The sequence below is a fragment of the Podarcis bocagei genome (assembly GCF_964188305.1).
Source record: "Podarcis bocagei genome assembly, chromosome: 2".
In the NCBI taxonomy this organism is placed as follows: Eukaryota; Metazoa; Chordata; class Lepidosauria; order Squamata; family Lacertidae; genus Podarcis; species Podarcis bocagei.
The window spans coordinates 87,522,270-87,666,448 of record NC_138126.1 but is presented as its reverse complement, the minus strand read 5'-3'; the positions used below and the strand labels follow the sequence as shown (position 1 = coordinate 87,666,448).

The following is a 144,179-nucleotide window of genomic DNA, read 5'->3' as shown; positions in this document are numbered from 1 at the left end:
AAAAACAAACACTGACTCTGACCTACAGGGAGCCAGCAAGATTTCCCAGGCCTTGGGACATTGCATGTGGATTGGGCCATATACCTCGGCTACAGTCAATTGGTGAGAATTGCTGCTCATGGACATATGAAAGCTAAAATGGGTGTGGGGTGAGGCTGGACAAGAAACTCGGCTCTCCCTCCATGACAGCTCTTAGGAATCAAGCCCAGATGTGCAGAGGAGTAGGGGGGCAGGAACAGCAGCACTGGAAGCTGAGGGAAATGACACAAATGGAGGGCAAACTGAAGAAAAAGCAGGAAGGAATGCTAAAGCAACTTCAGGAGAATGGTTAGTGTGTAGAGATGGTTTCCCTCAGTTTCTCATTTTCCCGAACTTAAATTCATTTCTCAGGATTTCTGCATCAATTTGCACTAATTTTGGGGGCGAGGGAAAGGAATCCTCAGGAAAATATGTTAACATTTTATTGTGAATTTCTCCTGCCAATGAAGGTTTGACTAATGTACACAATTTCACAAGCGATTTATCCCAATATCATGCTTGTTTTGTGCTATCTGCGAATGTATTTATATGCACAATTCTCTATTATGCCTGTGCTTTTGTGCTCACTGTTTTGTTGGAGAGCTGCATTGTAGAATTTGGAGCAATGTGAATTTCAAAGGATAGCTGTGTTTCAGTTGTGGAGGATTGGTTCCAAAAGTGAGAATGAGGAAGCTTCTCTTTAAATTTCCTGCTTGTTTCCTGCTTGGCAGGGGGTTGGACTCAATGGCCCTTGTGGTCTCTTCCAACTCTATGATTCTATGATTCTATGAAATCAATTTTCTCTGCCATCCCAAGCTAAGAACACTCCGAGGGTTGTGGCCTTGTCAAGAATACCACAAAGCAAATTAAGATGGAGGGTGGCTAGAGTCACCAGAACTGTGCTCTGTAGTCATCCTGTAGGCATTTTTTTTTAAAAAAAATAAATGTTTCCAATGAGACCAGGAGCCTAGTACAGGAATCCCTCCTCCGGGTTTTCCCTAGTGACATCCCTGTTCCTGACATTCACAGTATCTATGTGCAGGGATTTCCCTTCCCTTTCACCCCCTCCCCACCACTTAAGGAGGACTATTCTATCTACAATCTGAGATGGTAAAGAACAGACACAGGTTTACTGCTGCAGAGATAACTATTGATAGTCCGGAGAGACAGAGGATTATTGTTAAAGGACAATGTTTGATTCTCTGGAATGATTCGTGGTTTTCTTAATCATTGCATCAATACACCAAATGTCTCGGGGGGGGGGGGCAGAAACGTGAAAATGTTACTATACGGTAATACAAACCCAGCTCTGCTTATTTAAGCAGCAGCAGCAGGTTCCCAGGAACAAAACGGCTTACATTTCTAACACATATATATTTAATGAATTCAGTTTGGTGGAGGATTAACTGATGGAATGTTTTGACAGAACTTAATTATTCTTAGTGTGATAAAGTTACAAATTAGAGGAGACTGGGAGGATTAGTAAATAAGGCATTTATTTTCTATAATTAAGACCTAGCTTACAGTTCTAAGAAAAATGGGTTATATTATCTACAGACAGTTGACTACATTTCCCCTCATTGCTCACATGCCCCAGTTTTCTTTTCAGAATTCTAAGAAAAAATAGTTTACGGGTAGCAAATAGCATATAGGCGCTTCATTACTTCGGCTTGAGGAAAAATTACTACAGTACTTTAAAGTCATACTATAAATACTCAGATGTAATGAGTCATGTTTTCCCAAATTATTACCATCTTTAGAATCATTTTTTTAACCTAACGTGCTTTTTTATTATTAAAAAAAATGGCCTTGCCTTTTAAATGCATTTTTCCCTTTGCCAAGAACCTTATGTTATCTGACCGAAAGAAACATGTACAGCTGTGAACTACCCAGGAAATGCTGCCCATGTAGATATCTGTGCTGCTAACCCAACAGAGGGTTAGAATAATCGGCTTCTAGAGTCTCCTTGCTTCCTTATGTATCTTTCTACTGCACAGCTTTTTCTATCAATGCCTGAAACACTCTCGAGCTGTTTTCATGATTGACAGCCCATGATGAACTCACATCAGCTGTGTTGGGACTCAGTCATTAATAAACATTTTGAGCAGCACCAATAAACGCTTGTTTTTAAATTTTGACACTTTTCAGTCTTATGGAGCTAATAATCATAGAATTGTAGAGTTGGCAAGGACCAAGAGAGGGTCATCTAGAGGGTCATCTAGGGTCATACATGGGACATGAGTCCACAATCCTGAGATTAAGAGTCCCATGCTTGGCCCGTTCATTCGGGGGGGGGGATGCATTTACAGTGTTGTCATTTTGAGTTTCATCACCTGCTCGTAGTGGCATCATTTTACAACAGGCGTGTTAAAATGAGAGGAATGTGGAACTGCTAAGCCCACCCCTTGCCCACATTGCACACCCTGAGAAACCTACTCACAACAGCCTTGAGAATTTTATATATTTTTGTAAAAAGGTAAAGGACCCCTGCCTGGACGGTTCAGTTCAGTCAAAAGCGACTATGGGGTTGCAGTGCTCATCTCGCTTCAGGCCGAGGGAGCTGATGTATGTCCACAGACAGCTTTCTGGGTCATGTGATCAGCATGACTAAATCGCTTCTGGTGCAACAGAACACCATAACGGAAACCAGAGTTCACAGAAACGTCATTTACCTTCCCACCGCAGTGGCAAATATTGATCTACTTGCACTGGGATGCTTTCAAACTGCTAGGTTAGCAGGAGCTGGAACAGAGCAATGGGAGCTCACCCCATCAGGCCGATTTGAACTGCCTATCTTCCGACTAGCAAGCCCCAAAGGCTCAGTGGTTTAGACCTAGGCACATTGTGTAAGCTATTCACCCATCTGGGAACCCTAGAGGACCAGACTTTCCAGTTGCATGGAGAGCCTACATGTGGATAGAGATATGGATGTAGGCTTCCTTTTCAAATGCGAAGCTGAAATATGGACGTTGAGGAGGACATCAGTTGAGTGTGTAGCATGTGGGGTTGTAGGCATACTCCCCACTCCCAATCCCCACACTTGATGTGCACATGGATGGATAACCCATATATGATTCTTTAACGTTCTTATGTTAAAGCTGTGGTGTGGGAGACTGGAAAGGAAAAATACGCCACCTTTCTAAAGTGATTATTCATTTGGCTCTTCAGAAGGAGGGAGGGGGCAGAGAGAGAGAGAGAGAGAGAGAGAGAGAGAGAGAGAGAGAACCTGTATGCTGTCTTTAGAAGACCTTGCCCTCTAGGCATGACTGAAACAAAAGGTCAGGAATGGAAAGGAAATCATGTGTAAAAAATTTGCAGTGCAGCTATGTAGATTGTCTAATGGCTATGGCCTGTGGAGCAACAGAAGGGTCATTGCTTCCATATTATGCCACTCATTAGTTTGAAAAGCCACCTCAAATATGAAAATACTCAAAGAAACAGACAGTGGCAGAACACAGACAATGATTACAACTGATTAACTGGAAATCCTAATAAAGCAAAATATCCTCACTACATGTTGGAGAGAGTTATACAACCAAACAGATGGATCATTATACAGCCAGTGACCTAAAAGAGATTAATCCTGCATCTCTGACATTTTAGTGCGTGCATGTGAGGGATCTGCGGGTTTAAACTGCAAAATTCATAACTTTACCATTATTCCCAAAGCTGATTATCTGTTCAGAAGTTTGCCATGACTCATGGACAGGTTTATTGTGGTGTAGGTCAAAGAAATAACTAATTAAGAAATATTCTCGCCATTAATGCCAAAGTGTATATATATTTTTAATAGTTCTCTGTGTCCTCTTCTTGGAATTGTAAGACAGAAGCTCAGGTTAACCTAACATCTACTGGTAATTTTCACTGAAAAGGGAATTGTTTAGCCAGTAAGAGCCTCATATTCTTTCAGTGCAGTATGTGCTTTGATGAGGACATTTCATTGTTTCATTTACTAGTTGACCTTTTCATTGACTGTATTTTAAAATAAATAAAAACAAATGTATAAGAAAAGTCAGCTTTATAAAGATTGAATTCTTTACCGTAGCCCATGTTTTATTTTAATATAATGTGGTAAAATAAATGTTAAGGTCATCAGGCATCCAGTTCACTATTGATGTAACAGATGTTATTTCCTCATTTTGTTAGAAACCTTGTCACATTTTTATTTGGAAAACTGGATGAATGGCTAGAACTGTATCCTTGGAGATAAATGGTGGTGTCTTATCAGCAAAGCAAAAATGCCAATAATTTCTCAAGCCAAGGGAGCCCTTGCTTATCTCAAGTTTGGAATTTCTCTGTTGCCTGTAATTTGATATTTTCCCTTCAAACATTAAAATAGAACAATAAATACTGATGCAAAGGAAAATACAGAACAATAAAACCCATAATGCACCAGGCAGAGGGCCTTCTCGGTAGTGGCACCCACTCTGTGGTACACCCTCCCATCACATGTTAAGGAAATGAGTAACTATGTAACCTTTAGGAGACATCTAAAGGCAGCTCTGTATAGTTCTTTTAATGTGTAATGTTCTATTATGTTTTTATTTATGTTGGAAGCCACTCAGAGTGTCTGGAGCAACCCAGTCAGATTGGTGGGGTACAAATATATTATTATTATTATTATTATTATTATTATTATTATTATTATTATATTACATTTGAAAACAAGCTGAATTCATCAAACCATTTCAAGTTGTGAGAAGAGGCAAGAGTTAACATGTATTCTTTGCAACCAACCTCCAACATTACTCTTTTTATATACATAAAAAGTTCTGTATAACACTCTGTGACATCTAAAGGGTCATGTATAGGGACAAGATCATGGGTCAAAGGTTGACAACTGTACTAATTAAGAAAAGGATCAGCTAGGCAGGGTTGATAGCCTTAATGCATGAAGGCACCCTTACCTAGGGGCAGGGGCGGAGGAAAGGGGTGCGGTGGGGACGGTCTGCCCCGGGTGTCACCACTGAGGGGGGTGACAAAATGCCGGGTGGCACTCACCGTGGGGTCTGCAGCGTGCCCAAGCCACGCATCTCTCCTGGGAGTGACGCAGTCGCTTGGGCACCCACAGGCTCTGCTCTGCCCCAAATGGCTTGCTCGCTGCCTCCCCCTCACCTGCAGGGTGGCTGGGTGGGAGGAGGCCCTGTGGAGCATCTTGCCCCAGCTGGCCCCACTCCATGGGCGGCTGGCCCCACCCCTGGCCGCAGGACATGCGTGCCGCCCCAAGCGCCCGATCGGCTTGCTTCGCCGCTGCCTAGAGGAGGCAATTGAACTGATTCTTTCGCCTTTCCTATGAGTGAGCAGACCCCATCCTGGCTGGAGGAAGCAAATTAGAAAATTGACTGATCTGTGGCATTCTCTGCCTGCTCACTGAAAAAAACAACCCACAAAACCCCCCACAAACCAAGCCAAAGGAGTCTTATGGACCACAGGGTGCTTTTCTCCCCCACTCAAACTCTCCTCAAGCTGAGAGTGAGAGGTAGGTCATGCAGCTTATCTTCACCATTCCAGGGCACCAAGGCAGTCACAGGAAGCTATTCTTTTTTCTCTTCCTGCTTACGCTGCCTGCTCATCCTGACTGAACCAAAGAGCCAGCTATCTAGACTAAGAGATCAAATAATACAGTGGTACCTCGGGTTACAGATGCTTCAGGTTACAGACACTTCAGGTTACAGACGCTTCAGGTTACAGACTCCGCTAACCCAGAAAAAATACCCCGGGTTAAGAACTTTGCTTCAGGATGAGAACAGAAATTGCGCAGTGGTGGTGCGGCGGCAGCGGGAGGCCCCATTAGCTAAAGTGGTACCTCAGGTTAAGAACAGTTTTAGGTTAAGAATGGACCTCCAGAACGAATTAAGTTCTTAACCTGAGGTACCACTGTATAGGCAAAAAAGGGGTGTCTATTCAGCTAAATTGTGGGAGATTCCCCCCCCCCCATCATTCCTACTCAGTCCTCACATAGGTGACTGGCCAGTCCCAGACTCCCCACACCGCGAGCGAAGGGAGGGGATGGGGTGTGAGGATGCCTTTTGAGTGGCCCCTGCCTGCCCCAAGGATCACATCTATGTTTGGGGCAAAGTCCAATCCCGGCATGTCCGCTCTATGATGTGGGGCGGGGAAGATTCAATCAGTAATGAAATTCCAGAATAGTGGGAAAGGGGCTGTGGCATTGATAGAAACTAGGTTTTGCGCCCTTAGTTCTCACAGGTCGCAACAGAAAGGCATTTAGATGACAAAGTTGTTTTCTTCACAGCAATGCGGCAGACAGTTCATACACATACAACATTTCTGATTGAGATAAACATCTGTCTTCCACAGGGAATGAGCAGGGCTACTCACCCCACAACTGGAAGATGGTAATTGAAGCAATTAAGGAAATGATAAATATACAGCTAAATTATGGTCCTCTCATACATCTTTAAATTTCATAAAATCCGGTACACAGATACATTTGCCCAAGCTGGTACTTAATTTATTAGCGGTGGCTAAGATAACATGTGCCAGATACTGTAAAAGGTCAAACAAAAGCAGGCCCTTCATGATGTGGGAAACAATTACTGCTACAATCCTGCACCCACTTACTTGGGACTAAGCTCAACTAAATTTTGCGGGGCTTACTTGTGAGTAGACCTGTGCTGCACATTGGTAAAAACAATAGTCTGTTAGAAGCCTTACATTAATATAGAGTCCATTTGTCTGCAGGGGCAGCTTATTTAATTGATGACTCAAATATGTGCTAAATAATTCTGTCTTACATTCACTGTGCTATAAACATAACATTGATTTGCATCTCTTAAGAGCATTTTGCTATAAATGTCTGTGTTTGTTGTATTATGGTTGTTTAATAATATGTAAATGGATTTGCACAATCATCATTATTATTAGTAGTAGTAGTTGTCGCTGTAGTAAGTGTTACAGTTGCTGAAACAGAATCCCTGATCTGGACCTTGTGTAGAAATGAATGCGCTTTCTACCCAAAGAAGGTGTTTCAAACTTTACTGAAACAGTCCTGAATAGTTACAATAGTAAATGTAACAAAGAAACAAAGTAACACGTTACTCTTAAGTAGCTGGCAATGCTTCTTGGGTTTATCGTATTAGCTATAGGAGAAGACCCTGCCTGATGTAAACTTCTCTTTACAACATTTTAAATACAATGGCACTCAAACACAGTACAGTATAATATGTATAATATGTATTCTGTAACTTTATATCTACGTATAGCAATAAGTATTAGTACTAATACTAGGATAAGGCAGGGCCAGGCTGTGGACATCTGGAAATGTAAGGAAACAGCAGTTCAGAAGAAAATAGCCCTAAGCAGTCTCACTTCTTGGTTATGAACTGTTTGGTTCACGCACGTCAGACACAAGTTTAACAAAATTTCCTATTTTCTAAACATAGTATATTTCTAACTGTACATGTTAAAAATGAAGCAGAAGGGGTTATTCCCAAACTTCAGACCCTGCTTTCATAGTGAACATTCAGGGCACCACTAGTAATGAGGCTTCACAACTGGGAAGGGGGAAATGAATTAAAACAATGAGATACATCAGCTTGGATACACAAGTAGGGGTAGCAGCAGATGACTGCTCTATGCTAGTCAGCAACAATAAAGGATGTATTGACATAACCCAATGTTTTCAGATGGTGTGTTGTGAGGACTCCTCCAGAAAACTCTTGTTTCCATGTGCATAAGCTCACTATGTGAAGGTAAAGGTACCCCTGACCATTAGGTCCAGTTGCGGACGACTCTGGGGTTGCACGCTCATCTCGCTCTATAGGCCAAGGGAGCCAGTGTTTGTCTGCAGACAGCTTCCGGGTCATGTGGCCAGCATGACTAAGCAGCTTCTGGCGAACCAGCGCAGCACACAGAAATGCCATTTACCTTCCCACTGGAGCGGTACCTATTTATCTACTTGCACTTGACATGCTTTCAAACTGCTAGGTTGGCAGGAGCTGGGACCGAACAACGGGATGGACAAAACTGTACATTTCAAGATTCTCTCCATTTCTTATTTTTCCAATCTTAAATTCAGTTCAACACATTGTTGCATGCTTGCGGGTTTTGTTTTGTTTTAATCTTCACAACAATTCATCAAGATTTTAATGAGCATATATTTTAATACACAAAGTATTAGGGCTTTAAAGGTCAGCACCAACACTTTGAATTGTGCTCAGAAACATACTGGGAGCCAATGTAGGTCTTTCAAGACCGGTGTTATGTGGTCTCAGCGGCCGCTCCCAGTCACCAGTCTAGCTGCCGCATTCTGGATTAGTTGTAGTTTCCGGGTCACCTTCAAAGGTAGCCCCACATAGAGCGTGTTGCAGTAGTCCAAGCGGGAGATAACTACAGCATGCACCACTCTGGTGAGACAGTCCGCAGGCAGGTAGAGTTTCAGCCTGTGTACCAGATGGAGCTGGTAGACACAGAATTGACCTGCGCCTCCATGGACAGCTGTGAGTCCAAAATGACTCACAGGCCGTGCACCTGGTCTTTCAGGGGCACAGTTACCCCATTCAGGACCAGGGACACCTCCACACCAGCCTGCCTCCTGTCCCCCGAGAACAGTACCTCTGTCTTGTCAGGATTCAACCTCAATCCATTAGCCACCATCCATCCTCCAACCGTCTCCAGGCACTCACACAGGACCTTCACCGCCTTCACTGGTTCTGATTTAAAAGAGAGGTAGAACTGGGTGTCATCTGCATATTGATGGACACCCAGTCCAAACCCCCTGATGACCTTTCATCATAAATATAAGGAGAGCTTCTGATCAAAGCCACTCCTTTCCTTGGAGAGTGATGGGAAAAGGAACAAAACACTCCCCCCCCCAAAAAAAAACCCCACTATCAGTAAATAGTCTTGTCACCATGTATTTTGTTTAAGCCTGAGTATCTCCCAAAATGCCCATCTCTTTACTTTTAAGTCACCATTCAGGGCAGCCAAACATAGATACTGTATTGATCTTTTGTTCAAGCATCTCATCAGTCTCAGCTTTGATAATTGCTTTTGTTTCCTTTGGGGGAATGAGGTTAATGATTAATTGAAGTGAAGGGTGAGCAAAACTGTGGGAGGGGTGGCACTATCCTGGAATTCTTAAGTAAGCTATACTCCAATTTTGTATATTCCTCTGACAATTTTGATAATGGAGAAGGCCATAAGAGGGGACCATTGCTCATGAATGTGACACATGATTCAAGCCCTGTATTCAGTTTTTGATAGAAGCTGGAACATCCCTGGCAGTGAAATGGGAGACCTGCTTCCAGGCAAAGAAATTGGGATCATACAAGATGGACTCAGCTCACAACAAGGCAGCTCCTTTTGTTGTTGTCTAGCATTTCCAAACCCATTTTCATTTTACTTCCCTCCTCTGTGGCTTCTAGGTTTAGTCTGAAGAGCTATTGGTTTCACCTGTCTCTGTTTCTCAACCAGTATAAAACACAGTGCATCTATCTGAAGAATGTTATGCCGCTGTTCAGAATATGGCTATCTCCCCACTGCAGTTTACAGCATATAAAAACAATTTGAAACCATGTGTAATATAAAACACTACACTAATGTTTATAGCAGCAGCAGCAGAACATTTTAATTCTTTTAATCCATCAGTCAACCACCTCAATGCAAACAGAGGCCCTAAGTAAAAGTAGTCATGAAAATGTTTCTAGAGCCCATTTATCTGATAGCAAGGAGGTGATTGATTATATCTCTCAGGTCAAGGAGTTCCACAATCCTGGGGCTACCATGGCTGTGACCTCCTGGCTACTGAGTGTGTAGCATCATAACACGAGTTTATTGTTTCATGTTCAGCACTAATCATGGGATGGGGAAAAGGCATGCATCAGGTGTTGAGGCTTTCCTAGTCGTGCCTTGCTGAGGAAGGATTAATAATTATCAGGCCCTATACCTGAAACTTCTGTTAAATATTTCACAAAAGGCACTGATCAAAAACTACCCTGTTTTTACTGTTTGATGAAAGTGTATGGATATATTCTTATTATTTATTTCTGAAGATAGTGAGCTACTCTTCGGGGAACATTGTAAAGCTGATTATTTTCCTCTCAGCTTGTCTCTGAGCTATATTTTGCCCAGTGATTTAAACTGGAAGAAAAATAGCCAGATGTATAGTGAATAGAAGGAAATATAATAACTTAAAGAAAGGGAAATAGAGGGGAAATAGCTGGTGATCTTTCACATTTATTGATAAATTCTGCTTTTGAAAATGTTAGCGCTTCTGGGGTTCTTTCTCTCTCAAAACAGAAAAACACAGCTTTCCTCAGGATACATTGAGATTTTTAAAGCTGTATTTGGTAACTCACTGCCAGGAGTTATAGTGCTCTGGGTGTCATTGGAAGCAAAAAGCCTTTCTGAATTGGTAGAAAACAAAAAAATACTACATTGTAGAATTAAACCATGAAGTGTAACAAACCATTAGAACTCCATTTTCTGAAATATGGCTGTTAATTACTTCCGTCATTTTTTTATCTAATTAACTGATAATGAATTGATTAAAACTTGCATATTTTCAGAAACAGATGCCATTCTGAGATACTGAAAAAGTAAAGCAAATTACAATTTAATGAAGAAAATCTAACACATATTGATGCAGTGAAAGTCATATTTAATATTAACAGTGTAGGGTTAGCTGATTATCTTTTATGGCTAGGATCCTAATGGGGCACCTATGGCTACTATGGTGTTCTCAGCTACTCCCCATGGCACCTGTCAAGGCCTCCACACTCCTCCCAATTTTTGTTTAAAAGAATAATGCAGAATTCATGGGGGGGGGGTGTTAATTAAAAAAATGGTTGGACAAGTTGCCTGTGTTTTATTTGTTTGGGGATGTGTGCAGGAGTTTCACCTGTTTTCAGTGGATTCTGAGCATCACCAGTTTTTCTTCTGTTGGATGGGAATATTGTGGTGTCTGCAACAGTTGGTTAGATTGCTACATATGCCCCTGAACCTAAAATGAAGAGGGACTCCTGCTTTAGGGGGTCCAAGCAGAATTTATTTGATTCCCATGTGATCGGCTTTGTTTTTGGGGGGGTGTTGTTGGGTTTGGGACTTTTGCTTACTTTTCACAGTTCATCAGGGATGATGCCAAAATGGATGTTGGGGGGTCATTAGAAAATGTATAGGGAGGTAGTAGTATAATGGTGGTGGTGTTGCTGTTAACCACCACCACCACAACAACAACAACAACAGTATCTTCATCAGTAGTAGGAATGGGTTTCTAGTTTGTCTTCCAAGGTGGGCTACAGCAAATCAATACTACATGAAAACCCAAAATTTTTAACAGCAAACAACTATATAGCAACAGCATTGAGTGAAAAATAAAATCTGACCGTAAGATCTTCCAAGTGCTGACTGGAATGAAAAAACACACCAGTATTTAGGTATTTTCTGAAGCCTAATGAAGAAGGGATCGTGCAATTTTTATTTTTATTTACTGGCAGGCTGCAATCCTATGCAGCATTAAGGCACACTGGAGACCTCCCTGAGGAACCATTGTGGTGAAAGAAGGAATACCCAACTCAGTTTTCAAGACTAACCAACATGAGATAACAACCAAGGGCAGCTCCCTAAGGCACATGTATTTTTTTAATTATTTTTTATTTTTTATTATTATTATTAAATCTGAAAGCCTGGATGGCTTGTGGGTGATGCTGTTGTCTGTCGCTCCCTCAGCCCACTGCCATGAGGAACAGGAATCACCCAGAGGCTCATTGCATCCTAGAAGTCAGGGAGCAGCAGAGGCAGATTTAAGGGCAGTGCAACTGGTTTCCCTGCACTGGGCGCCAAGCTAAGGAGGGTGCCACAGGGCACCACAACTATAATCTAAAGCATGCACAGAACAGAAGGCGAGAGGCTGTGTGTGTGTGTGTGTGTGTGAGAGAGAGAGAGAGAGAGAGAGAGAGAGAGAGAGAGAGAGAGAGAGAGAGATGAATTTTGGCTTTGCGCAGGGCACAACTGAAATTTGAAAGACCAAAGTCTTTCCCTGAGAAGAGTCACCCGTTAAGGAAGCTGTCAGCATGGAGTCTTCTTAGTTTTTACTTTCAAGAATAGCAACCATGCTCAGTGGCGGAGCTTCATGCTCCGTCACCAGGGGGTGGGGAGCAGGTGGGGGCAGGGCTGGCGCACGTCCCAGGGCATGGCACCCAGCATGGGCGGGGGGCAGCCACGATGGCACCCCACTGGGATTGCTCCCCCCGCACTCCTCTTCCTCTGCCAGTGACTATGCTGGGGGGGGGCTGATGAACACTTAATCCCATTGCAGAGAATTGTGTTTCTCAAGTTGTGGCCTTCATATATTGTGTAAATAGTCTTATTTTTTTCATTTGGGTGTGGGAACATCTTCAATATTATCATTTGCATTCCTCAGTGCAGTTACCAAAAAGGCCAAAAAAATAGTGTGCCTTAACTTTCAGCCCACCAAATAAAACTGGCCTCTTGGATTGAAATTAATGAAGAGGCAGATTAATCCTATCCATTACTTACTTAGGAGGAAACTACATTTAATTAATCCACTGGAACTTATTCTTGACAAAATATATATGCGAACAGGCTACTTAGTTTAAATTACTAATCTACCAATGAAACTAATTAAAACTTGGATCCTATTATATACATATCTCTCTCCAATAATTTATGTGAATTTGCTTGATTAAACAAGCAGACTTATGAATGAATGTTTTGTATCATTACTCTTAATTAAGTAAAACTTATTAAAGCATAGGCAACAGATTAAAAGAGTTTACATTGTCGTGAAATGCATTGTCCTAAATCATGACAAAGGACCAGTTTTTCCAAAACTTAATTCCTGGTTGTCTTCCCTCTCTTTTATACACATAATTAGTAAGTTTCACTGTTATCTATGTTGGTTAGTTTATAATACCAATCTCTTTATGAAAGGGGGATTCTTTTTTGTTTTAATGAAGTGCAAATGCAAGTTTTGATGTCATTAAGTAAATTAATAGCCATATCTCTGTTGTAATGATTTATTGGTTGATATAAAAATATCCACATGGTTCATGCAACAGATCAGGACATATAATAAAACTTGTCCACTCTTTAGTATATTGATCTGTTTTCAAAATCATATGAAAGGGCAATGATAGAAAATGTGATGTGGATACACATATAGTTAATACACATATAGTTAATTACACCTCCAGCTGTTATAAAGAGAAACTCAGACACAGTTTTGATACTGGCCATTGACTGCAATAAACTTGACTTGACTTGACAAGGGTGCACACGTATTTACCTTTATTAGTGGTCAATCAAATTTTATTCTACCTCATCCAAAAAATCAGTTATATTACTTATTGACATAAGGGGGATTCAGAAGACCCTTGGATGCATTGAAATAATGTGTGATAATGTAAACATGGCACCCTCCTTACACTTGTCTACTCAGAGGTTCAATGGGGCTTGTTCATAGTGTGGTACTAGAATGATATTCAAAACTGCATATAACATAGAAGAAGCAACCTGCTCTTAATTCCCTTATACAGCAAGATAATGGGGTAGCACATTTCACTCCCTACAACAGGGGCAGCCAAGATAGGTTCCCTCCAGAACTTTTGGACTACAATGATCACCCCTGATCTTGGGCCTTGGGTGCTCCAGCTCCCACAACATTCTCCATGAAAGGGTTGGGCACCAACATTTTTTTGCACTGGGGCTGAGCATGCCTTGGGGACATGCACACCCGACATCAGCATGCATTCCCTTGGTATGCGCAGCCCCAGCATGAGGCCTGCCCCTGATCATTGGCCCTACTGGCTGGGACTGATGTGAGTGGTAGTCCATAACATCTGGACAGAACCATCATAGCTACTCATGCTCTACAACATCACAGGATAGGGATAAATGCAAGTCCTTCCAACTTAAAATCAAAAATTTCCAGTAGATTTTGAGTAGATCAATCTTCCACAACACCACTAAGTATCTGTGATGGGATCATCCCACCTCCCATTCTCCTTCTCAACCAGTTCTTCCTTCTTTCTCTTCTTTCTGATCCTGTTAACTGAAAAACACAAAGAGTAGCCTGAGGCTGAAGACCTCATCTGTCTTCATTAAATATGATTCTGCACAGACCTGTAGACAACCTGAAGCACAATGAAGCTTCACAAAGAAAACCAATAAATCACCTTTTTAGAGGAGCAAATCTGAGAACCTGCAAAAGGCAGTCAGTGCAACAACTGTACATAGAAGTGCTGAACGACATCCGGTTTTCAGAATTTTAGGAGGTTTAATTTTTCCCCATCTTCCATTTGTGGTGAAACAATGAGCAGACAACATAGGCTGGATCATTTGTTGTACTCTGCTCCCATTGGTCATTGCTCCCGCAGGCGGGCACAGATATCCTCTACTATCATCTGCAATTCCCATAAGCACTTGACTCATAATATGTACCCTGATTTCTCTGTGTTAGAAAATATACACGTCTTGAGTACTGCACATTTTGTGTCTGCCATAAACCTTTGCATTCCTATTTTTAAAAGTCACATTGTAGCAAATGGTGGCAGCTTCCAGTTGATTCTTGCATGCCACGGTTCTCAGCCTTTGGGGCAATCTATGTAAGAAGACTAGATTTGCTGGCGGAGTGATAAAGCTCACCAAAGAGCCATTCACATGGTGAGGATCAGCTCAACATAGGCAAACTTTTCTCCTTTTGTAATGGCCAATAATATCAGTGTTGAAAAACCGTTACAGTTAAGCTAATTTATGCTTAATATGTACTGCGGGGGGGGGGGGAATCACATATGTCAACCAATGTGCACCTTTGGTTTCTGATAGGATATGGGGAGACAAGTCTGAAAAGTCCTAGGAGACTTAGATTGCTTAGAATCGAGAATACACTTCCAGAGTTAATACTAAATACGGTACATCACTTCTGTTAAATGAGCCACCATAGCAGCTAGACCATGAAGGCCATGGAAATTGGTCTTCTGGGCTTTCTGGACTGTTCAACTTATGAACAATCTGAAACCAAAAGGGCATTATTTTCAGCTCTTCTACCACACTAAACATCAAGCAATGCAATTGTGTGACATTCATTCATTCATTCATTCATTGCATTTATATCCCACCTTTCCTCCAAGGAACTCGAAGTAGCTCACCTGGTTCTCTTCCTCCCTATTTTATCCTCGCAACAACCCTGTGACGTAGGTTAGGCTGAGAGACTGCGACTACGCTAAGATCACTAAGTGAATTTCATAGCTGAATTGGGAACTGAATCCTGGTTTCCTAGGTCCTAGTCCAACACTACACTTGCAGTCATGGCTGTGTGAACATATACCCAAATAGGACAAAGTGAAATTAAGCATACGTACATCTTTCAGGGCCCTACGGGGAGAGAGAGTAGCCATTAAGCCAGTTTTAAATATCTAGTTTAGATATGTGTTTAGTGCCCTCCAGGTGTTTTGGACTAAAACTTCTATCATCCCTGATCATCGGCCACAGTAGCAGGGACTGATGGAAATTGAAGTCCAGCAACTTCATTCTGGATGGCACCAGGCTGGGAATAGCAGCTTTCATGCCTACAATTGTGAATAAATTCAAAAGTGTGAGTAAGTAGACATTTGCTATAGGGGCTGACCAGTTTTGCACATAATATATAATAGTAATAGTAATATATAAAAAGATTGGGAGGAAAGGTAAAGGACCCCAGGATAGTTAAGTCCAGTCAAAGGCGACTATGGGGTGCAGCGCTCATCTTGCTTTTAGACCGAGGGAGCCAGCGTTTGTCCACGGACAGCTTTCTGGGTCATATGGCCAGAATGACTAAACTTCTTCTGGTGCATGGAGGATCATGACAAGTGCCAGAGCACATGGAAACACCATTTACCTTCCCTCTGAAGTGGTACCTATTTATCTACTTGCACTGGCGTGCTTTTGAACTGCTTGGTTGGCAGATACTGGGACAGAGCAATGGGAGCTCACCCCATCACACAGATTTGAACTGCTGACCTTCTGATCAGCAGTGGTTTAGACCACAGTGCTACCCATCTGACTGGGTTGCCCCAGCCACTCTGTGCAGCTTCCAACAAATTAAAACACAGTAAGACATCAAACATTAAAAACTTCACTATACAGGTCAGATAGTAGCTTATTTCCTTGAAATCTGACGGGAGGGCGTTCCATAGGGCACCACTACTGAGAAGCTCCTCTGCCTGGTTCTGTGTAACCTCACTTCTCACAGTGAGGGGATGGCCCTTAGAGCTGGATCTCAGTGTCTGGGCTAAATGGTGGGGTTGAAGACACTCCTTTAGTTATGCAAGGCCAAAGCCCTGGTGCTATATAGTGGTGGTAAGAAAGAAGTGACGTCTCATCTAAAAACCAGTAGTCTTTGGTGTTATCCCTTTCAAGTTTTGACAAATTACGGTATATTGCTTTGATATGATGACAAACCACAACAGAGATGATATTCTGAAATAAAAATCATTTTTTGGATCAGAGACCCTCAATCCATCTGATTAAGCCGGCAAACTGTCAGCATGCTCTTCCCGAGGCAGCCATCACTGATGCTTGCCAGGGAAGACTTCCCAAATTGCATGCATAATGTATACTCTATTTGCCTCACTCTAAATTCTCCAATCCTGGGTTTTAGGGCTGTTGCTCTGAGAGAAGATTAAATGGATGACTATGGGAACCCTGGCATGTAATTGGCATGGGGCAGGTCTAAAATGCAAGTACGTTAGTGAAACAGATGTATCTGCTGTTGTCACAAATGACTTGTTTTGCTAGATTCAGTACCAGCAACTGATTGGCTTCTTACTCTGTAATCAAAGGCAAGGGGATTGATCAGAAGAATGAAGTATTCAAGTGGGAAACGTTGTGCAGAAAATAAAGTAATACTGGCTTACTCCTCTAGAGCATTATTTAACTTGTATACCTGACCCCCTGTCGACCTGAGTTGTTGTAGACAGAGGAATGGAGCTAAACCAACGTGTGCTTAAGGGGCTGGGGCCAGTGGTAGGTCATCTTGGCTTTGCATGAACTTATTGAAAGCTGGCTGGATTGGTTTCACACCGTAACTGTAAATGGCCTGGCAGCTGCCTCATCAAAAAACTTGCTCCTTGCTCCAAATGTGAATAAATTGTCCCTGTTTGATGATGTAACTTTTAAAAAGAAGTTTTGTGCAATATGTGCAGGTAAAGGTAAGTGCAGGCATGAAATGTGCATGGCTGAATGGCTTTTATGAAGTACTTTCATGATTGCCATGGTGGGGAATAGTTCAAGGCAGATGAACATTGTGAAGCATCATCATATGTTGGTGAACGTGTTTCCTCAGCTCATCACTAAAGAGCTTGTTGACTCAGGAAGGATGCACTGATATCCCCTCGGGAAGCTCTGCTTCATGAGTGTGTGGCATGCTCTGGTTCTTCTCTGCTCAACTTTAAGGTGTGTCATGTGGGCTGGAAGTTGAAAGGAATGACAAAAATTAGGCCCACTCTGAAAGTTGTTTGTTTTCTCAAGATTTTTTAAATGGCTCTTTCTCTGCCCACCCCACCCCCCATTTCTTTCTTTCTTTCTTTCTTTCTTTCTTTCTTTCTTTCTTTCTTTCTTTCTTTCTTTCTTTCTTTCTTTCTTTCCACACCAACACTAGAAGGTGAGTCTAGCTGAGAAAAAGTGACTGGCCAAAGGTCACCCAAAGAGTTTTATGGGTGAGCAGGGGACTTTTACCTGGGTCTCCTCAGGCCTAGTAACCTACAATGGCTCTTGCTATGTCTCAGAAGTGATGTCATGCAGGAAAGACAGCAATATTACTTTCTCACCAGATACATAGGATTAATAACTAATGAATGTTAGGCACATTTTAGACCCGTTGTAGTTCATTTGTTTATCCTAGATTTATTCATTGTATTCTCCTCTCGAAGTGTGTGTGTGTCGGTGAGGGTGTGTGTGTGTTGTGAGAGAATTCTGACAGAAATGGGAGTGGAAATTGCCAATGTTTGCTTATTTGCCCCATGTCTGGACCATAAATAAATCCAGGAAATACAACTGATACTGCAAATAATGCACAAATGGTTATGTTTCCCCACCCCCTTTGCATTGTGTTTCATTTTCACTGATATGAATAGGGTGGAATAATGCAATGACAACTTAATTAACATATTTTGGAAAATGATGTCTTTTACATCTCTCTCTGTGTATACACCCACACAATTTATCATGACAGAAATATGAATTTAAGAAGTCTTGATTGTCCTCATTTTTGCATGGAATCAGAGTTGAGAGCAATCTCATGGCACTTTGATTTATTGAAGCAAATAAATAAATTTGATTTGATTTATAGCTTGGCCTAAGTTGAGCCAAGTGCTCCAATACAAATCTGCTTTGATGAAACAAACACTGCACATTGCATTGGATATCTCAAGCAGCTGAAGTGGGATAGCTTCCTTCATGAAGGATCCTTGGGAACTGTAAGTCTGTGAACAAGCTAGTGATCTCCATAGGATAGTTCCTAGTACGCAGACAGTGTGCCACATTGCAGCTTCCAACCTGTTCTGTATGAAACCAGCACATGCATAGCAAGACCCACACCCTCTTAAAGGTTAAACAAGAATTAAGGAAAGCATCAACCATACATACTGTACATATGACACCAAACATAGAACAGAGCCTTATGTGATCAAATGAATTATGTCTACCCATGCTTGAGTCTATGCTTTGAATGCCAAGCTCACAAAGGTGCCTTTTATTTGTGGTTGGGAGAAGGCGCGGAAGTTCCCTTCACTGTGCAATGACACTTCTTACCAAGGTTAGCATGTGTATCAGCTCAGGGATATTCTTGGAGTAGGTCAGAAGACAGACATGTTTGTTTGTTTTTCTACTTGGAAGGGATCCCGTGTTATTTTGTGGTACCTTGGTTCTCACACGCCTTGGTACTCAAACAACTTGGGACCCCAAAACTGCAAACCCGGAAGCAAGTTTTCAAGTTTGCGAACGTTTTTTGGAAGCTGAACATGCTCCATTTTGAGTGTTATTCTTCCCATTTGAGTGTTACGCTTCCGATTTGAGTGCCACACTTCTGTTTTTGCTGTTTATTTTGCGTTTTCGCTTTTGTGGCTCTTTTCGTTTTGTTTTTGTGACTGTGTGGAACCCAGTTCAGCTACTGGTTGATTGATTGTGTGACAGCAGTACATTGTTTATTGCTTTCATTTTATGGATCAGTGGTCTGGTTAGATAGTAAATTTCATGTTAAATTGCTGTTTTAGGGGTTGTTTTTAAAAGTCTGGAACAGATGAATCCATTTTGTATTACTTTCTATGGGAAAATGCGCCTTGGTTTTGGAACACTTTGGTTTTGGAACGGACTTCCGGAACGGATTAAGTTTGAGAACCAAGGTACCACTGTACTTTATTCACAGTGATGTGATTGCTTCATTGCAACAATCTGGTTTTGTGCTTAAGGAAGATTCATTGACAGTTATAACTGACAGGATGCTGATTGCCTTTGCTGAGCTGAAGGCAATATAGTGTATATCTGATAAGTTTTAATAAAATTGCTAAGTGGATTGTATGGGCACAGGAACACACAGACCTTTCTACCTAGGCAACCACAATAAGCCTCTTGTGAGCGACAATGTCAGAATTCATTTTAAAAATTGTGACATATGCAGAGAGTAGGTGCATTACAGTGCACATATGCATTACAGTGGTTTACACTTCATTTCTGGACACTACTCAATGTATTTTGAGTTTGCATGAAAGCAGCTGCAGGTTTTACCTCACAATAGAGCATGCTCCCTTTCCCTGAAGGAACTTGTGCTGCACTGTCTCCTGCTTTAACTAGGGGTTTCCTAGACCAAAGAAAGCAGGATTCATTCATGACCTCTTTGGGCTTATTCTGCACAGCTAATTCAGTAGCACTAACTCTGGGACCTCCTATATAATTTGAAAAGTTGTTTGCTATGTATTTGGACACCGCCTAAGACACAGGTAGGGTGCCTTTTTAGTTCCTGGAACCAGATCTTTATTTGGTCCCACTCCAGGTGGTAGGTCATTTATGGGCAACTTTGATGGGTCATTATGATGTCACATGAATGAAAACCAGGTTGTCCCATCCACCTGCCAGAATTCCTTGTATGGTGTTCCCAGGGTCCCAAGAGCCAGCTGGGTGCCAGGCACTTAGGAACTGCGGTGCAATGAGCATTGCTAACACTATGCTCAGCACTTTGGGAACAGCCACGCATAAGTCTGGAAAATAGCTTCTTTCACCCCGCCCATCAGCTGATGTTTGGCGAGACAGAAGCCTGCATTTTGCAGGCATGGGCTGTTCAAGTGAGTTCTCCTTCGCACAGCAGGTGCCTGCAAAAGGCTCCCAGAGCAGCTAATGGCCAGTGGAAATGCACCCTCTGTGTACACATCACAAACTGCATTCAGTATAGATGGGTAGGCTTGGTTTTGGGGGGGGGGGAACAGCTTCATGGGCCAAATGGAGACTCCCATGTCTGGCCTGCAGGCTGCAGGTTTTCCACCTCTGTCTTAAGATGTCATAACCAAATTTTGCAAAATAGTTTCTGAGGTCAAGGAGCAGGTTTTCATCTACATTTTAGAACTGGATGCCATTTTGAATCAGATAGTGGATTGAACCTTTCAGAACAGCACTGACTTTAAAGCACTCATTTCAGCACTGCACTGATCATTTGGTTTCTTGGAATTCCTGAGCCATACCAAGTACAAGGCTGCTAGTAGTTGATATAATGTGTGAGATCTGCTGCATACTGTAACTTGTTTTGCAGTGCGCAGGTCCCCAACTTCTAACCAAGGGATAGGGGACATGTGGTCCACTAAATAGTGTTGGACTCCATGTCTCACCAACTTCAGCCAGCATGGCCAATGGACAGTGCTGATGAGAGTCCATCAATGTCTGAAGAGCGAAAGGCTCTCCACCCCCAATGTACAATCTAGAAGTAGCAGATATGAGCTTGTCCTTGAAAGATGCCACAATATTACAGTGCTGAAAAGTCAGCTCCTCTTCTTAGCCACGCCTCTGTAGCTGTGGGGTGAGGACACCCATTTTTTAAAACAATAATAACTTAAAATCAAATTTAGCCCAATGTGTCTTTAGCTATAACCACCAGATGTCTTAAAACTTTGTTGCTAGTACCATATGCTGTTTTCATTTAGGATAATTGCCTCCTGATTCATTTAAAAATAGAAGGCGTAAGCCATTTTTAGTCAGGGAGTCTATAGTAATGACAGACATCTGTTACTGGTGTTTCAGACGTGTTGCTTAGTGGGCTGTGCTACAGCTGCTGTACAGTATGCCTTTCAATGTACAATTTAAGTGTGACAGCCAGTGTGTGAAGGCTGCCCAAAACCTGTTGCTCATGTAGGCACTGTGTGCCACCCATACGCATCTTTGCCTGGCAGCATTCCTGTTACCCAAGTGGCTGATGCTCTAGCATGTGTATAGGAGCTGCTGCATGCACTCGGTCTTTGCACATTATGCTTGCTACAAAATGACTGCTTACGCATATAAGTTCTCTCAGTGAACTTCAAGTGACAGCCTTCAGTTTAAATCAGCAGACTAAGGACAAAAATACCCAGATACATCTTTCTGTTCAGTGTGTGCCATACTCACCATTTGGGAAAAGGAAAATATATATATATATATTTAAGATTTAAGATCAATATGCATGAGCACAAACTTTTTAAAAATGATATTTTTTCTTCCTTTTCTGCTACCCATTTTGGATTTTGCACCCTTTTCTTTTGCCTGGAGGTGGGGCCATCAGAACAGAACAGAACCATGCTGGCTGCATGGGGGAAGAATGAAAGTGAAAACTCCTACTAGCATCTGATGCTAAAATGAAAACAGGGGGTGAGAGAAAAAATGAGATTTTCCTTTGTTTGCAGGTGGTGGTGGGAGTTAGAGCACATGCTTTGTATGTTAAGGGGCCATATTTGATCCTCAGTATCTCCAACTGGAAAGGTAACACCCCTCAGTGGCGTAGCGTGGGGGGTGCAGGGGGGGCCGGCTGCACCGGGCGCAACATCTGGGGCTTAGGGTTAGAGGGCGCAAATCCACGGGTTAGGGGGCGCAAATCCACGAGTTAGGGGGCGCAAATTACTTGCTTTGCCCCGGGTGCTGACAACCCACGCTACGCCACTGACACCCCTGTCTAAAACCATTGATAGCTACTGCCAATCAGTGTAGACAATACACTGGGCCAACCAATCCGGTCTGTGTCAGTATAATGTAGCTTCCTTTGGTTGAAGGTCTGGAATAGAAACTGGAATTGGGGAGACCAGAGCCAGCCAGATGCCACTGGAAGCTTTCAAGCATAGAATGAAAATAAAGTCCACTTTTTTATATATGTAGCAGCTGGTATTTGGAGGTATATTCAAGGTTTCAGCCATAGCGTGTGGGCTTCCAGAGAGCAGCTCATGGCTGTTTTATTCTTTCCTTTCCTTTTTGCAGCTGTGCTGTGCTGAGCTAAGCCAAGGTTTGCTTCGGTGTGTTGTCTGAAGCCATGTTCACAGCTACCTTTTTCTAGACTGCAAGTTGTAACTAATGTTTTGCAAACTAGTCACAGTTGGCTGCCAAAGATTCCTGCTTGCTACTTGGGGGGTTCATGGGTAACAGTCTCCTCTCCACTTGAAACAGCTGAACTGGCTGGCACAATGGTGGAGAAGGTCTAATTTCTTTGCCCAATCTCCTCCACAGAGTAGGCCTTAAAATGAGCACTGACCCAGTTTTGGTCAGACTTGTCTCATATCTTTCCCTACCATCACTATAGCCTCTGCCCAATTATCTGATTTCCCCACCCTCCTCAGTAAACAAAGGAAAGTGCTCTATGGTACAGGGTCTACACACTGAAAGAGGATGCTTGGAACTCCTTGGTCTATTTCCAATTTTCCAGGTGTCAGTCATCAAAACTTCAGCATAAACTGCCAACCCTGAGTATGAAAAAAAATAATCTGTCAAAGCTTTCAGGCATCCATAAATCTCCAAGTGCAAATCATCTTACCTGGTCCTCCACCCCTGCAGAGGCTGGCGCCACAACAAATATAAAAACCTCAGATCACTGTCTTTGTGCCCAGAAAGCATTCCAATAAGAAATTTTCTTTGAGACAGGGCTATGGTTGTCATTGAGGCCAGTTTGGTCTTGATAACCCACCGCTAGGTAAACATTCTCAGTATTAGGAGACTGCTAGACAGGGTACCTCAATGGGAGAATCTGCTACTCACCTACTGGAGCTTGTCTGATGCTGTGCTTTGAATTCTGGTGGGCATAACTGTCCCAGATTAAACTTCCATATTGCCAACCAGGTTTCTGTTACATAATTAAAATTAGGATGTTCACCCAGCTTCAAATCCTGGCTTGCAGAGATCTTAACCATTACTGACCTGGTATCATGCAGGTCAGTGGACTGCCCTGAGTAACAAATGAGTGCAGTAAACTTTATTAGGTGCACATTTTATGCAGAAAATGCACATGCTGTGCTTTTATAAACAATCTTCTCCTATCTCTAGGCATGCAGGTGAACATTCACTTAATGATATTCCATTAGATGGCAACAATCCTTTGTTTTTATAGTCATGCATTATTTGTAACTTTTTCAAGGTGACTTCCTTATTATTGAAAATGAGGAAAACAAAGAGCTGGAACAAAAGCATGTAAGTCTTTCCCTATCAACCTTCCACAGGCTGCTTCATGCAAGCAGCCCTTTCTTTGATTTGGTGACGGCTTGAATTAAAAACATCTTCATCTCTTTGTAAAGAACATTTTGTCAACTTGGATTAAGATTCCATTTTGTCATCCTTACTACAGCCAGTGGGTAGAAGCAAGTGTGTGCAGCCGAAGAGGTGAAATAGAACTGGAATCTATAAAACTTTGTTAGGAGCTAAAGATCGAATTCAGACCAGCCAACCTTTCATTGTATAAATGGAATTTGAATGTTGGCTGCGTACAGATTTTCCACTTTTCTGAAGAAGAAAAAATATAGTGGCTGCCTACGGTGTTAGGAAGGGATACATTAAAAATGTGTTCAAAATCAAACATGACTGAAGAACACATGGCAGAAGGAGAACAAACTGATAATGGTTGGGATAATAACAAATATTGTTATAATTGCTCATTTATCATGGCTGTGTTCTACCTTCACAGTCTGTCTACCAGCTGGGAGTTATAATTGGGGACAGTGCTCTTGCTTTGAGGTTCTGCTGTGAGCTGCCCATGGGCATCTGGCTGGGCATTGTGAAAACATGATGCTTGACTAGGTGGGTTTTGGGTCTGATCAAGCAGACCTCTTATGTTTTTATTCCTATACATCTGCTATATGGGTTTGGCAGGTGTACTATTTCCAGCATAATGGGCCTATCATTGAATCAAAGGAACAGGATATCTCTTCATGCCAGGGCCAGTTCCCAAACCAGACCTAATGCAACAGCTAATATGGTACCACTCAGTGGATTTGTAACTGGCTGACTGACCGAACCCAAAGGGTGCTCATCAATGGTTCCTCTTCATCCTGGAGAAGAGTGACTAGTGGGGTGCCACAGGGTTCTGTCTTGGGCCCGGTCTTATTCAACATCTTTATCAACGACTTGGATGATGGACTCAAGGGCATCCTGATCAAATCTGCAGATGACACCAAACTGGGAGGGGTGGCTAACACCCCAGAGGACAGGATCACACTTCAAAACAACCTTGACAGATTAGAGAACTGGGCAAAAACAAACAAGATGAATTTTAACAGGGAGAAATTTAAAGTATTGCACTTGGGCAAAAAAAATGAGAGGCACAAATACAAGATGGGTGACACCTGGCTTGAGAGCAGTACATGTGAAAAGGATCTAGGAGTCTTGGTTAATCACAAACTTGACATGAGCCAACAGTGTGACGCGGCAGCTAAAAAAGCCAATGCAATTCTGGGCTGCATCAATAGGAGTATAGCATCTAGATCAAGGGAAGTAATAGTGCCACTGTATTCTGCTCTGGTCAGACCTCACCTGGAGTACTGTGTCCAGTTCTGGGCACCACAGTTCAAGAAGGACACTGACAAACTGGAACGTGTCCAGAGGAGAGCAACCAAAATGGTCAAAGGCCTGGAAACGATGCCTTATGAGGAGCGGCTAAGGGAGCTGGGCATGTTTAGCCTGGAGAAGAGGAGGTTAAGGGGTGATATGATAGCCATGTTCAATTATATAAAAGGATGTCACATAGAGGAGGGAGAAAGGTTGTTTTCTGCTGCTCCAGAAAAGCGGACACGGAGCAATGGATTCAAACTACAAGAAAGAAGATTCCGCCTCAACATTAGGAAGAACTTCCTGACAGTAAGAGCTGTTCGACAGTGGAATTTGCTGCCAAGGAGTGTGGTGGAGTCTCCTACTTTGGAGGTCTTTAAGCAGAGGCTTGACAACCATATGTCAGGAGTGCTCTGATGGTGTTTCCTGCTTGGCAGGGGGTTGGACTCGATGGCCCTTGTGGTCTCTTCCAACTCTATGATTCTATGATTCTATGATTCTATGATTCTATGATTCTATGATTCTATGGCTTGGGCAGTCCCTGGCATGTCCTTCTAGTGGACTTCACAAAGACAATAGTGCAAAGTGCAAGTAGGGAAGGTAGAAAGATCCTTTTCTGCATGCCAGCCCTTTGCAGCTGTAACTGTAGATGATGATGAAAGAATAAGAAATGCCTTTGAAATACACATCATCTGAAGTAGTACAGGGAACTCCTCTGAGAGGGAGCTGTGCAGTTAAAATATCAAAAAGTCTTGTGGCACCATATCTCCCCAAGAACAAACTGACGAGGACTAAGCAAATGCTTATAAAAAATCTTTATTACATTTATATACCACCATTTTCTTCAAAGAGTTCCATGTGGTGTACATGGTTCTCCCCATTTTATCCTCACAACAATCCTGTGATATAGGTTAGGTTGGTGACTGGCCCAAGGTAACCCAGTGAGTTTCATGGCTAAGTGGGGATGCAAACACCGGTCTCCCGAGTCCCACTCCAACACTCTAACCATTACACCACACTGGTTCTCTAAAGAAGGTGGCTATTTTATTTTATTTAAATTGATAAGACTATATAGAAACTGCCAACTCATATGGTTGCAAAACCTTTAAAATTAAGGAAGCTCATGCTGATGTCGTTATTGTTAAAATAATATATTTTGTTGTATCTTAAAATAAACAATCAACTGGTCTCCTTTGGGAGGAGCTGTTGCTGTGTTTGGCTAATATTCAGCTCTTTGTTTTGGCAGACACACTAATAAATGATTCCCACCAGTAATACTGGGCACTGAATAGCTGACTTGAATGTGGCCTTAACACAAAGCTTAGAAAAATTTCATAATGACAGGTCTTCCATAGGTAGTCTCTGTTGCTTTTGATAGATTTCCACAGCTCTCCAGAACCATAATAAGGGCCTTGTCTAAATTGTTTGGCATTCCCTCCTGTAAATACCATTTGGTGCAATGCACTTTGTCTGTTCCTGATCTGTTTGTTGTGCGGTTGGAGTTGGATTTTCTCTCTTGATGGGCGGATGAATGATCTTGTCTTTGGAATGAGTGTTGGATTTGATCATGTCCAGCCCTATAATGGCATAAATCATCACTTTCCCACCACTCTATGATGCAGATTTGGGGGGCGCGGGAAGACTCGAGGTACTGAGCTGTTAGATGGCACCACACAGGACCACGGGAAACACATCAGTACAAATTCTATATACAGTATTAACAGCAGCTCTTGGATGCCCAACAGATGCTGTCCTCGCCATCCCGCATTTCACAGATGGAAACAGTGGTGCTCTGGTATAACATGCTCTTCTTCGAGCAAAAATAATTCTCTTAATCCCCCTTACTTACCCAATAGCTCCCTTCATACATTAATGGCACCCCCCATCTCCAAATATTAAGCATAGAAAACTAGATGCACAGAAGTCTGTGCAATTAGGCTTCACCTATGCAGAGACACGGGGATGTGGGTGGCGCTGTGGGTAAAACCTCAGTGCCTAGGACTTGCCGACCATATGGTCAGCGGTTCGAATCCCCGCGGCGGGGTGAGCTCCCGTCTTTCGGTCCCAGCTCCTGCCTACCTAGCAGTTCGAAAGCACCCCTAAGTGCAAGTAGATAAATAGGTACCGCTCCGGCGGGAAGGTAAACGGCGTTTCCGTGTGCTGTGCTGGTGCAGGCTCGCCAGAGCAGCTTCGTCACGCTGGCCACGTGACCCGGAAGTGTCTCCGGACAGCGCTGGCCCCCGGCCTCTTCAGCGAGATGGGCGCACAACCCTAGAGTCGGACATGACTGGCCCGTACGGGTACAGGGGTACCTTTACCTTTACCTTTATGCAGAGACACGAGTAGGGACACGGGTGGCGCTGTGGGTTAAACCACAGAGCCTAGGACTTGCCAATCAGAAGGTAGGCAGTTCAAATCCCTGTGATGGGGTGAGCTCCTGTTGCTCAGTCCCAGCTCCTGCCAACATAGCAGTTTGAAAGCACATCAAAGTGCAAGTAGATAAATAGGTACCGCTTTGGTGGGAAGGTAAACGGTGTTTCTGTGCGCTGCTCTGGTTTGCCAGAAGTGGCTTAGTCATGCTGGCCACATGACCCGGAAGCTGTACGCCGGCTCCCTCAGCCAATAAAGCGAGATGAGCTCCGCAACCCCAGAGTCGGCCACAACTGGACTTAACGGTCAGGGATCCCTTTACCCCTTTACCTTTAACTTTATGCAGAGATCCATGATCAGTGTGTGGGCCTGGGAAGATGCATAACATTAACAGAGGCAGGGCCTCACAACCTCTTGCCATATATGAAGCTACTCCGCCCAGCTAATGCTCCAAAGTAGGGGAGGGGGCAACTCTCTTTCACCTACTGTGGACTGAAGCAGTGTCATTCTCTCATATAGATATAGATATATGCAACAGTTTAAGTAACCTTTCATGTAGCTGAGTATGCAGTCCTGTGGTGAGGAACTGGAAGTGAAATGACGCACAGCCATTTTGCATCCATGCACATGCACCTATTTTGATATGTGCCGGAGTCAAGATGCTCCCCAAATACACACGTTCAAGAGATTTAGTACTCTGTTAAATAACTACCTGACATTTAGAAGACATCTGAAGGCAGTCCTGTTTAGGGAAGTTTTTAATGACTGATGTTTTAATGGATTTTTAATCTATTGTTGGAAGCCACCCAGGGTGGCTGGAGAAACCCAGCCAGATGGGCGGAGTAGAAATAGAAATAATAATAATAATAATAATAATAATAATAATAATAATAATAATAATAATAATAATAATAAATAATAATAAATATCTTTATTGTGGTCCAAAGACCCATAGAACAATTTCAGAACAAAATACAGTTAAGACCGTCAACCACAAAAGAGAGAGAACCAGAGGCGGTCATTTTGTTATGTCTCAAGCATGGTGATCTTTGTTTCTTTTAACTTCCAAAAGAAACTTTGCCACAGTCAGTGTGGTAATGTTTCAGGAAACCTGGGCAACTGACAATATCGTCCTTGATGGTTACTTAGCCTATGAAATCAAGGCCACTAAATTGTACAAGAAGGGATGTCCGGTGTGTGTGTGTCTAGTAACACTGGTCTCAAATAAATTATTATTATTATTGTTGTTGTTGTTGTTGTTGTCTAGAAAGTCTAGAATGTCTAGAATGTCTAGAAAGCTGGGTCTTAATTTGGGGGTTTGGATGACAAGTTGTGGTTGAGGAAAAAGGAAAGCACAAGCTTCCGAACACCTCCTTGCAGCTACACCAGTTATGGCATAGCATGACATCAGAACCAGAGCACTTTGTAGGAATTCATAACTAAAGTCCAACAAATGGGTTTATAAAGAAGCCATTTATGTATCAGTTCCTGCAGTGGTTGGATAATCCTATGTGTAGTCTCCCCATTTCTGGCCCCCAAACCACACAACAAAATTCACAGGGGCTGACTGTTGATTCGTTTAATTGAATAACAGTTATTTAAACATTGATGTATTCAAGTGAAACCCCAGATAGCTTAAACAAGGTTTTCTTGAAGAGGTGGGAATGGGTTAAATTTCATATTTTAAATAATTGGATGTTTTTTCAATTTCCATTTGTTCCTTTAGAGCACTCCATTAATGTAGTTTAATGCCACTATTTGGGGTTCAATACCTATAAATAATGACTTGGTTAATTACATACTGATATCCCACTGGTTTTAGCAACTCCAGATAACACTGGTGAGACTTCATAAATTATTCATGTAATCCACGCTAATGGCATCATCACTCTGGTACGACAAGTTATGATAAATATGCATCATTTGGGTGGCATTTTCTTTTCTTTTTGGAATATTCCTCTTGAAAATGTACTGTAATTTTATGTTTAAACATTCACGGGGAGGTGGATATAATGCTCGTTCATTAGCTTGGTGTTTCAGAAGCAGAAGCTTGGTGTTCCAACAGGAGGCTGGATCTCGTAAGCAGCTCCGCCAATTTTCATGTTAATGCAAAGCTCATTTTGTCTCTTATTAGAACTGCAATATTGTGTATAGACATTGGCATTGAAATGTGTGGTACTGTGGAGCCTGGGAAGTGGTACTGGGGTGGGGAGAAACACTGTTACATACATGAGTCTGGGAAATAGGAGAGGAACCAATACTGAAATCCTATGTTGCCCTCACAGCCACAATGAAGACTCATGAGGCAAAGTGTTCAGAACATAAGAAGAGCCTCCTGGATCAGGTCAGGGGGTCCTGACCTGATCCAGGATGGTCTTCTTATCGGGTCAATGGCCAGCCAGGTGCCTGTGGGAAATCTGCAAGCAGGACCAGAATACATGAGCGTTTTCCCCTACTGTGGCTTCCAGCAGGAGTGCCAACTTACTTGTTTGCCTTAGTGTCTTTTCCTTAGCTGGAGCAGTTTTTTGCTCTTCCTTTTCTTCTAATTTGTCTCCTCATTGCTTTAGTCTTCTTGTCTCCTCTCCTTGCAAGTTCACTGTCTTTACCTCCCCCCTCCCAGGCAAGCTTCCTTTATTGCTAGCATCCCTTATGTCCCTCCCAATCGCTTGCTGATCAGCAGCTTTGTTTCAACACCCACTTCCCTCTTTCAAAAAAAGAAAAGTATGGTCTCCTTTTCTCTCCTGGGCAATTCGGCTCCAGGGACCATGCATTTGCTCCATAAGAGACACAGACATTTCCCCTTACTTTTTAGGAAGAAAAAGTGCCTCTTGTGGAGCGAAAAATGCGGTAAATAAAATATTGGCGGGTGGGCAGATAAACCCCATCCCACATAATCAATCACAAGACACAGCACGCACACACCATTTGAATGGCAGTGCCCATCAATTTTGGGGATCCTGCCTCCTCAAATATTTTACTGAAGGGATCTACATCTCTAGGAGTTGGGTCCAATGTTTTCCAGCAACTAGTATTCAGGAGCATTGCTGCCTCTGTGGAAGCAGAGCGGAACCATCACGGCTAATAGCCACCGATAGCCCCCTTGCCTCCTTTTTTAAAATGGTCATCTTTATTAAAATAATCATACAAACAATTAAATCAAAGTGTCAGCCAGTGAGAATTTTGTCTCATCCCAACCAAAACTCCAAACCCCATTTTCATTTTCACATTTTCAAGGAGCGGGGTGAGTAGGATGGTCTTCTTCTTTATTACATTGCTGCAATTAAGAGGTGGCCAAACAGTGTTTGTTACTGTTTGGACTTTTTTAAAAAAGAAAAACATAGCAGCTTTACACTGGCCAACTTAGCTTGTCAGTGTTTGTTGGGCGGGGATGTCCTCCCAGTAAGTATTACTAGGTGAACCTGTCTTGAATACTGCCTGCAGAGTGCTGAAGCACTCCTGAGGATTCTTGCCTCCCCGGCAGAGCAGTGGACCATAAAGAGAAAAATATTTTATTTCTCCGCTTTAATGAAACAAGCAAGCAAACAAAAAAACCATTCTGCATTCCTCAAGTGTTCTGCAGGCAGCAAATAGACAGCCTCACTTCTTGCGAAGCCCATGGAGCTGAAGTAGAAAAATCTAGAAAAACAGTGATATAGTGCACCGAAAAGTGGAAACTACAGAATGATGACACACAAACAGTACAAGGCTTTGTGGGTTTCCTGATCTGATTTGAGTGCTTTGTTGGCATTGTGGTTTGACTCGGGGACGAGTAAAAATCATCCTAAATCTCCTTGATGTGCCTTGTTATTTGGCTCAGCAGAAAGCAACTGTACACCACGGCAATTCTGGCATTCAGAATGTGGCTTACGAGCCTCTTGTACCCATGAAAGCTTTCCCACATTTTGGAACCCTAGAAAATCGGGAGGCTTCCCTGCTGCAGAACACGAGGGTGACAGGAACAGGGCAGAGCTAGTGCACTTGGGCAGACAGTCTCCTTCACATGTGTTTACTTAAGTCACATTCTGAATGTCTGAATGCTTGTTTAACAGACTTCTAATATTATTGAAGGAAGCAATGAGCTTGGCCCCTATTCCTTCCAGTTCTCTTCACTTAGCCTATTGTTTCCTTATACCGGCATTGAAGCTAACCTCTGGCATAGAGTAAAGCCAAATCACACACCCATTTCTGGGGCATGTACAGAGTTCTAGCTGAACTGAGCTGGTGGTTAACAATTGCCTGCAGGCTGCACACTCGCAGACTAAATGGTCTGAGCCTCAAAGCTGCTCTTATGTGCTGACAGTGGTATCCAGTGGGATTTGATAGGCAACAAACCCAGTGGAGATTTGTGTGTGTGTGTGTGTGTGTGTGTGTGTGTTTGTGAATATAACATAGTTCCTACCCTTGTATTTTCTAGCTCATCCAATGTCTTCAGATACTGCTGGCAAAATTAGCTCTCTTTAACAGGCTTATATCAATACAGACTAACTGTATGTAGATGGTGACTAAAAGCACTTTCTCAATAAAATCAAAATTCACAATAGAATCTGGCCTCCATTAAAAAATCGGTGCCCTCATTTCTACTGACATCTAATTGAAAGGTTTAACCTGCAGCTTTTCTGAGCTCCGCATTTTTACACTGTCATGTATAATAAATAGCTTTATAAATGACAAAAGCATTGTTGATGGGCATTTTGGCTATAATGGCATTAGTTGTAATGAATAAATGGCTGGGTCATTTGAGCCAGTCTCTTAATGAACTGCTCCATAAATGAAATTATGAGTGGTTTTGTCAACGTAGTCACCTCAGAAACATTAGTCCTGAAGGGAGAACGGAGTGATAGCTTGGTGACAAAGCATCTCCTTTGTATGCTGGAGGTCCCAGGTTCAGTTCCCAGCGTCTCCAGATAAGGAAGGGAATGTCGCCTGTCCAAAACTTGGAGAGCTGCTACCAGTCAATGTAGAAAACACTGAGGTAGATGGACCAATGGTCTTCCTTGGTATAAGGCAGCTTCATAGGTTCCTGCCGTTAGATAGGCTTCCCGTGATATTTTCTATAGCAGCTCTGCTTTAGCTGTAGCTTGGTCCTTGTAGAAAAGTCACCATATGTAACCAGTGTTAGTTGGTTGTGGCTACTGAGTACATGTGGCACAGGCCACCTTCAACCTGGAGTGGAATTTAAGAGCCAATGCACACACGACTGCTACACAGCTGTTTTGGAGATTTGTGTGAATGGGTTTGTTCGGTAGTTCGCCATGAGAAGGGACTGCCGTTGCAGACCCATACTGAGGTGTTGAGCAACATCTTGGCAGCTTCAGTTTATCCAAGCCACTCAGATGATGCCAATCTGCTGGGAATAGGAGCTGCTCCCCACAGCTCAAAGAAAAATGTAGCAACTACAAGAATGGATGTCATGGAGGAAGAGCTTGAGGAGCAAGGGCTGGGGCAGGAGAAAGAGGATCACCCCAGTGCCACAGGGCATTATGTAAAGATTGCTGCTCCCCTCTTTGTCACATAGCATGCTGATCTTTATGTCTTTTGTGAGTGAGACATTGGTATCAATGTTGATGGAGAAAGGACTGGCTAGGCAATACAGCTTCTTTGGCCAACACATAGTTTTCATATATTTGAAGACAATGAGCAATATATATTTTCAGCAGTCATACCTGAGCATGGATTTCTCCTTCTTGTGCTTGCTTATGTGGGACAGTTTCTGCTTGCATCCCCAAATTGAGGAATGAAGCTCAGAATTCTGCTGCGTGATTCATGTGTGTATTAGCAGTCTGCCCTTTCTATATTTGTTCTGAGGCCAGGCTGCTCATGCCCTTTCTCCATACTTCCTATCACTAAAATTCCCCCATGCATGAGGAATATATAACCACATGTCATATGTCCAAGCATCTGAGTAAATGGTTCTTCATTGAGTTCAATGGAAGTGTTTTAACTTAACTGTTTTGCTGGTATAATTTTACAGGCTTAGATGGCAAAGGACTTTAGGATTCACGCTAAGCTGTTTCCTCCTGCCCCAAGAGCTGCCCAATTTTTTGCCCATCCACTAGTGTTTTCTATAGGATGTGGGGATATGCTGGCATAATGCCACACTAGATCCTATGCTGGTGTCAGGAATTGGCATTGCCATATCTTGAAAATACATCTTCACAGGGGACTTAGGTCAAATCCTAAACTTCTCCAGCCAGGATATTTTGGACATAATTTGTTTCTCACAAATGTAAGTAGTAAAATAAGGAACAGTATTATAGCCCTCAAGACATAAAGGGCCCATCTTAAAGAGAAGAGCTGTAAGACTCATCGACAAATGCAAGTACTGTCTTTATTACAGTGACATTATGAATGAGATGCAGATTCTTTCGGGCAAAATACTGATTGCACTACTACCCCTCGAGCTATTTTTTTGTTCTTTAAAAGCTTATTAAAATTATGAGACAAAGGATATTAGGGATTCTTTTTCCCAAGATTTAGCTAAGTACAATTTTTGGCAGGGGGCTGATTCTGAAAAGTTATTATTAAATAGGCCATTCTAATTATGTGAATACATAAAGGCCTAAAATGTAGTTAATCAAATCTTCCTAAAGCTGTTTATAATTGGAATACCATCATTCCAATCCTTCTTTAATACTATTCCAGTAGCTACAGTAATAAAATTAGCAGAGTCTGTTCCTTCAAGTGTGCACTGCAAAGAGCACTTAGAAATCATTTGAGCAAGGTATTACCCTTTGTATCGATCCCATCTGATGAAGTTATCACTAATGGCTTCAGTCCTTAACCTACTTTAGAAAACCAATGTGTAATGGTTTAACCCTTGGGGTTTTGCCAGTTGTCCTGTGATAATGATGAGAAATTACAATGTATTGTTTCTAGGACTAGAACCAAAGGAAGAAGGAATTTTCAAGAATGCTTGCTCAGCATTGAAAGGCATGCCTTCTTGTTCAGGAACCACTAAGAATGGGGATGAAAGTGTTTACCCATTGAGGAAGCATCACCTTCCTTTGAACAGGTTCCACTTCCCATCATAGGCAGCATGTGATCTCTGATTGTCCAGGATTACCCATTTAAATTGGTTTCATCCTTTAAATGTGTGGTGACATCACCATGTCCATGACAGCACTGTCTATGAAGCATTATGAAACAACATCACATCCACTACATGACCCCTGAAAACCTTCAATTACTCTTAAAAGAAGCCTGGACTGAGGAAAAAATGGCAACCAAGCAACAGCAGATGGGAGAAAGAGTGGTGGCAACTGCTTCGAAAAACAAATATGCACCACACATTTAAAGGATGCTTCAGGAAATAGTTCTGCCTCTCCAAAAGCACGACTTTTAACCTGAAATTTCAAATACATGGACATTTAGTATAGCCAGGGCTTTTTCAGCCAGAAATTGCTGGAACTCAGTTCCAGCACCTCTCAGGTGGGTGCCATTGCCAGTCTAAGAGAACAGTAGAGGTGTTCATGGTGAGTTCCGGCATCTCTTTTTCTAGGAAAAATAGCACTGAGCATAGCGGTACTGTTTCACGCTCACAGAAAGTTCCAGCAGCAGTCATTATGTATTCAGTTTTCTTCTGAGGAGAGAATAGTGAAGATGTGCCATGTATGTTTATTTACAAATATGGAAAGAGGAGTAAGGTGGCAGAAGTCACCCAGATAAGGAAGTCTAGGTTTTGAAGCAGAGCCTGTTCCTCAGACATATTTTTAAGGCAATTGACTGGTTTAGTCTTTTTCTAGCCACAGTTAGATTGACCACCCCTCACACTATTTCCTATCAAAAATGCTTCCTTCCTTCCTTCCTTCCTTCCTCCCTTCCTACCCCCCTCTCTCTTTCTCTGTCACACACACACACACACACACACACACACACACACACACGTCTTCAGAACACCAACTGTTTGTTAATACTCTAGCTACAAAAAAAAATCCTGGAAAGGTGGTCAGGTGTCTCACATTTTGCATAAGAAACTGGTACTGTATGTGGCTTAATATTATAAAGCCATAAATTTCAAATATCCTCAAGAATACACACACACATCAGTTTTGAAGATTATGATCCAGTTCATTTAGTAAACTATAGTGAACTAAGCTAACGAAGATAAAATAAAAAGTCATTCTAAAAACCCCTTTGTATTTTCAAAAGATCCCACAAGAAGATTCATTTTAAGATGCTTTGAAATTGGCATGCTGTGACGGTGAATATTCCATCAAATCCAGACTTAATAAGCCAAGATATGCATGAGTTTATGCATCCACACATATAACCCCTTTGTTTTTATTCACTCCCTTCATGTGAGTGTGGGCCAGGAAGCCATATCTTCTAGGAATTATGCAGACAGACCAAAAAGTTAATTGCTTGCAAAGAAGCCAGGATTTGGAAGCCATGAGGAGGTGGGTAGGAACAGGTGCAGAGAAAGAAAAGCCTCACCTGTGGACCACAGGCATTCCTGTATGAGTTTGCTTTTCCTTCTGAAATTTCAGGGGTCTTGTACCATGCAATTTTCAGCTTATATCTTCATAACCATGAGACCTAGAAAACTCTGCCCTGATCCAGCAAAGGAACAAATGTGTGTCTGTGTTTTCCCCTACATGAGGAAGTTTGTATGTGCAAATGCATGCTGTGCATATAGCTCTTCTCAGCAGGAGTGAAGCCTGTCAGCTCTTTGATGGGGGAAGAAAGCAGCCTGGATTACTGCTGTTTAAAGAGGGCAGTGTGGCTTAAGCTTCATGGGTCAGCTGATGGAGAACTACATAACAATATCTGGAGAAATGGCCATTCCAAGGGGATAGGTATGTTTTGGTTCACATATCGGTTCAGAAAGTGCGCATTAGGTAGATGTGCATTAACATGCCAAGCGATCAAGTTTCTCCTCTGTGCCTACCCATGGCAAGAAGAAATAGAATAAATTATACCCTAAAAAGCAGTTGCTTGCAGGTTTTTCTTAATAGGCATAATTTTGCTGTTACAGCTATCCACAACTGGGTCAGTTCATTGGTTTTTAGAAAATCACAGCTGAAATTTATAAAATGTTAAATTCTGTATCAGCTGTCCATACTAGATATCTCACTAGGAATAGGGAGTAATTTTTAAGAAAACTTAACTAATTCATACCTTCCTGACTAGTACAGTAATCAGAACATTGTTTTCCTTTGGAACTGGCAGTTCTTGAAAAGAGATATCCACTTTAAAACCATTCTGAAATGTGTATTGAAAAATGGAATCAGAAATAGAGCTGTCCATCCCTACATCCAAATCAGTCATGTGGGCCAGGTAACATGATCTTATCTGCTGTGTTAGATACAGCACATTTACACAATGCAGCCAAAGTAATACATTTCTAAATCCCTTTGATTTCAGTGGGAAATAACTAAACATGCACTTTCCCCTCCCACTGAAATCAGTGGTGCTGGGAATTTCATAATATAACCATTAATGTGCATTATCACTTCAATTAAAGTTTCAGTAGCTTCTAAATGGAGCTACTTTTTTTTGTTAGGGATGGGTGCAGCTGTTTCCCACAAAGAATCAAGGCTTCCAGTTGGGAGAGAAGCATTTTCAGAGCAGGCCTGGGAGCTTTTCTGAGTGCTGTCTTCAAGTGACACCTTTATCCAGATCAGACAGGATTCCTTGCAGGCCTACACCACACCTTACTTGTCTAATATACTATGTGGTCTCTGGTCAAATGTCCTTCACCTTGTCAGCAGCCAAGCCGGAGAAAAGGTGCTTCACTGCCACAGCTTGTTTGAAGAGAACCTTGTGGTTCTTATCCCTGAAAATCAGTGGCAGGAGGTGTAGCCAAAATTCATGAGAGATTAATTTTGAATTCCAAAACAAATTTCTTTTGCAATATCCAAAGAGAAACAAATCTATCTGTCTATCTGTCTGTGTGCGTCTGAGTGTGCGCATGTGCACACATACACGCACACGTGCAGATTACAATTCAAAGAAATTGTATGACCATGTATTATGACACTAATCCAGTCAGAGCAGATTTGCAGAAGAAATTTACAAATGGACAGACATCAAAATAATCTTCTGAATATCTCTTCTTTTTTAATAGTGTTAAATCATACGCTGCTGCATCAAGGTCACAAAAGTGTCGCTTATCTTTCTTGGAGGAGAACCCAAATTAAACCTGAAGTCAAGAAATATCTTTGGAAAAAGTAATAAAGGATGCTAAATCCCCGTTGCGTCTCCCAAAGTCAATCATATTTTAAAATTAAATCTCTGCCGAACATCCAGCAATTCATGCACTGTACTACAGCAAAGTCAAAACAAAACCTGGCAGGAGAATTTAGAATCTTATTTGCTTTGCAAACAGTGGCAGGTGTGTTTGTTTGCTCATAATAACACGTGTAAGGCCCTCCCACCCCACACACATTGTAGACAATGCCACCATGCAGATGTGTCTCATTCACTATATGTCTGACATTACCTGGCAATTGCAATTGGGCTGCGGGTGTGGTAAACCCAGTGATGTTGCTTTCATCGCCCACTGTGGTCTTCATCAAGGGCTGCCAGCAATTGGCATGGCATGGGGAGGCACACAGAGTGCTCCCTTTAACCTTGTGCCTTGTACCCCTTCCATAAGCCAGAGGACCCCAAACATATAAAAACCTAAATATGCCATCCCTAGCTAGCTGTTCCACTTGTGTTATGTACTGAAGTTCTCACCCTGGGCCAGCAGGGGGATACTGTAGATAGTTCAGGTCCACATATGCAAATAAGGGATTGAAAGTGACGTTCAGTGATTGGATAGTTACAGAAAGTTGCTACAGTTACATTGTACTGGAGCTCTATATAAGCAGGCTGACTGAACCCTTCAGTTCAGTTCTGTTCTGACCTGTGAATAAACAAGAGCTGTTTGAAGAATCACTGTGTCGTCTGATATGTCCCCCCCCCCAACTTAACAACTTGTTTGCACATAAACCTTCTTATAAAATAAACCTGGAGATCAGGTCTGCTTCATGTAGACCACAGTGGTGCTTTGAGTAGCTGTGGCATTGGGGTTGGGGAACAGACTGCTAATAACAAATTAAACCTGGATTTATTTTAAAGGAAACTGCAGTTTGTGAGTCCAGGGAGAGTGAGGCTCTTGGCCCCTGCGCCCTGTGCAAGGGAACCAGTCGCTCTGCCCTGAATCTGCCTCTTGACATCAGACTGCAAAGAGTCTTGGGACATCCTTGGGGCACATAGATAGCCAAATCCCTTCTGGAATTAAACCAATCCATAGCTGACATAACTATAAAGGTTAGCTTGTAACATCCACTCAGAGAAGCAGACAAGATGATAAAGTCTCTGCTCCTCATGTATAAGAAGAGCAAAAGGAGTCTAGCACTCTGAAGGGTTGAGCGTTTAATTTAGACTGGCAGAAGACATAGGGACACTTCACACACACAGGGTTGTCCAACAGAAATGGGGACATCCTTCTGAAGCATTTACAGGGCATTCCAAACCGAGTTAGCTGCACTGAACTCCCAGAATGAAGGAAGGAGGAAGCAGGGATTTGAGACTTCTGCTATAGGACTCATCTACAAAGTAAATTAAACACACATACAAACAAATAGGCTGTTCAACTATGGGATATTTTAGTCTCACAAATATGGATTTCATCAGTTTATGTTGACCAAACTGTAAAAATGCAACATAACTATAAAACAAAAAAACCAAGTGTGTGTGTGGGGGGCGGTTACTCTTTCACATTCCTAACACAGGAAACGGTCAGAGACAGAGCCCACGCTTTGCTTGCAACCCCCCCCCCCCGATTTGGTCCTTGGCATTTCCAGTTAAGATGGAAAGGGGAATCTCTGCCCCCTCCTGATATTGTTGGACTTGAAAAACTCCCTCAGCCCCAGCCAGCATGGGCAGGACTCAGAGAGGATAGGGACGGATGAGGAACCCTGTTGGATCAGGCCACTGCTGCATCTAATCCAGCATCCTGCTCTCACTAGTGGATAACCAGATGCTACAAGCACTTTTAGTCCAACAGCATCGAAGGGCCACAGCTTCCCTGTTCCTGAGCTAAGGAATCTCAAGTAGCTGAGCTAGGAATGACCTCTGCCTGAGAGATACCTAAGTGGACAAGCACAGGGCTAATAATCTGACCCAGTACAAGGCAACTTCATATCTATCTATCATCTATCTATCTATCTATCTATCTATCTATCATCTATCTATCTATCATCTATCTATCTATCTATATCTATCTATCATCTATCATCATCATCTATCATCTATCTATCTATCTATCATCTATCTATCTATCTATCTATCTATCATCTATCATCTATCTATCATCTATCTATCATCTATCTATCATCTATCTATCTATCTATCTATCATCTATCTATCTATCTATCTATCATCTATCTATCTATCTATCTATCTATATCTATCTATCATCTATCATCATCTATCTATATCTATGATATGTTCTTGTTAGAAGAGGCCCTTAAATGGGTTCAGTTAATTTCAATTTCCATCCCATTTATTTCTTTAACATGTTCTGCAGGACAGAACCAATTCATAGTATACCTGCTTAATGTCATTATACTTTTAACTTGGACAAACTAAAAAAAAGGAAGGGGGAAAAGAAAAGTAATTTCCATCCACATACATTGCTTCCCTTTATAGTGATTTAAGGAGCCCACAGATTGTGGGTTTAGCTGGATTTCTTATTTCCCTCCCACCCCCTTTCCTCCCATTTTTCAGTTCACTAGATCACTTAATAGCAAAATTGTTTGTTTTTTATTGGCAAAAAAATTGGCAAGGCATTTGACCTCCTCCAAGACTCTGCAGACTCTCTTTCAGAATTATTACTTCAGAGTATTTCTCTACAAATATTTTGTTTACCAGGCCACCATTTTGGGCAGATTACTTCCCCTCCATTGTGAGTCAGACCATATAAATTATTCCTCGGGAACAACTGTAAGTCTGGCAAACTCTCTGGTTTTACACCCTGAGTGATAAGTAATTAATGCTGGAGACAGAAAATAGCTTGGAAAGCTAACAAGTAAACATGGGTCAAAAGTTCTTTCTGAGGGGAAAGATTGTAATCCTGATCTGGGGGCATTTTTAAGGGGAATGGAGGCTTAAACTATTTACATCCTTTTGCCCTTCTTTGTTTCACAGCAGTAGGAGTTGAAGCACTGCTACTTTTGTTGGTCCACCATTTCCCCCCAAGAAAGCCCTTTGTGCCTGATCTGACATACATGACACAGTGTCATGCAGAGGAGGCTTTGTGTGGGGTGGGGTGGGGAAAGATAGCTGCCATCACCTGTGGCAGGCTTTGGGTGCTGTAATTCATCCCAGCCTCCAAAATCACTAAAATGAGTCCCATTTTCACTTCCTGGAATGGCAGACTGTTGAATATGGGGGGGGGGGTGAGGTCCTTCTACCTTTGCCCTAACTGAAAGTGCTTTGAGTCACCTCTTCCTATGGTAAAGGTAAAGGGACCCCTGACCGTTAGGTCCAGTCGCGGATGACTCTGGGGTTGCAGCGCTCATCTCGCCCTATAGGCCAAGGGAGCCGGCCAGCATGACTAAGCCGCTTCTGGCGAACCAAAGCAGCGTACTGAAACACCGTTTACCTTCCCGCCCAAGTGGTACCTATTTATCTACTTGCACTTTGACGTGCTTTTGAACTGCTAGGTTGGCAGGAGGAGGGACCCAGCAATGGGAGCTCACCCCATCGCTGGGATTCGAACCACCAAACTTCTGATCGGAAAGTCCTAGGCTCTGTGGTTTAGATCGCAGCGCCACCTGTGTCCTATGGTACATACACACATATATTTCATTTGTACCAGTGCCTCCACTGGTCAAACAGATTTTTGCAGTTTTTAAAAACAAAAGTGTCATGCCATGAATATGCACCCCACAACAAGCAATGCATCTCTTAACTCTTTCATGTAAGGTATTGCAGTGTCAGTTAACATCGGAATTGGACCACAGTCCTTCCAACTGGTGGAATAACATTTGAGTCGAGCAGGGAGTCTTGATCAAACGCCTCGCTAAAGGGGATGACATTCAGCAAACATGTGGGCTTGATTGGTATTTTAATACACAGTAATCACTGACTTTAAAATGTAGGTGTTTAATTGGATTTTTATCAAGACTGTTCTTTGTGTCAGGATTTCAGCGCTGTGCAAATTCTTTCTTTTCTTTTGAGACGAAGGGTTTAGAAAAACAAAAAGGCAAATGCAATAGCTGCGGAACTTTCTGCATGTTTCTTCTTTTTTATTGTTGTTTTAATGAAGGAATAGGTTCGTCTTCGGTATGTCAGTCTTTTATTCAAACAGCATCATGGGAATTGTACCACTAAGTCATAAATACTTGTACAGTGGTACCTTGGTTCTCAAACTTAATCTGTTCCAGAATTCCATTCCAAAACCAAAGCATTCCAAAACCAAGGCGCGCTTTCCCATAAAAAGTAATGCAGAATGGATTAATCCATTCCAGACTTTTAAAAACAACCCCTAAAACAGCAATTTAACATGAATTTTACTATCTAAAGAGACCACTGATCCCTAAAATGAAAGCAATATACAATGTACAGCAGTCACACACTCAATCAATCATTCAGTAGCTGAACTGGGTTCCACACAGTCACAAAAACAAAAAAAGAGCACAAACACAAAATAAATAGCAAAAACAGACAGACCTCAGTGTAACACTCAAAACAGAAGTGTGGCACTCAAAACGGAGCATGTTCAGCTTCCGAAAAAAGTTCACAAACAGGAACACTTACTTCCAGGTTTGCAGTGTTTGGGTTCCAAGTTGTCTGAGTACAGTGGTGCCCCGCAAGACGAAATTAATTCGTTCCGCGAGTTTTTTCATCTAGCGAATTTTTCATCTTGCGAAGCACGAAATCCCATAGGAATGCATTGAAATTCAATTAATGCGTTCCTATGGTCAAAAAAAGTCCAAACAAAGCCAAATTTGGTACAACAAGAGTTTATTAAGTGCTCTTTAAAGTCACACATACTGTAAAGAGCGTTTCAAAAATTGAAGGAACAATAAATTAAGTTTCTAAACATGACAGAAAAACATTTAAAAATCAACAAAGTGTACAGTACATTTTCTAAGACTCTGGGGGACAACTCGAAGAAGGTTCCTCTTCCACTCTTTGCTTCTTGCTGAAGAACCCCCTCCTCAACTGTTCCCCCAGCCACCCACCACACAGAAATTCAAATCCAGAATTTTTTTAAAAAAACAGCAGAGTGGCCCAATGGTCACAGAAAATCATAAAAATGCAGAAAAAAAACACAAGCTTCCAGATTCTTGCAAACCCCTCCCCAACACCAAGTCCTTGAATTCCAAACATCCCAACCCAAAATCCAAATACCCCCAAAAAAGTTTTAAAAGTTTAAAAGAAGTTTTGGAAAAGCTTCAAAAATCACCAAAGTCTTCAAAAACCTCAAAAAAGGTTACCACACCGCGTTCTATGAGCTGCTCCTCGAAGTCAAGTCGCAACTGTATTAACGGTGTTAAGAAAAAGGAAACAAACTTGCAAGACGTTTTCGTTTTTCGTCTTGCGAAGCAAGCCCATAGGGAAATTCGTCTTGCGAAGCAGCTCAAAAAACGGAAAACCCTTTCGTCTAGCGAGTTTTCCGTCTTGCGAGGCATTCGTCTTGCGGGGCACCACTGTACCAAGATACCACTGTATTATCAAAGGAATACTGTACAGAAGAAGTCTGTTCTCAGAAACATCACAATTTTATTTTATTTTTTAGTTTTCTCCTTCTAAATGCATACACAAGCACACTCTGTTTTAATGGAAGGTTCAGGCTGGTGCTATCATTAGGTCAACTAGGGACACAATACTGACCTTAAGTCAGAAGTGCCATCTCGCACAGATCCACTTCCTTTGTTCCCCTTAATGGCCCATCACCTCATCAAGAAGCTAGCTTGGCTATTCCAATAATTAGAAGGGGCCCAAGGCATTCAGTCACCCCCCAAAAAAAAGACCCCTCATAACAATACCATCCATCTCTCATCTCACGACTAGCATGTTTTCTTGGGAGTCTGTGGTGATACATATAGTGAAAAGCATTTTAAAAAACGTCAAGCAGGCCATATGCTTGCTGCCTATTTCCCCAATTCTTAATAAGTCTTGATATTAATCTGTAACCACTGAAAATTAGGATTTAAGTATCCAGCCTTGGAAACTAAGCAGACCACATCTGAAACACGGTCATTATGCAAAGATGTATCTTGCTCATGCATTAACCAGAATGATAGCTTGCCTCTGACAAAATCAAATATTCTAGATGAATGATTACACGCATGCACACCCCCCACAGCTGATCACTTCATTAGATGATATGGAACCTTGAATGGAACAGGTTTCACAGATCATTCTATTTCATTGCATTAGACAATTGCTTAACAAATAGAAGGGAGCCATGTGTTTTTTCTTAAATCTGTTTAACCTGATTGTAAGAATCAATTTAAGAGAATAAAATACGACTGGGATGCTTGGTGGTATCTACTTGGGACATGTGTAAACTAGGGCATCATATTGATCCATTTTGAATCATATGGCAGCTAATATTATTAGGATCAGAGGAATTTCCCCATGCCATTGCATGTGCGCCCCCCCTAAACATGTGCCCCCCCAAAAAACAGCATGGAGGTGTCTAAACATGATTTTATTTTTATGATCACTCTCAGTGGTTTACCACATGGCGAGTGTTGCAAGATACAACAATTTAAAAGGGCCTTAAAATAGCATGCTCTGATTTTAAAAAATCAGAGAGTGTTTTAAAAGTGTGTGGGAGGAGTCATGTGTCAGGTATAACATGCACATCAGTTCTATGGCAATGGAGTGCTAGACAAGAACAATGTAGAGACTGATACCCATCTTCAAATATTTGAAGGACTGACATAGAACTAATGGGTGGATTTTGTTTTCTGTTGCTCTGGAGGAGAGTAGCACACAAACCAGGGAGTTCAAATCACAACAAAAGGGACTTGGACTAAATGTTGCAAAGAACTTCCTGACAATGTGTCTTCTTCGAAGTAGGAAAGACTGCCTTTAGAAGGCGGTGGACCCTCCTTCATTTAGAAGTTCCTAAGGAGTTCTGGTTCGCCAGAAGCGGTTTAGTCATGCTGGCCACATGACCCGGAAGCTGTACGCCGGCTCCCTCAGCCAATAAAGCAAGATGAGCGCCGCAACCCCAGAGTTGGTCACAACTGGACCTAATGGTCAGGGGTCCCTTTGTCCTTTACCTTTTAAGCAGAGGCCAGATGGGATGCTGCAGTAGCAGGGGTTGGACTAAATCACCTTTGAGGTCCCTGGCAACTCAATGCTATCCATTTTTTTGCTGGGGAGTAGGGCGCAATCATTGTGAGAAATTGTCCTATAAGATTTCAGAGGAGAAGGATGATAATGGTTGCAATCCTATATAAATTTACCTGGGAGTAAGTCCCACTGAACACGATGGGGCTTGCTTCTCAGTAGACACATGTAGAACTCATCTGAAAATATGGTTATTTTGCAGTAAGTGGTCTTAAGACTCTGGAAGCATCTCTGAATATCTGGCATTTTGGCAATGCAATAACTTGTTCACGCAAACACTTTGAAAAGATAGAAGAAAGTGGATTGGAAATTGGCAGTGCTTCCCCCTCCCCTCCCAATTGACTCATCAAGCCTGAATAGCTCACAGATTTCACTTCAACAACTAGAATAACGATTTCTGTCTCCTCTCACCTTGCTTAGATTGGATTTTTTTTTTCTTAAAGTACTTTCCAACAATTTACTCTGACACATGCTGTAGGTGAGGAGGACCTTTAGAATAACTTCTGTGTCCTTCCTTTGTGCACCCAAGGTTTGAATTAGAAAGGCTGGGGGAGGAAGTGCCCTCTACAGATCACGCTGCCTTTATTTACGGATAATGAGGCATGTTCTCTAATTTTAATTCGACAATGATAGCAGTACTAAAATTAGGGATAATATTTGCAGCAGCGACAACAACAAATCTTTCAGAAACCACTTCAGCTTTTAAAAAGTGCTAGCAGGCATTTGGCAGCATTTGGAAAAGGGAGGTAGAGAGAAGAAAAGCAGGGTAAAGACATTTCTAAACTCAAAAAGAGCAACCAATAGAAATGTATTTGGAGAAAATTAACAAAAATAAAGAGTTGGAGCCAAGGATACCCTTCAGTGTGGCAGGAGGAGTGTTTCTCCAAGTAAGCTCCTGTTGAAGGAAGCTGGAAAAACCACCTTTTAATCCAACTCACTGAAAATTTATATATATATATATATATATATATATATATATATATATATAAATTTACAGATGATCTTCTGTTATTATTTATATATGGAAAGTGTTTTCCTGAGTACTAACAATGGGTGCTAATGAGTACTAACAATGAGTACTATGAAAAGGAATTAGTAAGGGCCAGTCCTGGAAACCAAGGCTATAATGCCTTGAAGTAGGATTAAGGAAGACATGAAGGGCCTTAGCTCCAGTATATGCTTTGCATGCAGAAGGTCTGAATTTCAGCCCCTAGATAGGACCAGGAATGTATCTCCTTTGAAGCTCTGGATCACATCCTCACCATATATTTAAAGCACCAGGGTGACATAGGCAAGCAAAAGAGAAGGTAAGCTGCACAACAGCAGTAGGTGTGGCATAGAAGGAAGAAGGGAGGCAAACTGAGAGAGAAAGAGTGATGGTGGAAGGGGTCTGAATAAGACTGGGAAGGGAGAAACACCGAGGGGTGTTTTTTATTTTTAAAAAGTTTCAACAATGATGTAAACAAAATCTGCTCCTTTTCCCTTATGGGGTATCCAAGAGCCCATATAGAGTCCTTAAGTGGATTCCCTGTCGGTAGGAGAAAATAACAGAGGCCAGCCAGAGAATATCTTGAGAAGCAAAGTAGCTAGTAAGCCTGATCTTTATTAAACTGTTGCAACAGGGTCCTCACTCCTCACATGCAGGAGGGAGGAGGGGAACCCAGAACAATGGTCCACAAGCCCTTATATAGACTTTTGAAACTGCCCACCCTGTAGCCCAAGACCACCCCCTAAAACATCATACATACATCACAGAAGGAGGCGGTCTACAGCAGAAATCCTGTCCGCCAGGATACCTGACAATGGCCAGTGATTGCTTACTTGGGCAGCCCGGCCATTTTTGTGGTGGTAAATACTTTAATTCCTGAATCTAGGTCACCCTATTCATACACAAAGATGCCCTAAAGACAGATAAGCAAAAGACAATGGAGAGGCTTTCCCATTTCCTTTCTCCTTGCAGAGAAACATTTGAAGTCAATTTGGGAGGGTCAAAATGGTTTCAGGATTGTTCTCCTGTACTATTGCAGACACGTGGTTTACATACTTATGTATGTGTTTGCCTTGTAATTTTATGAACATTTCAGTTATTTATTTGAGACCTTAAATTCTTATAACAACATGGTTAGTGAAATGCAGGAGAAAAAGTGAGTAAGGATGAAAGTGGGGTGCAAAGGGTTTTTTGTTTGGTTGGTTTTTTATATATATACAAAAATGAAGGAGTAAGAGGCACAGGAATGGGGATAAAGATTAAAACGGGGTTACACGTGGGGCTGCAGGATAGAGAGTGTCATGGTCCAGGACTCAGCTTCACCTGCTGAACAGCGGTGAGAAGGGGGAGTGGCTTCAAGGACACAGAGGAAAAGGCACTTACGAGAACCAGCGGGCTTCAGCTTTCTTAAGCAGAGCTTCCAGCAGCAGTCAGATTCTGGAAACAATGCTTGCCATTCCTGGCCCTGCCTTGCTGCCTCCTGCTCATCCTGACCATCAGATTCCCTGACCCCTGGACTGTCTGACCACATGGATTGCTGTTTGCACCACAGAGACCCTTCTGGTTGGTTGGTCTCCCACTCCACTGAGCTCTGCATGTTGCTGCTCAGCCAGGAGACTATGACACAGGGGGAAGGTGGCTCCATAATTGGGCAGAAGGTAGAAGGATGCTTAGTAGTTGCAATGTGATGGAGGAGGATGATGCAGGGAGTTACCAAGGGAGTGGTCTGTGTGCAAGGGGGGGGTGGATTCTAGAAAAGGGGGAGGGGAGGATGCATGGATATGGGCGTGAAGATAGTAGGCATGCAGAGCGAGGTTGAAGAGCAGAAGAGAAAAGCTGGGACATTTTCTTGGTTGGGCACATGGTTCAGCAAGCAAAGTGTCTTGTGGGGGCAGGTTTGCCAGAGGGGTGACTAAGAGAGTAGGTTGTGGGGGCAGAGTTTCCCTAGGATGGATTTTTCCTGTGGTTTCAGAAGTTCTAGTGAATAAAGTTTATTTGCTGGTTCTCTTATTAAATTGGCTTCCTCCTATTCTGTCCTGGCACTACATGGGCATTTAAGTGGATTGCAGATTGTTGTGGGATAAGTAGAAGAATGGTAAAACTATTTAAATGTTTGCCAAGCTTTTCATTTGATTTTCATGCTTTTATCTGTTTTATTTTAATTGACCCAGCTTCGTGCACTTGCCTTACTGTTGTTGTTTTTTTAATTTGCATAAATCAAAGCTTTTTTAAACAAAAAAAACACCTCATGGTCACTATTTTGGTGTGAGTTATATTGTTTATGTTTGTTTCTAACATGTGGATGGGGGGGGCAGAAAGGAGGGGTAGTAAATAAATAAATGCCAAATGTAGTTTCAAAAGTCCTAGTTATTGCATACATTTTAAATAATATTAATACTAACAATAATTTTATTTTTTATACCCCATACATCAGGCTGGGTTTGCCCACCCCAGTGGCTCTGGGCAGCTTACAGCATATCTAAATATAATAAAAACATCAAACATTAAAAACCTCCCAATACAGGGCTGCCTTCTGATGTCTTAAACAATAAGCTGCAATATGCTTTGTTTTGCATGTTATGTCCACTATGAATTGCTTGAAGCATCAGAGTATTTTAGCTTCTGGAACTGTTATATAGTGATACAGTATTTAATGAATGAAAAGACCTTTTAGTGTAGCATGTTGCGCTAAGGACTTTCCATGTTCAATCACGCTCCAAAATGCCAGGAAATTTCAGCAACAAACGGCCTTAACAGAAACATTGTTTAGGCACTAGAGATATGGTATGGTATCCTATGTTGTGGTGCATTCAAGCTTCACCACTACCTTATTGTTGGGTGGCTGTCACTGACAAAGGGGTGGACCCAAGTCCCAGGTTTATCAGGTCACTGGAATAGATACCTTGTGTCTGTGTAGTTGAATTCACCATGCAGCTGAAGGTACTATCCCATGTTACAAGTACCCAGCTGGCAACCAATCTCATCCACATCAAATCCGGTATGTACCATTCTCAGATTTACTCAGGCCTGACCCACCAGGCTCTCCTTACATTCCTAAATTAGGCGAAGCACATTAATCTGTGGAATTAGTGGGCATTATTATTTTAAGGGGGAGTCTCCCTCCCACCCTTGCTTTCATTCCTTCACTGGATTATCATACCTCCTGTCTAAAAAAAAAAATCCTGTCAAGCAATCTGTTGGCCTGTGTTGCAAGCATAGGAGCCAGCTCCTAGGGGCTGAGGTCCCTTCAGCCTCAATAAAATATTTGAGGGGGCCACCCCCCCTAAAAAAAAGTTGATGGGCATTGCCATTCAAATGGTGTGTGTGCATGATGTCTTGTGTGTGCTTACCTGTCCCCCCCCCCCCCATTTTATTCAAGTTGGTACTCCTGGTTGCAAGTGAGTACTCTTCCACCCACAACCATTAGGGAGGGTGTGGGGAGTGATGGTGAAGTGCTGGAGAGGAGAGTTGTACATGCCCCACAGATTGCACAGTAATCTCTAAGCTAGCCTCCTGTTCTCGGGTACAGTGAGGAACACTGGGCTGTTGTTGCTATTGAAATAATATTCAGCTGCTGCCAGGCCAGTCAGCTTCTACCTATGAGAGTGGAGACCATCTTGTTGAACCTTGGGCAGTAAAATGTATTGAGCTGGGGCTTATGCCACTTCCACTTAGTGTGTCCCCTCATAAATACCTTGCTTCAAAAGGCACCATTGTGTCTGGGAAGGAAGGCTTGGAGAGATCAATCCAATCAGGACAAAATGGCTTTGAGAGTTCCCACCAGAACCTTTTATTTAAATGTTAGCTCAAAACTTTGACAGGTCCCACATGGAGATGTTTCACTTTTCTATTAATAATTGAGTAGATTCCAAAGAGCATCGCTTCAAATTGCTCTGGAGGTTGCTCGCAAATAGACATTATAGTCATAATGTACAGGATCTTCCGTCCAGATCATTGCAAAACCACTTTATGATTGGGACAGACTAATCTGCTAAAATGGTTCAGATTGCTTGAGCAGAGCTACCTCTAACCTCCAACTACTCAGTTTATTTTTTAAAAAATAAAATAAAAAATACTCAGGCATAAAAAATAAGGCCCCTTTACCATGCAACTTTGTGATGACTTTTATGACCGTAAATGATTGCATGAACTGGTCCTCGGAGCTAGCTAAATCACTGGGAAAGTAAAGATTCAAAACTGCAAATGTACCTGGAGTCTGAAAGCAGAAAATTAAAGGATGCCATTTCTGCTGCACAACATCAGTGTGCGAGGAGGCTCAGGGAGCAGATTGCTGGCCTGTGAACAGCACGAGAGCTTGAAATGATAGCTGTCCAGTGCAAGATTAAGCATCTAGGAAAAGAAAGGAGGTGAAAAAGCAAAGACAGCTGCGGAGACTACAGCAGTCCTTTAAAGAGCCAATAATCTGCACTACAAAAATACAAGCAGACAGGATAAGCAATACTTCATTAATGTCTGCACATAAAAATTACCAGATTTTTAAAAGTCAAATACAGGTATAAACCCATTTCATTCTGCAAAGGATAGACTTTTTTTTGCAAACTTTTCTAAAGGTCAGCATTAGAACAAACATATTAATCATTGTTTACTAAATTACTAATCAGATCACAAATATTAGCATCCACTGTTGTGTAATGTGAAGTTTACATTTAAACTTGGAATTACAACAGGACCACATCCTCAGTTTGCAGTATATTATGCCATTCAGGTCCTGCGGAACTAAATATGTAGCCATAGGAAGAAACTGCAGCTTTCCACTCTGAAGAAGAATTAATCCACCACCACATGGCACCATCACTGGGGTGTCCAGATGTTGTAGTGCTAACAGATACAGTATAATCCAGGAACTACTTAACAAAGGTCAGAGATAGAATCATCTCCCATAAAGAGATGGAAAAAAGAGTCTCTTGATCATAGCTAGCCTTTGAGAACTATACATTTGCTTCTCTTCATATATATTTTTAAAAATATAATTCCTCAGATAATAGGAACATTCAACATAACTACAAATCTATGTGGATTTAATTCTTTAGGTTATTTTTTTAAAAAATAAATGCAGTGAGAAATCCTTGTCAGGTAGTTCAAAGAATATCCTAACTGCATGGTTTTTAAAAGCATTTAAACATTTTCTTCAAGGAAACAATGAAGCAAAGAAGACTGTTCAAGGAGTTTTGATTACTTGATTGTAGAGAGTTTTAAAACAGAATCTGCATATTCCTCAGGACTTTGTGTTTGGTTGCTGGGACACATTGATATACTGTTTTTTTTAAGCAGGGGGAAAAAGGAGTACCTGGGATTGTCTGGACTTGGGAAGTGACACAATGAGGCTACAGTGTGTGTGAAACGCTGGGGCAGGGAGACCTAAATGACTAAATGACTTTTTGGTTTAGTCGCTGGGGCATATGATGACTACAGACAGTAGAGTACAGAGGGGAACAACAAATCCCAAAACACATTTCAGTGGCAAAACGCAACCCCTGTCTGTCAATAATAATTTTTATTAGTTTTCATTACAATAATCCAACAATAGCCTCATTATAACAATGGCAAATTACAATTACTAATACCAATCATTTAGATGCCAAATTATATCCTTTATGTGGCCCCCCACATGCTAGAATTTATGGTTTGATGATTTACTTTATTTCTGCGTTTCAAAATCTTATTAATTTCAATTACACTCCAGTCAAAATAACAGTCCCTTATACAACAATTGCAATATTTACGACTTCCATTCGTATCGACACATTAAATGATTTATAAATCTACAGATGAAGCATTCAAGCTATAGCCTTGTTCTTCCTGTGTGTGGCAATAATTCTGTCCGTGTTGTTTCTTCCTGTCCTTGTACAATATTATGGCTATCTTTTCCCACTTGTTGCTGTTCTCCATCATGCCTTGGGTGGAGCTAATAGCCCCTGTGAGTCAAGAGATAGTAAAAGCAACAGGAGGGAAAGGGTTTGGAAGTGGGCTAATATTAGGTAGCACTTGCTCTGGAAAAAGGGATCTGTCATGCAGCTCTAGGGTGAAAAATCCAGATTTCTATTTGCTTGTTCAGTAACTGCACTTCCACCTATGGACACCTGCACTGTCATTACTTCTCATGATGCTTTGCTAGCTGGATGGTATGTTATGAAGGCATCTATGAAAATCTGGCTACCTTGCCCCATAATGCTGCCTGTATCCTGAGGGTGAAGTTTTGGACCTTGAGGAACTGGCAAGAATATAAGAACACAGGAAGCTGACTCATACGGAGTTAGTTCATTGGTCTATTTAGCTCAGTACTGTCCTCACTGCTTGACATTGGCTCTCCAGGGTTCAGACAAGGTACATTCCCAGTCCTACCTGGAGATGCCAGGGACAGGAACTGGAACTTTTTGCATGCAGAGCAGATGCTCTAACCACTAATGTGCTACACATAGGGTAGTTACTGAGGACCACTAATCTTGTCAGAGATTTGCTGAGTAATAAAAGAGAGATCTGTTGCCTTCCTTCATTACGAAGCTAGTTCATGGCCTCTTATGGAAATAGGGGGTAGTCTGAGAAGGAAATAGCTTGCAGTCCAGAGCAAAAGTACATCTTCCTTAGTAGTTTCCTTGCTTGCCAGTCTAGGTTGTTTCCTCGCTTGCCTTGTTCTCTGGAACTGCCAACCCTTGTTCACTTACATTTCACTGAGAATCCACACAATGTCTATTTGCAGATGCCTACTTCTGGAACATTTGCCCTCACTTGTTTGTACAAAATTTGCATAGAGATTGCATGTTATTGCAATCAAGGGTCTGTCACCCCACACTTTCTGGTGCACTTCTCCATAATTTCTCATGCTACAGAAAGCTGAGTTTTTAAAAAGTGTATTTTTGTGCAAGAGTGTTGTAGTGCTGCTGCTGCTATTTATTGCAATTTATCCACCTTCTTTGAAGGGGGAGAGGAGGTTATGGAGGTGCACTTTATTGCATCAGGTACATAAATAAGCATGTACCTGAATGGGGGAGAGATCTACGCAAAAAAGCTGAAATCTGGAAGTGACCAATGTCATGTCAAACTGCTTGATGCCAGTGTTTTCTGTGCTCTGTGTTTTGCTAGGACCCCCATCCTGCTTTGTAATATAACAGAATTGTAGCAAATGTCCGCCCAGTGTTAACTGGTAACACACTATTAAGGCCTTTAAGAGAAGCTAGTTCTTCTTTGCAGGTTCAGTCCATTTCATTGCTTTTCTCACTCTGGTCAGTTTCTGAAATAAATCGATTCATTCATTGCTTTCCTGGTCTGCACAGGTAGGAAATCGGTGCTGAATTGCTCCTAAATGGTTCCTGATTTGGTCAGGTTTGGGCCCTCATGGGGTGGTATTAAATTACTTGTTGCTGTCTATTATTCCCGCCCCCCCTTTCCCTTCTATTATAGTGAAATAGTGCAATTTGGTACTAATCTCCCAGCCTCTCTGACTGGGGAAGCAATAAAACTGGCTAAACTTGCAAACTGGAAGATTTCAATTAGCCTTTGGAAGAACTTTTGCTAAATGAAACTTACTTGGTAGTAGACATTGTAGAAAGATCTTGGCCATGGGGAAGGGCATTGCTAGTTAATATAGCATTACATTAAGAGTGATCAGGGGGCCACTGTTTTAATTCTACTTCCAGATAATTGAGGAAAAACAATGCCTCAGTAGCACTAAAAGCTCTAATATACATCCTCTGGGACCTCTCCTTTCCCCACTCTGAAGTCAAATGAATTGGCGAAAGGACTCTTTTTTTAATTGCCACCTGAGCTTGCTGATGCCCCTTGTGAAAGGGGAACACGCCCTTAGAGCAGTGCAAAGTGAAATCCTTTTGGTTCACCTTCAGGCAAGTTGTTGAGCAGGTTGGTTTTCCAGGGTGGCTGGACCCTGTTGCTCCCCAGAGAGTTGACAAAGGCTGTTCCCAATGATCTCTTTCAGATGACCTTTTTTCTAAGCATATTCCATTATTTATTCAGTCACCCCACACTTTTCACTGCAATTTCTTATTACTTTCTTAATTGCAGGAAGGCTTTTGCTCTTTAAAACTGAATTTGTTGCACTAGGGTTCTAAATGTGTAAACCTAAATTTTCTGGCACATACTTGAATCATTTCCATGAAAAACTGACTGTCTAGAGCAGTGTTTCCCAACCTTTTTTGGGCAAAGGCACACTTGTTTCATGAAAAAAATCTCGAGGCACACCACCATGCCAGATGGGGAAAGGTCACTTTTTACTTATGTAAAAAAAATAAAAAAATAGTAACAGCATAGAAGGTAATGGTAGATGACTGTTAGGGTCTCCCCCCAAATGCAGAATTCTATTAATATCTTCCTTAGCGAGCCGCGTTAACCCCTGTAATGCTTTCTATAGAGTAAGCATAGGGGACACTGGGGGATGTGGAACCAAGGGGGCAGTGGGCCAAAAGAGTTCGGGATCTACTGCTTTAAACAGAAATAAGAGCCAGTGGGTTCTTCCTTTTTTAAAGTATCGTTTCAGCGGGGACAGCAGTCCGGATTTCCAAAAAGCGGCGCTTTTTTGCGTCTGAGCAAAGAAGAGAGAGAGGGAAAAAAAGAGAGAGAGATTGATTTGTGGCTGCGCAAAGGGGGGAGGAGCCCAGGAGTAAAAGTAGGAAGGACGAAGGGAGGGGAAAGGAAAGTTAATAGAAGGAAAGGCGGGGGGAAGAGAAGTGGAAAGGAGGGAGACCGAGGCGGGGGAGAAGCGTCTGGAGAGTTGCTCCGAAGTTTGGGGGGCCGCGGGGGTGGGCGCGCGTCCCAGGAGGCAGAGGCCAGCCTGGGCTGGGAGCCGCGCTGCGGCCCGGGGGCGGTAGGCGGACCGCGGCTCCTAGGATGTGGAAAGGGGACGGCGGCGCAGGGGGAGGAGACCCGCACGGCTAGGGCAGCGCGCAGGGGGAGGGGAGCGGGCCGGAGGCGGGCGAGGGGGGCCGCGATCCCGCGCGCCGCGAACATGGCCTCCTTCCCCGCGGGCCCCGCCGAGCCCCCCGGCCGGGGAGGGCGGCACGCCCCCGCCGCCGGAGGAGAGCAGAGGCAGGAGGAGGAGGACGAAGGCGCTGCCGAGGAGGCGCGCCAACTTCTGCCAACTTCGGCGCCCGCCCCGTCGCCGCAGGCTCCTCCCGGCCGAGAGCCAGAGGACGGCGGCGGAGCAGGAGGAGGAGGATCGGGTTTGGCGACGGCTGCTGCGTCCTCTCCAAGCGCGGGGCTGGCCTCCGCCGCGCCCGATCCTCCGCGCTCGCCGCGCTTCTCGGCAGAGCAGGTCTCGTGCGTGTGCGAGGCGCTGCTGCAGGCGGGCGACCCCGGCCGGCTGGGCCGCTTCCTGGGCTCGCTGCCGCCCGACGCCGAGGCGCCGTGCCTGGAGGCGCAGGCGGGCGAGAGCCTGGCCAAGGCGCGTGAGCTGCTGGCCTTCCAGCGCGGCGACTTCGCCGAGCTCTACCGCCTGGTGCAGAGCCGGCGATGGGATGTGGGAGGGAGCTCGCTCACCGCCCTGCGTGTGCCTATGTGGGGCACGTTACAGCCCCGTGACGTCAGCGCCACGCAGGCAGGCAGACGGCGAGAGCCCCGCGCTGGGCGGCCTCTCCTTGCCGCCGCCGCCTCTCGCCGCCCGACTCGCCCGCCTCCCTCCCACGGCACACCAGGCAACGTCTCGCGGCACACTAGTGTGCCGCGGAACACCGGTTGGGAAACACTGGTCTAGAGTGAGGCAGCCTATATTGGCCAAATGCAGCTTGTATACCACTGACTTTGCTTCCCTATTCCCTTTTCTGCACCGTCTTCTCATTTTGTTTTCCCTCTTCCTGTTTTGTTTGTTTGTGAGTCAAAGGATTTATTCCTTAGTTCACATCTACAGAATATAACATTGTAATGCTACTTAGGAATGAAGAATATCACTTGTGTGTTCTACAGAACACCTAGCATGCTACTGGTTTGGTAACTACTAAGCAGTCATTGCAGAGGTACCCTGGAAAATTCTTCCTTGCTGCACGAAGGTAAATTTGCAGCTTTGGGAACATACAGATGTAAGAAGAGCCTACTGGGTCAGGCTGATGGCCCATCTAGTGCAACATCCTGTTCTCACAGTGGCCAGCCAGATGGTTGTGGGAAACGTTTCTCCTCCTGCAATTTCCAGAACTGGTATTCAAAAGCTTACTGCCTCCAGCCATGGAGGAAAGCAGAGTGCTCATGGAGAGTAGCCATTGATAGGCGAATTTGTCTCATCCTCTTTCAAAGTTGGGGGCTATCATTGCCTTCTGTGGGAGTTCCATAGTTCAACTAGACCCTCTCAAAGTGCTTTCTCTTATCTGTCCTGAATCTTCCAACATTCCACATGTTCTAGTGCTGAGAGGAGGAAAGAGAGGAAAGCTTTTCTCATCCACTTTCTTCATGCCTTGCATAATTTTATAAATTTCTACCATGTCGCCCCTTACTCAACTTTTATCTTAACTAAAAAGTCCCAAATGCTGCCACCTCTCCTCCATTCCCTGGATCATTTGGGTTGCATTTTTCTGAATCTTGCCCAACTCTTCCATAGCCTTTTTGAGGTGAAGCTTTCTAGAGTTAATCAGCACTTAAGCATATTACTATTAACATTCCAAGTTCTTTATATTCTTCCTATTTTACAAGGAGGAGTTAGCTCTGAAGCTGTAGTACAACAACAACAACAACAACAACAACAACAACAACAACAACAACAACAACACCTTCCTGCCCAATCAGGAGTGGCTGGCCAGCATTCAGTTTCTTATTTTCTTCTGGACCACCATCACATCCAATATCTGAATGTGCTTCACTGTGTCAGGCTGCAAGCACCAACAAATGTAACCCTACTTGGCCAACTGCTCTTACCAAGCCTATCAGCAAGTTGGCATCAGGCTCCCATCTTCCCACCTTCCCTTTTCATCTAAACTGCAAAGAAAACATCCCATAGTTTGACCCTGTCTAAAACCATGTGACTAGATCACAAATCTCCTCCTCCTCCTCCTCCTCCTCCTCCTCCTCCTCCTCCTCCTCCTCCTCCTCTTCTTCTTCTTCTTCTTCTTCTTCTTCTTCTTCTTCTTCTTCTTCTTCTTCTTCTTCTTCTTCTTCTTCTTTCCCGGAGTGCTGTCTTTGTGGTACCTGGGGCAGGTGACCCTGTTCCCTCAACTTCGCAAAGCTCCTGTTCCGTGTCATTATTTCAGAACACGTCGTTCCAGTGATTTTTAAGATGCTGACGATTAGAAGGCTGGGGAAGATGAAATCCATGGGTCAACCGTTTCTCGCTGGCGCGGCCCTGCACCCAAACCCCCCACCCCTTTATTGCCTGATCCCCTTCCCAATGCTTCCCTCCTCTCCCCAAGTGCCCGGGTTGCTTAGCAACCGCCACCATCAGCACCATCCATCCTTCCTTCTTGCAATAGAATGCTTAGTAGCACGCTGTGCGTGTCTTTGCTTGGCAAATCGGCCCTCTCTCCTCTTCCAACCGAAGGCGGTCAGCAGAAGCGGGTAAAGGTGCTCGCTTTGGGAATCGCGGTTGCAACTCTCTCGCGGCTCCCAGATGCAGCCTCGCGCACGTGCAACCAAAGGGGTTTAGGAGGAGAAAGAAAGAAAGCTCGCTTGGCACCACGCATGTGTTGATCTCCGCTGCAGCAGCGGCGGAGGCAGCAGCAGTATCCGCACCAGCCCCGTATGCGTCGTTTCCACTTTGACCTCCGACTTAATCTGCATCGAGGCAGAAGCTTTTCTTGCGCTCTCGCGCCCCCTCCCGTTGCGCGCAATCCTTCCTCTGCCCGCCCCCTGCGCGCATCTCCCCAGCCCCCTCTCTGTGATGGATTGTGTGGGATTCTTCTCCTTCCTCCCCCTTTGCCTGTTCCAGTAGTGTGTGTACGTGTGATCCTCGCCTCCTCCCCCCCTCACCTCGACCCCTTTCTCCCAATTCTCTAAATTTGGAAGCTGCTGCTGTTGCGCTAGCCGTAGCAGATGCTTGGATCCGCCAAGGGGTTCGCGAGGATCTGATTTTTATATCTCTCTCTCCCCCCCACCCTCCCCCGATAGCAAATCACCGAATATTAATTCAGCAGCTGGGAAAGAGCGAGAGCGAGCGAGCGCAATGTATCATCCTACTGGCGGGACCTGGTAACAGGAGGGAGGGGGGCCTCGCCATCACCCCCACCCCTACAGATCACTAAATAAAGAAGGGGACGGATCCGTCGGCAACCGAGAGGAAAAAGGGGGCGGGAAAGTGTGTGGGGTTGAGGGGGGGAGAGGGAGAGAGAGAGAGAGAGGGAAGGGGAGAGAGAGAAAGAGGGAGAGGATGAGTCCTCGAAATCCGCCCAGCCAAGGCAGCCTTTCAGTGCTGGATGCAGCGTCTCCTCTCAAAATGATGGTGCGGGCGCTGCTCCTCTTTTCGCTCATCCAGGGGTAAGCTGTGCTTTCTGTTTGCTACCGCGGGCTGGGGGTAGGCTGTTGGGGTGGGGGGTGGGGGTGATGGAGGGGGAGGGGGGAAGAAGATGCCGATTATAAATGCACAGGGCTGCAGAGGAACCCCTGCGTTTTCCCTCCCCCCCCCTTCCTAGATCTATTCCCAACCATCACGATGAACATATTCTTTTCGGCTTTGCTGCGCTGGGAATCCAGGGCCCTCAGCGTGGATTTAAGCGGGCGCGGGGGGGGGGGTGTCGGTGAGATCTGGGGTGGGGAGAGAGGCGTCATTCCCATGAAGGTTTCCCCTCCCTCCCTGCAGTTTATCGGCTGTTTCCGCGCAAGGAATGGTACGGGAGAGCCTAATGGGGAGGACAGCACGGGCAGCTTCTCGAATGGGCAGCCATAGCGGCGGGGCTGGGTGGTTCGGGTTTTTGGCATTATTCTGGGTAGTGCTCTGCGCTGGCGTGGTTCCCCATCCCCCTGCTGGGCCGTAGGGCTTCTCACAGACCCCCCACACTCGCCAAAAAAATGCTGTCCCTGCCTGGCAAGGCTCCCCGTTCCCCGGAGCCGGGAGTGATGGCATGCAGAAGCCAGCATCTCCCTCTCGCCCGATGACAGTTTATCGCTCTCTTCGGCAAATATTTACACTGACGTTGCAATGGGTGTATCGCTTTCGCAGGGGCGCCGTCAGCTGCACTATACATGCGAGCTGTGTGATTACATATGCATATGTGTGTTTTCTGTGCACTGAACGTCATGGTACGTAAGAAAATAGGTTGTAGAGAAAGGATGCTGTGGGGGATGGAATAGGAAAGGATGGTTCCTGTGGTGCATAAGCACTGGGCTGCTGAACGAGGCGTTTTGAGATTTTGTGTACCGTGCGTTTTATAGCAGGTTTGCATCCCAAAGTAGCAAAGCATTGCCAACTGCTCAGCCATTCATGCCCCCCGACTGCTTTCCGTGGTAGTGACACAAGCTCGATTTCCGTGGGTGCATGAAGGCAAAGAGGCGCCTCCTCCCCTTTGTTATAATATTTGGCAACAGGAGAGCAGAGGCAATGCTTTACGTTCTTCTCTGGCTGGCTTCCCTTCCCCTTTACCTGCCATATTGAAAAACAGAACCAGTGTGATGCTTGGAGAAATGGCCAAGCTCACAACGTGCTGCTCCAGAACTAAAATTTTTTTCATTTCAACTTCTAGATAGGGGAAGGTGGGGAGTGTAGTCTTATAAATAACATGCTTAACAAGTCTTGTTTTACTTTGCTCATTTGCATCCTCTTAAAATGTGGGGAAACCTGAAATAGAAATGGGAACGTTAGTAATAAATTCAACAATGGGACAGATTTGGTGGAGGGGAACTTATGTTTTTGTAAAAACAAGAAGTGTTTATAATCTTGTGTTTGGTTTCCTAAAGTATTATATTTCAAGCAGGGATATTCAGGTATCAGGGCCTTAAACCAACATTGTGGTCCATAGGAGCTAACTCCTAGGGTTCATGAAAGCTTTGCCCACCACAATAAAATATTAGAGGGGGCCAGGTCCCCACACAGTTGATGGGTATTCCCAGTCAAATTACGTGTATGATCATCATGTGATCAATTATGTGGGGCAGGGCTTACCTGGGCCCCCATAATATTTTATTCAAGTTGGCACCCTTGCTGTGGTCTATCTTTTGGTTTGGAGGCCTGTATTTGTTTCCTTTAGGGCAGGGGTCAGCAACCTTTTTCAGCAGGGGGCTGGTCCACCGTCCCTCAGACCATATGGTGGGCCGGACTATATTTTGGGGTAAAAAATGAACGAATTCCTATGCCCCACCAATAACCCAGATAACCCAGAGATGCATTTTAAATAAAAGCACATGTTCTACTGATGTAAAAACACCAGGCAGGCCCCACAAATAACTCAGAGATGCATTATAAATAAAAGGACACATTCTACTCATGTAAAAAAACACTGATTCCCGGACCATCTGCGGGCCAGATTGAGAAGGCGATTGGGCCAGATCCAGCCCCCGGGCCTTAGGTTGCCTAACCCTGCTTTAGGGTGCCTAGTGCTATTTCCCCCTCCTTCCTCTCTTTTTCTCTCCCCTTTTCTATGTTTGAAAATGCAGGGGGGTGAGCTCAAGAGTTCCATCTTGCCTGTTACTGAAACATATTAATGAAATGAAGGTGCGATGGCTGTTTCTGCAGACATTTCAAACTTATTCCATCTGTCCTCCTGACAGAGGTAGTCAATGTAATGGCCAGATGTTTGTAAGCTACAATTCCTGCCAACCTTACCATTGCCCATGTTGGCCAGGTATCATGGGAGGTCAACCACATCGGGAAGGAACCCTGTTTTTGACCCATACAAATCTGAAATCCGCCATATCTGAGAACTAGGCCTCACATTGAGGCCACCATCAATTTCATTCATGGGGGAAATGAAACTGTACAAATCTTAAGGGTTGCTAGCATTCCTTCCCCATGGGGTTTTGAAATATGCTTTAGCAAAACAAAACAGCAGAAATGTGTATGAAAATTGTTCTCCCTGGTCCTGTTACCTTGGCAAATGAGGTAGCCATTTGCAATTTCCCTTTGAAACTTCACAGCAGGTCTGCACAGTGTTAGGTACATTTTTTTTTAAAAAAGGTGTTAAAACACAAACATAATGAGCAGAAAACTGTAGTTTTGTCATATTACCATTCTAGATTTGCTTTTCATTGTTAAAGGTCTAAAATACATGAATGTAGGTGCCAGGCAAGCCTTTTTGGGGAGGGAGTTGTCCCCTGCACTTGAGAAGGGTTCCTCTCCTCCCCAGTCTCCATCTGCCCCACCACACCCAGTCAAGGCACCTACATAATGGCCCTCAGATGATTATCTCAGTAAACTGGAAGGTTGATATGAGAATAGGCATAACTTCAGGTATCCAAGTTTCAAATTTTAGAGGGCAACACACCAACACTCAGAAATGGATTGGGAGCCTGGCAACTCTTTAAGCTATTGCCACGAAGGAAGCTACTGTTAAGGAAGCAAGCAATGGTTAGCCAACACAGATTTTTATTATTTTAAATTGGTGGTTGTGATGGGGAAAGTCATGGGAAACAGTTGCAACAGCCATAATTCAAAGCATGGATTCAGTCTGTGTTTACCTTGTCCTCAATTCCAGGGATAGCACTCAGATTTCTATTGGATGTTTGTGTGTAGAGCAGTGTGGAAGCAGTCTTCCAATAAACCTTGTGAAGTAAAGGGACCATGAGAAAAGAAGTGTTAGTAATTTGCTCTTTCTACCTTTGTTTTGAGGTCAGGATGTTTATGCAAACTGCCCATCCTCTTCAAAGTTTCCCATGTGTACTTTAAGAGTGCAGAATATGAGGCTTAGGTGATGCACCCTCTCGTCTGAGTGATCGGCTCCCTACCAGAGGTCGACTATTGCTGTGGGGGTGCTGTGACTGAGTGCAGTTAGCCAGGAAGGATCATAGCCTTTGTTGGTATCAGGGTGTGGGAAACTGGTTTTGGGGGCTATGTTTTTCGACTCTCCACTGAGTTCAATGGAAGTTTTTTCATTCATATTATACTGTGCATTTATCTACATAATTTTAGACTTGCACAGGGCCTGGGAACAGATTCTGGCCTTTAGCATTCAAGCTAAGCCTGCTCCTCCCTCGACATGTCCCTGTGCACTCCATCTTCAGCCCCTCCAGTGATCGGGATACTTCAACATAACATTACAGCAGAATACCCTTGATTTTACCATGGTGTCAGATCCCCAGGTGGTGGCATATTGCTACAATCCACTAGTGTAGGGAACTTGCACCAAATCCTAAAGATATCCAGCCAGCGCCCCTTGAATTGCAGCTTTAGTACTCAAAAGTTCTATATAACTTTTGTGAAAGTAATGCAATTTTTTTTTAGTTCTGTGGGGACATGGTGTGTGTGTGTGAGAGAGATTTTTGAGGTAGAGTTATAATTGCCTTTTCTTAAGTTAGTGTTTCAGTTGCAGAGCTTACCTCTTAAACTCAAAATGGTAATGTTTTGTGCCTAGGAAAATTTGATTTCTGCCCACCTTGTTGAAAACCTCTATTGTAATGGACTGGATTAGTGCCATGGGCACCACTAAAACTGCATGTGACATAAGCAACATGACTCTTCCATTGATGTCAGTACTGCTTCAAGTACCTTTTAAATGTTTAATTTATAAATTTCTTTTTGAAAGCCGAGCCACTCACCTGCTGTGCCACTCATCTGAAGGAGCATTCATCCAACTGTTTAGACAAAGCAAAAGGTGGCATACACTGGCAAAGCTATTCCTCCCCTGAAGCCATGGTCCTTCTGCTCCATGACCACCTCCGGATCCCTCTCACATGTGTAGAGGCGTCATTGTCTGACTTCAAACCATGTGCTGTAGGCACTGGGAAGCAGGGGCATTTGTTTCTTTGCTTCAAAGTGTCTCCAAATCTTGGCAAGAAGGTTGAGCCCCTTCTCAACCCAAAGTTCTCTACTAGTACCAGAAAGGATGGGAGAGCCACTGTGTTGCTTCCATCATGATGCTTGGTGCTTTTCCTCGCCCCCAATTTCTCTGAGATGCACAGAGAATGTAAGGAAGGTTTGCACTGGGCTAACAGGGGCAGATAGTTGGCAAAAAGAGATTGTAGTCACTGCTGTCCACCTGGCAACCACAGTTGTGGGTCCTTTGTCTTAATCATACCACACGAGTGTGAATTATATGAGAATCACATGGGACTGACATATGATGTGATTACTTCCTATGCCAGAGTCACCAGCCTGCCCTTTTCGCCTGTTCCATGTGATTTATGCGTATGTGTGTGATGCTGCAGCATGGGTACAATCTTCTTGCAAGTGGTTTGCATGCCACAATGGCAACCTATTAATTAGATCTAAATGTGTGGAGGACAGCAACCAAAATTTGCTCCTAATGCACAGGTTGTAGAACAGAATGTAGGACTGTGATCCTATACTCGGCGCAACTGCCTTTCTTACATTGGTTAAATTTCTTTGGCAGTTCTGTAAGTTGAACTAAACTCTACACAGCATGAGAGATATTCTTCAGTGTCAATGTGGTGAGATTTAAAGAAAGGGTCTGGCTCTGATACAAGTCATTATTATAATAGCATATACCAATTTACATATAACTAAAATAGTCCCATATAATCAGAATTGAAGCAGTATCATGAAAGTGAAAGTTAGTCAGTTACAGCACAATCTTAACCAGAAACAGAAATGAATGGATCACAGGAGCAAGTCGTACTTGCATAAATAATATGTATGCATAGGCTTTAAAATCTTCATATGTGCTATGTGTAGATGACACTATGTCTCCCTTTGGCACCTGTCAGGATTGGCCTGTGAGAAGCAGCCTGGGGTGTCCAGAAAATGGGAACCTGGAGCAATGGAACAAGCCAGTAGTTAGAACCAAAGGACAAATGAGCCAGGATTGAGAAGGAAGCCAGAAGTCAGGACCAGGACAACTAAAAAATACAGGGATGTGCCAGAGTTTGAAAACAAAACACCATTGCTGTTCAGGCAAGGAAGTCCTCTTACACTTGTTCCCATCCAGGAGGATCCAACAGCCAATATGGGTGGGCAGAGTCAGCCCAGGAATGCTAAACTGTCAATGCAGAGGTTTCAACATGCAGTTCGGTGGCTCACCGCAAAGCCTCCCAGTTCAAGCACTAGCCTCTCTTGACAGTACCTCATCACTTGACCAAACTTGCCAGAGCTATGAGGAATCCTCAAACTTTTGGGGTTTGAACTTTAGCAACTGCTCACTGAAGATCAGATTCATGTGTCATATTAACAAAGAACCAAATGGGATTTGAGAAAATTATACCAATTGTACTTCTTACCATTGTTCACATAAATGATCCTATTGTTAAGAAATATTTCTGAAGGGTTTCTTTGGAATGTGATTATCTGAGGTGATGAATTAAAGTGCCCTGCTTTCATTTGTTTTCTACCTTTTTAATGACCACTTTTTGCATTAAAGCCTGCCCCCCCCCCCAATAAATAAATCTTGGCTATGCCCATGGGGCTGGCTGGGATGGAACTTATTTCTGAAGCGACATGATAAGATGTAAGCTCATTGGAGGAACTATGATTTACACAAATGCTACATCTATGGGTAGGTCTAAGACACCCTCCATTTCTAGACATTTTCCTTTTCCTACTTCTATTTCTGAATGGGATTGAAGGGATTTATGCACAGAAGTTCTTTTTTAGGATACATTGTCTTTCTTTATAGCAGCAGTCACAAAAGCAAACCAACATCTCCAAAAGGTCCAGTTCTTCAGCATGCAAAAAAGTGAGCTATGGTTGAGTCAGGTGGGTTTCTCCATGGAGGGAATTGTATAGTGCCAGGATAGAAAAGGACTTGCCTCTTGCATTCAAATGTTAGATATGGTCCAGGTTCTCTTGGGCTGATCTCTGTGCACTGAAGGTTACATACAGAAGAAAGTAACAAGGTCTCAGGCAGTTTAGGACTTTTAAGGTAAAGATGTGTGTTTCTTAAGCAAGAAGACAGCTTGGCACAGGCCTATATTCCGGTAATGGATGTGAGAATGACTGTGCACACCTGCAGTAGGGAAGACACTCCTGTAACAGCAAAAACTGCCTTAAACTGAGTTGGCCATTGACTCAGCTAGCTCAGTATTCTCTACATGTCTGGAAACTATATTCAGTGTTATTCATTTTGAAGAACTATACCGGTACACCTGGTCACAAGGATATAATGCTTTCTAACCATATCTGCTTTTGAATGTATATTTTCAAGTTCTTACTCTATGTGGTTGCTCAACCTCACCTCCTGCCCGTTCTAAATTAAAAAAGCAGTGATGGATAACAGGCAGGGGCAAGCTCATGAATGACATCCCAGTTGCCACAGTTTCAGTGAGAGGGGACCTTCACTGAGAGAATTAAACAGTCACGAAGAGCATCTGCTTTAAATGAAGGTCTCACTTTCTCTCTCTGGCATCTCCTGGTAGGGATAGCAAATGCTCCTGCCAACAGATGGACCAATGGTCTGGCTTATATAAGGCAGCTTTCTACGTTCCTTTCAATGTACCTGCCATTTACTAGTAAGGTGTAAGGCAGCATTTAATTTTACCTATTCAGTTACTTATTGCCCCACACCTTCCTCATCCTGTTCTTTGTTCATTGTGTTTGGAGAACAATGGATGGGCTCTGCCTTAATTTTTACCTTTCAGTGATGATGATGATGATGAATTGTGTTGTTTATTAATTTTAATTTAGCTAGCACATGTTTGGTTGCTTGGTTCTGTTTGAGTAGTACTGAAAACTGCTCTGGGATAGACATTATGTAGGGTAGGATATCAGTGCTTCATATCTATACAGTATATCTATATCTATATCTATATCTATATCTATATCTATATCTATATCTATATCTATATCTATATCTATATCTATATCATCTATATCTATATCATCTATATCTATATCTATATCTATACAGAGAGAGGGGGGGTGTATGCAACACTGCTGTTCCACTCCTGCAGCAGAACTTCCCCTTTCTCTCCCTTATACTCCCTCAGACATCCTCAAAATCTGCTCCAGAGGGTTGGGGGTCCTACAGAGCAGATTTGGGGATTGGGGGAAGAAGAGAAGGAAAGTTCCATTGTCCCAGTGTAAAAGCCACTCACACAACACTGGATACAGCGAACTGACTGGCAGGGGCTCTCTAAGGTTTCAGACAGGAGACTTTCCCAGCCCTACCCAGAGATGGTAGGGATCGAATCTGGGGCCTTTTGCCTGCACCAAAGCCTCTGCTGTGTATATCTTGGTCTTCCTTATTTTTGCTCTCTCCCACCCCCCCCAAACAATTCATTGAGAGAAAGAGGGTGTAAGAGAACGAAACAGCTACTATTTTCAGGGAGCATTTTAATAGGCAGGCAGCAGATGAGACTTTGTTTTTATAGTGTATAGGCACATGTATGCACGCCATAGTTTTTACAATATAAATAGTGTATTCTGGTCATATGAGGCTTTTACTAAGCTGCATCAGAGTATCTTCAGATATAAGCAAAAGTCTGTACTCTCTGGCAGATTGAGGATTAACAACTAAATTGCTGTTCCAGTTGCCCAGTCTTTTAGCATAATGTGAACTTGACAAGTCTTGCTAAATATAAAAGTGTCTGGTAGGTGAATTAATGAGAATGACACATTCATCCTTGTTCAGAATGGTCTTGTTTGACAGTGTCTGAAAATAAAATGGAGAGATACCCAGGCAAAAGAATGTATGTCTGTTCCCATACCCCCTGCCTTCCTTTCATCTCTTGTCATTTTTAAAGTACTCAGATAGCCATGATATATATGTATCATTCATTGAAATGTTTCTATTACATTCCACTGTCTCCACAGCCCTCTTTAACATTAGCTGCATTGGCAAAGCTGGGCATTTCCTCAGTGACACCATCAAAATGGATGTCACCATGGGCAGGGCTCTTGCTGACTGTGATGCTGATGCAGATGAGACAATGGCACCAAGAGAGTGAGAGCAGAGAGACTGGACAAGGGTGAGGACAATGGCAGCTGGAGAGAGGAGTGACTAACTTTAAAGATTCAATGGCATTTGCAGTCCCTTGTACTGTGCATGTTTGAAGCATCCCTTTGATGGATATTTTTCATCTTGGGGGAGGGATCTAGCAACATCTAGCTATCATTAGTCCTAATCCCTTATTAATAAACACCTGAATATCTGAAATTATCTATGAAGAGTTATTAGGACCTATTAATAACTGGTATTTGTTATAGCGCATGCCAGCTTGCAATTCACTTGTAATTCTTAGATTGCAGAAGGCCAATAGGAAAGATTAGAACATTCTGATATTTACATTCCAAGAACAATCAAGCATATTGACCATCTTCAACCTTGTTCCTTGCCATTTATGGATAAATATCAATAAAACTTCTAACACAAGAATTTCTGACACTTACAATACAGTACACCCCAAGGGTAATTTAATGTCTTAACCTAATGGCCAATCAGAACATCAGATTCTTATTATATATCTAAATTTGTAGCTTCATGCTACTGATTCTATTGGTATAGAATTTTCATTCAATCTATCCTGCAAAAAGACTTTTGAATTCTCAACCAAAAGTATATAGGATAAGGAGGCTGTAGTGAAGAGAAAATAGGCTAAACTAGTAAAGTATTTAAGAGCTATTCACTCTAAATGAAAGGAAACCAGTATCTGTAATTGAAAGCTCCCATCCTGATGAAGAACAGGAACTTGCTCCTTAATTGCCCCCTAATTATCAGTAATTCATTAGTAAAAGGTAAAGGTAAAGGACCCCTGGATGGTTATATCTAGTCAAAGGTGACTATAGGGTGCGGCACTCATCACCTTTCTGCCACAGTGGTACCTATTTATCTACCTGCACTGGCGTGCTTTCGAACTGCTAGGTTGGCAGAAGCTGGGAATGAGCAGTGGGAGTTCACCCCATCAAGGGATTCGAACTGCCAACCTTCTGATCGGCAAACCCAAGAGGCTCAGTGGTTTAGACCACAGAGCCACCCATGTAATCAGTAATGCTGGCCTACACAGAACAAGAAGCAGTTAGGAGCAGAGGAAGATATTCCTTCCAAAAGAGGAAGCTTCGATTTAAAGTCATTGTAGACCTGAAAAGCCTCCATTCAATGTTTCCAGTTTTCTTTGCATCTTAAACATTCACACACCCTTCCAAAATCAGGGCTATGAAACACAGGGCAACAGAAAAAACTGAACGCAACTAGTTGACAATGACACCATCTGATTCATAACTAAAAAGTGAGTGAAGAATGGATGGCAATTGCAGGCTCAGTTGCTAGTATGGAAGCAACCAGTCTTTCTTCAGGAATTGGTGGCTAAGCTATGGGTGGATGGGTCAAAACAATAATTGGCTACATGCCTGCCAAGTGGAGGTTATCAAAAGGACAGGAAGGATGGTTCCACTTAACCACACTAGCAGCAAAATGAATAATCCTTCAACCCTGGAAAGCCTGAACCACGTCATGTACAGAACACTGGATGCAAGACCTCTTGCAACTAGCAGCCAATGAGAATATTCTACTCTACAAAGTACATGAAAAGTCAATCTTCCAAAAGAGTTGGAGGGCATTTTTGGAATCCTTCACCAAGTAGTACCCACAACTGGAAGCAGTAAGAGGCACAATGCAGGGAAGGAAACTTCCCCAACTTAATGGATGTTAATCTAAGACAGGCATAGGCAAACTCCAGATGTTTTGGGACTACAACTCCCATCATCCCTAGCTAACAGGGCCAGTGGTCAGGGTTGATGGGAATTGTAGTCCCAAAACATCTGGAGGGCTGGGTTTGCCCATGCCTGATCTAAGACTAATGCAGAACAGTGGCACTCATTTATCCTCAACCTTATTGGGCATGCAAACCTGAACATTGTGTACCGTGCTAAAAAAACCTGAACAACAGAGATGACAATACTGTAGCTAGAGAGAGAGAGCATGAGGTGGGAGGGAGGGAGGGAGGGGGAATAAGGGATTGTACTGTTCTATTGTAATACTGTGAAAATGCTAATAAACCATGGATGATAAAAATTTGCATTTGCTTGCTTCCAGAAAATAGCAATTTCCTGCAGGATCCTGGTAAAAAAACAGGGGACACCACACTATTATTGTTCCCCTTTTCTTAGCCCCTTTCCCCATTTTCACTTCATTCTTTTGATATTTCACCTTCTTTCTGCATTTAGTTTTCACTCTTTGCCCTCAACATCATACAATATCACAATGTTTGATAATATTTACTCATTCCTTCTTTCATCTTTGCTATAGATAGTCCTCTCGCATACACCCCCCCCCCACCAGCACCAAATCGTCCACACCATATGCACATTCATCTGGGGGGAAACTTTGGTTTTCAGCCATTGCTGAGAGGGAGGACTTAGATCTATAAAGTAAGCATATTTTCAAATGAAGTTTTTTCTTTCTCTGATGTATCGATCCAGATGGAGACATACTTCAAATGTACAGCGAAGCTTCTAAGTGCTCCCCTTTCAAAAGCACCTTGTTCTCCCAACAATCAGCGAGTTTCCCCAAAGGAACTTTCAAAAGTACCCTCCAGGTGCAGGATGAGGAGATTTTGGGAAAAGTAGAGAGAAACAAATGCTTTTAGGGTTTCTCTGAATTGAATCCTGTTTATTCAGACTGATTACCCTTGGGAAGCAGATTATAAGAAATGTTGCAAAAAAATTCATAACATTCAAAAACATAATACTGCTTTTTTAAAGAAGAAATTGTTCGGTGGAGCAAAGGTTTCTTTTTAAAGAAAGGAAAAATTACACACACACACACACACACACACACGCGCGCATATTTAGAAATCATATAATAAATCATATAATAAATGAATAAAAAGAGAACCTACTCAAGTGATGCTGACTCCAAACCTCCCCACATATGCTAAGTAAAAGAATGTAAGTTTTATGACCCCCCTCTCTTCTCTCCCAACCATATACTGTATACAATATTAATGTCTCACATTGAATGTAACTGATCTGTAGAAAAGACTCTATGACCTGAAAATAGAGACAAAGCATATACTTTTGTAACCAAAGAAAATCTGTAATAATTTTTTTTAAAAAAAAATCATCCTCATGTATGCATGGCCAGTATTGATTATTATTTTTGTCATTGGTTTCTTTTCAGTTGATATTAATATTATTGAAACTCATTCATTTTCTTAGACATTTGGAATTAACAGTTTTCTCTCTCTTTTTAGTACTAGATGCAAGTTCCCACTTCAAAATGTAAAAGACATTAGAGTGGCTGCACAGTTAATGAAAATATGATAAACACAATTCTCCATTTCTTTTCTTGAAAGTCATTAAATAATTTTGCATGCAGTCACCTCCGCACATTTTCTAATACAGAAACGGAGCGTGGACAAAAGCTGGGAGCATTAGTAGTAGCTCCTGGAATGGGAGTGTGCATAATTCAGATGTAAAGTAGGAAACACATTTCTGCTGCTTGAAGAGAAAGCCATTATATAATTTGCCTGGTGGCAATAAGGGGGTTCAGATGACTTAATCCACATTGTAAAAGAATATGTATCTGTGTTGTGTGTGTGTGTGTAGATTACATAGGTGCATAGGCAAACTTGGCCCTCCAGATGTTTTGGGACTACAACTCTCATCATCCCTAGCTAACAGGACCAGTGGTCAGAGATGATGGGTGTTGTAGTCCCAAAATAGCTGGAGGGCCAAGTTTGCCTATGCCTGGGGCTAACCCTGCCCTCACTGCCAAATGCTTGGCAGCCATGCCCTCACTATCCATGTGTCTAGAAGGCTTTTATGTGCATAGCAGCATTCGTGTGTAAGACTCCTCATAGAATGTTCTAATTTGCCCCTTTAGCATGGAAGAACTTGTTGGGAAACTGCCAGGGAGATAACGTCCATCATGGCCCCCAAGCCGGAGTTCTGGACGACCATCGGCCTCCCGTAGTCACGCAGATCCAACAGTTAGGGGCACAAAGCCTTTAGAATTCCTAGCCACATTCCTAGGCTGGTGCACCCTCTTTCAGCAGAAAGCACAGTCAAAAGCTTGCATCACAGAAGAGCATAATTTACAGACTTTATTAGCGTTTAACAGAACAAAAGAAAACATGACCGTTCTGTGTCAGCATCTCCGTCCGACTGGCAAAAACGAAAGGAAAATCAGAAAGCATAAACATCCTGTCAACAGGACATGCGCAGACTCTGTTACTCCCCAAAGCCTGCTCCCTTTTAAGGTGGAACGGAAATATCCTAACATCCTCCCCCTTTTCGTGTAACCTGTAGTACCTGTGGTTCAACCCAATTGCAACCTCTGTGTGTAAACCTTAAGTTGTTCTCTGTTAACAACCTTCGACAACAGATCAGCAGGAATTTCATTTCCTGGCATGTAGGACACCTGAATAAGTCCTTTCTGAATACACTCTCTTGCACGATGTAGCTTAATCTGCAAGTACTTGGTTCTCTGCTTGCAACTCTCGGAGTTCAGCAAAGCCAAACAAGATCTATTGTCTTGATACACTTGTATAGGACATTTCACAGACACCCTGATGTCCTTAAACAGTTGCATCAACCATTCACAATCCATGAGTGAAAATGACAGAGCATTGAGTTCTGCTTCACAGGAACTTAGGCTCACTGTTGTTTGCTTCTTGCACAACCAGTCAAACAGGCAGTGGTTGTACATGTAGCATACTCCAGAAGTGCTTGTACCATCCGTGGTGTCACTTCCAAAACTTGCATCTGCAAAGATTTCAAGACCTCCAGTCTTCTGACTGGTGAACCTCAGCCTGTAGTGCATAGTCCCTTTCAAATAGCGGGCTATGCGCTTCAGAGCTTTCCAATCCTGAACCGTAGGATTGTTGGAATGTCTGCTAAGCAGATTACAGCTTACAGCTATGTCAGGTCTTGAACATCTGGCAATGAAGTTCATCTTGCCTAGAATGCATCTGTACAGCGTTGTGTCAGAAAATGCTTCAGCAGTACTGTCTACCTGGTAACCTGTCACCATCGGTGTGTCTGCTGGGTTTGCATCAACCAAATTTAATCTGGTTAACACATCAGCAATTTTCTGTGTTTGGTGTACCAGAAAATTACCTGCTTGGTCCTTCTCCACCTGCAGAGAAAGATAGTTGGATACCTCACCAAGATCCTTCATGTCAAAGTGCTCCTCTAGCTGAGCTAGGGTGCTTTGGTAAAAAGCCTGATTCTTCCAAAACATCAGAAGATCATCAACAAAACATAAACAATACAGTTTGTTTTGCCCCTCCTCCTTGACAAACACACATGGATCAGTTTTGCCCTGGTGAAAACCTAGAGAAAGCAATGTCTCAGTGAGTTTTGTGTTCCAACACCTGGCACTCTGCTTGAGACCATATAAGGATTTCCGCAGTTTACAGACCATTCCCTTCTGTATCTGCATCCCATCAGGTGGAAGCATGTACAGCTCCTCCCCCAAAACCCCGTACAAAAAAGCTGTATTAATGTCATGGTGGGTAACATGCAGTTTCTCCTCCGCAGCGATCTTGAGCATCAGCCGAATGCTCTCATATTTGACTGTGGGAGAATAGGTCTCGTGGTAATCCTGTCCTGGTACCTGTGAAAAACCTCTGGCAACCAATCTGGCTTTGTGTCTGACTACCTTGCCATTCTGGTCTGTCTTGGCCTTGAAGACCCATTTGCTGCCAACCAGTCTCATTCCTGGGACTACCGGTACCAATTCCCAAGTTTGGTTCCTGTTCAAGGAATCAACTTCAGCCTTCATGGCATTAAGCCAAGGCTCAGCATCTTTAGAGGTTAACTCCTGAACCTCTTTGAAGCTTGAAGGTTCCCACACCTTCTCTGAGCTACTAAGAACAGCAGTTGCTGTCTTAGCAAACTCATCAGCATACCTCTTTGGAGGTCTGCCCTTGGTCGCCCTTTCAGATCTGCGTACTAGACGCAAGTCTTCTGGACTCATCTCCTCTTTCTTAGGAGAAAAATGACCAATGGTGAACAGTGGTTCCTCCAGTTCATTGTCAGACGCATCAGATGGTCTGACTGAGGCCTGTGCGCTCTTGTAGTCTGCCGTGTCATCACTGTCACTGACACCAGTAGCAGCAGCAGCGCCGCCCACTGAACTGGAATCCGAACTCTGATCATCATCATCCTCATCATCCTCATCATCATCCTCATCCTCATCACCAGCAGCAGCTTCCTCAGCTTTAGCTGCTTGCTTGACATCACCTTCATCCTCCTCTGGGTAACTCTGGAAAATTCCCACATTTCCCCCCCACTTAGGATTGTACTCAACACTCCTTGTGAACTTAATGGACTTAGAGTCAGTCATCCATACCCTGTATGCACCTTTTTCGTACCCCATGAACAAACCATGTGCCCCACGCTTCCCAAGCTTGTTGGTTTGTTGTGTGCGTACCCACATGTCCGAACCAAAAATTCTCATGTGTTTGGTGTTGGGTTTCTTGCCAAACATCTTCTCATAGGGGGTACAACCAATGGGTGATGACAATCTGCGATTAACGGTGTAAACCAAATTCCCCAGAGCCTCCCCCCAAAACTTATCAGGGAGATTGGCATCATGCAACAAGGTTTTGATTCCTTGCAGCAATGTCTGATTTGCTCTCTCCGCAAGTCCATTCATCCATGGCGATCTGGGCGTTGACATGTCATGCTGGATTCCCTTCTCAGTCAGGAAAGCTTCAAACTGCTGAGAAGTAAACTCCCCACCCCGATCAGTAAAAAAACAAGAAATACGTTTACCGTGCACATTCTCCAACCAAGCACAGAATGCCTTAAACTTTGGAAACGCTTGCGATTTCTGTTCGAGCAAATACACATGAATATACCTGGAAAAAGAATCAATCAGAATCATGAAGTACCTTGCTCCTCCTATAGAGGGCGCAAGTGGTCCAACCAGGTCCGCATGCACTAGCTGGTAGGGTTTGGAAGCCTGCCTGCTAGACTCCTCGCCTTTTGGAGCAACCTTCACCTTGTTCTCTGCACAAGATACACATTTCATGTGAAATTTACAGGGTTTGATGTTCAAACCCTCAACCACCTCTGGCATCTTGGCCAATGCCTTCCAAGAGAGGTGACCAAATCTTCGATGCGCATCATGAATGCAACCTGCATGAAGAACTTTGTTAGTTTGTGCAACACAACAAGAATCAGCATTATTCACAACAGCAGTGTCATCATAAGTTATATGGAACAAACCATCCATAAACTTTGCATGCAAATAGTCCTCTTTGCCTTTACTGATGACACAGACACTCCTCTTGAAGGAAATCTGAAAACCACGCCCAGTAAGCTGTGGGACACTCAACAAGTTGCTCGCTGCTCCTGGAACAAACAGTACACCGCTGATGGTTGTGTGCAAACTTGCAAGTTTCACAGTCCCTTCTCCTGCAATTTTCAACGTCCTTCCATCAGCCAGGTGGATCTCACCTTCCTGAGGCTTGAAGGAGATAAAGAGATGCCTGTCTTTGGAAACGTGGCGGGTGGCACCTAAATCCACAATAAACCTGCCTTTGGCTGTTGGAGCAGTCTTTACAGCAAGCAAACCCTTGTTTTGCAGTGGTGTGGGCTTTTGCAGCTTGCCCCCCTGCTGCTCCTGGCCATCAGACGTGCCTTTAGCCTTTGGTGAAGCAGTGCCAGCAAGCAAAACCTTGCTTTCCACTGGCGTGGGCTTTTGCAGCTTGCCCCCCTGCTTCTGGTCAGCAGACGTGCCTTTAGCCTTTGGTGAAGCTGTGCCAGCAAACAACCCTTCACCCTCCCTCTGCTCCTGGCCATCTGCAGATGTCTGCCTGTATTTACCTTTGCCTTTCCGGCCTCTGCAAAGGCGATGACCTTGGTTCTCACGAGAAACAGAGCTCTCAGCTGCCGACTCCTTGGCTCCCCCTGGAGGCTGGAATGCTGCCTGGGATGACGTGACGGTCAGCTCCCCCTGCAGCTTGCAACCGGTGCCCTCAGCATCCCTGCAATCACCCGCATTCTGGGAAACAGCTAGGACCTCCGATGCAGTCAAACTCTGGGCTGGGATTTTTGGCTTGTGAGCTTTCAGCAAAGCAGTCCACATTGCACGTGCAGTGGTGTTGCCAGCCAGCGTCTTAATTTCCTCAAGAGATACAGATAGGACTATTACGTCCATCGCTCTCGAATCATGCGATTTCCATCTCTCTGTCAGAGGAACTGGGGGGGCTTCAGAAACAACATGCCACACCCCAAACTGACGCAGCAAAGTCTCACACCATTTTGCCCAGGTTTCATAATTCTGCCCATCCAACTTAGGACACTGAGCAGTTTCTGAGGTCTGTAAGAGATCCATCTCAGCTTTTTACTTGAGCCGTGAGCCCTATGCCTTCAAAGACTCCTTATCTTGGCAGCTCATTAATCACGAAGCCTTTCTGGCTCGGCTCCCAGGCCAATTAATCTGCCGGAGATCAAAGACTCCTTGCCGAGGTAGAACAGAAAAGCGTCCCTCTTTTCTTTCGCTTTCCCCCCTTCATACCTCAAACGCAGTCTGTTGCAGCTTTACTCTCCTATAGGTGCTGTTGAATCTGGGCCCCAAACCTTTGTTGTTGGGAAACTGCCAGGGAGATAACGTCCATCATGGCCCCCAAGCCGGAGTTCTGGACGACCATCGGCCTCCCGTAGTCACGCAGATCCAACAGTTAGGGGCACAAAGCCTTTAGAATTCCTAGCCACATTCCTAGGCTGGTGCACCCTCTTTCAGCAGAAAGCACAGTCAAAAGCTTGCATCACAGAAGAGCATAATTTACAGACTTTATTAGCGTTTAACAGAACAAAAGAAAACATGACCGTTCTGTGTCAGCATCTCTGTCCGACTGGCAAAAACGAAAGGAAAATCAGAAAGCATAAACATCCTGTCAACAGGACATGCGCAGACTCTGTTACTCCCCAAAGCCTGCTCCCTTTTAAGGTGGAACGGAAATATCCTAACAGAACTGTACATGCTTACATCAGTACACACTGAGAGCCAGTGTGGTGTAGTTATTAGGAGCGGTAGACTCATAATCTGGTGAAGCGGGTTTGCGTCTCCGCTCCTCCACATGCAGCTGCTGGGTGTCTTGGTTAGAGGTTAGTGAATGACCTTGGGCCAGTCACTACCTCTTAGTGTGGTATAGTGGTTTAGAATGGTAGTCTCGTAATCTGGGGAACCGGGTTCGTGTCTCCGCTCCTCCACATGCAGCTGCTGGGTGACCTTGGGCTAGTCACACTTCTCTGAAGTCTCTCAGCCTCACTCACCTCACAGGGTGTCTATTGTGGGGGAGGAAGGGAAAGGGGATTGTGAGCCGCTTTGAGACTCCTTAGGGGATAATGCGGGATATCAAATCCAAACTCTTCTTCTGACCCACTCCAAATCTCCCAATGCATGGATGCTGAGGCTGCTGGTTCTGCTTGCAGCACTGGTTGGGCTAGTCTAAGGAGCCACACATCCCCCCTCACACATTTCTTCATGGTTTCTCTAGTTGTACCCTAACAATTGCTCTTTCCTCTTAGAAGGCATATTTTTCTTTTTCCTCAGCTGGGATCGAAGGGCACATGGCTGTTGCATCCTTCTCTAGCCGTCCTGCCAGCCCTGAGCTGCTTTGCAATGTTAGGAATAGTTCCAGCCCAACAAATCCTTCAGATCAGATCCCAGCCTCACAGGGCTGGCAGGGTGGTGTGAGCAGAGCCCCCCAGAAAAAATGTGCCTGGAGCCATCACCCCGGCAGTTCCTCCACATGCTATGCCCTTGAATAAGACCAGTCCTGCCCTCGGGGTTACGAGCTAAAACACATGGCATGAAGGGAAATGAAATTGGAATGGAGGAGTTAAAACAAAAGCTCAAGCGCTGTTTCTTTGTTAAAGTGTGCTTGTAATGAGCAGCTGGAATGGAAACAATTCAAGGGGAGCAGCAGCCAAAAGTTGCTGCCCTTGATGGAGAGGACCTGGAATTCAGTTCTCTTCAGTAGGCTGATGGAATGTTTGCTGACAGATTCCAGTTGAGGGAGGAGCCAGGTGGAGCAATGAGGTCACATGAGATAAGGATTGTAAGGTACTTAGCACACTAAAAGAGCTACAGAAATGCTAGCAAATTAATCTTACACATAGAAGGATGGTTTGTGTCACAAACCAGGCCTAAACTGAAGGCCTATAATGCAAGACCTGTGCTGCTTCACCCTCCCTCCCTTATACAGTCTTACCTTGGTTCTTGAACAGAATCCGTTCTGGAAGTCCGTCCGATTTCCAAAAACCAAGGCGTGGCTTCCGGTTGGCTGCAGGAGCTTCCTGCACTCAATCAGAAGCCACATCAGAAGTTTGGCTTCCCAAAAAAAAGTTCACATACCAGAGCACTTACTTCTGGGTACGCGGCGTTCAGGAACCAAAACATTCGAGTCACAAGGCATTTGAGAACCAAGGTACGACTGCAGTCTCTTTTAACCACTTGTCCTTTGTCTCTGTCTGCATTAAGTTTATGTGAGCTATAACCACTTTTAACTATTTGCTTTTATCCTTCTCCTCTTTTATTCACATGTTTGTATCTTATGCTGGTCTGCGACCATAATAAAGTTTGTTGTTGTTGCTGTTGTTATCTTAGACTGGCTCTAAGGTCACCTTTTAGTATCCTGCATGTGATGGAGATTTATACACTGCTTTTTATTTTAAATCCAATGTTCATAGCCTGAATTTTAGATTGCATGCTACCATTGCATCTCTCTTGCCTGAATGTATGTTGCAAAAATACAGTATCTAGATTAACTAGTGTGTGGTGGTGGTTGTTTTCACTGTTGGTTCAAGCATCTTCTTGCAATTTTATTTTGCTACGTAACAAAACTCCCTCTAGCTTATACTGGAGTTTGTAAACTGAGTGTATGTTTCCCCACCATATTGTACTAAACATAAATCACAGTCTAGTACTTGCAGTATGTACCGGTATGTAATACTTACTCTCCGCTAAGTATGGCGTACAAATTTGCTCTGATAGCTTCTGTAGTTGTCCTCTAACAATCAATAGAGCAACAGATTAATTGCTGTTACCTTTCAGAATGCATACATTTTTTCCTTACTTTTTCCTCACCAGTGACTTATGCAGTGCTTTGAGGCATCAATACATTCTTCTGTAGGGTGGCTACTGATACATAACCAGAAAAGAGGTGCATCACCAAAAAATAAATGACTAATTTATATGTATAGATGCAGAATTAAGTAAAAATGCATCTCACCATAGTTACCAGGTGACCTGTGTTGGCCAAGTGCTGCAAACTGTTGTTGGGCAACTTCAAGTCTCCTCATGCTTTCTTTTCTTATGGTTCTATATCTTTAAACTGGACCTTGGACCGGACACATCCACTCCATTTTTCGGCCCAAAGTGGAACAACAAATGGTACTCCCCACTCTTAGTCAAAGCTGGCCAAGTTATTTTGGCACCTGAGGCAGAAAATCCCACAAGCACCTGTCCCTGAGAGTAAAAATATAACAATGATACATCTAACAGTTTTTTGCTCTTGGTGACACCCTAAAGTGGCTTCCTGAGCTGGGTTCCTCACTCTGCATAATGGTGGGTCCAGTCTTGTCACACCACTCAAAGCAGGATCTGCTGTGGACATGCCAAGACATTCTTGCTCCCTCCCCTGGAAGTGTTGTGGTGGAAGACACTTCATCTGCCAAGCTTCAACAGATAATTCCCTGGGTACCAGCAGAACTAAAAAGCACGTGCCCTTTCTTGACCTTGAACGAAGGTTTGCAAAGGCATCTTGCATGAGCCCTCATTTACTGATGAAAAGGAATCAGCAGCCCCTGGTTTTTCCCAACTTCCCCATGCCAGATGGTGGCTGTGGTGCAGGATCACTATTTCCTATTCTGAACACTAACCCAGACCTTCAAGACTTAAATTACAACCCCAGTAAACTTTTCACTGCTGAATTTACATAGAGGTAACATAGTCCTTCTAGGGCATTGCCACATCACCATGGTTAAAAATGCCGCCAAGTTTCAGTTACTTACAATTTACAGGTTTATTTCTGTACACAAAAACTCTAAATATGTCTCAAGAAAATCAACTGACTGTTGTACATAGCCTGTTTGCATGGTAACATGATGGGATGCATGTAGTGCCATAGGTTCAGTGCCAAGGACTGGGGCAAAAAATACACCAAGGAATCTGTAGATTTTGTTTTACCACCGGAATGTGTTGTTTGTTTTTGTCTCATGTTACTAGACTCCCCCCCCCCAAAAAAAACCTGACCCAGGGAAACAAAATTTTTTTAAAAAAAAAATGCCCTTGGGTGGCGCTGTGGGTTAAACCACAGAGCCTAGGACTTGCCGATCAGAAGGTCGGTGGTTCGAATCCCCACGACGGGGTGAGCTCCCGTTGCTTGGTCCCAGCTCCTGCCAACCTAGCAATTCAACCTAGCTCTGGCGGGAAGGTAAACGGTGTTTCCGTGCGCTGCTCTGGTTCGCCAGAAGCAGCTTAGTCATGTTGGCCACATGACCCGGAAGCTATACGCCGGCTCCCTCGGCCAATAAAGTGAGATGAGCACCGCAACCCCAGAGTTGGCCACGACTGGATCTAACGGTCAGGGGTCCCTTTACCTTTACCTTTACCCATAATAACATTTTTGAAGTTTGTAAAAGGGTTTCTCCCCCAATGAGGAATATAAAAAAATCATAGTAAAGAGAAGAGTTTTATTAACCAGACGTACTACTTTGTTGGATTGTGGCCTTGGTCTCCCAGGGCTATTGTTGATATTTCAGTAAAAAAAGGTAAAGGACCTCTGACAGTTAAGTCCAGTCATGAATGACTCTGGGGTTGCGGCGCTCATCTCACTTTACTGGCTGAGGGAGCTGACGTTTGTTTGCAGACAGTTTTTCTGGGTCATGTAGCCAGCATGACTAAGCTGCTTCTGGCAACGCCAGAGCAGCACACGGAAACGCCATTTACCTTCCCACTGGAGCGGTACCTATTTATCTACTTGCGCTTTGATGTGCTTTTGAACTGCTAGGTTGGCAGGAGCAGGGACCGAGTAACGGGAGCTCACCCCGTCGCAGGGATTCGAACTGCCGACCTTCTGATCAGCAAGCCCGGGGTTCAGTGGTTTAGACCACAGCACCACCCACGTACCTTGATGTTTCAGTAGCTTATATCAAATAATTGACATTTCTCCTGCATTTTACAATTCTGCCAACCTTTCATATCTAATGAGCTACGAGGCTGTCCTGTCCTGCATTTAGAACTGGGAAGGATTGGACTAGATTGACTATATTTTTCTAACCTTTTTCTGAGAACTAACGAAGCATGGAACTGTTATTTGCTTCAATTAAATAAATATTGTGAAGAAACAAAAAGGAAGGGAAAAATATCTGATTAAACTGTGTGACAATTCCTCCATTTGTGGAGCTAAAGTCTTATTTAATGCAGGATCAGAACTAGAAGAGGCTGGAAGTACACAAACTCTGCATAGCAAAGAAGAGGAGACACAAAATCGCACAGGCGTAGCGAAATAATATGCAGAGGCAGCAGAGGTGAAGGGAACATGTAGCTGATAGGGGCCTTTAGAGGAAAAGTTCAAATAAAAATTGGATTAGGTCTCTTGCTGTGCCTTGAGTAAACAAATTGAAATTCTGTTTGACGCAGTCCAGCAAAATAAAAGCAAGCCGATCAGTAAGCTTTATATGTGAACAGGTTCTATTTTTTTTATTTTTTAGAATTGTACCTTTCATCAAGATTTAACAAACTATTAATATAATTCTTTATCAGTCAGGATAAAGAGCATTGCAAACATTTCTGAGAACCTAAGTCTGCATCACTGCAAAGAAAATGGATGTTGACTTATCTTTCCCAAATGTCCAGACAGGATTCCACCTTAATTGGCAGTTTTCCTGGTCAGTTATATACATTGCTAATACTAGCTGAAAGTCAAGCAACTACTGCACAGTTGTACCTCTGGTTACGAACTTAATTCGTTCCGGAGATCTGTTCTTAACCTGAAACCGTTCTTAACCTGAGGTACCACTTTAGCTAATGGGGCCTCCTCCTGCTGCTGCACCACTGCCACGTGATTTCTGTTCTCATCCTGAGGTAAAGTTCTTAACCCGAGGTACTACTTCTGGGTTAGCGGAACCTTTAATCCAAAGTGTTTGTAACCCGAGGTACCACTGTATTATGTTATGGTAATGTAATAGCACCCATGTCAGCTCTTGCCTAGTAAAGCACATTTCTCACTCAGATGGCACAAAGCCACTTAACGTGCCATTCATTCCCTTTTTAGTGTCAGCTGAACCTTGCAAGTGGAGGAGGAGAAGGGCTCCACCCATGCACATTCTGTTTTCTTAAGCAAAGAGTACAAGTTGTAGCTGCAACTTTAATGGTGTCAGCTCTAGATTAAACAGATACATACAATTTACTATAAGCCATATGTTAACATTCATGTGGCGCTGCATGCCTTCTTAAAAAAGACATGCCTTCCATTGTCTCTCGAGACAGACGGATGCCAGCGTCCTTCTAAAAAAAGATTAGGCATTGTTGCATTGAGTCTTTTGCTAAAGCATGAAGCTTTAGTAAAGGAGGTGCTTATTGGACTGGTGATGTTGTTGCTTTTGATGATGATGTGGTGATGAGGATGAGGATGACTGGTGCTGATAATATTCTAAGTAGGAATTGCCTAGGGCTTTAGGTTAGAAAAGTCTCCCTTCCTTCAGGTCCAGTGAGGACAGGAAGATCAGCACACAAATCTCTGTGCTGCTAAGCAGAGAAGAATGTTAGGCTTCACTAATGCATCCAGTGTTCAATGCATAGTTTCCCTCCTTGAAATCAATGGGTTTAAACATGTATAACTGGAGGAAAAAATGTGACTATGGGCCAACTGATATAGTAATCAATGAAACAGTGGGCAATTGTGCTTGCATAGTTTAAAGCTCTTATGCTTTCCATTCCTTGTCTATCTGAGGTTGTCTGGCATTCTCATAAGATCCATAGTCTGCCCACTATAATTTTGACTGTGGGTTTCGTTAGATTTGTTTCATAACTTGGAAAAAACATTCTGAAGGCAGAACAGCCTGTTACTAATAATATGAGCTTAAAGAGTCTTAAGGATATGTGTGGGCTGTAGTCACATAACTCTTATTGGCATAAATGAGACTTTTGCCCAGATAATGCCCTGCACTTGCACATGGAAGTATAATACATTCTCTAAATACTGGACTATTGCTCATCTCTTATTTACACATCAGTTTATAAAATATAATTGCTAGCTTTTGGGTTGACATACCCAAAGGAATGCATAGCTTCTTCCTTCTGTAATTTATTGCCCTGTACATGGATGACAGTGAACTTGCTTTCTTCAATCACTCTTCCCAGGCCACCCCACACCTGGATTAGTTTATGTGTGAATTTGAGCTTCCCAGAATACCAGAAGGGAATCTCCCATTAGGAGACGGGATCTTTAAATACTTTCACCATTTGTTGAAGTGCTGTTACAATGCTTGCTTTGGATGTGAGAAGCATCTGTGCTATACCTTTGGTCAGGCATCCCCAAACTTGGCCCTCCAGATGTTTTGGGTCTACTCCCATCATCTCTGACCACTGGTCCTGTTAGCTAGGGATGATGGGAGCTGTAGTCCCAAAACACCTTGGAGGGCTGAGTTTGGGGATGCCTGCCTTTGGTGCTTGTAGGTTATACAAGCCGGAATATTCAGTTCATTTGTATGCACACAGGCTGTAGGGACAATTGACAGAGCTAGCATGACCACAGCAGAAGAGCATTCCAAGCAAGGTTTACACATTTCCAGTTACACCTTTGGCCCTTGCCAACCTGGTATCTTCCAGATGTTTTGGATGACACCTCTCACCAGCCACAGCCAGCAAAGGCAGCATTATATTGAGACATAGGCACCCTTCAAGCATTCATATTCAGTGTTAAGTAAGCCTGTGAAAGGGACAAGCTAATGCTCTCCCCTGCCACCATTCTCATCACCCTCCATGTGGATTGCAATGTGGGGAACAGGGCTGGTATGCATGGTCCCTTCTTGTGGTGCAGGTATAAAACCTAAATAGGGCTTTTAATTCATAAGCATGAGAGCAGGGTGTTATTTCCAGATTAGATTGCAAATTGCATATGGGAAAAATCCACTCCAGGGGCCGACGAGAACAAGCACTAGTGTACATTGTTGGAGACACCTGTGTATACTTTCTATTATTGTTTTATTTCTGTGGTAACCTTGGTTTGAGACCCTACATTGCCTTGGGCTGTTTTTGCAGAAAGGAGGCTAATAAATAATTTCTGGGAAAATGTAAGGAGGCTGACAAACTGAAGTGATTTCCTGTACATTTTCTCTGGAGCGCAAATATAGCATTCTGCCGAACCACGTTCAAATGATATGTGGGCTCAAGCTTCAGAGACTGTGTGAGATTTGTCTCCCTGAAATGCAATTAGTTTGTTAGAATTGCAGGCAGCTTCATAAACCTGCTTACATCACCAGTTTAATTGTCCATGCCCTGTTTTTCTGTACATAGAGGAATGCTGTGTAACACAATGGCAATTAAAAATCCTCATTTTTGAGACTCAATAAAACAAGGAGGGCTCATTACAAGCTGTGCTTTGGCTGCAAAGGGCCTAAGCAATGGTGCTGGGGAAACATGGCAGTTAATGACAAAGTGGCAACCAAGGGATATCTCAGAGACGGAGCTCAGCATACGTTGCTTGCTAACCAATTTTTAAAGATACACAGTTTTAGTGCGAGATTCTCGGGATTTGTTGTTGTGCAGAATGGAGGGTCGTACAAAGGCACTCTGGGGAATATCCAACACAATATTAGTGTGGCATTTGATTTGCAGTTTCTGAAGTGCTAGTGTACATTGAAGTACTAGAGTACTAGTGTAACTGTCACTCAGTATAGTAATAGTGGTAATGGTTGCACTAGCTGTTGTGCACTATATTCTACTGGTGCAAGTGACCCACTAGATTTAAACAGGGCACAAGATTCAACATAAGGCTTCCGTTATTGGAATGGCTTCTGCGCTAGTAATGTGACATCATTGGACATCCCCGTCTATTTATATCTCTCTGCGCAGAGATTCCTTTGGACTCCTCGTGAAAATGACTGATGGTGGCCTTGCTTTAGGCATTAACTACATGCTATTTAGAGTCCCAGTATGTTTTCCTTGCATGTTTTTCCCCCTTTCCACAAAGCAGTTTGGGACAGCCTATTTCTGAATGGAAGAAGGGAAGATGTTGCTTAAAAATGTTCCTCTCTAATATCTTATTCCAGCTCAAAATCACCCTCATCCCCAAGCTGTGTTTCCACCTGTGGGAGAAAAGATACAGGGTCACCGTATCTTTCTGCCACTTACCCACTTCTTCAGCTTAGGTTCAGTTATTTAAGTTATGTTTGCTTATTAATATTGTTTTATACAACATTGTTTCATTTCAGCTGTTAAATTAGTTTAGCTTATTTGGTATTTGTGTACAATGCTGCATAGATTGATTGTTTTGACTGTATGGTTTATACATAAATGTTTTTAATGTGTTTTGAATGGTGATGCTTCTTGTTCAGCTGATACCTTGTGAGCCACTTTGGGCATAGGCTTCTGAGGAGAAAGCAGCATACAGTGCTACCTCGGGTTAAGAACTTAATTTGTTCTGGAGGTCCGTTCTTAGCCTGAAACTGTTCTTAACCTGAGGTACCACTTTAGCTAATGTGGCCTCCTGCCACCGCCGCATGATTTCTGTTCTCATCCTGAAGCAAAGTTCTTAACCTGAGGTACTATTTCTGGGTTAGCGGAGTCTGTAACCTGAAGCGTCTGTAACCCGAGGTATAAGTAGGTGATGTTGACTCATACAACAGCTCAGTCAGTAGAGCATGAGACTCTTAATCTCAGGGTCATAGGTTTGAGCCACATGTTGGGCAAAAGATTGCAGGGGATGGAGTAGATAACCCTTGGGTTCCCTTCCATGATTCTATGATGTGAGAAAAAGCAGCAAGGGAGAGGGTGATTTTGGAAAACGACACCTGGGGAAAGAGATCAGCAGCATCTCTGCCTCTCTTCCATTCATTTGCTGACCCAGAGTGATTTGGGTTTCAACTCCACCCCACAAATAAATATGGAAGAGAGAATATTGGGAATCAACAGAAACTTCATATGTTGCTGGTTACTTTGTTCTGATCAGATTTGTCTTGTCATTCGTGTAAGTTGCTGCTTACGGACGTTATTGGAATGGCACAGACAGAGCCAAACTCCAAAGAAGCAGCTTCTACATTCTTCAATTATCTTATGAATTTGGCCTTAATTCCTTGCCCCACTTCTGGCAGGATGGCCCTCTTATCTATCACCAAAAAAGTGGAAATCCACCATCCCCAAAGAGGGACGATTTTGAAGAAAATTTGGATATGTATATAGATTCAGTTGTAGACATAACTTGTTTAATGTAAATAGAAATAAAAGCCATTTCACCATAGTACCTGAGCAGCAGGCTGCTCACCTGGACACAGTCTCCCTACTAACTGTTGATTGGCAGTTTCAAGACCTCTGCTCTGTGCTCTTCCTCCTTAGAGCTCTTTATATTCAAACCAGGCTTGGCAAGTGGGCAGCTGTTCAGTATACTTCTTCAAACAGAGGACTTCCTCTAGCTAGTAGCCAGCCTAACATCTGAAGATACCAATTTTATAGGGCTGGGAAGCAGGTTTCCAGCACTATCATCACTGGCAAACCTTCATACGGCACCCAAAGGGCTATAAGCGAAGACCCATGCATTAAAAAATAAAATAAAAAATCGTAATAACTTTATCTGAAGAGTGAGCTTCATCCGCAAATCAGGCGTAGCTTAATGGAGTTTCCCATTGCCAAGCCTATGGCGCTTCTTAAACGGTGGCTGTACAAATGCTGTTTCCGCTGCCCCAGCAAAAGCAGATTTATAGCAGCACATTGCCCTACATTCTGTACGCTTCTGGCTGCATCAATACAGAATCCTGAAAAAGAAAAGAAAAAGGACACCCTTTTTAGTTTTTCATACACCACCCAGAAATGTACATTTTGTAATGATTTAGGGTTGCGGTTTTTTTTAAAGATAGCATTACTACAGGCCAATTGCTTCCAGCTAAAGCCCATATTTGGTGACTTGCCTTCTGATTTTCAAGTGGGGATCTGCATATATTTCACACAAATGTGTCCTCTTTTTGCACTCTGTTTTTGTGATTTGGAAGTAGTAACCCTAACTGCAAGTAGAGATAGTGAGAAGTCATTGGTAAAGTAATATATTAAGAAATGTAGAGGAATTAGTCTTCCACTCACAGGCAAATCACTATATCTCTTTCGGGTCTCCATCTGTCAAATGGTAATATTATTGGCCATTGTGAAGATGAATGAGCATTATCAAGGAGGCTAGGGAAGGGGCATAGCTCAGTGGTGAAGCACACATGTTACACTTAAAAGGTTTCAGGTTCAATCCCTAGTAGGGCTGGAAAAGACTCGTGATCAAGCCCCAGAGAGTTGCCACAAGTGAAGGAATAGCTGGACCATGGATAGGCATACTAAGGCCTGGGGGTCGGATCTGGCCCAATCACCTTCTAAATCAGGCCCGCGGATGGTTCAGGAATCAGTGTGTTTTTACATAAGTAGAATGTGTCCTTTTATTTAACATCCATCTCTAGGTTATTTGTAGGGCCTGCCTGATGTATTTACATGAGTAGAATGTGTGCTTTTATTTAAAATGCATCTCTGGGTTATTTGTGGGCCATAGGAATTCATTCATTATTATTTTTTCAAAATATAGTCTGGCCCCCCACGAGGTCTGAGGGACAGTGGACTGGCGCCCTGCTGAAAAAGTTTGCTGTCCCCTGAGCTGGACCAATGTGGCGCACGGCTGCTTCCTATGTTCTTCTTTGGGCAAATAATCATATTTAATACTGAATAGTACAACAAGCTAATGTTAACATGATTTGGGTGTAAATATAACTTATAGTAAGATAATCCTAAGACAAAGGCTGTGCCATACATCTTTCTGTTCATGCACACTAATGTTTAGGTGATACGCTGCCTTTAAAAACTTTTTTTTTCTTTAAATCTGAACCAATAGAAGTAATGGATACCTTTGAAAGATGCATTAAGTTAGAAGAGAGAAAATGTCTACTCAGCTATCTTGGCATTCTCAGTAAATTGAGCTGTAAACATCAGTCTGTAAATGGTGTTCCCTCTTTCATTTCTTTCTGTAAAGCCATTTCAGTGTTTTGTGCAGAACTGTCATTATTTAAAAGGGGCCTAAATCTAGTCTTGATGGTTTCTAATGGAGCTGTCTATGAATGTAATTGCTGTGTTCAGCTGTTATATGACTTCAGTGCTTTCTTCCCTTTCTTTTTCAAACAGTTCTAGCCAAAAGAGTGATGACGATTATGAAGATTATACAACCAACAAAACCTGGGTTTTGACTCCCAAAGTTCATGAAAGTGATGTTACCCTTATTTTAAATGGCCTGCTGGAGGGATATGATAACAAACTAAGGCCAGATATAGGAGGTGAGGGTATTTTCCTTCATTTGTTACTAGCAGTGAGTTGGAAGGGGAAGTGATGGTGATCACTTAACAAAGTGGAAATGACAATAAAGAAAATATAATATACTTAGCTGCTGACAATTAGTGTTTCCATTAAAGAATCTGTAACCAAAGCTTTCTGAAACAAGTGTTTAGACCTCTAACTGGTATTACACACACACACACACACACACACACACACACACACACACACACACACACGTCAAAGCTCGTAGTTATTTAAAGAATAGTAATGGCATCTCATGATAAACATATTGCTGTTCAAATTAATTTGATGAAATGTTCAGGAATCTATGAGCCTGAAGTCAATGGCAAAGACTGTTTCAGAATTTGTATTGCACCACTCTACTATAACATTCATTGAACAATTTCAATTAAGATTAATTAAGCGGTTCAAGGCATAGGGTCATGCTGTCGTGGTGTGTGAAAGATTAACATGGTCAGTAAATATTTTAAGTCATTTAACAGCATGATCACAAAGATATTAAGCTACAATAATATATAGTGGCATGGATAGAAGAGAATATGGCGAAGGTAATTTTTTGATCCTTAATCAATGTGCATTAATGAAATTCTTTGTACTTTAGTAGACAAGCTTTCAGGTATTGTCAGTAAACTAATACAATCATGTCAGATACAAGTCCTGGAGAGCTAGTGTGGTCATAACAAGTCATGTTGTTCCAAAGAAATCATCAGTGGAAATGCCAGCAGGAGCATGATAACGGATAACTAGGTACTATTTTAATCCAGTCCAAATAACAGGCATCAAAAGAAGTTAGAAAGTGGTCAATGAGTGGCCTGGGGTTTCAACCACCAACCAATCAAATGATATTCAGATTTGGAGGAACTGGGAAACTCAGAGTGGGGCTGGGCCAGGATGGACAAGGGCTGAGGCAGCAAAATTCATACGCATAGAAATGAAAGATAATGAGTACTTCTTCCATGGGGTTTTTTTTATCTATGACTGCATTATGATGGCTCATAAGGAGGAGAGAAAATATAATTCGAAAGCAGTTATGCTGATCACGGTTTGATTTATGCATTACAATCCTCCAAGCATTATTATTGTTATAGTTGATGATGATTTCTTTTTCATGATGTTGGTGGTTACTGTTGTTGTTGCTGCTGTTTTGTTTCTTGGACTTTTTCTATATCTGCAGAACCCTCTTCTGGCTAAATTAGTCATTTTGTGTTCATTCGTACAATGTGAAATGTCTGATGTGATGTCTCATTAAGAGGCTTCAGAAATACAATACAGTTTCCTATTAAAAAAGGAAATAAGTGTTATAACTATCCCCACCCCTTGCAAAAATACTGATTTGATTACAATCACATTAATAACACAATAGTATAAATGGGGCCAAAATCCACCCCCTTTTTCACTACGGTCATCAAGCAAGAATGCAGTTTTTTTCATCCTGCATTTATTGATATGGAAAATCTCACATACCCAAGTCCTTTTATGTTCTTTCTTTCTAGAACACAATCAGATTCTTTCTTCAAATACTATATTTTGTATCTAAGATTTTCCTTTATGTTCTAGATGTTTTACCTGATGTGATATTAACAGTTGTTACTGTTTTTGTTACAGTGCAGCCAACGGTAATTCATACTGATATGTATATCAATAGCATTGGCCCAGTGAATGCCATCAATATGGTAAGTAGCATATATTAATACATTTTGCCAGTGTTATTTTTCTAGAACAAGAGGTCTTGGAACTCACCATGAATGCCACCCTTGTTCTCTTATAATGGCAATGGCACCCACATCAGAGGTGCCGGAACTCACATGAGTTCCGGTGAGTTCCAGCTTAAAAAATGCCCTGCATTTTGCCATGTTTGTATTGTAAATTACGGTATGTTATTCCTGAATGCCAATACACATTGCTGTACACACCAGTCAACACCCCTGTATTCTACCCCATGTATCAGACAGAGCAAGGGCACAATACTCGGATGATGAAGACTATACACATGTATCTAGAACTGGGTCACATGATTCAATCGGACTTCTGATTGCACATAGGTTTGCCATAAGGCTGCAATCCTATGCACATTTACATGGGAATAAACCCTTTCGGAGTCAGGGGATTAGTAGAGCCGTGGTTCTTAAATTCCATCCAAGATCAATTAATTTCTGTAGCTAACATGAATATTTGTGTCCAAAGAATTATGGTTGCTAAATAAATACCTAAGAGCTGTTCATACCAAATTCTTAATTCTGCATTTCATACTGAAATCTTCCTTCAGTAATATTCTTTTTAGTAGATATTATACACAATATCTCTCTCTATTTAAGTTTGAGTGGGCCAAATAAGAATTATGGAAACACCACACCAGCAACTTACCTAAATTTTTATATTGTAATTTGATGCTGTGAACAACTCTGAGATATATGGATAAAGAATGGTGTACAAATTTAATTAATCAATAATAAATAATTTTCATTTACAACAACCCAAAATTTAGATTTATGTTTTACTGTATGAAAACATAGATTTGGGGAAATGGTGGGGAAATAGCTAAAGCAACAGTTCATTAGGATTGCAGTTTTAATGAACACTTACCTGGGAGTCATAATGAGCTCAGTGGGTTTTACATCTGAGTGGGCATAAATCGGAATTGTGTCAATGGGGCAATAGCATCCGATGCAGAAACATCACATTAAAACCAGGAGCTCTGTTCTATTGTGGGTCAGGCTACTGATGTGATGTGTGTGTTCTCTGTGAACTGGCCATGAAAGCTTTGAATAGCAGGACTGAATGGACGTGAAACTTATTTTGTTTCATGTGTTTCAACATTGCAGGAATATACAATAGACATTTTTTTTGCTCAAACCTGGTACGACAGACGGCTAAGATTTAATAGCACTATTAAAGTGCTGAGGTTGAACAGCAACATGGTGGGGAAGATCTGGATCCCTGACACATTCTTCCGAAACTCAAAAAAGGCTGATGCTCATTGGATAACAACTCCCAATAGGATGCTCCGGATCTGGAATGATGGCAGAGTACTATATACACTGAGGTAATCTTACCGCTTTTTAAATTTTATCCAATATACCTGTTACATGTTTCCAATATGAGTGAAAATGGTATCTCCACTTAATGAAAAGAAGTACGATGCCTTGAATATTTTAGACAAGATGAAACAATAATAAAGCTAAATGCCCCATAGAGCTCATGTGGTGTCTTGGTTAGAGGTTAGTGAATGACCTTGGGCCAGTCACTACCTCTTAGTGTGGTATAGTCGTTAAGAGTGGTAGTCTCGTAATCTGGGGAACCGGGTTCGTGTCTCCGCTCCTCCACATGCAGCTGCTGGGTGACCTTGGGCCAGTCACACTTCTCTGAAGTCTCTCAGCCCCACTCACCTCACAGAGTGTTTGTTGTAGGGGAGGAAGGGAAAGGAGAATGTTAGCCGCTTTGAGACTCCTTAAAGGGAGTGAAAGGCGGGATATCAAATCCAAACTCTTCTTCTTCTTCTTAAGTCTAAGCATAGGAGTGGGACCCAAATTAAGACACCCACCAGCCTGTAAATGGGCTGGGTTAGGATCCAGCAAATCCTTGCCCAGATATGCTACACCTCTGCCCCCAAAATGCCCCATTGAAGGATTTTGCACCTGTTATCACAAGTCGTTCTCAAACAGGCTGTACCTTCAGTGTGTATAATGTATATTTGTGGGTTGGTGGGGGCTTCAACAGCAGCTAAACTTCTATTATAGAGCATGGAAGAACCAAGTGAACAGCTCTGCCCCTTTCCCCCCACATGTGCAGTTTGGGGTTTAGGATTGAGACCATAATCTCTCAATCCCAGAATGTGCTTGCAGTGGCTGTGGAAGTGCCTACACATAACTCCCTGCACAGCACAGTTTTGAACTGGGGCCTTGCACCCCAAATGAGAATAGTTTTGAACCAGTTTAACTATAATGGCTTCCACTGAGAGAGTTAACAGTTCTGTTGAAGCCTTCTCTCAGAACTACATTTCCCAAGATGGCTCCAGGAGATAATCAAGTCAGTTTAGCTGGTATGACCACTCTTGAAGGCTTTTTGAAAGGGGGCAAGATCATTCAAAACACAGCCTGCTTTAGAAACCTCCCTCCATTGGGAAGACCTCAGAAATGGGCAGGAAAAGTTATTGTTGATCCTTAAAGTCGATTCCCCTCACAGGAAGTCAATGTTGCGGGCTGGTCATGAGCCCGACCCGTGCACACGGGGCTTAGGTAGCTCTGCGTCGCAGGGCGTTCATCACCTACCCCTCCTATTTCAAGGGTATTCTGTTAAAGGAATCCGTGTGTGTGTGTGTCCTCTGTCTGAAGCCCAGACAGGGGCCAGGGCCATAGCACGACCCCTATCGGTGACCCTGGGGAAATTCCTAGTTGATGTGCATCAATAGGTCTCCCCCTTTTGGTGGTTAACCCTTACTAGACTCCTGGCAGGGGGGCAGGAGTCAGATATAGTCATTGGATCCAATGCCCAAGCCAATACCACTCACATTCTGTAATCGATAACATTGTTGCCTTTTTCAGCCCATTAACCTAAATTCTGGTGTCAAGTGTCTTTATTCTACAATGGGCGAGGGTTCAGGACCTTGCCACGCAACACTGCGACATAAGAAAGCATTTTACTTTACATCCTAATCAATAATACATTAAAAGAAAGAGTGGATTGTGTCTTCTCTCAACCTGTTCACTGCTGTAGACCTTGAACTTCTAGAGCTATGAACAATTGATTACTATTAATATATGCTTCTTCTTAGATTGACGATAGATGCTGAGTGTCAGTTACAGCTGCACAACTTTCCAATGGATGAACATTCTTGTCCACTGGCATTTTCAAGCTGTAAGTAGTAATCTAAAAAATAATATTTTTTAAAAAAATTGATTCATTTGGAAAGTAAAGAGGAATCTAAATTTTTAAAAATGCATTGCTCAGTAAATGTACTGTACTTAGTCCAAAGAAGGCTGCAGTCTAAAACATATTTACCTGGGAGGAAGTCTCATGGAACTCAATAGGCTTGCTGCTGAATCAATGTGTACAGAATTGCATGATAAGTGTGTTGGTGCTGGAGACAACACATTTATGGACAGATGCTTAACATGGATCACTTGTAACTATTTACAGTAGCTGATGAACTAGCCCAGAGTTGCCATCTTACATATTTTGAGAGGGTGGTTGTAAATAATCTTTATGTTACGTGGGCATTTTTAGCATACAGGTCAGACAAGACTTCTGTTGTCCTGTGTTTCATGCCTGCTCCTTAAACACGAGAAGGTCCAAGAGTCAATATTACATCCACTACACCACATTAGCTCCCCCCCCCCCCCGCCCAAAGTAATACAGACATAAGCTTCCAGGCAACCATTATTTTCAGGTGGGATTAAATCACATGTTGGCTTATTCAGGTTGCAAAACTAAGATTGATTTGGAACTCTTGCACAAAGAGGCAAGAAAAGAGACTGCAAAATGCACCGGAAAATGTAGGATAACATTTGCTTGATGTAATGTTGTTTTAACATCCCCACAAACAAATCAGGATGAATATTCAAGAAACAGATTGCCTGAAAGCAACCTATGTGTTTTCCTATGTAAAGGATATACTGGATACAACAGTGGGGAATTTAATGCTGGTAGGTGGAGAAATGGGGCGTCATTAAAGACCTTACCGTTTTAAGTGATCTACATACAACCCATCACATTTAAGTCATTATAAGTGCAGAGAAGCATTACAGAATTTATTCATGGCAGTTTAGAGGCTGTCAGAAACAAAATAACTGTGACAATTCATTATTTGGGGGAGCAAAAGGAGACATAACGTAAGCATACCTTTCTGTATTTGTTTGGAACTGCAAGGTCCCTTTCTGAATATAAGCATCATGAACACTTTGTTGTGTGTGTGTGTGTGTGTGTGTGTGTGTGTGTGTGTGGCAGTGAGAGGGAAAATGATGTGAATGCCTTTGTGGCAAGTGCCATTCATGGTCATGTGACTAAAGGAAAGCAACACATAAATGAAAATTGTGATGGAATGATGATCTTCATTGTTTTGAAGATGGCTACCCAAAGGAAGAGATTATCTACATGTGGAAGCGCAGCTCAGTAGAAGTAGGAGACACTAGATCCTGGAGGCTGTATCAGTTTTCATTTATTGGGCTCAGAAATACAACTGAAGTCGTGCCGACAACTTCAGGTAGGCGAAGCTGCTCTACTTTAATTGATCATTTGCTCCTACTTGACGCTGAAGTGGGGAAAGGGCAATACTATGCTTACTGTGTAGCTGAAATTATCAGTTTCATGGGATATTTCTGTTGACAAGCTGTGCCATTTTAGACTACCAGTGTGGGATCAAAACATGAAATCAGGCGTGGGAAAGTGGTGGCCCTCTAGATGTTGGACTCCAGTCCCCATTAGCCCTGGCCAGGAAAGTCAGTGGTCAGTGATGATGGGAGGTGTTGTCCCACAACATCTGGAAGGTTACCCTTCTGTGGCTTAGATGCTGCCATATATATAATCAACGAAAAAAGCATGTTAGGTGGAAGGCTCTGCCTTAGCTCTGCAGGGCCAGTCCTGCCATTAGGCAAGGTGGCCAACGTGGGTGGCAGATGTGAGGGGACATGAAAGGGCATTAAATAGGGAGCAAACATTTCTACTTGCTAGGTGGAACTATTGCCCCCCTGACCCTTTGACATTGTAATTTTGTATAAATGGAGAATGTTTTATATTAGAGAACATTTAAACATTTATTATTCCACCTTCATTTTGGAAGGAAACCATCTGGCAAGAGAGAACTCTTTATAATTGCTTACAGCAGAATCCTATGCACGTCTACTCAGAAGCAAGTCTTGGTGAATTCTATGGGGCTTACTCCCCAAGTAAGCATGTGTGGAATTATAGCTTTAGATTCTCACTGCAAAACACCAAAATCAAACCAAATATAACCTGTGTAACTCTTCTAGTCTCTTGAATACAGCTAGCTGGAGGATGGATGAGCAGGATTAATGTGAGGTAAATTCTTGGCTATGCCTGCTCTGTCATCAGAACTGCAATATAAAAGGGGTTTCACAGAGAAATTTTGGTAACTCAGTATCACAACTTTTCTAATAGGCTTCTGGAGATGCAGTGCTTCATTTTGCCTTTGCCTCAGGGTCAGCAGTAAATGGAACAATCTAGTCCTAAATTGGGGTTGCTTCTTTGTGCTGGACGGACTGCATGTCAGGGAGCTAAATCTCTTTCCTTTTGCCTGTTTGTGTCACCCTCAGAGCACACATGTAACAGGATCTGTAATAACGACAAAAGATTAGTGACTCAGAGCAATGAGCGTTACCTCATTACTGAGCTTGGGATGAAGCACACAATTGTGGGTCACACAGATGGATTGGATCCTGAGTGGAGCTTAGTGTAGATAAATACATTGCATAATTAATTTGATTTGAATTTTGTAGATTAATTGTCTTGAAATAGATTCACACTTCTGATGTTGTAGTGTCTTACTGTATAAAAAAGGCCATTGTTGACAAAAACCTTCCTTTAAATTCTGCTGTCTTTATCTGAAGCACATGTAGGGATAGGGCAGTGACTAGGAAAATGGGCCAATGCAGCAAAAAGCCATTTTTTTTTGCTCACACTACCAGTTTGCTACTGGTTTAGCTTCAAGGTCCTTTTGCTAATTCAGAAAGCCCTAAACAACCTGAGTTCAAAGCACATTAAGGACCTTTTGATCCCTTATGCTCTACCTCAGATCCTCTTCTTGTGGTTCCCCACATCCCTGTAAAATGGTAAAAGGTAAAGGTAAAGGACCCCTGGACGGTTAAGTCCAGTCAAAGGCGACTATGGGGTTGCAGCACTCACCTCACTTTCAGGCTGAGAGAGCTGGCGTTGTCCACAGACAGCTTTCTGGGTCATGTGGCCAACATGACTAAACTACTTCTGGTGAAATGGAACACCATGACGGAAACCAGAGTGCACAGAAACGCTGTTTACCTTCCCACTGCAGATGTACCTATTTATCTACTTGTTCTGGTGTGCTTTCAAACTGCTAGGTTGGCAGAAACTGGGACAGAGCAATGGGAGCTCGCCCTGTGGCACAGATTTAAACTGCTGACCTTCCGATCAGCAAGCCCAAGAGGCTCAGTGGTTTAGACCAGTGTTTCCCAACCTTTTTTGGGCAAAGGCACACTTGTTTGATGAAAAAAATCTCGAGGCACACCACCATTACAGCCCCGTGACGTCAGCGCGCAGCGTCACGCCGGGAGGGACGCATGAAAGTGTAAGTTTCAATTTTTCCCCCTCCCCCTTGCCGGGGAACCTCCAAGCTTTGGGGGTGGGGGGGGGGAGGAGGCAGCAAAGCGAGGCAGGAAGGAGAGCGCGGCTTGGCTGGGTGAGCTTTGGCAGGGGCAGGGAATGAGAGCCGCGAGGCGGGCGCTGCGGACGGAGGCGCTGCCCGCCGAGCTCGCAGGCAGCCAGGCAGGCAGACGGCGAGAGCCCCGCGCTGGGCGGCCTCTCCTCGCCGCCGCCGCCCCGCCTCTCGTCGCCCGCCTCCCTCCAGGCAACATCTCGCGGCACACCAGGCAACAGTGGTTGGGAAACACTGGTTTAGACCACAGTGCCACCAGCATCACATAATATAATAATCTCAATAAATAACAAGATGAAAGATGAAAAAATGTATCTGATGAAGTGTGTATTACACACGAAAGCTCATACCTTGAAAGCTTATATTTAGTTGATGTTAAAGGTGCCACTGGAATTATTTTAAAAGATTTTTTCATCTTTCCTCTTGTTATTGATTATGACTATGACAGATCAACACGGCTATCCACCTGAATCTATAATATATATATGCATTGCCAGCACACAATATTGGAGCAAAAAGTTTTATTTATTTAAATATAGTATACTCCCTCCATACTAAGTGAGCCTTAGTAATGCGCAGACACCAGGCTCTACAGATATTCACAAATACCTCAAAGCCTCAGACTGCAGGTGATGACTCAAGAGTGCCCCTTAACCCAGTAATGCATCAGGGTGCCAGTGACTCCTCAACAAAAGAAACAAATTCAAGCTTTCAACCTAGTTTCTAACGTGGACAAATATACATCTGTGCATGAAAAGGCCTTCTTGGTTTTGCTTCCATTCCAGGAAGGTTAATGGAAAATCTCACATCAGTAAGAGCTGTATTCCACCTGGAACACAATTTGTATTTCTTGCAGTTATTGGCTTCCTTTCTCTCTCTTTGCTAGCTAACAGTTTTTTTTTTTGTTTTTAAGTCAGATAGGAACAAAATCAGTGCTATGAGCTTCAGTTCTACTGTTATATTTAGTGAATCAATTTTATGAAGTTCTGTGCAATATTAAAAGAGAGTGTTCCTTGAAGGAAACAATCCATTCACATTAAGCTAACACCATCCTCCTAAGGGACCATTAATCTCATTTCAGAACCCTCAGTAGTGGTCTAAGCAGTGCCATCTAATTGAAAGATCATATTTGCTATTAATGCACTCATGCACACTGTCCCTGTCCATTACTTAAACAAATAAATTGATCAATATTAATTGTGCCTTCGTACACAGTAAAAGCTCGCTTTAGCCTAGAATATATATTTATATATATAATATGCTTTCCAGAAACAATTTAGTCCTGACGAATTTAGCCTGCTAGGGATGTACTTGAAGCCTCAGAAGAACTGTGCAGAGTGCACATCTTTCCTCTCTCTCTCTCTCTCTCTCTCTCTCTCTCTCTCTCTCTGTGTGTGTGTGTGTGTGTGTGTGAAAATGGACACTTCAGCTTTGCACAGGCTCAAAGGACCCTGCATATAAACTTGAAATGGATATCACCAAGTGCAAAGGGTAGTCACTTCTTAACTCTCTGTGCAACTCAAGTGCTCTCTGTGGTCAAAAGAGAACACAGAGGGAACAAGTGTTCTGTTGTCATAATTTGGAACTGTTTCAGGTGGCACTTTACAAATCTGAGGAGCCAGAGGATCTGGAATTGGCTCAGTTTGGTGCTGCAACTGTGCCCTGAAATGAGTAGCTCTGCAGACTGCCGTATGAGCACTGAACTGACTTAAAAACAAGCACTCCGACTGCATTGCTTTATGGACTAAACTGGTCTGTGTCACTCCCTAATACTGCAACTTTTATAAAATAGCTAACGGGGGATATTTCATCCCACATTCAATTTTCCTAGGGATCTGCACAAACTGGTCTGTTTCTGGTCCATATAGCATTTGTATGTTTTCATCCGTAAGTCCAGCCAATCCTGTTTCCATATTTATTCCATAGCTTAAACTGAATATCCATTTTCAATGTATTTGAATGTGTTTGGTTGTTGTTTTTAAGCAGAGAACTTATCAGAATATTTGGTATGTGTGAAATATAGCTATATGCTTGAAAGACATTAATTATATACATTTTTATCCTGCCCAAAAATGTTCCCTGAGTGGCTCACAAATGGCAATAACATTACCTTCAGGCTTACAATGGGAAGACGTGAAATAAAACAGGCATAGGCAAACTCTGCCCTCCAGATGTTTTGGAACTACAACTCCCATCATCCCTGACCACTGGTCCTGTTAGCTATGGGTGATGGGAGTTGTAGTCCCAAAACATCTGGAGGGCAGAGTTTGCCTATGCCTGGAATAAAAGGGAAAAGTCTTTGGAGGGAGGAGGGGAGAAAAAAGCAAACTCAGGTGAGGCAACTGCCTCAAGTGGCAAGAGCCACAGGGTCAGGAGGATTGTGGGTTTGAGCCCCATGTTGGGCAAAATATTCCTGCATTGCAGGGGGTTGGACTAGATAACCCTCCTGGTCCCTTCCAACTCTACAGTTCTATGATTGCTTTCATTCTGCCTCATCTTCTGTTTTCATGTATGTAGAGTGTATCAAATCTGCACATGGTTCTCCTTTGAATGTATATTTAGCTTCCATTTTGTGGCCAAGCTCCTACTGCTGAGATCCTCAAGATGTTTGTGTGATAGTACACATTATTTTCCTAATTCGTAGAGCCCAACAATCAACTAGAGTTTCACCTGATCGTTTCAGTAGTTAATGAGTCTGCAATGATGGGTTATTTGACCCAACTTTGTGTCCTCCCTCCAGTTAGCTGAATTGATAAATGACTGCACTGACCAGGGAGAGCATTATAGCTGAAAAGGTAAACAGGCTGCAGTTAAAAACAACAACCAAAAAACCCCCGAAACACAAGGCTGCAATCCTATGCATACTTGACCTGGAGGTAAACTCCACTGAACATAATGAGACTGAACTTCTGACTAAATATGCAGAGGATTGCCACGTGAGTTTGTGGGTCACTTCTCTAGAAAATTGTAAAGATATTTATAGCGCATGCTGAAAAAAGCATGACCATGTCCTCATTTTGGATGCTCCTGACATACTTAGAGGGTCCAGGCATTCAATCCCGTATTTAAAGCTGCATGCAAATATAGTGTGGTAAGAAGGTTAATGTATTAGAGTAGGAAACCTTTGACAGGAGAAAAAACATCATTTGAAGCTTTCTGTCACAAATGTTGCTTTAGTTTGGTCATTTTCATTTCTTGCAATAAAATGTTCACCAATGTCGTATTATGAACAGTAAGATATATTTATTTCCCGGAGAGTATGTGGATTCTTTGCATCTTGTGGTCTTTTGTCGGGAGTATTCTCATAATTGATCACATACCAGTATGTGTATCCATGTAGTCAAAATATAGGGTGTTAGTCAACTAAGTTTTAACCTTGAAATGAATGACCCTAACTTAGTCATGTTCATTAATTTCAGTGGATCTGCTCTGAGTGAAACTTTGTTGAATTCCACACATAATATTGAAATAGAATAATGGAATAAAATCCAGTAAATCCTGGGTAGGACCCAATAGGTATTCTTCCACCGAGAGAAAGCATTTATTAGTGGAATGAGAGTCTTTCTCATGAAATGGCTGCTATATGGGCATAATGCAAAATGGCTGACACAATTGAAAGAGCAGAAGAGAGATAGGACCACAAAATGGTGTAGGCATGCCTCCCTGTATCAGTCACTCCCACCAATGAAGAAAAAAGGATCTACGTCAGCCACCACTAAGCCAACTCACAGAAATAAGCTCTTTGTACCTCTCCTCCACTTAGAACAGAAGGGAGGATGGGTGCCGAATCATGACATCCAAAGAAATATGACATATTGCATTTTAATACTACTGAGTGATAGCAATAGACTGAATTGTTTGATACTATTGCTTTTGTGAATTTGCATTTTGAATTTGGTTTAACGTGATTCTTACTCTGTGAGCCATCATGAGAGAAATAAATCGGAAGAACCATCTCCCTTGAATTATGGGAATAGTTATATCTAGAGGAGCAGTTAATTTTACCTATCCACTGCAGTCCACTGCACGTATTCTACCAAATGAGTCAACATCTTTCTATATTTTGCTGACAAAATAGAGAAGGTGACTCTACAAATGTTCTTAATGAAGTTAATGTCACAGGGACAGAAACGTGTCTGGGTAACTATTATTATGTGCATTTGTCATATAGGAAGGTGAGGCATGAAGGAATGCATTATTGAAAGTAATATAGGTAGCTATAAGTGGAACAGACATCAAACCAGGTATCGGCAAATCAGCGGGCTGTGCTTCCAGTCATAAAATAAGAATTAATTCCCCTTTGTTGAGCTAACTGTTCTGAATGGGTTCTACTTCCACTTCTTGCTCTTATTTCTCTTTTAGTTCTTTTCAGGGAATGAACAGGGTAGAGTGACTGAGTGGAAGGGAGAAGTTTGTGGTGACAAATCCCCATCCTGCTGACCTCCATGTTCTTGGTGGAAGGTCAAAAGAAAGTCTTCACATTAACAACTTGAATGTGCACAGCCTTCTTTTCTTTTCACATGATCGGGGACTCTGATCTGTTCTGACTTTCTGCAGAAGACACCAAGGTCAGGGATGGGTCCTGCCATTGCAAGTTCTCTTCCTACAGTCCCTATTTTAAATCCAAACACTATTAAATATATCTTATTCGCATATATCCCAAAGATAAATTGAAAGTGCAAACTAATGCACAGCAGGTCTTGCTGTGTTTGGGGGGGATTACTCCTCAGTAACTTCTTTCTTTCTTTCTTTCTTTCTTTCTTTCTTTCTTTCTTTCTTTCTTTCTTTCTTTCTTCCCTCTGCATAACTATAAATCCCCTCCTAATCAACCAGCAACTTGAGTAGATTAAAGATAAATGTGGGGTAGGGGTGGAGAGGGGATCCAATATCTCTAGTATATAATAACAGTCCCCAAATCCATGAAAATAAAGTATCCTGTAGCTGGATTATTTACGGTACGTGCTAAGACTCCATGGCCAAGCTATATTCATGCTAGCTACCTTGACAATTAAATTACAAGATTAGTAGTTCAATTACCAGATTGTAATAATGCCTAATACCTGCCTCCAAATGAAGTGAGGGCTTCTCCTAAGGCTGAAACACCCTCACATAGTACCATTTCTCTGGTAGGCTGGTACAGACAGTGGTAAAATTCACTCAGTAGGGATAAGGGAGAAATTTCGTTTGGCAACTGAACTTCCTGCAAAATATGTATGCAAATTGAAACCCAACTTCTCTTAATTTTGTGTTGTCGATTTTCCATGGAAAAACTGTACAAAATGCACATATTAGGCATAGTGTTCATGAAAATATTAATAAAAATAACATACAAAGCTGCATTATATTATGCAATTATGTAAATTTGCCTGCAAATATGTGCATATTGGGAGAAATGTTCACTAAAATACTGATGGATTTTTTAGGGAAGTATTAAAATGTATTAATTTTATTTAAAATGAATGCTGAAATATAGCCAACTGTACTTAGGACAGGGAGAATGAGAAGCTGAAATTGACATATTTGTCCATCTCTATTACTTGGGTAATTACTCAGAAAGCTTTGGTGGCCATAGTTTAACATGGGCTCTACTAAGGTCAAGTGAGAATATAACAGATCAGCATTATGACTATGTATCTGATAAAGCTGTCAGATTTTGTAAACATTTCCTTTCTTTCCAATGCAAGTATATTTATGAAATACAGTTAGTGAAGACCACCAATGTTTCTCCCTAGTTAATGCACATTTCTGCAGTACAGAAAAGGACTTCATGGCTGGAGTGGGAAAATTTACAAAAATCATTTAAAGAGTCAAAATATAATTTAGTGTCACACAAACAAAAAGAAGACATTTGAGCTATAACAAAATACAGAGCTATAAGCATTTCTGTATTGACTGCTTTATCCTTTAATTTGTATTTTTAAAGCAAATTTTCAAGCTGAGCATGCATTAAGAATATCTTACCCTAAAGCAAGCAACTGTTATAAGTACTAATGACACTTTGTGACACATTCATCAAATTACATGTTGTGCAAATTGCATTTCTCACGGCCCACACTCCTGTTTTTATTGAAATCACTGAATCTAATGATCTATTTTCATTAAACTGTTGTGATATCAGGAAAGAAATACATTGTAATTTCATTACCAAAGTCTGCAACTGGAGATAGATGTAATAAAAACAAATTTTGATAAAAAACATTTTTCCTAAAAAGATTAGAAAGTTAAAACATGCATATCTACAACAATAATGCTACAATCCACTGATGGAGATCAGTGGGACTTATTCCCAGGTAAGGGTTTGCCTTCAAAAGTGCTATTGCACAGCCTCTGCAAGACCCACCAATCAGCTGACCATTTGGTCTCATGTAGCCCAATGCTCAGGGCTTTGCTGGCACCACCGATCAGCTGATTGGTGGTGCCTGCAAACCTCCTTTCAGGTGAGCCAGGTCTTGGCCTGTCCCTCATTGGATCTCATATAGGGCAGGTGGACACAGCTTGGCCAAAATGGCCTCACAGGCCAAATAGGGAGGACCAGCGTGCACACTTTATTTTCATGGACCAGAGGTTCCCCACTGCTGACTTAATCATGTGAGGGAGAGTAGGGGTGTGCTGGCAAGCTCTTCTGCCCTTGGCATATCAGCTCTCTTGTTTTTCAGTTCTCATTGAATCACAGAAGTGTAGGACTGAAGGGTGTATTTATGGAGAGTCCCTACATGATCTAAAACTTTGACCATGCGGGTTCTCTATTGCAGAGGGAGCTTCAGTGAGCAGATTCTCTATTTTAGAGGACTTCACTCGAACTCATGGAGGGATTAAAAAAGGGAACTGAAGATTACACAGCAGATGGGACAGGCCTTACCAGCTCCCTCATGTGATTTTGATTGCCCCAAGAAAGAGAGCATCTAAATAAGTCTTCTGTTTTTCTTCCTTTTCAAATCTTTCCTTATTTTGGGTAACACAGTGTGTAACCAACTCATGTGAGAGGTGGGGGCAAGCCACAGGGCGCCCCTACCCCATTACTTGACAGCCTGGATGGAGCACCCCCTCCACCATTTGTACTTCTGAACACAGGGAATCTGTCCAGGCATTAAAAGTTTCTGAGCAAAATTGGGTTTTCCTGTGTGCATTAATTGAATATGCTTTGAACAGCTGGACAGGGCTCAGGTCGTAACCAAAATGTCACATTTTGATTTGGAACAGAAAATCAGCTGGAATACTTCTAGGCAGTTCAGGGTGAAGAGATACTGCTGGAATGAAGTGGGGGGGGACAGAAAGAGAGAGAGATTGGCTTCTGGCATATATATGTCCTCAATAATAAACACAGATGCCTCCAAGGCTGTTCTTGCCCAATTAAATCCTTTCACAATGTAACTGCAGTTGCCGGCTTCTCAACTTCATGTTGTTACATAGCATTTTGGTAACCTACTTAGCTAATACGCCAAGGCCCTTCTTGCTGCCCATCAACTGTAATGAGGAGCTTTAATTGAGAACAAGGCTGAATGGGAAGCAGAGGAATAGGATCCTCAGTTACATGAACAACCTAGTCTACAATCTAGTTAAATCAATGGTGGGTGTGTGTGTGCGTGCGCGCGCAAGGGTGATCTAGTCCAAGACCCTGCAATGCAGTACAGTGGTCCCTCGGGTTAAGTACTTAATTCATCCTGGAGGTCCGTTCTTAACCTGAAACTGTTCTTAACCTGAAGAACCACTTTAGCTAATCGGGCCTCCTGCTGCCGCTGTGCTGCCGGAGAACGATTTCTGTTCTCATCCTGAAGCAAAGTTCTTAACCCGAGGTACTATTTCTGGGTTAGCGGAGTCTGTAACCTGATGCGTATGTAACTTGAAGTGTATGTAACCCGAGGTACCATTGTAATCTTTTGCCCAACATAGTACTTGAACCCATAACTCAGAGATTAAGAGGATTATGCTCTACCAACTGAGCTATCTGAGATTCAGTTTATTTAAGGGACTAGAACCAAAACGTTTTCAGTACTTTTTCACTGGCATAACTAGGTTGCAGGTTGAGCTGTCACTATTAATATTATCATCATTATTACTAGTTCAGGTCACGTATATGACTGGATGAAACAGAATGCTGTGAAAAATCTGTTGTCAGGTGAACTAGGGCTATTGAAAGACCCAGACTATAAATTACTGAATGTTAAATGGGCTTCATAAAGGGGGGGGAGCTGCAGAAGGGTTAATTGAAACCCAAATAGGTATGTAGTGTGCAGACAGACTATATCCCCAGGTGCTTGCTTTCCCTTTAGGTCTGCCCCTGCTCATGCTGTTACCTTCCATTCTTGGGAGATGTGTTGCAAAATTCCGCACAGCAGCTGGCTTTGCTTTTGGAACATTTTAATTTCCAGACTTAAAACAAAGAATGCCATGCAGTAGACACCCCTTGCAATAAGATTTTTGCGTGCTCTATTCTCAATTTACATTTAAGAGAAGGTTCTTCTTGCTTTGGTTAAATGAATTATTTGCAGCACATGGCACTTTCCCTAAAGTGATCATAAAAAGGCTTTTTCATATTTTGATATCTTTAAATCTGCTATATAAGATGTGAACCATTAGATAATGTGTTTTCTTATCATTCCAGGCAAAGAGCATCACAGTTAGAGTCAAATGGCAGCTATATAGGATTGTTATAAAGTCCTTGAGGGGTTTTACATATTAATAACATTTTACCTGTTTGAGTTAAGCTGAAATACTACAGCTTGTGTCACAAAGGGAGCATAAGAAGCTGTCTTATGCTGCCTCGCCTAGAGAAACTAGTTGGATGGGATGGAGGATAGAACTGCTACGCTACTTCACAGCAGGTATTTTTGGCCTCCTCAATATTTGTTGGAAGGGGCCTGCCCCCCTCAATGATGATGAAGATAGTGTTGATATTGACAAGACAGGTGGGGGAAACCCATGATGCAATGCGTGTCACAGTTTCAGTGGCCAGCTCCTCCAGAATGCTCTACATCCTCCAGATCACATGATGTCTTGCATGCATCACATGCTTGACATCACACACACATATGACATGTTTCTGGGCCTCCTCAGTTTTGGGGGCAACCTGGTACCTCTCCACACTTAGCTGAAGCATTCCATTTCTTCTTTTCATTTGTGTCTTTATCACATCTACATTAAATATCTACTGATAAACTATGTAAAAGGCTTGATGTGATTGTACACATGATTTCCATCAATATTCTCTTTGTGCAATGTTTTACTGGTGTACACCAGGGCTGTATTTGCTTATTACGGGTAGAGGATATAAAAGAGCCTCGTTTGTATTTAATTCAGACGTAAGAAATACAAATAAAATTAATTAAAAGTAATTTCTATTTCTATTAATTCAGATAACATAGTATTAATATTACTGAAATTATAAAATTATTTCTTTCGGAATTATTTTGTTTCTGTTTTAAGATTTGCACTGCACTGTATTTCTTGGCAGTTTCTGAAAGCTGAAACACTGCATCAAAGTTCGCGTGGGAATGGGGAAGACATTTGGCCAGCTCTAAAACTGACAGGGAAGTTGTTCTCCACTTTGCACCAGCAATGCATTTGTATCATTTATACCCATAAGTCTCCCATCATCTGATTAGTGCTCTTCTACATCCCCCACCTCAGAACCTTTCTCCCTGTTCCTTGCCCCTATATCAACTTTCTTGGAAATAGGGTACCAATCTTATGAGCAAAGGAACACAATGAAGAAGAGTTTTCTTTTTAAAAGCAAAAAAGCACTATATTTAACAAGAGACCTAAGATTGGTTCCCTATTTCCAGTCTTTTCAAAACATGGCAGGTCAGATACCCAAAGGAAGTACTAGAATCCCTAAAATTGTCATGCATTTGAATGCAAAACTCCAAAGTTACACATGTTGTAAGTTCAAAGAACATTTCAAAGGATTATAAGCAGACTAATTAATGATCTTTGGACCCCAGAATCCTAGTTCGGAGAATTTTAAAGGTGTTATTTTTTCCTAGTCTTTGACATGGATGACTCTTGTCTGATCTTCTTGAAACATGGCAAGTGTTATGCCCCTATGGAGTAATATAATGTGTTCAATTTTCATGGTAGTTGAGCACAGAACTCCAAAGTTACAGGCATCATTAATCTGGTTTAGACTCCATTGAATGTAATAGAAAGCTTATTGGAAGTCTCCCCATTTTAAATTGCACCTCAAATGGAGACTCTTTATCTAATCTCTCTTTAAAAAATTGCAGGTGTGATGCCCTGAAGTAATCTAAATCCTTCAAATGTAGTTCTAGTCAGCTTTGAAATGCCATGAATAATAATAAAAAAAATGCTCTGTGTGTGTGTTCCCTTGAAAATAATGATGTCCAAAAAATGAATTCCAAATTAGCTAAATACAAGTGAAAGTTTTACAAAAGGAACAAATTAAAAATAATAATTTTAAAGCCAAAATCACAAAAGGAAAACAATCATTTTCCCCAGTACACATCTTTAAGATATATGTGCAGGTTTGCATTGATAAAACAATGCCAAATCCAGTCCTGATGTGTTTGTATGTATAGTTGAGTCAATATGGATTTTGTTTGAGCACTTGTGTGCATTCCTAAAACAAAACAGAAACTTCATAGTTGTGTGTATGACCACATGAGCATTGCAGGGTAGCTTTCTAAAAAATGAACGTCTACGTGCATATTAGTAACAGTGGGGAATGCAAATGCTTGAAATAACTTAGATGAATTGTTCATGCTTCCATTCTGAAATTAGTTATATATATTATCTTAATGGAATAAGAATTCAAGAGCAGCGGAGCACATGGCAGAGACCACACATAGTAAAGGGATAGAACTGGGAAAACCTGCTCATCTCTTGGTAGGACATCCCTCCTGTTCAACTACTCTAAATCAGGTGTCTTCTCCTCAAAGCTCGTCTTTGAGTCAAAATGTTGTTCCATTACCTTCTAGTTAACAGAATATTCTGGATATTTGGACTTCCACAAAATAGTTGGCTGTTTTGTGCAACTCTATCTTCTGTAATAGAGAATGAAAAATGGTGCTCTGCATTCATAAGGCCATTTGCTAGTTTGACAAAATGAACAAAATAATGTAAAATGTAAGCATTAACTATGATTTGCAGCTGAGAGTACAGACAATATGTAATCATTTACTGTCTGAAATGGTATTTTGGAATGAGCTGGGATTACGCTTTTGTAAAATGCAAGATGTTTTCTAGCTTCATTAGAGCTCTGTGAGATTAACTAACTAGTTCACCAGATGCATCCCAGAAAATCTCTATGGGCTGTGCCCTATATTTGTAAGCTATTATGTGAAAACTATTATTAGGCTGGTTATTGGCAGAGTTATTATGAGAATGGAGATGGTTAGGGAATGCGGCTTCAAAACAGAGTGAACATATAGGCTAAGTATCCAGTTTGGTACATCATACCCCAAATGGAACCCATAATCAATGCAGGCAGTTTGTAGAGGAGAAATATGCAGCTTTACTTACTTACTTACTTACTTACTTACTTACTTACTGCAGAGAATCCAGGGAGCTGCCCTGAAAGTTGTGTTTCTGTTGCAGCAATTTGCACAGCAAATTACGTTATCTAGGGATAGTTAGAAAGTACCTTCCCAATCTCACAAGCCCATTCCTGTGATGATCAGAAGACAGTGGGCAATAGTCAGCTTTGTTTTACCTGGTGTAGAACTACTGAAATTAATGGACCTAGCTTAGTCAAGGTTCATTCATTTCAAAGGGTCAACTCTGAATAAAAGTTAGCTGACTAGCATCCACTTTCTACACAATCTGGTGCAGGAGGAAGAAATTCATAGGACTTTCAGGGGCACTTTGTGGGGTGGGAGAGTAATGGTTTTAACTGTGGGAAGTGGGAGAGTAATGGAGTCAGCTGTGGTGACTTCTCTGCATTTTTCATTTTTAAACAAACAAACTTTTTTATAATTAAAGTTAATGCTTTTCCAGACAGGTAGCCTTGGTAGTCTTTTGCAGTAAAAGCAACAAAGAATATTGTGGCAATTAAACGGCAAAACAGCCCAACTCAAAGCCATCTATGGCTGCAATTCTAACCATACCTACTCAGAAGTAAGTCCCGTGTAAGTGGTGTTAGACTTGCAGCCAAGCTTGATTTCACAGTTTAGTATAAACTTGTCATCCTGCCTTAGGCATCAGGGTGGGACAATTTAGGACCCTGAAGATACTTTGCTCTTTGTTTCCTGGATTGTATTGCTTACTCCTTCACTCAGCTGTAATGCTACTTAACCACATATAAGTCCTTTTTATTGTAACATTTTATTTCATAAATGCATATTTCATACAAAAAAAAATAGACATCTGTATCTGTCTACTGAAACATAATACTCAAGCAAATGTGTGTTGCAAATGTGAAGATTTGGCTGGGAATGGGGCAAAACTTTTAAAGCAAATATTCAGGGGGTGGATGGTGAAAACTGAGCAGTCAAATTCAGATGTTTCTCTCTCCTTTCTCCCCCAAGAGCCTTGGACTTTAATGGAGGAGCACAGATAAAGTCTACAGATTACAAAAGAGATTGCTTCTTCTAATGTGATAAGAAACACGATGCAGTAAAGATACATTTCATGGGTTTTTAAAATTCGCAAAAAGAAATGTATTAAGTCTCCAAAACATGTTTGTTCATTTTTTAAGCTTTTTGTTGCAGAGCACTTGTATTTCTCTAAGACCTGTCCAGGGTCCTGAAATATCTATCACTGACTGCTCTCATTCTCTGACTTGTTAAGTTGCTAAACAGTCACTGCCGGCCCTTGTTGTTTGCTTGGACTGCTGCCCAGGGGCTCAGCCACATCAGGCAGTACAGGATAGTTGCTTATTTGTGCATGAAGCAAGATGCAAGATTATTTGGTGGCCCAAATGTTAGCCGTACCTGAAATAAGCAAGAGGGAAAATGTTCTCCAATAATTTTTATCATGTATATGGGGTGCTTCCCCTACCTATCTGTGTATATAATTAGTGAAATAATCAAGACATGTCTCTGTATCCTGAACACCAGAATGGGACTGGGAGACCATAGGGAGGCTTATTTTTGCATAGTCCTTGGGTTTGCCTGCTTTCCATTTATAGCCTTTCATTCTGCAGTTAGATTGGGTCTAGTTTAGGTTCCGAAAGTTCGTGTATTTTCTTTTATTAGTATAACATGCACCATGCAATGTAAGGCTGTGGTACCCAATTATAGCTGCTTTCCTCCAGCTGCACACCAGCAAGCATCTGCTAGACCTTAAAGGGGTTGCAAATGGCTTGCCTGGAATTACTCCAGTTCAGCAAAGCTGCATCTTGCTGCATTTGTGCTTTTCCCTTGAAGGGACATTGTGCATAGTCACCTCCTTTCTAGCCTCCACCCACCCAAACACCCCAGCTCTCTATAGTTGGTCTGAAATTCCACTTCTTTTGAAGCTGAACTGCCCTGAAATACATATGCCATTAGCCTGACTGATCACACTGAGCTTCCAAGAGAGTCTGCTTTTGATCTGCACTGCTTTTGTTTTGCCCTCCAGAATCTTGTAGTGAGATAAGTTTTTCTCGTTGCTTACTTGCTTAGATCACTTTCCTAGGGGGAATTTAAAACAAAATGTTCCAGCAAAAATGGTGATGCAGTCCTCTGAAATATTTAAAGGATGGAAGTTGAAAAAACATGGAATTTTGTGTGTGTGTGTGTTTGGGAGGGGGAAGAACTTGAGCAATAAAACAGCTTTTCATCTTGTCTGCATCCCAGAATCCCTCTGGCTTTTTCCTTATGAGACCTTTTTACCAGCTTGATGGCAGTGCACTTTCTAATGGCACTTCCTTGTAGAAGTATTTCTCCTGGTGTGGGTTCAGGCAGAATGAATCTGTTAACATCTGTAGCCTCTCCGAGGATCAGTGCCCTGAGCTAGAAGGGTTTTGTTCCAGTTTTATTATGCAGTACTGTCCCTTGACTTTGAAAGTAGCTGGAAATATCAGCATCAAAGATTAAATGCATAGGAGCCTTGCCTTTCCCAACTCCCTGGGAATGGAAGGCTTTTAGAGGAGTGTTGAGCTGGCTTTTATCCTACCTCTGGCAATCTAAAGAGACTTGAAAGAGAGATGGCGAAGTAGAATCCTAAGCATTAACCTGCTTGTGTAATTTGTGTCTGTGCCATTGGCCTTTTACATGGCTCTTCTCACTCTGTGGTGACATTAATTCTAGGGATCTTTGCTGCCACAAGCTGTGAGTTGGGCAGAAGCTGGAGCTCATGGGTTTCTCCCACCAGTCTTGCCAATAAAATCTTCATCAAATATCTTTAGTACATTTGATTTGACACTCCATTTTGCCAGGGAGTTCAAAAGTGTGTTTGGTCAAATAGGTCTTCTGTACTCTGTGTATCCCACAATTAGCAAATTGACATGAAGAACGAAAAAGAAATGGGGACAAACTTACACTGCCTCCCTGATAAGCAGGCATGGTACTCTTAGGATTGAAGGAGAGCTGAAAAACCAAAGGCAGTTCTTCCACCTCATTCAGAGCTGCCAGGGTGGAACAGCAGGTGGAGGGGAGCTCTTACACTATTAAGAAAAGAGGAAAAGGTGGAGGAATATAACAAAAAGGGGAAAACCCCAGGCAATGGGGGTAGGAGTGGGAGCAAGGAGCAACATGACAGAGTAAGAGCTTAACATCCAAGGCACTTGGGACCTCTCAGGTCTTCCATCTGGGAGTTTCAATACAGAATGTTCAACCTCTTATTCTACTGTTTCCTCTTTCCTTCCACTGAGTACAAGAGACTTAACTTCTGTATTTGAAATTCTCTGATGGAGGATCTGAGAGGCCAAAAACACACTGGATATTTCCCTCCCTTTACCCCTTTGCTTGCTCTTTCTTTCTTACTTTCTTTCTTTCTCAAGCAGCAACAAATCTGCCTCCCACTGGGCACAAAGGGAATAAGCTACAGCAGCTCTTGTAGTTTTCACTGTGTGTGTGTGTGTGTGTGTGTGTTTAAGGCATTGGATCTTTCAGGTTCATTTGCCAGAATGATCCATTTTCAGCCTTACCAGTGTTTATGCTCCAGCATCAGTAGGACAAGGGCCATAAATTTTCTACAGTGGTGGAGAGGTGGAATCTGATTTTGGATTACTCTTTCCAAGATGCATTCCATGGTACTAATCTAATGGACCACAGAAGTGAAAGTCCCATGAGAGGATATGGAGGTTGTGGGAGTGAGATGGAGTACATTTTTTTCCAGAGCATTTACAAGATACAAGAACTGAGAGTTTGAACTGTCAGAACTTTGGCTCCAGTTTTGGAAGACGTTTTTGCATCCTAGGTTGCATGCAGAGGAAATGCTTCTGTTCTAAAATCTCATTTATTCACAACCGCAGAGCAATTTCCTTGAATATTATTGGTATAATAGTGAACTCTGCAGGTTAATTGGAAAGCCAATCTTTCAACCAGTCTGAACAGCTCAAATGAAAAAAACATATTGCTCTCCTCCACAGTGGTAGCTTACTGAGGAGGAAATAAAAGGCAAAGGAAGCAGATGCATCTTCATTTGCAGATTATTTACACTTTGGTGTGTAATGGTACCTCCTGAGGTACTTCAGTCTACTCCATCAGTGCTTTTTCTTCACATAGATGCTAATCCCAAATACCAAACATCTTCCTGACAAGTCTCTGCTAATCCCCAGATAGGCACTGTGCTACTTTTCTAAATGACAACGGCTTACTTATTTTAATTATGTCCCAGTTAACTACATTATATGCTAAAGGTTTTGGTAAAATATAAAAGCTGTATTTTGCATAGCAGCCATTTTATAAGCCTTTCAGAGCTAAAATGACAAAAACATTTAAAGAGTGCGTGCACCCACACCCACACCCACACACCCACACACCCCTACACCTACTCTTGGGAATTGTGTGTATGTATGTTTACTGTTCACATTTACATTCCAAAGATTCACAAGTGGTGTCTTACATAGGCATATATAGAAAGCTAAAGTGAGCAAGTCTCCCAGTACACTTCCATATATTTCCTTCCAAGGATCATGTGCAAAGAGAAAACATTAATTCACTCATTGAAGTGGATTTAGAAGATATGCTGAGATGTCCTAGACCTTGTGAGCATGTAAAGAGCTGCTGACTGTATTGTACCCTTTGGTAATAGATGTAAGGTTGCATTTTAACTGTAGGTCTCTAGCTGTCAGCTTACGTCTAAAGGGTAACTAGAGGTGAGTTATAACTTGCTAAAGAATGGTACCAGCATAATGTCAGAACAGATAGCATTTACTTTTGGAATAAAATGCACAGACATACATTGCTCCTTAATTTCAATAGGATGGAGCTACAAACAATGGTGAAATGCCAAATGCTTAATTGCACTTAAGTAGTAAAAGTCACACTAATTTAAAAAAATGAAATGTCATTTCATATCAGAGTGATTCTCTGGAATAACCCCTGCCCACCAAGTCTTATGTACAAAGCATTGCACTGCCCCCATTGGATTCCACAGCAATTTGATTTGTGATTCTGTGACCATAGGATGAACCAAGATTGGGACATACATTCACTTCCCACTCATGAATTGAACATGTTTGATCATCTCTGACTCATTCACTAGCACGATACACATACAGAATTAGTCATAAAATATAGTTGGGATTTCTGGGTTCCTAGCAGGTAGCTTGATCCCAAAGAGAATCTGACATAAATGAACTCTGGAGCAAGCGTTGTTAAAGATGCAATTGTGCTTGATTTCATTATGTAGTGAAACTCTAATTGTGGCATGGAAATGAATGTTTGGAAAGGACAGAGTAGATAGAGCTAATTCATGATGCTATACATGGGGCCTGTGCTAATTGTGGGCAGATTTCTTACTTATACAGCTGACAAGATGTGCCATCACTTGCCAGTTGTACAATTTCAGAGGCATTGGGTGCCTTACTATTATTGAGTGTTTATATAAAGCACCACAGCAGATTCAAATACTGAAGATGCATGATTTGAAATATAGACTTGCTCAAATTCTTAGCAGATACTGCAAGATACAGTAATGAAAGAGGAAAGGATACTAATCCCACACACCCCTAAATAAGAATATTTTGCCACAACACATTTAATTCAGCCAATCCTGAATTTAAGCAGAATGTCCACTCTAAATCATTCCCTTTTCCTCCCTGTAAAGAGCATGGTTTGTTAGGACAGCTGGTGTATATCTGGGTTTCTACATGCCATGTGGCCATTGTCAACTGTGCCAATAACATTGTGTCTACTAGTTATCATCTAAACAGTGACCCATGTTTACTCCAGCTGTTAAACATTTGATCAGTCCTTAAGGAACAGTTGATAAACCACACGGGAAACTTTGAACCAATTTAGGTCATGCATCACAGATTTCTCTTCATTCCTTTCCCCATCCATCTGTTGTCCTGGCACCATTTATTCCTGAAGCAAACAAGGGAAACTCCTAACCCATGAAAAGCAGTTTGTGCTGCGCAAACTCCTGTTGCCTTTGAACAGAGCCCATCTAAATAGCTTGATTCCAGATTTTTATTCATGTTTGTACACATTAGCTAAATTAACATTGAAGATGCTAGTCTTGCTATTAGAAGCAAAATTCATTGGTTAACTCTAATTGGTTATTTTCTTTTAACAGTGGAGGTGGTGGTTTGATGCCCAGAAATTTTTGATGTGTATTTTTCTTCCAGGGTTGCAGATATATGGGCATTGCTGTGCAGCAGCCTCTCAGGGCTACATCTGTACTACACTCAGCCTTCCACCACAAAGCCCCCTTTAGATAGTGGGAGCTTCTGGTAGGAGCTCCTGGGACTGTTTCTCTCTCAGGGCCCTTCAAGGAATCACTGGGAGAGAATGGCCACTTCCGCCTTCTCCCGGGGGGCCAACTGTTGCAGCCCCTCATGGATTGGCCACTGTCCCTGGCAGCTGTCACACACAATCTCAACCAGCCATTGGGAATTTCCTCAGCTGGCTGAACTGCAGGGCAGGACTGCCTGCCAAAATTCTGTATTTAAATGAGCCAGTCAGGATCATCCCACTAGTGGGCAGAGCCTTGTGAGTTGGTTTCTCCTGCTCTGGTCCACCAGTGACACTGACTCCTTCAGCACAATCATCAGAAGAGCAAACCCTCCCATGCTCCTGTAATTTTACCCTTTTACCCTTTTTGTTACATTCTAGGTCATTTGTTTTATCATGTATATTCACTATAACTTGCTTCTCAGGTTTGTGGTTTAACCATATTTGTTTCCTAGGTTTCTTGTTTAACCATGTTTTTGCCTCCTTGTACCATCTGACCTTGCTCTGGTTGCTAATGGTTGCCATATCTGGAGCCAGGAAGGAATTTGCCTGCAGAGAGATTGGCCTATCTGGAGGTTTTGCCTTCTCCAAAGCAAAATGTCACAACTTTTGGTGGTTAAGGCATTGGGTGGAATCCTAGTCATCAAGCTTTTGGGTGAAGTGGTGCATCGCCCAGACCTTATCCAGTGGCGTATTCAGTGTACCCCATTAGAGGAGTCTTGATGCAAATCCCTGTCCAGAAGCCAAATGTGGGGTACATGGGCCATAGAGCTTCCAGTGGCAGCCTGAGGATGGCCACGTCCATAGACTGCTATTTTGGGGAGCCCATAATCCTTGGCACAACACTGTTAAAAGCTTCAGCCTCTGGCAGGAGGCTAGAATGGATATTCACCCAATGCCTGAGCAAAAATCCACCTACAATTGGAATCAATAAGGTTGTGGCCATTTTTAATCCAGATTGTTGTCCGCTTGAGTTTGTTCAATAACACCATAGCTATAGCCACTTCATGGATGGCACTGGGACCACAATGTCCTGTGACTCTCCCATCTTTGGTTCTGCAGAATATCCCAGATTTTTTACACAGTCTGCATGTGCTAATGACACATCTTTGGATGTCATATACCTGTGCCGTAATGTATATGAGTATAAGAAAGCACACACACATCCCCACACACATACAAAATCAGTCTGGGGGAGGGACCTTTAACACTAAAAAGCAAAGAAGTCTGAAGTGAAGAATGCACAGCAGTTTGTTAAGAAGTATGCCAGCACTGCCAAATTATGGGGGGTCTTGGGGGGGCTTTAAAAACCTTGGGGACATATCGAGTCCACAAGCAGCTACTTCTGATATAAAAGATGGAAGTTAAAAGGAGAGCTTCCAATCACCTCTGGTATGCAAGAGAAGAGAAGAGAGAAAGGGGGCATATAAGCCTAAGGCTCAGTGTGACTAATTCACGGAGCAGGAAAACTCAATTTCCCATGGGAGCTTGTGTTGTTAATTTCAGAGTGCAGTGTTTCTGAGGGAAGCTTTGGGAGCCATTTATTATGCATATATATATATATATATATATATATATATATATATATATATATATATCCATAGAGCCACTTTAGCACAAGTACTGAAAGCGGTTACAACCTGGAACTAATACCACATGAGGTGGCCAAAGGGCTGAGGATAGACATTTAGAGATAGCATTCTGAAATAGGTCTCAATATCACCATATAAAGTGGTAACTAAGTCCCATTGAAATACACAAGAAAAAATAATGTGAGTTAATTGAATTAACCTTAAGTGTGACTCACATTCTCTGTATTGCACTATGCTCTATCTTGGGGGTTGGCAGATTTCAGGCTTGTGGGATCTACTTCATGTTTTACTAGAGCCTTAAGATCCACCAATGCCAGCCAGGTTGGGGAGGGGGGAGAAGAAAGATACACAGACTTAGAATGAATCCCTGGGTTCTGAACTTTCTGAGTACCAAAAAATAATTTGAGTTTACATGGCTCCCACATATTTTTGTTTAGTCCTGGTTACTCTCCCCATCCTGCATTTCTTTGTGCCTTTCTTTATATCTATTCCCTACCTATCTCTATTTTCTTCATTTAAACATTTCATCCACTTAGAGTCAGAAATTCCCGTCAATCTACTTCAGACCACCCAGAGAGCTATTAGTAGATCCCAATCAACCTTTGGGCAACCCCCTACTCAGTCTCTCTCCCTTTCACTCATATATCCATGAATTAACTGTGTAATCCTCTAAATGTTGGCTTAAATATAAGTTTAGTAGACTTCCTCAGAGTCCTTTGGGAAAAGCCCAGTGGTGGAAAGCAACGGCAGAACATTTTTAGGTAAACAAAAATCAAGCAGTGACATGCACTGAACAAAGTTAAATGCAAATATTTTGTTGTAGTAAATTTGGACTATGATTGCTTATGGTGGTATGCAATTATCTGGGTTGCTTCTAGAGTCGAACAATAGGCACGCCAAATGTCAGTGCTCAAAGCCGGGAAGTTTATTATTAAAATAATTCTAATGAATTAACATTTGCTGTGTGTTCTGACATGAGGCAAGCATGTTGCTTTATTGTGCTGTGTTGTATTGTACCAAGCACAGCACAGTAACCTCAAAGAAGTTTCACTGCATTCCTTCCAGTCAATAAAGCACTACCTTTAGTTTTAAAGAGACACCTGTTCAATTCTTTGCCTTGAAGAAAGCATGAGTTGTGAATCTTTTCTGTGGTGTTCAACAGTAGGGCCTTTCCTGGGGTGAGCAGAGGAACAGTCTAGTGCCTTATTTACTGACCTTTAGATGGCAGATTAAGGTTGAACATCTTTGCAGATTTAATTGGGAATAACCCTCACTGAATACAATGGGTGACATTAAACCAGGCTATACTCCATTGGATTTAATGAACATGATTAATTAGGTTCATCAATTTCGATATGTTTACTCTGAATAAATCTTAATTGAATACCATCCAGTGAAAATTACAGAAAAATCATGACTGAGGAATGACTATTACACCCTAAGCCCTATCACCTTGCATAACATATATTTTACAGGAGATTATGTGGTCATGGCAGTCTACTTTGATCTAAGCAGAAGGATGGGCTACTTCACCATTCAGACTTACATCCCTTGCACACTCATTGTAGTGCTATCGTGGGTCTCTTTCTGGATTAATAAGGATGCCGTCCCAGCCAGAACATCTTTGGGTAGGTCATGGCTTCTCTTTTTTCTGATTGTTTGTGTTCCTATACTGAATTATGACCATTCCCTGTGCACATGGATCCAAACTGTCAGGATCTGGGGCCAATTCATACATAAACTGGGCATCCCACTGTGTGACTGGAATGCCTGCTTTATTTCATGTTATTGTAGTGAACAAAATTATTTCCATGGTGTTTCAGTAGAATTAAAATGACCTTTAGAGAATCCCAGAGTGTTTCTAGGCCTAGTTTTTCCAATTCATGAAACTGGGCCCTCTGCTTTGTCTATGGATACGGTAGCTCCGTGTCATGAAAACACAGCCAACATTTGATACTTAGCAGGAGTAATGGAACAGTTGAAGCTGATGTAACTACATCCTTCTGTGCAACTGAAATGGAAAAATCCAGCACTTTTAGTTCAATCACTGCTATGCGCAAATGCTGCCCAGTGTGATAAACATTGCCTTTTACAATATTGTGACACTCCTTATCCCTTGAAGCACACTCGAGTGAGATGTTTACATGGACTAGTGGTCCTACATAGATCTTAAGTGAAAGAGGCCTATTTGTAAGCTCAGTTAATCAATATCTGTAAACACTTTGAAGATGCCCGAGGAGAGAGGCAGCATGCAACCCAAGGGTATTATTATGATGCATTGCTCACCTCATCCTGAAGCACTGAGACCTTTGCTTGCATTTCTCAGGGGAACCTCACAGTTTATTGGTTTATATAAGCACATTTCTGACCATATCGAGGCAAGCTGATTGTTCTAATCCCACAGAAACCAGGAGCATTCCATAGGGACTCACAATGAGGGAGCTGAATGTTAATGTGGAGTTAAGCAGTACAAGGAATGCCTCATGTGTTGAAGCATATGGGAGAGGATTGTGGTGTTGTGCATTCAGCAGCAGTGTGAAAGGGCCTTCTGCTCATGCCAGCATATGCCGCACAGCTCCTCTACACAAGGGAGAACCCTGAAGTAGTACTGTATTTTCTGTTCCCTTCCTAGGTATCACAACTGTCCTGACAATGACCACCCTCAGCACGATCGCTCGCAAATCCCTCCCCAAGGTCTCTTATGTGACAGCAATGGATCTTTTTGTATCAGTTTGCTTTATTTTTGTTTTTTCTGCCCTGGTGGAGTATGGGACTCTTCACTATTTTGTCAGTAACAGAAAGCCAAGCAAGGATAAAGACAAAAAGAAGAAAAACCCTGTATGTATATTTATTACTACACCAACTGATAACCTACATTTTAATTATGTTTCCCAGAAATGAGCATTTTGTTGTCCTGTAGCTGTATTAGAAGTGGAAACCATAGAAGGTTTGCTTGATGACCAGGGAAGGGAAAGCAAGGAAATGGCTGATCAGGTTCACATGATCCTTTTTTATACCGGGGTTGGCTTTGATAGCCAGATTCCAGAAGAGTACCAGAATACCAGAGTACCAGATTCCAGAAGAGTATCAAGACTGAGTGACAAAATCTGACAAATAGCTATACATCAAATCTCACAGTTAAAGGAAACTTAACTGTTAGTGACAGGAAAATTGACCACTTTTATTTGGTCCATTTTCTGTTCATATGCATATCTTCTATTGTGTTTAATTGCTGTAACCACGGGAACAAACTAAATCCTAGGTACACTTTGTGGGAGCAAGCTGCATTGAATTCCAGCACAGGATTGGGCTACATGTAACATTTAAAATTAATCTGCCTGGAATTATGGTCCCTCTCTTTTGGAGCATGTATTTTCATCAACTAGCTCATTTGGTGATGGCTTGTGAACTCTGAGGCTGTGGTCAAACTGCTTTGTAGCCCAGGCACAGAGAACAGTTCTGGTTGATTGAAAATAACAAGGCAAATCAAGACTATAGATGTGTGTTTGAATTGTTCCAGTTCCCACGAAGGCACACCACAGTTTCTGATAGGAGTAGCCTTTTGGAATTGTGTCTACAGATATATGGGTGGTGGAGGTTAGAAGGCAGGCCTGTAACGTGGGGCATCTGAGGAATGTGACCCACTGCCTTTATGGGTGTCCTTGGACTCCTTGCTAATATTGAAAGATGGCAGCAGGGAAGTTACCTCAAGATGATCTACCTGTACCCATAGAAGTCTCCTCGCTGATCCTATAAACCTGCTGAGTCCTAGAAGCATTGTATTAAGGACAGAAGGAAGGTCGAGAGTATGGACATTACTAATCTGAATTTCAAAATATGAATGATTTCTTCTTGTATCTCTTCCCCCTGCCACTTTATTCCCATCTCTTTTCTTTTCACTGCCTGTATTTTCTCCCTTCTCTCTTTTCTACCACTTACTATTATAAGTTATTTATTTTATAGGGTGTTCTATTAGCACAATGCTGTCCCTCCTCCCTTTTAATGCTGTTGTCTTAATTTGTGTAATCTGCATTGAAATCATTGATAAAAAGGCAATATATAAATCTCTTAAACAAATAGTTTAAGAACCAAGAGATACTTCTACAATCTGCAATCCTTGTTCACCATATTGTGAACAAGGAAGGCAAAAGGGTAGAAACTAATGCCTATAGACCTTGAGGAAGAACATTATCTACTCAAGACTAGTGGGTCTTTCCCCTTAGTTAGAGGAGCAGAAAAGAAAAGTATTTGACTGTCTTACTCACAGTATGTTTGCCTATCCATGGAAATAACTCAGAACAAACCACAGAACCCTGAACTGTCAATCTATTTTAAATTGGATTGCCAAGTTTTGTTAACTCAGATCCTTCTTTACATGTTAATCGCTTTTAAAGTTCTTATAGAAAATTCTATCTTAAATCCTTTTTCTATTTCTATTTCTTTTGACTTGCTATAGTTTAGAAAAGTAACTTTAATTTATGCTACTTTTTGTCTCCTTTCCCCCCTCTCTACCTTTCTTTAATTTAAAAACCTCTGATTCTTTCTTTTTCTGTCTACAAAACCAAAGCTTCTTCGGATGTTTTCATTCAAGGTATAATATTTTTGGTATAGAAATCCACTGCATGTGACTGCTGAATTGAACAACTATAGCTTCAGTAAAGGCTTGTTAGATATTTATGCATTCTACTTGAAGCAACCTTGCAGTGAAGTAGAATGGCTAATATGTAGATATTAACATGAAGTTGATTCAGCAGCCCAAACACTAATTCACTACTGTTTTGAACTTATGATAAGTTCAATGGATTTTAACATGTTTGGATCGCATGCATGAAGAGAGCCTAGTAGTAAAACCAAAGCATTTGTGCTGCTCTCTTTTTTAGTTATTCATGGGATCCAATCCACTAGCTACACCAAGAATCCACAAAAAACCCTTTTAGAACTCAGTTCTGACTCTTAATGATCTCATTTAAAGATATGCAAGCTTCAAATCTCTCAAAGATCTGCAATGAACAATCAGATGCTATTGGAATGGTGCCAATATTGTTCTTACACATACTCTCAGAGTTTTGAAAGGGTATAAATTGCTTACATTCGATGCTCTCCCCAGCTCTTCAGATCATTTGCTATCCAAAATGGCAAATATAGGTAGCTGTATAACAACTTCAAATATCCCTCATTCTGAAATGCAGATACTTAGTTCTTCTGGGTGATTCCACCCCCCCCCCCAAAAAAAAAGCAGGTGGGAGCCAAAATCAGAGCTTTATTAAAATTATAATTTTACTTTGTTTCAAACAATTTTTCTGACTCCAGCCTTAATTTTAACAATTCACTCTTTTTGATCATTTGTGTGCCAGCTGCTGTTTGTTGTGCAGTATGTTCACCAAAGGATCAAAAGAGATTGTCAGTAAAACATGATTCAAGTGATTCTACATGTACAGCTGCTGTATACTGTGTTGACATTATGAGGCTTTTAGTCAATGGACCATTGTTAATCAAGAGCTGCATGTTGTCAGGAGTGCTTCATAGCAGAGATCATTATAGAGCCCCACCTAACCTATATTCAAATAATTCTTATGTGGCATCCTCTTCCCCTTAACCAAATTAAGTTACCTAGCCATGCAGGAACATAAAGCATTCTTTTTCAAGAATTCTGCATTTAAATTACCTCTCACCCCCCCCAACTTAATAGTGATATGGGGTGGGGGAGGGAGAATTGTGATTGCCTTCTTATATGAAGCAGTCACTTAAACAAATCTCAGCACTTTTTATTCTGCATTCCTATTTGGAATTAAACCCTACCAAACTGATGCTGTTAAGTAAAATGGGAATTTAAAGACTAAGTGTTGAATTGCTGCTTTGAGAAAGTTCCAGATTAAAGGTTCATCATTGTAACATATCTAAGCATCATGGCTCCCTCATTCTGACATTATGTAGAGCAACCGATTTTGATGGATCAAATGTTAGTTGAAACAGAACACTGTAGCAACGAGCAAATCACTCATTCTCCTCTCTGCCCTTTCTTGCTGCTCGTTTGTCCTAGGCACCTACAATCGATATCCGCCCCAGGTCAGCTACTATCCAAATGAACAATGCCACACACCTCCAAGAACGGGACGAAGAATATGGATATGAATGTCTCGATGGCAAGGACTGCGCAAGTTTCTTCTGCTGCTTTGAGGATTGCCGAACGGGAGCCTGGCGGCATGGAAGGATACACATCCGCATTGCCAAAATGGACTCATACGCCCGTATATTTTTCCCAACTGCATTCTGTTTGTTTAATCTGGTCTACTGGGTGTCCTACCTTTACCTTTAAACAAGTAGAAAAGAAATTGGGTGAGAAGAGCCTTACTCCTGGAATTTATTAGAGAGATGGGTAACCTGTATAAATCCAAGCTGACGCCCCGTTCCAATGGCTGTAGTGCACTTGAGGGGAATTTTTAACATACTCGTGGGCTTTCCTGCAAGTAGAAGCATCCCATTCTCTTCAGTGCCTGGGAATACTCTACGCACGCTCCTTTATGCACACAGAGCATTCCCTGACATGTGCAGGAGGTGGATCAGCCCTGCGTCACTTAGGAATCCATTGCACATCATGGAACTCTGAACTTCTAAAGTGGTCTGAATTCTTTAGTGCCATAGCCCAGTAAATATCATATCATATATATTGTCTAAGGCTACCATGAAATTGTTGTAGTTTGAATGCTATCAGTCAACGTTTTAAGAAATTCGATAAGCAAAAAAAAGAAACAAGTATTACATACGATACCAATGAATCTGAGAGGCACCGTAGGGAGAGGACCCACAGACCATTACATTTTGGGCATTATGCAGTGGCAGCAGTTCAAAGGTAAAAATACCATTCAGTTTGTGAGCATTCACTATAAATATGTGATATCTTTGTCCTCTGTGGGCTTTTCCTTTTGGAAGAGTCATCTCTCACTTCAGATCGATGTAACTAGTCTAGGGGAAAATAGCTTTTCTTTACATCCAAATAAAAATAGAACTTTTGGGTGACCTCCCTAAAAGCACATGTACAAATGTTGTAAATATTTCACTACCTTGTAGTACTTGGGTCTAGTGCATGGAGAATTTTTTTTTTGGGGGGGGGGGAAATAAATGGCGCCAAGATACCATATACAATATTGTATTTTATTTCATATCCCTGGCTTTGCTGTTATAGCAGAAAAAAACATGGATTAAAATCATCCTTTTCTTTCCTGGCAGAAATGCCTTCTCCCTCATGCATGGAAGATTTGAACAGACAGCACTTTCTGTAAGAAGTTAGACAAGCCTTAAGACGTTGAACAGAACATGATCCATAGACAGAGCACATCAGTAAGACCAATATAAATTATACCTTAGTCTATAGATTAGCTCCAGGTGTTTGCTGCTGTTTTATTCCTCATTTCTCCATAGCAACTGAAACTACAATTATTATGTACTACAAGATTGGCTGCGGTATTCTGAAGCATTTGTTTGCAGTCAACTGATCATTCCCTACTCTGAATGCCGATCATTTGCACCTAGAATATTTTGCTGAGATGCATGATCCATCTGAAGAAACCAGAGCCAAATATAGCTCTTGCTATATTTGCTTTTTCACAAATGCAGCAAACATTTGTTTTCCAAGCAGATGTTGGGACATTTTCATTTTTGCCAGTATATATTCCCACTGTTGACCATGCATTTGTGTGGAGTCAGTGGTATTCCTCTACCCCAGTTGGTTGATGATGATATAGAGTATATCCACAGCTAAAACATGATTTAGAGGTAAATGAACAGCAAAAACACAAAAGTGGTGATGGTGGGAGTGTGAGAGAGGGTGTCTTTAATAAACCGTATCTGTGTAGCACATGTGTATTCAAATAGCAACCAAACCCACTTGGGTCAATCTTGAAATTCATTTAGCAGTAGCTAATGGTTTTAAAACACCTGTACAATGGTCAATTATGCAACATTAAGCACATGTAAATATAACCAACTTTTTTTTATTGTCACAAACTGAAAACACCAGTTCATATCAAATAGGTTTGCAACTGGGAATGAGGAATTTTATATATATATATATATATATATATATATATATATATATATATATATATGCTTTCGTAGATTTTCACGGGTACAGGAATGCAGGTTTTGGTGTCTTCGGGTGTCTTCCCGTGTAAGAGTTGGGGTGTCTAGGCGACGCTTCGACGAGGTCTCACTCGTCATCTTCAGGCTGGTGCTTTCGGCTTCTTGTTACTAGAACAGAGCAGGGTCTCAGTGTTTGAGTTCCTATAAATACTGTTGAGGGGGTGTGGTGTATAGCCTCCAACGTTCTGGGCAGAGAGGAAGTTCCCAGGTTAATGTGCCTTTTCTTCTTTTGTTCATTAATTACTTGAGGGATATCTTGAGTGATTACTTGAGTGATATTCTGAGTACCACTTAGGAGGGTCATTAGGTGTGGATTAGTTGCTAAAGCTTTTGTGTCTTGATCTCCTGAGCTTGAAGAGTTTTTCTGAGAAGATGGCTGTACTGCACTTAGTTGTGCTCTGGCTTGGCTTCGTGTATAGGGGCGAGCTGTGGTTTTGTGCCAACAAATAAACTCCGTAGCCAAGACTCTCATCTCCAGAACCAAACGCCTGGCTGACAAAGACCACTTGACAACTGAGTTACAGAATCTCTCAAATGTGTTAATCGCCAACGGATACCAGCAAAACAGGGTTACGAAGCTAATCCAAAAAGAAACACCCCCCAAAAACCAAGACACAGAAGAAAACAATGGCATGGCCCTCCTTCCTTATATCAAGGGCACTACAGATAAAATTAGCAAAATCCTCCATAAACACAATATCAAAACAGCCTTTTGCACCAACCAAAAAATAGCCAATATCCTCAGAAACCCAAAAGATAAAATCCAGTTAGAAAACCAAGGGGTCTATGAAATACCCTGCAAAGTCTGCCCAGCCACGTACATTGGACAAACAAACAGACGAATAAATGCACGTATCGCAGAACACAAGAATGCCGTCAAAAAAGAAGAAAAAACTTCCTCTCTTTACCAACACATGAAAGAAACAGGACACGAAATTAATTTTGCAGATTCCAAATTGCTCTTTAACATGGAACATCACCACAAGAGAATAATCATGGAAGCCATCGAGATAGAGAAACACCCTCACAACATGAACAAGCGTGACGACACGTCCCGCCTGCCAGACATCTGGAAATTAGCCCTCCCCACAAAAACCGACACCAGAACCAGAGGCACACAGAACGCCATCTCCAATCAACCACACCAGACCCAAACCCAGACCCTCTCCACAGATAAATTACAGACACCATCCAGTAGCCAAACCATAGTGGCACCTCCGGATGCTGCACCCCCCTGCAATCCCTACACAGATCTGGCTGGCACAGGGCACAAAACCACAGCTCGCCCCTATACACGAAGCCAAGCCAGAGCACAACTAAGTGCAGTACAGCCATCTTCTCAGAAAAACTCTTCACAAGGTCAAGAGGTCAAGACACGAAAGCTTTAGCAACTAATCCACACCTAATGACCCTCCTAAGTGGTACTCAGAATATCACTCAAGTAATCACTCAAGATATCCCTCAAGTAATTAATGAACAAAAGAAGAAAAGGCACATTAACCTAGGAACTTCCTATCTGCCCAGAACGTTGGAGGCTATACACCACACCCCCTCAACAGTATTTATAGGAACTCAAACACTGAGATCCTGCTCTGTTCTAGTAACAAGAAGCCGAAAGCACCAGCCTGAAGATGACGAGTGAGACCTCGTCGAAACGTCGCCTAGACACCCCAACTCTTACACGGGAAGACACCCGAAGACACCAAAACCTACATTCCTGTACCCGTGAAAATCTACGAAAGCAAATATATATATATATATATATATATATATATATATATATATATATATATATAATCACTGCAGAATTAACAATAACCAATACAGAGACCTAAGGACAATTTTCCAATGTCTGTATAGTTTTGGAAATAAACATGTATAGAAAGCTATAACTAACTCCTGATCATCAATTGCTCCTTGTCTAATGTGTTTTAAAGAAAGAAATGCACATACCCATAGTTTTTTTTTTCCAATAAAATGGCTGCACTCAACCTCACAGTAGTTTTTAGTTCCTGACTTCATTAAAAGTGTTTTAGTGTGTGTGAAAGAGCGAGCAATGGTGTTTCTGAATTCAAAGTACTTGTAAAAAGCTATATTTTTTTAGTTAGGCAACTCCCCCATTAAGTTATGTATATCCACTTTTGTTCAGCGCATACCAAAACTTATGCATGCACAAATTGCCATTTAATTCACAGCAGAGCTCTTTAGGTGCAGGAGTGTTTGTGAAACTAAATGTCCTGCAAACGCCATTGCCCAGTGGAGGGTCATAGTGAAAACAGAGTGCTTGTCATAACAGGTAGTGTCTGTAAAGGAAATATGGAAGAACCCAACCAAGTTCTAAAGGGAATGAGTGTGAAGTGACTTCAGTATGTGGTTTTACATTATCTCCATCACATGCCACTATTTACATATGGTTGATGGTTTCATAGCCACTAAAGATAAATGGACACCTTAGCTAGTGCTCTAATGTCATATATGGCATACAAATGCATTGTCATTCCTCTCTCTCTTATGTTTCGTTGAATCTTTTGTGCTCTCCCTGCCTCAGAAGAATGATTTTCAGACTTTTTCCCCCCCCAAAGCAACAGTGCTTCTTGGAAACCTAACAGTGATTCTTAACAAGATCATTAATGCTGGACAGCTTCCCTAAGGGAAATTACCAAATCTTCCCCTGCAATGTGCACAGGAAATGGCAATGTCATATCCTAGACTGTATTCGCAGTTTGTGAAAGGCAACACCAGAACCCAACAGATTTTGCTATTTCCTCAAGGTACCAGAGAATGCTCCCTCAGAGTCTTCTGTGCAATGCACAGAAGTTTAATGGCCAACTCACATTGGTGCAGGCATATCAAGAGGGAGAGCTCACTGAAGATCAGAAGTTTGATGGGCAGAAAACCAATGGGAAACTTGGAAAGGTGAATTTCCACCATGACAGTTCAGCTTCTCCATTGGAGGGAAGGAAATGTTTGGAACTAGCCATACCAGCACACTTCAGTCCATTTAAAAAGGAATCTGCAACACTTGCCTTCCTAACAACATTTCCCTTTAACTACATAATCCAGGTGCATTTATGAGTATGGTGCAGTACTTTCTTTGATAACTCCCTCCTAGAAAGAATCTGACTGTGAAACATCTCATTGCTGGCCAACACACATTCACCATTGAGTCCCCTCCTGTTGCATTTATGTAATATATTGATGGCAGCCTACATATACAATTATATGAAGGGGAAAAGCCAGTCCCCTTCCAATGAATTTCTAAAATCTGCAAGACCCTTAGACTAACTTAACAGCCACAACCATTTTCTTATTTAACAAAATCTATGTGTTAGAACTATGATTAGCCACAAATGGGTTCACACCAATTTGTTGAATGGGATGTAACACAACAACAATCTTCACATTTAGAAAGAGAGAAAGATCATCTCAAGGTGTTACCATGTCTGTGATGTCAACAAGTTGCAACACTTACATGTTCTCTACAACAGCAAAATTTGGAACAGGGAACCATCAAGGAACTAAGAACTATCAGGGAGATCTGGAAAACGTAGTTGTATAATCAGAAAATGCTGCAAGTTTCAGAAAATCCAAGGCAAGGTCAAAGAAGGGCAAGTAAGTGAAAGAGAAGTAATGTGTGCGTGTAGAACAGTCAAAAGCATGGATTATGGAAGAACAGAGTCCACAGCGTTTGGAGACAGATACTTTTTTGGCATCTTGAGTTCCAGAGCCTTTTGAATGTACCTAGCCCACCAGAAACTGCCACTCAGAGGAGATTCCAGTGGATGTTATTAATATGACAGAAGGCTGAACCTAGACTGAGTTCCTTCAAGACACCCAGCAGAATTGAACATAATCTGTAGAGGCACCCAACATTAAATATTCCACTTTTCCAGTGGTTCACCTGGATTTCAGATGTCTTTCCTCTGCGACATCCCCTGTTTTTAGAAACTCCAGTGCTCAAATCTGGAACTTTAATGTGCTTTTCCTGCTGACAAGTATGATCTATTATGTGTCAGATCAATTATTCCTATAGCTCATTCTATCAAAACTTGTAGGCAGCTGTTTCTAAGACTTCCCAGCACACCCACTGGCCCTTCATAATATGACTGAATATGGGTCTTCCTACATGCAAAGCATGCTCCCTACCACTCCAGATTCAATTTCTTCCCTCTAGTACAGCTCCACTTGGGCTGAAAGTAGGTTATTTGTTATTTTAATCTGTAGACAAAGTACAAGGTATGGTTATGATCACACACTTTTGCAGAGCTCCTGCTGTTCTTTTGTTCCTGCTGTTGCACACAGCCTGCTCTCTAACTCTGTGCAGAAAATAATCTAGGGAGGATGAACTATCTAGGAGAACATGGACTTTCTGGCCTTGCGTATGGTCTTTGCACACTGATCTGACCTTCTGTACAGAGGGTACTGCATGTTCTAGTCCCTCCACCCTCCATTATTTCAAGAGACTGCATAGAGAGTGCTAATATGAGTTCCACCTATATAGATGTAGGCTACATGCAGAGGTTCGAATAAATGTGTGGCGCAGGGCAAATGGGCAGCATGACAATACATCTATGTTTGTTGCTAGATTGTATGGGGGCTTCTCGATTTTCATTGTCATACATAGCTCAGTTGGTAGAGCAAGGGACTTTTAACCTCAAAGCCATGGGTTTGAGACCCACATTGGGCAAAAGATTCCTGCATTGCACAGTGATGACCCTCATGATCTCTTCCAACTCTTGAATTCTATGACCCTATGCTTTGATGGAGAATTTCATTTAGTCCACATTACAAAGTGGTCCAGACTAATTTTCCAAGTGTGGATTAGAACACAGTTAACAATGGGACTGTTGAAACTGCAGTGCAGTTTTGGTTAAAAAGTGAATGCAAGTGTGCATATTGTACAGGGAAAATGAGTGCAGAATGCATACAAAATTGTGTTTTAGGGGGGAATTGATAGAAAAAGATACAAAATGTGCATTTTAAACGAAAAAAAATGCATATCATTTAAATGAATTTGCTTTGTGTGTGTGTTTTAAAAAATAAAACAAAAATCTTCAGAAAATGGGCCAGAACAGACTTATGATTAGACACACGTAAAACTGAAATGAAACAGAAATATTCTCAGCTATTTACCCTAAGTTGAGGCTGGATTATGACAACAGAAATTCCTATTGCATCTGACAGTATGTACTGGCCCTAAGGCTCAACTACCTACCACATGTAGCCTAATTTGTTACTGGAACAACCTTTTCTATGGCAATGGAATTTTCATTGTGCCATTTTCCCATTCTTTTCCTTTCCCCTCTCACTCAGGGAAGCCCATTGTTCAGCTTGTTATCTATATCCTTATCTGTCCTTTTTCATATCTGCCCATTGTCTGCTAGCAAAACCAGCTCTTTTGAAAATCACTACCCTGACTAGAATTCAGAAACTTTTTCTTGTTCCCGTTCTGAGGGGGAAAGAAAATATTGTGGAGAAACTTAAAGGAACAAGTGGGCTTTCAGAGTTGCAGGTTTCTATACCTTTGTAGGAGCATGTACAGCTATAAAGCCATACTAGGCTCAGATGCTACAATGTCTGGCACAGATAGATGTGAAATCTGCTCTTCCTCCTAGGTTTGCAAATGCCATAACATGGCTTCAGATGTGCCCCTCTAGCTTAGTCTTGTGAGAATGTGTTTCTTTCTACAAAGGAACAGCACGTGTTTATATGCCAAAAATCCTAAACTGATTTCTTGTTATGGGGCTGGGAGGGACTCCCTATCCTAAACCCCAGAGCACCAGTGTCAGTAACAATAGAGAGCTAGATGGAGACATGTTCTGACTCTGTTGAAGACAACTTTCTACAATATTTGTTGTTTCGTTAATAAAGCACACATGATGCCCAGGTCAGCATGCAGTAAACTCATCTTGAAATAGGATTAGAATCATGAGCTGGAAGTGGCCTCTAAGGTAATATTTGTCTTCCAATGTAGGAAACCCACTGTCAACAACATTTTGTCATCTTCTCTCATTTAAGTAGGCTGTTCACACCACAAAGTCTCTTAGGAGGCGGCAGGGGTTCTTTGGTAGGCATTCATTAGAACAGACTGTGCTTCCAAGACTCTCTAGGGAATTTAGTTTGTTAGCATATCGTTAAATGGTAGAAGTTCAGTCATCTGACAGGTAATAGAAAGCAATGTAAAGTAACAAAACCTTTGCTAAACTGGCCTTCCACTCAGCCTAAGGTAATGAGGGTTTGCTTAAAATGTGGATTTGTGACAAAACCCTCAGGATATAAAATGAATCTTATTAATGGGCACACAATCATACATTGCTCAGCAAAGTGGTACTTTCCCCCACTTTTTTACCAAGTTTGTATTAGAGGTGCACGCAAACAAGGTTTAGTTTGGATCAGGATTTGGGCTTTGGAAAAAGGCTGTCTCAGTCTGTGGTGCAGCCCATTTCAACTTCAGACCATCCTACTCTATTTCATCCCTCCATTCACTATTGGAAATAATAAAAAAATGTCAACAATTCCCCCCACCTTTTGACAGATGTGAACGAAATGTATAGGAAAAATACATTGATGAACCCTGCCAAATTACAGGGGTTTTTTGCTGGTGACATTTAAAATGTAGGCTTTGTTATTTTAAAGTAAAAGTCCATGGCTTTATTTTATTTGGGGGCATGACTGAATGAAATTTGCAGGCATCTCTCCTTCTTAGGACATGAATCATGTCAAATTCCAGAAGGATAGCTGCTGTAGTTTTGCGCACAAGAGTAGCTATTAGAATTTTAAGATGGATAAGAAAATGAATCACTTAATCTCCTGCAGTGTTTTGTGGACAATTGGCCTTAAGACTGCAGACATTAGATGGGGGCCCCTGGGTAAGAAACCTGCCAAATTATAGGCAAAAAGTCCAGAGCTGATGGGCTAGACAGCTTTAAAATTATTTGGGGAGGAAGAACTAAAAGGGCTTTGCTTTCCAGTTGAAACCATTCCCTATAAGGCTATAATGGAGCTCTTCCTCTGCCCTCCCCCTGCCCTCTCCCACTCTGCCTTCTTTAGCATCCCCAACTGGCATTATTCCTTATAAAAGTGATCTTAGAGACATTACTTACTTTTAAGACACTTGACTTACTTTTTTTTATTACTTACATTACTTACTTTTTTAGACACTTGACTGCAGCATTTTTTGAAATGTCTGGATTGCCAAGGAGCAGCAGAACACTTCAAAAGTCATGGGTACACAGATCCTGCTTTGCCTCAGACATGTCCAAATTCCCTCTGAAGAACCTTGTTTTACTTCAGGATGCATCCAAATCCAACACACATCCCTAGTTTATACTCCGTGGTCCTGAATGGGGCAACTGTGCCCCTGAAGGACCAGGTGTGCAGCCTGGGAGTCATTTTGGACTCACAGCTGTCCATGGAGGCGCAGGTCAATTCTGTGTCCAGGGCAGCTGTCTACCAGCTCCATCTGGTATGCAGGCTGAGACCCCACCTGCCCTCAGAGTGATACATGCTCTAGTTATCTCCCGATTGGATTACTGCAATGCGCTCTACGTGGGGCTACCTTTGAAGGTGACCCAGAAAATGCAACTAATCGGCGGGCACCAGAAGCTGCCCTGAAAACACAGAAGGGACCCCGTAAGGAGACCCGGAGTGAAGGAGGGGTAGCGGTGCTGTGAGTTCATCGCTCTTTCCGCGGAAGCGAAGCCGCGCGGCTGTTACAGATGAGCACTGATCCTTCTTCCTAAAATCAACACCAAACTGCAAGTAACATACCCGTGAGTAAAGGGGTTTAAAATTTGGCAAAGAATTTTGTAAATTCGGCTGAAAGCGGGAGACGAGAAAAGGGAAGTCAGTCTTCCGACATTGCTGACAAGATCAAAGCAAAGCTTTAAAAAGCGGAAAGCGCTTGAAACGGGACTGTGGGAAGCTTTAACTTTTCGTGCTTTTAGACCTGCTTGTTCCTTTAAACTGAAGGTGGAAATGGACATTGACTAAAAGAAGTAGTAAATAGGGATTCTCCTCCTGTTTCCTTTTTTCTTCGGGCTGTATTTTTAAGGAGCCAGATCGTCGGGCTGCCAGAGAGGGAGACTGTGTCAAACTGCGGAAACAGTTATAAAAACTTTGCTGGAGCTTAACTGTTACATTTGAGCAGAAAAGATTGGATGGGATACTGTTGCAAGCACCACTTGTGAAACTTTGTTGAACTATAAAAGGTGCTTTGGGAAACTTTGAGTTTCTGAAGGGACTGTTGGACTATTGGATTTACTGATTTGAAATAAGGAACTTTAATGGCGGATTACTTCCTTCTTTGTCTTTGAAACTTGGTGGCACTCCCCCTGCAGGGCTTTCGGATTATAAAATCCTGGGAACTGACTTTTGTTTTGAATTCCACTTCACTGGTTGTTTACTTCTGAATTTGTCTTTCCCATGGAACAACAGACAATCTGACCTTGAACACTGACAGATGTGTAATGAGTGGTGCAGGGAGAACAAGAGCATCTAAAGCTAAGGAATCTAAAGAGGCTAAGGAAAAAGAAAAAGAAAGAAAACCAACACAATTTGTACAAACAACACTGACCCAAGGACGCCGATCGTCGGTTCCAGCTGTACTGGTGTCCCAGAGGGAAGGGGAAATAACCGAGAAGTCCACTGAAGAAGATATGGCAGCAGGTGGGTCAGATACATTATTAAAACAAATATTGGAGCAACTATCAAGTTTAAACCAGAAAGTGGACGACCAGTCTGTGAAAATAGATAAAGCGACCTCCTCGATTCAAAAATTGACTGAACAAGTCTCCCAGCACACCCAAGCAATAGAGAAATTGCAAGGAGCAACAGCGGAAAACCGGGAATTAGCTGGAGAAGCAATTCAGAAAGTGGGAGCTTTACAAAAAGAAGTTGAAGAAATAAAAGGAGAAGTCAAGCCTCTGCATAAACAGGTGGGTGAACAACAAATCTATCTGTCAATGGTGGAGCTGAAAAACCGTGAGAGTAACATCAAATTGAGAGGCATCCCAGAACTTGAGCAAGGAGATCTGATTGGATATTTGACACAAGAATTTTCAAAGTTCTGGGGTATAACAGAAGACACAGACTTCAAGATTGTCTCGGCATACAACTGGGAAGATTGGTAAGGAAAGACAGATCCAGGGACTGTTTGATAATTCTAAGATCAAAGGAAGAGAGAGACAAGATCCTAGGCCTTCACTTCAAAAAAGCAATTGAAATACAAGACAAAAGGGTGGAAATTTACAGAGATATTCTGAGACAGCTGTTGGACCTCAGAGCCACCTACACAGAATTAGCAAAATTGCTGAGACAAAACGCAATTCCCTATAGGTGGGAGTTTCCACAAGGACTATCTTTTACTTACAAAGAAAGGAAGGTTAAAATTAGAACACCTGAAGACAACCAAAAGTTCCTTCACGACCACGGAGAAGATCTTCAAAAAGGAACAGATTGGCTTCCATCTTTACCAACAATACCGCCTGGTGGCGGGCTAACACCTGTACCCTCGGGACCTGAGCAAAAGGAAGGCACCTCATCTTAAGAACATTTAAATCAGAACAGGATGTCTCTGCAGCTACTTAGTTGGAATATAAATGGCGGGAATTCTCCGGAAAAAAGAAGAAGGATATTTCATATCCTAAAAAAAGAACAACTGGACGTAATATGCCTTCAAGAAACACATGTGACTAGGCTCCACAGGAAAGTATTAATTAACAAAAGACTAGGCCAAGAATTTATCTCATCAGACAAAGTCAAAAAAAGAGGCGTTGTAATATATGCAAAGGAGAACCTGTCACCAAAATTTTTATTCAAGGATGACCATGGAAGAATTCTTGCAATTGAAATTCAAACACAAGGGGAGAAGATTTTGATATTAGGAATTTATGCGCCAAATGATGGAAAATCAGAATTCTACAAGAAGCTGCATGAGACAATGCTGGATTTTCTGGACTATTCTAATATTATCGTGATGGGAGATATGAATGGGGTGGTTTCAACAAATATGGATAAATCCCAAAATCAAAATTTAACAACAGACGGCAGACTTCCTAAAACATTTTTTGAAATGACAGACAATATGGACTTGATTGACATCTGGAGGACAAGGAACCCCTTGGGTAAGGAAGGAACCTTCTTTTCTGAGGCCCATTTGTCATGGACACGAATTGACCAAATTTGGATATCTAGAGGGCTGGCACCGAAAACAAGAAAAGTGGAAATCTGCCCAAAAACCTGCTCCGACCATAATGCCTTGAAAATGGAATTGAGACTTACCCCAACTGGATCCTTTAGATGGAGAATGAATGACACCTTATTAAGAGATCAAGAGATTGTTAAGAAGGCCCAAAAAACGCTAAAGGACTACTTTGAAATAAACTTGAACACTACGGTGGAGAAAAGAACAATCTGGGACGCAAGTAAAGCTGTAATGAGAGGGTTTCTGATACAACAGAATACAATAAAGAGAAAATTCTGGAATGGAAAAAAAGAAAAAATTCTAGAGAAAATAAGTGAAGGAGAGAAAAATCTGAGAACCAAACCAAAGTCAAAAGAGGTGCTAAGAGAGATCAAATTTCATCAAGCACAGTACTCGAAATTGATCAATCAAGAGATTGAATGGAAAATTAAACAAATGAAGCAGAGATCGTTTGAATCAGCAAACAAATGTGGAAAGTTGTTAGCGTGGCAGTTGAAAAAAAGACAAAAGTTAAATACGGTTACAAATTTGGAGATTCAAGGAAAAATAGTTCAGAAACCAGAAGAAATAAGAAAGTGCTTCCACAGATACTTCAAAGAGCTTTACGCACAGGGGCCTCAGAAAGAATCGGAAATAGACCAATTTTTGAGGACAAATGGACTATCTAAAATAAGTCAAGATAAAAGATCAATTCTCAACAGTAAAATAACTCAACAGGAAATTGAAGGTGCCATCCAAAATATGCAACTTGGCAAATCTCCAGGCCCGGATGGACTTACCTCCAAATATTATAAGACTTTGAAGGACTTTTTGATACAACCGTTGTTGGAGGTTTGTAACCAGATCATGGAGGGGAGGAGGGCACCGGAAACGTGGAAAGAAGCATTCATCACTTTGATACCCAAATCAGAAAGGGAAAAGACCCAGCTTAAGAACTACCGTCCCATCTCACTCCTGAATGTGGATTACAAAATATTTGCAGACATTTTGGCAAATAGACTTAAAAATGTACTAAATGAAGTAATTCACAAGGACCAAGCAGGCTTTCTCCCTGGTAGACACATGTCTGACAACACTAGGAACATTATTGATATATTGGAGTTGTTGCGAATCAGAAACACAAGGGCAGCTTTAATTTTTATTGATGCGGAGAAAGCATTTGATAACATCTCTTGGATGTTTATGAAGAAAAACTTGAAAGGGATGGGAGTGGGACGGGGGTTTGAGAATGGTTTGGAAGCAATCTATTCAGAGCAAAAAGCCAAACTGATAGTGAACAATGTGGTATCGGAGGAACTTCAAATTGAAAAAGGGACACGACAGGGGTGCCCTCTATCCCCTTTGTTATTTATTTCTGTTCTGGAGGTATTGCTGAATATGATCAGAGAGGACCAGTTGGTGCAGGGTATAGTGGTCGGAGCGAAACAATACAAACTGAAAGCTTTTGCAGATGATTTAGTCTTGACAGTACAGGAGCCAGAATCTAGTACAAAAAGAGCTCTTGAACTTATCTCGGAGTTTGGTCGGGTGGCGGGATTCAAGCTAAACAAACAAAAAACTAAGGTTTTGGTTAAAAATCTGACACCTACAGAGATAGAGGGGTTCCAGAAAGAGACAGAGCTAAGTGTGGTTAAAAAAGTGAAATACCTGGGGGTATCCTTGTCCACCAAAAATTTAAACCTATTCAAAGATAATTATGAAAAATGTTGGTTGGAAATTAAAAAAGACTTGGATATTTGGTCAAGATTGAAACTTACCTTGTCAGGCCGAATCGCAGCTATAAAGATGTGTGTTTTGCCAAAAATGTTATTCTTATTTCAAACCCTTCAGGTCGTGGACAGAATGGAATGTTTTGGAAAATGGCAGAAGGATATCTCTAAGTTTGTCTGGCAGGGCAAAAAGCCCCGAATAAAATTCAAAATACTAACTGATTCAAAAGAAAGAGGGGGGTTTGCCCTGCCGGATTTAAGGTTGTACTACGAAGCTGCAGGCTTCTGCTGGCTGAAGGATTGGTTTCTGTTGGAAAACACTGATGTCCTAGATCTGGAAGGGTTTGACAATGTGTATGGTTGGCATGCATACTTGTGGTATGACAAGGCGAAGGTTCACAAATTGTTTAAAAACCATATTGTCAGAAAATCAATTTTTGCCGTCTGGATGAAGTACAAGGACTTATTAGAAAGTAAGACCCCGAGGTGGTTATCACCAGTGGAAGCCAAGATTTCAAAAAAAAGGCCCAATATGGAGGCCTATTGGCCAAAATATTGGGAATTAATTGAAAGAGTTGGAGACAATTGGAAGCTCCAAAGCCAGGACAAACTAAAAAGTAAGGTGCGAGATTGGTTACATTATGCTCAAATTCAAGAGGTATTTAAAATGGATAAAAAAGTGGGTTTCCAGATGGAGAAATCGAAACTGGAGACGGAGTTACTAGAACCAAAGACTAAGGTACTTTCGAGGATGTATGACTTGCTGCTTAAATGGAACACACAGGATGAGACAGTTAAATCTGCTATGATAAAATGGGCACAGGATGTAGGACACAACATTATGTCTGAGGACTGGGAAAGGTTATGGAACACCGGTATGAAATTCACGGCATGTAGTGCCTTGAAAGAGAACATTATGAAAATGGTATACCGGTGGTACATGACCCCAGTCAAGTTGGCTAAAATATATCATCTTTCTGATAATAAGTGTTGGAAATGTAAGGAGGCAGAAGGGACATTCTTTCACCTCTGGTGGACCTGCCCGAAAGTAAAGGCCTTCTGGGAAATGATACATAATGAATTGAAAAAGGTATTTAAATATACCTTTTCTAAGAAACCAGAGGCCTTTCTCCTGGGCATGGTGGACCGGAAGGTGTTAAAGAAGGATAGAACCTTGTTTATGTATGCAACCACAGCAGCAAGGATCCTTATTGCAAAGTTCTGGAAAACACCAGATTTACCCACGCTGGAGGACTGGCAGACGCAGCTGATGGATTACATGGAGTTGGCAGAAATGACTGGCAGAATCCGAGATCTGAGCGAAGAAACAATGGAGGAGGACTGGAAAAAATTTAAGGACTATTTGCAAAAATACTATAAGTTGTTTGAATGTTAAGATTGTGCACGATTAAGAAACGTTATGCTTCTGCAATTTATTTAAGTAAATGATAAAGTAAATAATGACGAAAAAACGAGATAAATTAGAAACAAAATATTATGTTTATTAAAAGTTCTGAAACCAAATTACAAACTTCTGAAATTGGCAACATAATAAACTCAAAGGTACAATAAGATGTGAAACAAGATAACAAATTGCTGAATTGGCTAGAATAATGAATGCAATGTTGAGAGGATGTGAGGAGGTCCAAAAGAAAGTGAATTGTTGATATCTAACTTCTGTTTTTCTTTTTTTACTCTTCTTTATATATATAAAAAAAATGTTTCTTGCATGTTGCTATGTAAACTAATCTGTCAACCTATGGAAAGAAACGCAATAAAAAAATTTTTTATAAAAAAAAAAAGAAAATGCAACTAATCCAGAATGCGGCAGCTAGACTGGTGATGGGGAGTGGCCGCTGAGACCATATAACACTGATCCTGAAAGACCTACATTAGCTCCCAGTATGTTTCCGAGCACAATTCAAAGTGTTGGTGCTGTCTTTTAAAGCCCTAAATGGCCTTGGCCCAGTATACCTGAAGGAGTGTCTCCACATCCATCATTCAGCCCGGACACTGACATCCAGTGCCGTGTGCCTTCTGGTAGTTCCCTCTTTGTGAGAAGTGAGGTTGCAGGGAAACAGGCAGAGGGCCTTCTCAGTAGTGGCACCTGCCCTGTGGCACACCCTCCCGTCAGATGTCAAGGAAATAAACAACTATCTGACTTTTAGAAGACATCTGAAGGCAGCCCTGTTTAGAGAGGTTTTTAATGTTTGGCGCTTTATTATGCTTTTAATTCTGTTGGGAGCCGCCCAGAGTGGCTGGGGAAACCTAGCCAGTTGGGTTGGGTATAAACAAATTTTATTATTATTATTATTATTATTATTATTATTATTATTATTATTATTATTGCATCAAGTAGGAATGAACTCCACACATCAAAAGAGCAATTCTATAAAAGGGCAAAACAAGAATAACAACTGGCAGGGTGGTATAAATTAATAGCTCAAGTACTTTAAAAATATTTCCAGTTTAATAAGGCTGCATTCTTATGTGTATTTACTTTGATTCAGAGGCATTTGCATCTGAACACAAAAGCTTTAGATTCTTACTAAGAGTTGCCAACTTCTTACAAACTGCTGTTCATGAAGCCTTTGACAACAGCTTCTTTGACACACATTAACACAACCCTCACCATCTTGGTGCCATCCATACATTTTGAATGAAAACTCTAATAGTTGGCCATTCTGGCTGCAACTGATGGGATTGGAGGTCACAGGTTGGGAAAGTCTACACTAGTGGGTAATGATTGTCATCTACATGTAACATGCCATAAAAAGTTTCCCCAGTTGATTCTTGAAGTTCAAGGTGCTCTAAAAGGCAAAGGTTCAAAGTCATTTGGCAACACTGCGGTGCTTGAGGTCTTGAAAAACCTCTTAGCATAAATGATTGTAGGAAACCCCACTACAGTATTATCTCCACTCCGATAGCAATATTATGTATGATTTATCAAGCTTGTTCACATAGAATGGCAGCTTATAGTTGTATGGCTTAGAAAATATATGTTCTTCCATAACACTTTGCAGAACCCATTCAGATTCTTACTATTTTTCAGTTATGTCAAATAAAAAAAGTACTATAAACATTTATAGGGCTATTTACTAGTTTATGAGACAATACTGCTAGTATATAGCAGCTATTCTGTTCATAATGATAAATCAGAATTCATGGGCAGCTGAATTATGCTTGAGTTATGAGGCAACATTAACACAAGAATGCCATAAATAACTGTGTTATATAAACAAAATGCACGATGTAGATTGAATCTCATTTGCTATTGTGTTTCTCATTCAGCTAGTTGAGAGGGGTCCTCTTTATGGTCTGCTTGGGTTTTTACCATTCTGAAAAACATAGCGTTCCTCCACAAAGTTGGCTAACTTAGTGCTCATCCCTGACTCCAAATCACTTATTAATAAATCATCCTTGGGAGACACTTACTTCCCTCCATTATGAAGTTGAAAATAAAGGAGGGCATCAAATGAAATAGATTCTGAATTCAGGTGAATTCTCCTGCAATCCCTGTTTTCTCCCTCCTGTCCTCTTCCTTCAGGTTATTTTGATTTCTTTTTCTTGGTTATCTGCCTACCTGACCTCTACTGTTGCAATGTCTTGTTAAATAAAGAGAAAGGAATCTTTTGTGACAGACAGAGGTGAAGAATGTTGGGATGCTCTGTTGTACATTTACACACACACACATACACACTGGTATTTCTAAATTGACTAGGACATGAACAAATATCAACACGATCCAGTGTTATTCTCATCAGTGAGGTTTCTTCAGTCCTCTGCAGCATTCTTATTTAGGAGAAGATGATGAGAAAAGTCTAAAAATAGAGGGTGGGTTGCTGAAGGGAGCAACTAGCTTGCTCTATTTAGTTAAACCTTATTTGCAAGGCAGACTATGAAGGCTCCTTATAGAACCCTTCTTTTAATACGTTACAGAAGGCACCTCTTTTCTGTATAGATGTCGGGTCATTTCTTCTTATAGCAAACGTAGGTGGGTCTGCTCCCTACCATTTTAGTATTGAAATGGAACCATCCCAAAATAAGATAGCAGTCTCTATTCCACCCCCCTTCCACCTACTATTTAGAAAATAGGCATCTCCCCACAAATGCAGAAATATAGAAATTTGTAAATTAGAAGGAAAAGAATTGCTAGGTTGTTTTAATAACAAAACAAAACAAAAACCCCGCATAAGAAGGACCTTGGCGAAAAGCCAGGATTTAAAAAAACTTGAAGGCAGTTGAGGTAAGAAATAGTTTACACCTTGGATAGATTATACAACCAAAGTCAGCTACCTGAGGCACACTGCCTAATGGTAGAGCCAGACCTCACAACAGAGAAATGCCTCATGGGTGGAAAGAACAAAATAGTGCCTACCCTCCAAGATTTCTCCAATGAAAATGGGGACTTCCCATTTCATAATGATAGTTTTACTATTTATAGCCCACACATTTTATTGGGTTGCCCCAGCACTCTGGGCAGCTTCCAACGTATATAAAAACATAACAAAACATTAAACATTTGAAAAACTTCCCTATACAGGATTGCCTTCAGACAGCTTGGGGGGGAGGGGTCAGATAACTCCATAACCTCCTACCTTTCTTCAACAAAATAGGGACATCCTAAGGAAAAGCGGGACATTCTGGAATCAAATCAGAAACTGGGAAGGCTTCTCTAAATCAGGGATGTCCCTGGAAAATAGGGGCACTAGGAGGGTCTGAAAGTGGCCTGGCCCACACTTTCTTTTCTTTTTTTTGACACACACAAACACACACACACACACGGCCTGAACAAGGCTTCCAGCTAGCTAGAAGAATTATTCATACGGGGTGGACATGCACTATAAAAATGTTGCTTGTTGCAGGGTTTTGTGTGTGTGTGTGCATGCGCAAGTACAAACAAATACACACACAAACATGTTTGTGTGCATGCATACTTGTGTCCATGCTTATCAGTTGATTAAGAGCTTTGAGAGAATTTATTGTGAGAAAAGCTTTGCAATTATGCCAAGACATAGCACAACCAAACTAGTTCCATACCGTCCACTTACGCTGACAACAGCTGTCAAGGGTCTCCAGTCCTGCCACTTGAGAGCCTTTCTTGAACCATCTGCATAGAACCTTTGTGGTGTAATGGTTACAGTGTTTGACTAGGACCTGGGAGACCAGGGTTCCAATCCCTGCTCAGCAATGCAACTCACTAGGTGACCTTGGGACAGCCAATCACTCTCAGCCTAACCTACTTCACAGGGGTTTTGTGAGGATAAAATGGTGAGAAAGAGAACTATGCACACCACCCTTGAGCTCCTTGGAGGAATGCTAAGATATAAATGCAATAAACAAATAAACAAACACCCCGCACAAGTACAAAATAAAGAATATAGGTTCCACGTTGCCCACTGATGCATCAGGAATGTGCCATTCATTACTTGACTTTCCAGAATAACCAGGGTCTATTTGACATGTTTGTTTATTTCACGTTGCATGCATTGCTCCCTCGCACCATATGATACCCTTGATTGTGGGTTGCTTTGTACATTTTGATCAAACTTCTATAACAATTTAATAAGCTGAAGCTGAGTCATTTTTGTTCAATCTCCATTCTTGACAGAAATGACATAATTTGATTTCTTAATGAAAACAGCTCAATGTGCAGACCCAAAGATGTGTTCTTTAATGGAGAATAAAGAACAGGCATTATGGCAATATAGACAGGGACTTAATTTTTTAAAAAATAAATGTAATGTCCTCAAGGCTCATTTCCTTCCACGACTGGATCTTCAAATCCTTTCAGTTGGCTCTTATGCCCTAATTAAATGAATTAGTCTTAACTATGGTTTAAAGTTTGTTTTATTATTAACACATCTGCTGAAGAAACACTCAGAAAACATCAGTAAAGTTATCACTACAAAGCAACAAAAGCAGCAGCAGCAGCAGCGTCTTCAATTAGAGCTACCATATACTGCTACCCTTACAAATCAAACAATAGATATTAAGACCACAGCAGACAGCAAGGTGTGGAATGGCTTCAGTCCATTTAAAACCAATGAATTATCCACAAACACCATGTTACCATAAGCATCAGGCAATCTCTCTGAGACCACAGAATCACAGAGCTGGAAGGGACGACAAGGGTTATCTAGTCCAACCCGCTGCAATGCAGGAATGGTTTTGCTCAATGTGGGGCTCGAACCCATGACTCTGAGCCCTACCAACTGAACTATCCTTTGTACAGATGAGTACTGAATTCCAAGTGAAGCCTCCTCATGCTTCATGTTGTTGTTGTTTAGTCATTTAGTCGTGCTGGTACCTTCGAGAACACCGTCAACCATCTCGTCCTCTGCCGTCCCCTTCTCCTTGTGCCCTCCATCTTTCCCAACATCAGGGTCTTTTCCAGGGAGTCTTCTCTTCTCATGAGGTGGCCAAAGTATTGGAGTCTCAGCTTTAGGACCTGTCCTTCCAGTGAGCACTCAGGGCTGATTTCCTTAAGAATGGAGAGGTTTGATCTTCTTGCAGTCCATGGGACTCTCAAGAGTCTCCTCCAGCACCATAATTCAAAAGCATCAATTCTTTGGCAATCAGCCTTCTTTATGGTCCAGCTTTATGGTCCATGCTTCATACCAAGGCTAAATAGGAGTAGACTCACAAGTGGCAAGTGCTGAATATTTCAGTGTGAGGCCCAAGAAAGCCTGGTAAAAATTCTAGCTGTGTCAGAGCCCCATCTGAACTATACTTTCAGAGCATTTCCAACATGGCTTCCATAAAATAATCTTGGGGCCTTTCGTTTGTTGAGGGTGCTGAGAGTCATTAGGAGGCCCCTATTCCCCTTCAGAGCTACAATTCCCAGAGTGCTTTAAAAATCATTCCCTCTGTGAGGGAACTCTGGAAATTGTAGATCAGTGGTGTGAGCAGGGGTCTCTTAACTCTCAGCCTCCTAAACACTCTACAGTCCCCACAATTCTTTAGGGGAAGCCATGACTTTTCCATCCACACAACCACAAGAAGCATTGTCAGATGTCAAGGCCATATTCCAGTCAGGCAAAAACACTCTGGATGCAAAGCATGGCCAGTGAGGGATGTGCCCCTGGGCAGAGGGCATGTGGCAATCTGTGGAGAGTTCCAAGGGCCAGATAGAGAGACGTTGAGTACCATATTTGGCCTCTGGTCAGGGCCTGAAGTTCCTCATCTCCTAAGGTTGCCACCAAGGTTCATCTAATACATGATTTGAAGCAGACTCTGTGACTCTGCTAATATCCAATTGTGTTGTGAAATGCAGTCCTTGTAGATTGCAAAGTCGCTAGAAATATTTCACACAAATATGTTTGTTCTCATTAGTCATCTATCTCTGCTGAGCAGAGGGTTCATTTGCTCAATGTAATGGCATCTACCACATAGCCTCATTATTTTATTGCTACCAGACCTTTGTTTCTATATCAACGTGGAACCTATTCTTTCTGAGAGAAAGGACAGTCACTAGATACCTCACATTCTTAATAAATCAAATGACTGGCTTCAGTTGAAAGAATGCCCTTTTTCATAGTGTCAGGATGATTTAAAGCAGCTTGTCGGATGCCCATGAATGAACTCTGCTACCCTCAGAAAAGAAGATGATCCTATTAAGACCAAAATGAAGTGTGTGGGGAGGGGAGGGGGAAGCAGTCTGGAAGGAATAGGTTCAGTTTTGTACAATGCTCATTGTATGAAAATGGCAATGCAATCTCCCCTTTTCAATGGGTAGGAGACAGCCACCTTTCCATCTCTATGCCAGATTCCTTTATATCAGGCGTAGGCAAACTCGGCCCTCCACATGTTTTGGGACTACAACTCCCATCATCCCTAGCTAACAGGACCAGTGGTCAGGGATAATGGGAATTGTAGTCCCAAAACATCTGGAGGGCCGAGTTTGGGGATGCTTGCTTTATATTATGTCACTGCAGCTAAACCATGCATGCCAAGCCTGGCTTACTGAGCACAAGGTATATCTGCTGAGTAGAAGGGCCCTTCAACGGCAAAAAATGGAACAGTAGCTATGATGTCACTTGTTATTGTCAAGTGTTACACAGCCTGCAAAGGAGTGTGATGGAAAAGTCTGAGCTGCTCAAGTAAAAAACCAAAACCTGTTGTCCTCTAGTTTCCTTAACCCTAAGCAAGGTTCTTTGGGACACCACCAGTGTAGCTCACAGCTGCCTCTGCCTCTCCCAGTAGCAGACTTAGTGCTCTCAAATTTCAGTGGCACCCTGTGCCAGCCAAAATTTGACACTCCCCTACCTTTCGCCTTCTGCTCTACATCGTTGTTTTGGCACCCTCTTGGTATGGTGCCCAGTGCGGGTGAACCAGTTGCGCTCCACTAAAAATGCCTCGGGACGCAGGTGGCGCTGTGGTCTAAACCACTGAGCCTAGGGCTTGCCAGTCAGAAGGTCGGCGGTTCGAATCCCCAAAACGGGGTGAGCTCCCGTTGCTCTGTCCCAGCCCCAGCCAACCTAGCAGTTCGAAAGCACGTCAAAGTGCAAGTAGATAAATAGGTACCGCTCCAGCGGGAAAGTAAACGCGTTTCCGTGCACTGCTCTGGTTCACCAGAAGCGGCTTAGTCATGCTGGCCACATGACCCGGAAGCTGTACACTGGCTCCCTCGGCCAGTAAAGCGAGATGAGCGCCGCAACCCCAGAATCGGTCACGACTGGACCTAATGGTCAGGGGTCCCTTTACCTTTACCTTTTAAAAATGCCTCTGTCTCTTTCCATTTGTACTTTGTAGTCATAGCCACAAAGGAAGTTTCTGGTGAAGTAGGTGAGAAAACATAGCTCTCTCTTACCATAGCAAACAGTAGTGCTTTTTTCAGGGGGTACCCAAGGGTACACAGTACCAGCACCTTTGGGGGGAGGGGGGAAATGTGACACTTACTGTAACAACTTCTCAGTGAGTACCATCACCTATTTTTTCTAGGAAAAAAGAAAGCACTGGTAAATAGTAGGCGACCATGCACAAAAAATTGGGTCACAATTCAAAATAGCAAAACGAGGCATGTTGCCTAACTCAAATCACCCCAAAGGCCATTGGACTGAGAGAGGAATAAATACCGTATGTCTTGTATCTTAGATAATAGTTGGTTTAACTCTGAGGTGGGGAAACCTCAGTTTTCCGGTCAGATGCACATCCAAATTTCATGCAACCCTCTGGATTCTTTCCCAACTATCCCGTGGGAAAGAAAAGGGGCTTTGATCTTGTTAAACATCCATTGCATCTACT

The 144,179-nt window shown here is 42.1% G+C and overlaps 1 protein-coding gene across 2 annotated transcripts; it reads left to right on the top strand.

Annotated features, from left to right (window-relative positions):
* The first annotated feature begins 57,720 nt into the window (after positions 1-57,720).
* Positions 57,721-122,761, top strand: GABRG2 (gamma-aminobutyric acid type A receptor subunit gamma2). Of its 2 annotated transcripts, XM_081183810.1 has the most exons (10): positions 57,721-58,090; positions 86,977-87,125; positions 88,753-88,820; positions 89,970-90,190; positions 91,919-92,001; positions 93,209-93,346; positions 116,357-116,509; positions 117,514-117,719; positions 119,449-119,472; positions 120,922-122,761. In XM_081183810.1, the coding sequence occupies exons 1-10, from the start codon at positions 57,984-57,986 to the stop codon at positions 121,195-121,197; spliced, it is 1,425 nt and encodes a 474-aa protein (XP_081039936.1). In that variant the 5' UTR covers positions 57,721-57,983; the 3' UTR covers positions 121,198-122,761. The 2 variants fall into 2 exon arrangements, with proteins under 2 accessions (XP_081039936.1, XP_081039937.1); XM_081183811.1 differs by lacking the exon at positions 119,449-119,472.
* The last annotated feature ends 21,418 nt before the right edge of the window (positions 122,762-144,179 follow it).

Coding starts and splice junctions, on each gene's coding strand:
- GABRG2 (XM_081183810.1), top strand. CDS start 57,984: ATGAGTCCTCGAAATCCGCCCAGCCAAGGCAGCCTTTCAGTGCTGGAT. Junction 92,002..93,208: donor TCCACTGGCATTTTCAAGCT/GTAAGTAGTAAT, acceptor ATTGTTTTGAAG/ATGGCTACCCAAAGGAAGAG. Junction 119,473..120,921: donor TTCGGATGTTTTCATTCAAG/GTATAATATTTT, acceptor CGTTTGTCCTAG/GCACCTACAATCGATATCCG.